Genomic DNA, 119,996 nt, shown 5'->3' on the forward strand with positions numbered 1-119,996 from the left:
TGTGGCTCAGCTGGTAAAGAATCCACCTGCAATGTGGGAGACCTGCTTCCATCCCTGGGTTGGGAAGATACCCTGGAGAAGGGAGAGGCTACCCACTCCAGTATTCTGGCCTGGAGAATTCCATAGACTGTGTAGTCCATGGAGTCACGAAGAGTCGGACATGGCTGAGTGACTTTCACTGGCTCTGGTGAGGCCAATACCCAGGAGGATAAAAGACCAAGACAAAGTGAAGAAAGGGCAAAGCAATCACTGTGCGTGGGCGTAGGCTGCAAGGAAGAGGGTCAGGAAAAATCAGTTCCTGATGTGCAGTGTCCTGATGCACTGACACAGTGTATCCTGCCGTTTGGTTGTCTGGATATGTGAAGTCTCATTTCTCTTTCATGAAGCCAGTTTCAGAAAGACATAAGTGCGTATGTGAAAAAGAAGTTCAGTGGAAAGATCCCAGAAGTCCCAGTGCTCATTTGCTAGGTGTTCTGGGAGGAACGAGCAAATAGAACAAAAACAAAGACATATCAGAAGAGAGAGAATAAAAGTGAGCAGAGTTACAGAAAGGGACTAGACAACAGCTTAAAAGGAAGGATGTAGTGAGACGTGCAAAACCATCTATACACAGCAGAATCAAAGTAAATTTGAGAGCATCAGGAACAAAGAGAAGCAAACGACCCATAAAAATATGAGATTTTGAGAGAAATTAGACTTTTTGTTGGTGGAACTGAATGAAAGAAGATAAAGAACCAATATCTTCAAAATCCTCAGGGCACATGATTATGCACCATAGTATTCTATACCTAAACAGACGATCAATCAAGTGAAAAGGAAAAAAAAATAAAAAAATCAGAAAATTTACTACTCCCAAAATTCTTTCTGGAAAAAAAAAAAAAAAAAGATGACCAGAAGATGGACTTCAGCAAAATGAAAAATGAATTTAAAAGGAATGTGTGAGATACAAGAAGTGTCAGTGAGCAAAGAAACCAGAAAAATTCATATGTAAGTTTACATGAGCAACTATTATTTTTAAAAATTGTGGTGCCATTATAATACATTAAAATCTCACATGATCTCAATATGGGAGGTTGTGTGGGAGAAATGATAGGTATAAAAGCATTAAGTTGTTCAGGGACATAATATAGAATATTGATTAGCTCTCAGTAATGATAGTAGAAAAATACAGTATTGAATTTGCATAATGTAAATTCAGGGTTGCATAATGTAAATTCTAAGAACCCCTAGAATAAAAAAACAGTGGAGGGTTAGAAAACACTAAACAATTACAAGCCTTCAGTTCAGTCGCTCAGTTGTGTCCGACTCTTTGCGACCCCATGAATCGCAGAACGCCAGGCCTCCCTGTCCACCAAACCCAAGTCTGTCGAGTTGGTGATGCCATCCAGCCATGTCACCCTCTGTCGTCCCCTTCTCCTCCTGCCCCCAGTCTTTCCCAGCATCAGGGGCTTTTCCAGTGAGTCAGCTCTAAAGGAGAAAAAGAAGTAGCAGCAGGAGGAAGAGAAGGAGGGGAAGAGTAAGAATGAAAACTCTTGTGTATATGCTTCTGGGAGAGACATAAAGATTTCTCTGGGGCAGATACAACTTTTATTCCTAAAACTGCAAAGCATAGGTGGCATGACCAGTGTGAAAATGGCCCGAGGAACAGTGTTATGGATAATGATATTATCTGCCAGCATTTTGAGACGCCTGGTTTCCAAGGTTGCTGGACCTAGATATTATAAGGAAAGTACATCCCTCTCTGGCCTCCCCATCCTAGTTTGCACCTCAGACTTGGCTCCAGTGCCAGAGAGCCATGGGCAAGAGTAAGGGGAATAAGTGCTGCTTCTGCCAGCCTGAGTGGGTGGCCTCCAGTGGTCTTGGGAAGTCCTCAGGGAGGGAAGCTGATGGAATAAACTGTAAGACCACTTTATCCAAAAGGGAGCAACATGGTAAAAACAATTAGTAGAGGACAGGACAGCCCATTGCCTGGTGAGGCAGAGGGTGGGGATGCTGTGAGGATGGCTGCAGGCGCAGGCTGAGTCAGGCCGGGGGCACCTGTGGGTGTCAGTTCAGTTCAGTTCAGTCGCTCAGTTGTGTCCGACTCTTTGAGACCCCATGAACCACAGTACGCCAGGCCTCCCTGTCCATCACCAACTCCCACAGTCCACCCAAACCCAAGTCCGTCGAGTTGGTGATGCCATCCAACCATCTCATCCTCTGTCGTCCCCTTCGCCTCCTGCCCTCAATCTTTCCTAGCAGCAGGGTCTTTTCAAATGAGTCAGCTCTTAGCATCAGGTGGCCGAAGTATTGGAGTTTCAGCTTCAACATCAGTCCTTCCAATGAACACCCAGGACTGACTGATCTCCTTTAGGATGGACTGGTTGGATCTCCTTGCAGTCCAAGGGACTCTCAAGAGTCTTCTCCAACACCACAGTTCAAAAGCATCAATTCTTTGTCACTCAGCTTTCTTTTTGGTCCAACTCTCACATCCATACATGACCACTGGAAAAACCATAGCCTTGACTAGACGGACCTTTCTTGGCAAAGTAATGTCTCTGCTTTTTAATATGCTGTCTAGGTTGGTCATAACTTTCCTTCTAAGAGTAAGCGCCTTTTAATATCATGGCTGCAATCACCATCTGCAGTGATTTTGGAGCCCAGAAAAATAAAGTCAGGAGCAGTGGAATAAGCAAGAGGAGGGTCAAGGCTACACTGACGTCTCCTCTAGTTTGGGAGGAGTGACTCGCCTAGACATAATGGCTGTTATTTCCATCAGTTGGATGAACTGATATGGACTGGCCTTCAATCAGTACGGGAATCTCCAGGGTGACAACAGCCACATGACCCAGACACTCTCAGCTGTCATGGTGACCATGCACTTCCTAATGGCTCAGCCCTGAGAAAACCATCAGTGGTGTAGACGACCATGTAGAAGGTTTTGTGCACCTCAGTTGCAGGTGCCTCCCCTCCCAAGAAAGTCTGGGCAAAAGGGACTAACTCCATTTCCCCAGAAGGGGAGGTGAGCAGAATGACAGGAAGGGAGTTTGCCCTTTAAAAAAAAGTTTTTCCTGTGTGAATGAAACTCATTAGAGGGGAAATAATATCTAAAGAAGCTTTATCAGAAGCTGAGTCATGTAAAACCCTTGAAGTCCCCATAGGAAGGAAAATGGGTGCCAGTCAAGGGAGGTTTGACCTCAAGCAGGCTGAGATTGTCTCCTTTTATCAGCTTCACCTCATTTGGAGGACGGCAATGACACACCCAGATGAGGAAAGAGGGGTGAGAAGGGAGAGGAGGTGGTGCCAGCGGGTGACTGACACCTGGGCCCTGCAGCCGGGGGCTGGTTATGCTCTCGGACATTGTTTGGTCTTGAGGGAACCCCTCCACCGCCTCCCCATCCTTGGGGGGAGGTTCCTGTGTCTTTGCTCTGAAAGCAATGAGGAGAAGGAATAAAAGGTCAGATTTAGGCCAAGGACACGGGAGAAAACTTCAGTGTAACTTCTAAGCTTCAGCTATCATTCATGAAATCAGTGAGCCGTTTTGTCTTTCAAAGGGAAATATCTCTTCAAATTAATGATAATTTACACTACTTCTGAGCATTTGCCCAGCATGATTGAAAAGAAGCCTTGTAAAGCTGCCTTAGCCTTTACAAGATATGTAATCATTTCTTTACAAGATAGGTATCATTACATGTTCATTACAAGATATGTATCATTTCAGGAAATGATACCAAGGCCAGGGCTGAGCTCTCTAAGGGGCTCAGATGCTCAGAGTTGGTGGATGGTGGTGGATGGGAGAGCGGTGGACTGGGGCAGGTGTCCAGAGGGGGCAGGAAGGGACATGGCGAGAGCTCTGGAAGCACTCTGGCGGTCACTGAGGACCACTTGGCTTGCGGTGATGGGGAAAGCCTGCACTCTGTAGATGGACATGGGTCCTGGTTTGGATACCTGGTCCACAACTCAGGAGCTACTTGACCTTGGGCGAGTTGGATAGGCAAATGGCAGGAGTGGAGGGGGATGAGAGCTCTCCAGGACCATCACAGGGATCAAATAACATGATGAAATGCTTTGCTTTGCACCTGGCCTGTGGCTGGTGGTAGATAGATGTGGATTCTTTTCTGTATATGAACTTGGAGCTGAGAAGACGGAATCTGGGTGGTGCTTCCTCCCATCCAGGCAACTGGAACAGCTAATTCTGGTCCCAAAGTGCCTGAAGCTCCATTTCCCCATGCTGGCTCCTTGGGGCAGTTCAGGGCTAGAGAGGCTGCCCTGCACCGCCCTGCCCCAGGCCCGCCCCTGATTCTCTGTCTTTCCTGAAGGCGGGAGCTTGCTTGCCCAGCTGGCTTCGATCAGCCTCTCACTGGGCCACTTTTCTGTCTTCATTTGTCCTTGTTTATGTTTCCTTGCAAACAAATGTCATGCCTTTCCCACGGGCTTCTCTCTAACCAGTTTATATTTTAACCCTGTGTAGACAGGGCCAGATGAGACAGAGGATGAGATGGTTGGATGGTATCACTGACTCGATGGACATGAGTTTGAGTAAGCTCCAGGAGTTGGTGATGGACAGGGAAGCCTGGCATGCTGCAGTCTGTGGGGTCACAAAGAGTCGAATACGACTGAGCGACTGAACTGAACTAAACTGAGACAGGGCCAGATTTCTGCTCTTCATCCCAGTCCTATTTCCTGCAGCCAGTGAGCCAGATGCTGCCTTCTGACATCTGTCTCCAGGTCCTGGGCCGAGGCGTGTCTGTAGGACCTGATATGAAGCATCCCGGGGATGGATGGGCAGGAGGCATGGAGTTTTACAAAATCTTGGGTTTATATGTGTATATATATGCATGTATTTTGAAAGCTCAGTAGTATTTAAATAAAACTAGAGAGAATTTATTGCTTGGGCTTCCATGGTGGCTCAGTGGTAAAGAATCTGCCTTCTAATGCAGGAGACATGGGTTCAATCCCTGGATCTGGAAGATTCCCCTAAAGAAGGAAATGGCAATACTTACTCCAGTGGGAAATCCCATGGACAGAGGAGCCCATGGGCTACAGTCCATGGGGTCACAAAGAGACACAAGTTAGCAACTAAACAACAACAATTTTTTGCTTATTTTCTTACATGTTTATTGCACAAAAATTAAAAAAACAAGGATAAATAAAAGGACGGGGGAACTCCTTTTCCAAAGATAAATGTTGCTCACTTTTTGGTGTTTATCATTCTCAACTTTACATATCTGAGCATGTGTATATATGCACACACACACATACCTACTAGGTTTCCATAACTGGGTTTGTATGGTACTGTGGACCCTTGAACAACACGGGTTTGAACTTTGCAAGTCCACATATATGTGGATTTTTTTCAATAGTAAGTACAACAGTAGGTTGAATCCGTGGATGAGGACCCTTGGATACTAGAAGTTATATTCCTATTTCAACTGTGTTGAGGATGGGTACCCCAAGCACCAGAGTTGTTCAAGGGTCAGTTATATATGGCTGTACTTACTATATTGTGAACATATTTTCCCAAGTTCTTCATGAACACCATGGCATCTCTTTGTTTAGTTATCCCATATTTTATTCAACCCAGGGGTTCTCAAATTCAAATCAGTCACACGGAGGATTTATTTAAACCCAGAGGGCTGGATGTACTGGGGTTGAACTCAAGAATCTTCATTTCTAACAAATTCCCAGGTATCAAGGATGCAACCCAATCAACCAAAATTCCTTTCCTGGGACACTGGTTGCTTCTGAATTCGTGAGTACAAATATCACTGTATTGAAAATAGGTCAGAAAAATCTCGGCATACTGTTAATTTCCTTAAAGATAAATTTCTAGAAGTGAGATTGTTGAGAGTGAGGGTATCACAGGTTTAAAGTTGCGGCTGCATATTACCAGAACGTTGTTTCAATCTGTATTTCTACCAGAACATTGTTTCAATCTGTATTTCTACCAGAACGTTGTTTCAATCTGTATTTCCACCAGAGTATGCTGGTTCTGGACCTTGTGTTTGTTTAATTCTTTTTTTTTTTTTTTTTTAAGATAAAATGTATCCATCTGATCTAGCTAATCTGTATAGAAAGCTAGATTCGCCTCCCACAGGCTGTGTGAACCCAGGAAACCGCACCAAGTGCACAGAGGCTGTTTTTTCATGTTAGTGGAGAAAGAATCCTCGTTTGATCACATTTCTAGATTGCTGTGAGAATCGTAATGATGGTGGGATTGAGCGCCCTTTCTACCCGTGACGCACTTGTAATGATGGTGGGATTGAGTGCTCTTTCTACCCGTGGCTCACTTGCAGACGGGAGGGTCTGAGCACTTCCTGAAGAATTCAGAAGCAGCCCCTATTGTGGAAACTTCCCGAAAGTTAGAATTACCAGGAGAAATTTGCCCAAAAGGCTTGTCTTCCCAGCCAGAACTGTGGGCTCCATTAACTGCATGCAGGAGGCCTTGGTGGTGGGCCAGTAAATGTTGAACAACCTGTCCCCTGCCTGGGGTGGTAGTGGGGCAAGCAGGAAAGGCCTTGATTTTACTCTGCCAATTACCATGATGGAAATCCCCCCTCTAAGTCCTCTTACAAGCTGCCAACGTGTCACGGAATGTAGTAAAATAATTGGGAATTGAGAAGTTTTGAATATTTGTTACTTTTGTGCATTATATAATCTAATTATAAGTTGATATGATTCTGATTTTGATAAAAGCTGTTTCACAACTGGCTTTCAAAATTCTTGAAAGATTTAACAATTGGTTTTCGTAAGCCAGTCCTAGCTGGCCCCAGATCACCACTGGCTTCCCCTCTTGGCTATAAACTCATTAAAAATGCAAGTCACTTTTCTATCTTTCGGGAAGAATAATGCCTGGTTATGCCAACTTCATTTTTTTACACTTGGCTGTGGGCAAAACACTGGCAATCTGAATAATTTGGGTTCCAAACCTTTGACATTTATACATAAAATAGTCTGATATTAGCCTTTGCAAGGACTGGGATCTGGGGTCGTCCTAAGACGTCTGGCTCTCGTGCATGGCTGCCAAGCTCCTCCTGCACACACTGATGCATAGAGAGAAACCCAGCAATGTGGAGGAAGAAGACTTTGCTTCCAGAACCTCAACAGTGAGGTCTTGAGAGATGTGTTTTTCAACTGCTGCCATTCTTGCCTTTTAATTTTCTTTGTTTATCTTTATCGTGATCAATTTAATTTGCTGTGGGTTGGGTGGTGAATCCTACAGTGTGACTGCTCCTTATCACATGCTTATGGACTGTCATTTTCCAAAAAGCTGACTTGATTTGTATGTATATTGTGGTCCAAAGGCCAGCTAGTCATACTCCTTTCACAAAGGCAGGTAAATAATATAAAAAATTATTTTGCGATCTCTACACTGCTGTCTCACTGTCAGGCACCACTGCCTGTGAATTTGTGCTGTATCAATAGCTTATTGTGTTTTGTAGCTAATAAAGTAATATATTTACTGAGTTAACTTCAAGTTTTAGGAAATCATTTTAAAGCTATAAACCAAAATTTAAATAATATGCAGATGCTTTTAGTCTTCTCTTGTAAATAATAAATAATTCTCTTATGTTCCCTTCTGATCTTTAGCATATTTATTGAATTTCTGACAGGCAGAGTGGACTTGGGACAGCGTTTGAGGAGAGCTGTTTGTCCCTTGTGATGTGAATCAACGCTGATCTCCTTCTCACCAACGCCGGCAGGGCTTATCTTTCCTCTCCAGGACTGGTGCCACACTGCCCAGGATGCTGGCTGATTCAGGTGGTCAGGGGCGAGGTGCTTGCTCACTGCTTTCTGCCCATTCTCTGTGCACTTGTGGGTGTGCTACAGCCTCGGGCTGCCTCCTTGACACGGGGGTCCTCCACTTCAGCCGTCTGGACACGCTGATCACATGGAGCAGCCTGCCCGCCGCAGCAAAACCAGGTGAGATTTCTCCTAGGAAGGCAAGGGCTGTTCAACAACTGAAAAGTCAAGCCATGTTAATAGAATGAAGGGATAAAATCATGTCAATAGATACATAAAAAGCATTCTAAAAAAAAAATCAACATCCTTTCATGATTAAAGCACTCGGTAAATCAGGATTTGGTGGCTCAGTGGTAAAGAATCCTCCTGCCAATGCAGGAGACATGAATTTGATCCCTAAGTAGGAAAGACCACCTGGAGATGGAAATGGCAACCCTCTTCAGTATCCTTGCCTGGGAAATCTAACTGGATAGTGGAGCCTGGTGGGCTACAGTCCACAGGATCACAAAGAGTCGGACACAATTTAGCCACTAAACAACAACGACAAATTAGGATTAGAAGGGAACTTCCTCAACATGAAAAAGTCCATGTACAAAAACCAGCGACGTTGTCAATAGTAAAAGATTTAATGCTTTCCCTGAAGATAAGTAATAAGACAAGGACACCAGCTTTCAATTCAACAGGATACTGAAGTTCTTGCCAGAACAACAAGGCAAGGGAAAGAAAGAAAAGACATCCAAATGGAAAGGGAAGAAGTAAAAGTATCTCTGTTTGCAGATGACATAATCTTACGTATTAAAACCCTAAAGAATCCACACCTCCACAAAAAAATCTGTTTGAATAAGCAAATTCAACAAAACTGAATTTTAAAGTTGTATTTCTATACAATAGTAACGAACAATCCAAAAAAGACATTAAGAAAACGGATCCACTTACACAGCATCCAAAAGAATAAAATACCTAGGAATCAATTTTAATCAAGGAAGGCAGGGTTTGTACATTGAAAATACATACAAACCCCACTGGGGAGGCGTTGCTGGAACCGGTCTCAGTGCACTGCGAGAGTGCAGCCAGCAGCGGACTGGGGTGGCTCATGGACTGCCTTTCCTGCTGGCCCCTCAGTCTTGGCCTTGGGTTCCTTTCTTGGGAACTTTCCTGTTCTCAAGGAAAACACAGCCTGATCCAGCCTTCCTGGAAGTCCTCCCATCTGACTCCCTGACGTTCCTGGAAGGCGTGGGACCACCTGCAAGGCTGGGGGTGGCAGGCTGGGGAGGGACGGTGGCTGTTTCCCCTGGGACACCTCTACCATCCGATAAGTAAGCCCATCAACTTACAAAGGAGACACCGTTTCTGAAGGACTGGGATAGGAAAAAGGCAGTCTTAAGAGGGGAGTCTGCAATAGCCATTCTGATCGTGGGGATAAAAATAAATTATCCCAGTTCTGATTGCCTGGTTGCAGATACCTTGGATGTGAGCTGAAGGCTGCACAGGAAGTCAGCCCAGCGCATTTAGAAATTGTGCTGCCTCACTGATGGTCTTTAGGGTCCTGGGATCTCCCCTTCCACGCAGAAGCCATGCTTCCAGAAAGTTCTCTCAGAACAAGTTAGCGGCTGATATCCTCAGCTCTGTATCCGAGGTGGCCTATGGCCATCACATTTTAGACAGAGAGGGGAGGAAGACCCAGCCCTTTCCCCAGAGCTCTCTGTGTGGCTCTCTAAGAACCATCGAGGGGAGGGACCAGCAGCTGGGGTCCCAGAGCTCCTGGGTACACATGTGGCCTTCAGCTGGAGTGCCCTTCCTCCCAGCTGATGTCACCTTTTCAAGGAAACACAATTTGGAAAGACACTTCTGAATCCCCAAAACTTGTTGAATCTTTGCAGTCTCATGGAGCCAGAGCTGGGGTGGGGGGTGCTCTGGGCCAGGTTGGGGCTCTGGGGCATAGCCAGGGATGTGCCCGAGAGGCCCACAGGGGTGCCCTCCTCCCTACTGCCTAATGACAGAGGAGTCCTGGGCTATTTGTGTGGGCGCCCTGAGGTTAAGGTCAGGGAGACAGCTCCAAACAAACCACGGAGAAGAAGCAGCCTGTTATTAAGTCTGAAGGAAAACAAAAGCAAAAGTCCCTTCCTCATTCACTCGGGGAGGCTGAGGGAGAACTTCGTATCACATTTCTCTGCGGCTGAGTTTTTCCTTACGTGGTCCACTGACTCACTTCTTTTTAAATAGTGGCAAGAAGCAACAGAAAATGAACTCAAAAGATGATACTTCTCTACTCTGATCCTCAACTTATCTTCTGGCACTTTCTCTGCTGAGTTAGCACAGGCTAAGGTCATAAACAATTCCTGGGAAATTGGCTTTCACTGGGATGAACTCCCAGTCTGGAGCCTGCCTTATACCTGGCAAGCAGCGTCTACGGCAACTCACCACTTCCCCGCCTCCCTCGGTGTTCAGTCTGACAATATAAGTTTTTTGAGAGGGGCAGTGACAAGGTGGCCCTAATTTCCAGTTGAAGGGAGGGGTGTTGTCCACTTAAAGCACTTTACACAGCAATCGGCTCAGCCTCAGAAATGTTGTGTCCTGTACACCAACCCGGGTAACGCCAGGCCCCTTGGCCAAGTGGACAGGCTATTTCTGGAGGCTCATTGGCTCCAGGATGAATGATCTGATTCTCCCTGTAGCCTAAATTGTGGCCCAAGCCCATCTCTAGAGTTAAAAGTGAAGGGAAGCGAGAAGTGGCGTCTCTGTTTCCTGCTGGGGCTGTGGCTGGTTCGCTTCCTGTTAGTTTCTTCTCAGTGGAGAAAGAAAAGGGAGGGGGCTGAGAAGAGGAGGTTTTGGAAGGAAAGTGGAGACTGGAAACTCCTCCAGGCCTTCTTGATGAGGTTTAAGACTCGCACGTGACGTGTGAAATGAGTTGGCCAGGAGTCAGAGCTCCGAGAAAGTGCTGTCTTGGGCCTTCTGGGCTTTTGCACACCAGCCCTGCCGGCTCCAGCAGCGGAGCATGAAGTTCTTGGCGAGGCTGGAGACCCAGCTGGAAGACTGCGGGGGCTGAGACGTTAGGGGGCTGGGTGGGCCTGATCTGTTACCATCCTCCCCTTGCACTCCCCCACTCCCCCTGCCCAGGGAGGGCAGGAACCCTGTATGGGTGGCCTCCGATGAGTAGCTACTTGGAGCAGAAGATGGGGCTGTGACAGAGAGCCTTCCCATGGCCAGACTCTGCTCAGAGCCCGTGTAAAAATGAAGGACAGTGGCACATTTTGATGCTGCGTTGCTTTAAGCACACACCCCCTCCTCCGCCTTGCCCCCAGGAAGCAGACCTAGGGGAAGAGCATGGGGCAGCCTGACAAAGCAGTCCTGCCTCTGGGCTTGAGGGCTGAGCAGTCCATCCTCCTGTCTCCTACCTGTACTTGGAGTCCCAACCTCCATCTGTAACATGTGGTTAATAGTGTCTCACTGGTAGGACTGTTAGGAGGGTTAGAAGGAACATACGTAGATTCTAGGGCAATAAAGGAACTGACCCAAGTACCTTTGGAAAATGGTATTTTCAACTAGAAACTGAATGGCTAAATACAAAAGGAACTGTGTGTAAGCATTGTACTCTCGATGTTAGAGTAGCTTCCCAAGGGTTAACAACTTTGAAGCTGCTCTATGTGAATGCTGGGGTTGCACAAGTGTGAAAATAGACGGTGAGTGGTGGCAACCTTCCTCCCAAGTTGTGCTGGGTGTGCCCCAGTGATCAGCTGGGTACACCGTAGTCCTGATGCTGCTCAATGAGTCGTCTCACCGGACATACATGAACAGTGCATGGAAAGTCAGTCTACGGAATGCCTATGGCTGAGTGACAAATCACCCAAAACTTAGTGCGTGAAGCTGCTCACAGTTTCTGAGGGTCAGGAATTCAGGCAGAAGATGGCTGAATTCAGAGGTGGTGGCTTTTCTCTGCCCTGAGAAGTCTGGGACCCCAGCTGGAAGATTCAAAGGCTGGAAGTCAGACTCATCTGATGGCACATTCATTCACACGTCTGGTGGCTGGCTGGGATTTTTGCCAGAACTGTTGGCTGGAACACCTCCGTGTGGCCTAGGCTTCCTTATAACATGCCGGCTGGGTCCAGAGGAAAGGAGAGAGAGAGACAGAGAGAACCCAGAGGAAGTGATGTTGTTTTCTACAACCTAGCGAAGTCTCCAAGCATCACCCCTCTGCGTTCAGTTGCTGGAGGTTGTTACAAAGTCCACTCTGGTTCAGGAAGAGGGACCTGTCTCTCAGTGGAGGACTGTCAGCTTCACATTGTAAGAGGAGCCTGTGGGATAGGAGCACAGGTGTGGTCACGTGGGGAAAACACCTCCAGTCACCAATAGCTCCACCGAAGCTTTTCCACTGTCCTTGAAGTCACCACTGCTCCCACTGGGATGTGACTGCTTCCTCTGTGCCTCCACATTCATACACAGCATAGGCTTGGTTTAGGGTTTTGTGGGGAGGGGTTGCATGTTTAGTTTTTACATATGTGGGATTCACTTATCTCTTGCTTTTTTCACTTAACATGAATTTACTTACTAATACATGTAGATCTCTTTATTGCAGTATAGTATACCACAATTCGGAGAAGGCAATGGCACCCCACTCCAGTACTCTTGCCTGGAAAATCCCATGGACGGAGGAGCCCGGTAGGCTGCAGTCCATGGGGTCGCTGGGAGTCGGACACGACTGAGCGACTTCACTTTCACTTTTCACTTTCATGCATTGGAGAAGGAAATGGCAACCCACTCCAGTGTTCTTGCCTGGAGAATCCCAGGGTCGGGGGAGCCTGGTGGGCTGCCGTCTCTGGGGTCACACAGAGTCGGACATGACTGAAGCGACGCAGCAGCAGCAGCTTACCACAATTTGGTTCTGGTGTAATTTATTTAACTACTTCTTTATGTTGATGGATCTTTGACAAGTTTCTTTTTATTTTCTATTTTGAATACTACTGTAGTAAATATTTCTTGATGTGCTATTGTATGCACTTAGCACTAACTGTGAATGTTTCCCAGGCAGTGATGTTAATCGCTGAGTTGAAAGAGCCCGCTTTTCATTGTAATGGGTGCTACCAAATTTCCCTTGAGAAAGGCAAGCCGTGCACTTACAGGTAGAATAGAAACATATTCATTTCATTTTGTTCTCACCAGCACTTAACAACTGCCAATCTGTTTAATTCTTGTTTGCCTTGTGGGTGAAAACAATATACTTATACAGCATGTGTTTTTAATTCGTTGTTTCCTTCCTAGAATTAGGTTGAACATCTTTTCATATGTTTATCAGCCATCTGCCCTTCTTCTCCTGGGGATTGCTTATTTATTTCCTTTACTGAACTATTCATTTCAGTTTTACTAAAAAGCAGAGAAGTGGAAACTGAAACAGTGAGTTTTTTGTTTTTTAGCAATGAAATTAAAAAGATTCTCAATGCTCGTGTTGACTGATGCATTTAAGTTTAGAGAAACCACCCTATAATAATAAATGTTAATTTATATTTTCTTTCTAAATATTTTACATTGAAAGTTACCCCAGAGTCACATGAAATTAGTCTTAGTTGTTTTATATGAGGTAAGGCCAAAGTTGATTTTTTTAAAAGTGAATAAAAATGTTCAGCATCATTTATTGACCGAGTCTTTTTTTTTCCTCCTAGACCTTTATTTACTTTATCTCTTAAAAATTCAAATATTAACACATAACATGATCTTTTCCTGGACTGCTTTTGTCTTCCATTGATCAATTGGATTTTTGTGCTCTTACTGTTTATTTTTATAAGGCAAGTCTCTTGATTTATTAAGGGAGAAAGACTACACTTACAGTGTTTCCTCTTCCTGCCAGGGAGCTCTGCCTCTTTATAGGTGCGAGTGTGACTCTCCATCTCTCAGTAAAGCTCTGTGGCATTTCCCTTTACATGGTGGCTTCTGGTTCTGGAGAGGAGAGTATTCCTAGGTGCTGCGTGTGCTGCGGTGGTTGTGTTGCTTTGGGATTATTTTCAACCAATTATCTTCTGAGCTGTTGAGAATTTGGGATCCAGAGGAATTGAGTTGGTGAGACTGAGCAGGGGTTGGGGGGATATGGGGAGAAATGTTTTGGGGGAAGTGTGCTCAGGACATCCTGGAGCAGAGAGAGAGGGCAAGCTGGAACAGGTGCCAGAGCGACTGAGCTTGGAGTGAGGTTTGTGCAGGTGGAGAAGCAGGAGGGGACTCAGAGTTGTGGGATGAGAGCCAGCCTGCCTTGGGGCTGCAGGGATCTGAGGTACAGAGAGAAGGCAACTCTGCTAGACAGACTTGCCCTTGTCGGTCCATCCAAATACATGTCCGCCGTGTTCACCCACTATTTATTCATTAATTTGACAATAATCTCTGGAATCCTTGTGAATGTGTCAATGTATTCTACTAGATGCTGGAGATATGATGGGGGACATGAATGAATGACGTCTCTCTCCTCATGGAGCTGACATTTAAGCAGCAGCAGATGAATGCTGGGAAGTGGTTATGCCTGTACATGCACACGTCATAGAGTCTGAGGGGAATGGATTCCAGGTGGCTCGGACAGGAGTCGTTTCAGAGACTGCAGACAAGAGTGAGCCATGTGGGGCCTAGGGGTGGGCACTCCTGGCAGCAGGAAGGGTAAATGCAAAGCCCAGGGGCAGGAGCATCCCTGGTGTGCTTGAGTCCCCAGACCTGAGCGAGGGTAAGCAGAGAGCGGGGAGACGTGAGCAGGCACCTGGGTCCCCAGGCCGCGGAGCACCAAAAGCCCTAACGAGACAGCGGTGGGGCCTCTGAAGCAGTGAGGAGGCGGCAAGGCTCCGGCCCCCTGCCGCGGCCACAGTTCAAGGTCGGCCCAGCTTGAGGTTGGGTGATGATCGTATGTACGCGAGCGTGTGTGCGGTTAAGCGACCGTGTTCTGAATTTGTGTGTGTGTGTGTCTGAGTGTTCATGTACGTTTGAGTGTATGTGTGCCTGAGTGGTTGTGTGTGTCAGCATGAGTATGTATGTTCATGTGGGTAAGTTTCTGCATGTGTGATTTTAGGCATTTGTGTCTCTGTGTATGTGTGTGTGTGTGTCTGAGTGTTCATGTATGTTTGAGTGTATGTGTGCCTGAGCGGTTGTGTGTGTCAGCATGAATGTACGTGTGTTCATGTCTGTAAAAGTGTCTGCGTGTGTGCTTTTAGGCATTTGTGTCTCTGTGTATGTGTGTGTGTGTGTGTGTGTGTGTGTCTGAGTGTTCATGTATGTTTGAGTGTATGTGTGCCTGAATGGTTGCGTGTGTCAGCATGAATGTATATGTGTTCACGTGTGTAAAAGTGTCTGCATGTGTGCTTTTAGGCATTTGTGTCTCTGTGTATGTGTGTGTGTGTGTGTGTCTGAGTGTTCATGTATGTTTGAGTGTATGTGTGCCTGAGTGGTTGCGTGTGTCAGCATGAATGTACGTGTGTTCACGTGTGTAAAAGTGTCTGCATGTGTGCTTTTAGGCATTTGTGTCTCTGTGTATGTACGTGTGTGTGTGTGTGTGTGTGCGTGCGCACTGTATGTTTGCGTCTCTGACAACACACAAAGCAGGGAAGGTCCTGGAGGGGATGGGATCCTGGTGGGCAGCCTCTCCTGGCAGCCTGGCTGGGGCTGTGTCCTGGCCACGGGTCACAGAACAGATCAAAGTCACTGATGAGGTCACAGAATAAAGCCAGGAGCCTAGTGACCACGGGTACCTAGCAGCCACTGGGACTGAGGCCAGGGGAGGCTTTAGCACCAGCCGAGCCCACTCGCACCCAACAGCTGGAGCTCTGTGCTCCGGGCGCTCGGGTCATCATGAAGCAGCGCTTCACAGACCGAAGGGGAGAACAGTCACCCACGGACCAGGCCACCCTCAGCCTGGCCAGCCCGGAGTCCACGGAGGAGAGCGTACAAGCGCGCCAGACAGGTCGGTCGAAAGGAAGGGGGTCGCTGGGGTGTCCTTGACAGGGCGGGCTCCTGGGGGAAGGGGAAGGGAAGGCACCGGCTCACCCCTCGGCGTTGTCACCAAAGTCCTGCGTTGGCCATAAACATGGATGATGGGTTTACCGGGGCTGCTGTTGTGCGTACACAAGGGGATTTCAGGAGGTATGAGGATGACGTCCTAAAATGGTAGTCATATCTTTTAACTTGCTTTGAAAGAAACAGAATTGAGGTGTCAGTTCTGTGATTTCAGCAGTGATATAAAAAGTTCCTTTATAATAAATGGATGAAAGTTAATCCGTAACATCATTTTGAAGTGACCGTGGGCAGCGCCCAAGGGTCACACCATCTTCGGGCCAAGTGACTGGTACCCACTCTATCAATCATGTCAATGCTCTGCGCTTCAGTTTTCTAACTTGTCAAAAATCAGAACAATGCAATTTCTTAGGGTTTTTTGAACACTGAAAGAGTTAAAATATGACAAGCACTTAGTGTTTATATGGTGATGAGATCCAGTGAGGGTTTCAAGGAAAGTGTGAGATTCTCCTGGAGGACGATGAGACACGTCCCCCAGATGCCAGGAGGAAGGTAGGGCTGACTGGTCTGGCCAAAGCCCTCCCCCTCTCAGGCTTTATTGAGCTGTGATTCACAAATACAAACCACATCAGTTCTGTGTACAGTTTGAAGAATTTTTGCAGGTACACATTTGTTTAACCACTATCAGTACCATGATGCAGAATCTGTTTATCACCTTCCAAAGATTCTAGTGACCCTTTGCAGTCAGTTCTCCTGCTGCCTTTAGCTCCAGGTAACCCCTGTTCTGTTCTCTCTCCCTACAGTTTTGCCTTTTCTAGAATGTCATCTAAGTGGAATCAAATACTCTATGACCTTTTCACCCTAAGTTCTTTCATTTAGCAGAATGCCTTCAGTTCAATTCAGTCGCTCAGTTGTGTCCAACTCTTCTTGACCCCATGAATCGTAGCACGCCAGGCCTCCCTGTCCATCACCAACTCCTGGAGTTCACTCAGACTCATGTCCATTGAGTCAGTGATGCCATCCAGCCATCTCATCCTCTGTCGTCCCCTTCTCCTCCTGCCTCCAATCCCTCCCAGCATCAGAGTCTTTTCCAATGAGTCAACTCTTCGCATGAGGTGGCCAAAGTACTGGAGTTTCAGCTTCAGCATCATTCCCTCCAAAGAAATCCCAGGACTGATCTCCTTCAGAATGGACTGGTTGGATCTCCTTGCAGTCCAAGGGACTCTCAAGAGTCTTCTCCAACACCACAGTTCAAAAGCATCAATTCTTCGGTGCTCAGCCTTCTTCACAGTCCAACTCTCACATCCATACATGACCACTGGAAAAACCATAGCCTTGACTAGATGGACCTTTGTTGGCAAAGTAATGTCTCTGCTTTTGAATATGCTGTCTAGGTTGGTCATAACTTTCCTTCCAAGGAGTAAGCGTCTTTTAATTTCATGGCTGCAGTCACCATCTGCAGTGATTTTGGAGCCCCAAAAAATAGTCTGACACTGTTTCCACTGTTTCCCCATCTATTTCCCATGAAGTGATGGGACCAGATGCCATGATCTTCGTTTTCTGAATGTTGAGCTTTAAGCCAACTTTTTCACTCTCCACCTTCACTTTCATCAAGAGGCTTTTGAGTTCCTCTTCACTTTCTGCCATAAGGGTGGTGTCATCTGCATATCTGAGGTTATTGAGATTTCTCCCGGCAATCTTGATTCCAGCTTGTGTTTCTTCCAGTCCAGTGTTTCTCATGATGTACTCTGCATATAAGTTAAATAAGCAGGGTGACAATACACAGCCTTGACGTACTCCTTTTCCTATTTGGAACCAGTCTGTTGTTCCATGTCCAGTTCTAACTGTTGCTTCCTGACCTGCATACAGATTTCTCAAGAGGCAGGTCAGGTGGTGTGGTATTCCCATCTCTTTCAGAATTTTTGACAGTTTATTGTGATCCACACAGTCAAAGGCTTTGGCATAGTCAATAAAGCAGAAATAGATGCTTTTCTGGAACTCTCTTGCTTTTTCCATGATCCAGCGGATGTTGGCAATTTGATCTCTGGTTCCTCTGCTTTTTCTAAAACCAGCTTGAACATCAGGAAGTTCACGGTTCACATATTGCTGAAGCCTGGCTTGGAGAATTTTGAGCATTACTTTACTAGCGTGTGAGATGAGTGCAATTGTGCGGTAGTTTGAGCATTCTTTGGCATTGCCTTTCTTTGGGATTGGAATGAAAACTGACCTTTTTCAGTCCTGTGGCCACTGCTGAGTTTTCCAAATTTGCTGGCATATTGAGTGCAGCACTTTCACAGCATCATCTTTCAGGATTTGAAATAGCTCAACTGGAATTCCATCACCTCCACTAGCTTTGTTCGTAGTGATGCTTTCTAAGGCCCACTTGACTTCACATTCCAGGATATCTGGCTCTGGATGAGTGGTCACACCATCATGATTATCTGGGTTGTCTGTGTATTTTTGCCTTAGGGACTTATCAATGTTTGGCATGCTACAGTAGCTCATTCCTTCTTATCAATGAAGAAGACTGTGCTGTATGGATGGGTGTCCCACAATCTGTATTCAGGTGGTGGCCTTTGGGGTTTAGTCAAGGGCTTAGATACTACATTCATACACTATTTGATCTTTGTCATCGCATCCATAAGGTGCAGCTACATCTCTACGTTTGATCCTTATCATCATCCCAAAAGGAAAGTATATCATCCTTAATTTATGGGGAAACAGGCACGGAGAGGAAAAGTACCTGCCTGGGGCCCCCAGAGCTTGCATCCTTTCAGAGACCTGAAGTAGTTGTGGCACTTATGAAAATGTCCTTCCACTTCCCAGGGCCCGTGAAGAGAGAACAGCTGTCTCCACGGCCAGCCCCAGCCATCCCCCACGTGGAGAACGTCTACTTCTCGGGCAAGGGTCGGGGGATGTTGAGCTGGAGCAGCTCGCCATCATCCCAGTCATCCTCTGAGTACCAGTCCTATTCCCAGTACCAGTCTTGCCATTCCTGCACTTATGGGGACCAGGATGCTGCCCAGCAGAGCATGTGTGCCTTCTACACCCACGTGAAGACTGTGCAGGGTGTGGCCGTGGCCTGGGAGACCGACAGTGGCTTCGAGCCCGTCACCCGACAGCCCCGCATCCGCGAAGCCGAGTTCATCAGGAGGCAGAGGCGGAAAGGCTCCTCCTTTGAGATGGCTTCCAATACGGACCTGCGCTGGGAACTGGAAGCCAGCAAGAACAACACCAGCTCAGAGCCAGAGGACGCGGAGCTGCTGGCGCCCCTGGAGTGCTGCCTGCAGGAGCTGCGGGACACCCCGGACTGGCTGGTCACCACCAACTGCGGGCTGCGGTGCGTGGCCTGCTGCCGGGTCTTCCCCACCCTGGAGGCACTGCTGGAGCACGCCCAGTATGGCATCCAGGAGGGCTTCAGCTGCCAGATCTTTTTCGAGGAGATGCTGGAGAGAAGGAGGGCCCGGGACCAAGGGCAGGAACAAGAGCCAGAGGAGGAGCAAGAGAGTGCTTCGGACAGCAGCAAATGTCCAAGGCCCCGCGTCAAGGTGCCTTCGTCACAGTCACAGTCGCAGAAGCATTAGCCGGAGGTATGTGCCCTGCCCTGTCCTCACCTCCGGCACCTCGGTCGCTCCTTTCCCGGCCATCAGGACCAGAGCCACCAGGGCAGGGAGAAAGGAAGAGGGCCGGGGAAGGAGGCGAGCGGAGTGTAGAGCTGGGAGGGCCGTGAAGACGTCGGGGAAGTCACCCTCCCAAAGGGCACAGCCTTTCAACCAGAATCCATTTCAAACTGTGAATCAAGTGTTTCTTACAGTGGGTGCAAGGCCTGAAAGCCCGCAAGCTTGTGGCCACCGGGATTTCTATTTTTGCTGGCGGGTCAAGCAGGTCATGACTCGCAGGAGAGACAACTACAAACAAAATTTCAGCCCTATTTTTTCATTGTTAGGAACTCATCATAGGCCCTAATTCTATAGCTTATTTTATTGGAATTAAACTTGAATAACCCAAAGTTTAAGGCAATGGCTAATGGAGTGAATCATGTTATTGGGTTGGACCCACAGGATGCTGCCATTTCTGCAGGTTACCCACTGGCACAGACATCTTGAGAATGGCAGGTTCCCAGGGTAGAGGTGGGGCTGACTAAGTCCTGCTGAGCCTGAGCTCAGCTACGCCAACTGTTTTAAATACTGCTGTGAAATTTGCCTCTGCCCTTTCACGTGTTCTTTCAAGAAAATACTCGGTGCCCGCTGTGTGTTGGGCATGCTGATGGGCATGCACTCCAGCTCTCAGTGAGAGGCAGCTAGGGCAGGCAATTGCAAAGGGAAGGGGAGGGCTCCCAGGGGAAGGCTCCCAAGCTCATGCTGGTTGATGAAGAAAGAGAAAACTGTCCAAAGAGGTTGATGCTCACAAAGATTTGGAGGACAGGTAGAATTAGTGAGACCAGGAGTTTTCTTCAGATCAACAAAACTAAAAAAGACAGTTTCTAGGAGTGGGTGAGCCTTGTTAATAGTGAGAGCAAGTGGTATTGAGCTGAGACTAGAGCATTTCCTATCATTTGTACATGGAGACTGCTACTGCTGCTGCTGCTACTGCTAAGTTGCTTCAGTCATGTCCGACTCTGTGTGACCCCATAGACAGAAGCCCACCAGGCTCTGCCATCCCTGGGATTCTCCAGGCAAGAACACTGGAGTGGGTTGCCATTTCCTTCTCCAATGCATGAAAGTGAAAAGTGAAAGTGAAGCCGCTCAGTCATGTCCGACTCTTAGCGACCCCATGGACTGCAGCCTACCAGGCTCCCTCCGCCCATGGGATTTTCCAGGCAAGAGCACTGGAGTGGGGTGCTGATGGCTATAGGATAGCAGTGTTGGGGGCTGAGGGGGGCACAAGCCAGACGGGCATGGAGCAGTAGTGAACACACACACACACACACACACACACACAAAACACTGGACACAAACATCAGACAGCTCTGCTAGCAAGTTTGTCTAAGAAGGAAAGCAATGGTAGTTTAGCTGAACAAAAGGAAACTGCAAAAAGGCAAAGATGGGGAGAGAGAAAGTTGATACGCTAGCAGGAATGATGCAGAGGAGAGGGGAGGCTGAGAACGCCAGAAAAATGAGAAAAGAGGAGTTGGGTAAGTGAGAGGAGACTGGATCTGGCCAGATACAGAGACCAGCCCCTGAGGACAGTCCCTTCATGTCCTCTGGCATAGGCACATGGGCAGTCAGGTCAGGTAAGGCTTGGGAGCCAAAATGATAGAGATTAATTTTTTTTCCTCCGGAAACTGCAAGGAGCTCTTGAGGAATTTTAAGCAAATCAGGTTGGCCTCTGTGAAAGATCTCTCTGGTGAGCAGGGTCAGGAATGGATGAGACCACATCACTGGTGACAAAGGGGTGTGGTTGAAGAATTGGAGGCTCTCATGTGAGTTCACGAGACTCAGGAGATGGGAATCACAGGTTTGGGTAAGTGTTTGATGAGGGTGGTGAGAGGAAATTGTCCACAATGACTTCCAAGTTTTGTGCTTTTTCACCTGCGTGGTTGGTGAGTGTAGGTTCTATTTTGGAACACCAAGGGACAAGGTTTGCTGGGATGCCCATGAGCCCACTTTTGAATAAGCTGTCTGTGATAGAAACCTTTGGAAGGGAGCTAGTTAGAAGGACCCTGGGCTTGGAAGAATGTTAGAGATGGAGGTAGATTTGTGGTCATCTGTGCATGTGTGGCAGAGAAGGCAATGGCACCCCACTCCAGTACTCTTGCCTGGAAAACTTCATGGACGGAGGAGCCTGGTAGGCTGTAGTCCATGGGGTCGCTAAGAGTCGGACATGACTGAGCGACTTCACTTTCACTTTTCACTTTCATGCTTTGGAGAAGGAAATGGCAACCCACTCCAGTGTTCTTGCCTGGAGAATCCCAGGGATGGCGGAGCCTGGTGGGCTGCCGTCTCTGGGGTTGCACAGAGTCGGACACGACTGAAGCGACTTAGCAGCAGGAGCAGCAGCATGCATGTGTGGTTACTATGGTGCTTTATGTGGCCTAGTGTTACATGCCTTCTCTACCGGTCCCAGTGCAGCAGGAGCCATGGGATCATTTTGGAACAGATGTCCACCATGGGAATGATATCTCAGCACCATTTTCAAGATGTGGCAGGGGCACAGACTTTCTCAATCCACTTTGAAAGAGGTTGGTGGATAACCAGGAAGAAAAAAAGGGAAGGGACAATGGTTCAAACTTTGTCAAGCTTTTATCAGAAGAACTATGTGGTGTTTGAGGGAGTCTAGTAGGCAGGTGGACTTCCCTGGTGGCTCAGCTGTAAAGAACCTACCAGCAATGCAGGATACCCAGGTTCAATCCCTGGATCGGGAAAATTCCCTGGAAGAGGGCATGGCAACCCACCCCAGTACTCTTGCCTAGAAAATCCCATGGACAGAGGAACCTGGCGGGCTGTAGTCCATGGGGTCAGGCAGAGCCGGACACGACTGAGTGACGAAGCAGCAGCAGTGAGCAGGCAGAATCCAAGGACAGCCTGGGAGGAAGAAGCTGAGCCAGAGCGAGCACTGGCAAGGAGGAGAACTTTCCTATTTAGAAGTTAATTGCAAAGGAAATAAAATGAGGCATAGCATCTAAGCTCTGGAATTTCAGCCTTTAAAAGACAAGTGTATTTTTGTGTTAAACACAGATATTCTAAGGGCCAAGCATTGTTCTAAACACATTACGAATATAAAGTCATGTAATACTCTCCACCATCCAGTGAGGCGTAGGTCCTATGATTAGTCCCGTCCTACAGGTGAGTAAGCTGAGACCTTGCCAAGGTCATAGGGCTGGTGCACGGCGGAATCAGTTTTCACACTAGGCAGCCTGGCTCCAGAGCCTGCACTTTCACCATCACACGGAGAAGCCACATTTTAACATAAAGACAGATGCAAGGTATTTATAAAAGCAAACATGTCAACTCCACAGGTTGTATTTTCTTTGGATTAAATAGTAGCAGCTGGAGATCAGGGTGTTCAGGACAAGCAAAAGATGACAAGAACCTTGGGGAAACACATTTCTAATGTAGGGGATAATTTTAGCTGACACGGATGAAGGAAGGATGGGACAAAATTTTTCTTAAGATAATGACTTATTTTTAAAACGTACCTTAAACTCAGCTCAGGTAAGTATTCATTTGTGATTTAAACTTATCATTTTGTAGAGGCCTGGGACCCCCACCAAATAAGACAAGGATCAGGGTGAGGAAGGGGAACCTTTCCAGAGGGTTGTGGGATCTCAAACGTCTTAAATCTTGAACCACTTTACACCCTTTATTTCCCCAGACTATAAAAACAAATGGAATTTGTTTTACGAAATTTACAGAAATGTGATAACAAAGCCTGACAAAGATGGCGCTGAAAGAGTGAAAAATATATTGATCTCACTTAGAAACACAAAATGATCTCAAATCAAATTTATAGTGTGAAAAGAGCAATTCACCAAGACATGAGTTTGGGTCATCTCACGACTGTAAAGACAGAATTAAATCTAACAATACTTCATATGGAAAGAAGGATCTTATGATAGTCTCAGTATATATTTAAAAAATTAAAAAACCCATATATTTATTGTCAATTGTTTTTCACCTATGGTGCCTAGATAATTCAGCCGGAGAAAGAATAATCTTTTCAGCCGAAACAACTGAATAACTACGCAAAGAGTGAAGTTGGTATGGTACCTCACACCATACATAAAAGTTAAAATAAAAAAGATCTAAATGTAAGAGCTAAAACTATAAAATTTGTAGAGGGAAACAGAGGTGTAAATCTTCATGATCTTGCATTAAGTAGTGATTTCTCTTAGATATGACACCAAAGGCACAAGCAAACAAAAAATACATGAATTGGACTTCATGAAAGTTAAAAACTTTTGTGTTCATAAAATATTATTAAGAAAGTGAAAAACAATCCACAAATCCACAAAATGGGAGACATAGTTGAACACATATCTGATAAAGATCTAGAACTATACAAAGTACATAAAGATTCTTTTTTTTTTTTTTTTAATTTGGCCGCGACTCGGCGCTCTGCTCCTGCACGCCGGGCGGTGACGGCGGGCGCGACGGCTCGGAGCCGGCCGCTGGCATAGTGCTGGTTGCGGGCGCGGCGGCGAGGGCCGTACGGAGGCGGGAACGGCCTACATAAAGATTCTTATAACTCAATCAAAAACAAGCATCCCAGTTAAAAAACGGGAAAAATTTGAAAAGCATTTCTTCAAAGGAGATATACAAATGACTAATAAACATATGAAAATATACTCAAATCATTCGTCTTTAGAGAAATGCAAGCCAAAACTACAGTGACCTGCCTATAATAAAAATAAAGATAAAGATATAAAAAGAAGCACTGGTGAGGATGTGGAGAAATTGGAACCTCATACATTGCTGGTAGGAATGTAAGATGATGCAGCCACTTCAGAAAATATTCTGGCAGTTCCTCAAAAAGCTAAAAATAAAGTTAGCATATGGCCCAGAGTTCTGATAATTGAAAACAAATGTCCGCGCAAAAACTTGCACATGAATATTCATGGCAAAAGTGAAAATAACCATCTAGTGATGAATGGCTAAACACAATTATTCAGCCATAAAAAGAATTCAGTACCAATTTATTCTAGGACAGGGATGAACCTTGAAGATACTGTAAGTGAAAGAAGCTAGACACAAAAGGCTACAAACACATTGTTCTATTTATGTGAAATCTCCAAACAGGCAAATTTATAGTGATGGAAAGCAGATTGATGATTGCTTGGGATTCAAGGGAAGAGGAGGAATGGGGAGTGATTGCTAATGGATTTGGGGTTTCTTCTTGGGGTGATGAAAGCATTCTTGGACTAGCTAGCAGTGGTGATTACACAACTTTGTGAATATCCTATAAACCACTGCATTTTATGCTTTAAAAACCTGAATTTTATAGTATGCAAATTATATAGTAATTAAAAATAACAAATACACCAATAATTCCTATATTATTTTTTGAATTGAGGATAGAAAATTTCTTCATATGATTGCTGTGGTTTTTCAGTTGCTAAGTATACCCATTTGAATGCAGAGTTCCAAAGAATAGCAAGAAGAGATAAGAAAGCCTTCCTCAGTGGTCAATGAAAAGAAATAGAGGAAAATAATGGAATGGGAAAGACTAGCGATCTCTTCAAGAAAATTAGAGATACCAAGGGAACATTTCATGAAAGATGGGCTCAATAAAGGACAGAAATGGTATGGACCTAGTAAAAGCAGAAGATAATACAAAGAGGTGGCAAGAATACAAAGAAGAACTATACAAAAAAGATCTTCATGACCCAGATAACCACAGTGGTGTGATCACTCACCTAGAGCCAGACATCCTGGGAATGCGAAGTTAAGAGGGCCTTAGGAAACATTACTATGAACAAAGCTAGTGAAGGTGATGGAATTCCAGTTGAGCTATTTCAGATCCTAAAAGATGATGCTGTGGAAGTGCTGCACTCAATATGCCAGCAAATTTGGAAAACTCAGCAGTGTCTCAGATCAGATCAGATCAGTTGCTCAGTCATGTCTGACTCTTTGCGACTCCATGAATCGCAGCACGCCAGGCCTCCCTGTCCATCACCAACTCCCAGAGTTCACTCAGACTCGTGTCCATCGAGTCAGTGATGCCATCCAGCCATCTCATCCTCTGTCGTCCCCTTCTCCTCCTGCCTCCAATCCCTCCCAGCATCAGAGTCTTTTCCAATGAGTCAACTCTTCACATGAGGTGGCCAAAGTACTGGAGTTTCAGCTTTAGCATCATTCCCTCCAAAGAAATCCCAGGGCTGATCTCCTTCAGAATGGACTGGTTGAATCTCCTTGCAGTCCAAGGGACTCTCAAGAGTCTTCTCCAACACCACAGTTCAAAAGCATCAATTCTTCGGCGCTCAGCCTTCTTCACAGTCCAACTCTCATCCATACATGACCACAGGAAAAACCATAGCCTTGACTAGATGAACCTTTGTTGGCAAATAATGTGTCTGCTTTTGAATATGCTGTCTAGGTTGGTCATAACTTTCCTTCCAAGGAGTAAGCGTCTTTTAATTTCATGGCTGCAGTCACCATCTGTAGTGATTTTGGAGCCCAGAAAAATAAAGTCTGACACTGTTTCCACTGTTTCCCCATCTATTTCCCATGAAGAGGACTGGAAAAGGTCAGATTTCATTCCAATCCCAAAGAAAGGCAATGCCAAAGAAAGTTCACACTACTGCACAATTGCATTCATCTCACACACTAATAAAGTAACACTCAAAATTCTCCAAGCCAGGCTTCAACAGTACATGAACTGTGAACTTCTAAATGTTCAAACTGGATTTAGAAAAGGCAGAGGAACCAGAGATCAAATTGCCAACATCCATTGGATCATGAAATCAGGTAGAATATGTAATTTATCACAATTTTTATTTAACATTGTTCTGAAAGTTACAGCCAATTTAATAAAACATGAAACAGAAATGTTATATATAATGGACAGAAAATTCTGTTCTTTTTTTAGAAAAAGGATATATTTACCTTGGAAGCTCAAATAAATTAAAAAAAGACGTAACTGAAAGATTGAGACAAAATGGATATCAAAAATTTTGTGTGTATTAGATGTGACTAATTAGGAAATAACATGGAAAATTGTCCATTTACTAGATAAATAGAAATTCATGGAAATACTGCAGGTGTAATGAAATATCAGTGATTATTTCCAGTTGATAATTGTCAATAAATTTTAGTTTCCCTGTAACATGTAACATTATTCTTTGTTTTCTATTTGAGGAAGTATGGATTTTATAATAAAAAGGCAATAAAACATTTAATCAAACATAACCTGAGGTCAGAAGTGACACAAGGGACTTTCAGCCTCCACATTTGTGGTCTACAGACCACACTTTGCAAAGCCCAGCTCTTGACATCTTAAACTTTGGCTCTTCTGAATTGAATTAGCTTTGATTTGAAGAGCACATTATAATGAATGAGAACTCAGCCAACGCAAGAGAGTTAAATTGCAAAGTTCTTTTTGTGGTGTGTCCTCATTTCTGATAAAGGTTGAGAGCTGTGAGTGAGAGGGAGATCTTGCGAGAAAACTGGTGGGAGGTCAACTGAGAGAAAGGGTGAAAGATAGCAACACTGGGAAGAGAACACGATCACGAAAGGGGGGCTCTGCTGGGAAAGAAGGGGAAGGCATTGCAGCAGCAGCAAGTTGCTTCAGTCATGTCTGACTCTGTGCGACCCTAAATATGGCAGCTCACAAGGCTCCCCCGTCCCTGGGATTCTCCAGGCAAGAACACTGGACTGGGTTGCCACCTCCTTCTCCAAAACGTGAAAGTGAAAAGTGAAAGGGAAGTCGCTCAGTCGCGTCCGACTCTTCGCGACCCCATGGACCACAGCCCACCAGGCTCCTCCATCCATGGGATTTTCCAGGCAAGAGGACTGGAGTGGGGTGCATAGGCATTGCTGCAGGATGAAGGAAAAATGAAGTTGGAGAAGGGAGAGAGAAGAGGGAAGAGAGAAATGGCAGATGCTAAGGAGGATGCATTGACAGGGGGATGTGACAGCACCAAGGTGGTCCGGGTATGAGGCTGGTGGGAGAGGATGAGGGTCCATCACAGACGGTGGAGTCCTGACTGACTTTTCCATGGGAGTCTCTGAGGTGTTCACTTATGGATGTTGTCCTGGGTTGAGTTGTGTCCTTCGCTCCCAAATTTCAAGGTCAAAGTCTAGAATCTCAGAATGCGATCTTATTTGGAGATAAGATCTTTAAAGAAGTAAGTAAAATGAGATCATTATTAGCACGGGACCTAATCCATTGTGATTGATGTCTTTATAAAAGGAGGAGATTAGGACACGGATATACACAGAAGAAAGACCACGTGAAGACACGGGGAGAAGACAGCCAACTGCAAGCCAAGGAGGCAGGCTTCAGAAGACACAACCCTGCAGATGCTTTGATCTTGAACTTGTCCTCCAAAACTGGGAGATGATACATGTCTGCTGGCCAAGCCCCCCAGTCTGAGTGTCTTGTCAAGGCAGCCCTGACAAATGACTACAGATGCTGAAGAACAAGGGCCAGAGCCAAGCATGTAGGCCCGTGTTTCTGGAGGGGAGCCCTCTGGGTCCCAGGTCTTCAGGAGAGAGCCCACAGTGAGCGCTCAATCAGTGCTTGTTGAGTTATATACCTGGAGTGGCATGAAGGCATTTGAAACCCAGAGGTTGGCTTTTGGCAAAACAGAGTGGCTTCCCGGTCCTGAGCATGCAGAGTGCTTTGGGCTGGGGTTGCAGGGCTTCTGGCATGTGAGTACGTGGTGGCCTGGAGGTTGGGTAAGAGAATCCGGTATGTTCCCTTCCTTTCTACTCTAAGCCTCTACTGCTCCCCCTTTCAGGGAGATAGACCGGAAGGCCCCCCCTAGAAATGAGCTGGGACAGGGCTGATGAGCACCAGGGCATGCTGAGCTGTAGGGAAGATGGAGCAAGAAGTTCATGAAAATGCCACGGTGACAAGAGCATGTGTGTGTACACATGCGTGTGTGTGCGTGGGCATGCACGAGTGTGACTGGGTGTGTATGTATGTGTGTGCTGGGCTGTGCTGTGCCTGGCTGGGGTGGAGCACAAGGACCTAGCAAGAAGGTCCATTAATGATGCTCTAATGGGCTTGTTGGGGCTTACTGATGCTTTGTTGCTGGACTTCCTGCAGCCTCTCCCAGAGCACACCCAGGAACTGAAGTGCCAGTTACCATCATCTTAGGAAGAGAGAGAGAGAATTACTGACAGGACTATTTTTTCAAACCTGAATACTATTCTTTCAAACGCCAAGAACATTCTTACCCAGCCCACATTGACTTACTCTTTGCTGCTTACACAATGACCTAAATAACAAATATTCTAGTTTATAGTTCCTTGATAACTCTAAAATAAAAACAAATTTATACATTAAATACAAAGCAATTGCATCAGCAATAAAACTCAAATTGACAACATTAGTTTTATGTCACTGTTGAGCCTGGTGCTTGCAAAACCAAGTTGCCTCCTAAGTGAGTATGGGATTGAACGCAAGACAGATTCTTCTGGGGCTGATGGGTCCTAACTGCAGCATAGTAAGATGACACAATCTCCCAGTGTGGACAGTATGTAAAGCTGTATCATCTAAGGGCATCCCGGTTGCCAACCTACATGCAAACAAGGGCACAGAAATCATGTGCCACAAAATGTTTATAAAGTGTGTAAGCAGAAAATCCATGTGCTTTAAATTTTTGCCCTAAAGTTTTAAAAATTCCATTAGGGAGCAGGAGGAGCCCTGGAACCCTGATTGAGAAATGAAACCAAGGAGCACTCATGTGGAACACCCCTCACTTATTCCACAGACACTCACCCACTGCTTCCTCCGCAGCCAGGGCCTGGGCTCAAGCAGGAAGGACACAGAGATGATGGATGGCCAGTGTCTGGTCTTGGGGATCAGAGAGTCCAGTAGGCACATTTACGATGCTGTGTGTAGAGGTTTGTATAGGAAAGTGTGGGAGCTCTGAAGAGGGGAACTAACTCAGTCTTCGGGACTTGGAAGGCTTCCTGGAACAGGTAGTACCTCTTCAAGCAGAGTCTTAAGAGGAGAGAAACCCAGCACCTCCCTGACGAGGCAATTAGTCCAGATATCCCAAACTGAGATAAGACTGGGACTCTGAACTTCTAAAACAAAGGCTATCATTATAAAGACGGGAAAGGGTTTGTTTTGTCCTCTAGAGAGCTCGCTCCTTTGTCCCCACAATCTTCTCTTCAGGCAATTAATGGTTCAGCAATTTCATCATCGGAGAGTCATTCACTGACTCAAGACTTGTCCTTCTCTATTTTAATAATATCCTTGGAAAACTCACATACTAATTTAAGCCTTTTGCATGAATTAATTCATTAGTTAGCTATAGAGGAAGCCCCTGAGGGAATGGAAATGGAGTTAGGGAGTGACCATGGAGAAGAGTTAGGACCAGATCTCATAACTCATCTGTGGAGGGGTGGGTGGGTACCAGGGAGAGGGAAACATACCCCGAAGATGTCTCATCTCTCATCCATCCGTGTGTGGAGTGGGGTACATGTGTGTGTGCTCTTAGGGGAGTGAGTGGGACGTTTTCTCACTCAAAAAGAGGTTACTCTGGATACTGCACAAAACACTAGCTTCCTGCATCTTGTCCTCATCTAGCCAGGAAGGTTGGGAGCAGCAACCTGGCCTGGCTGTGATGGAGGCTGAGCTATCAGCCAGGCTTCCCTTTTGACCAGCCCTGGCTCTATTTGGGCCAGTGTTTGGGAGGCAGCTGAGCAGTCCTGTCTCTGATTTTCCTGGCCCAGGGGAGCTGAGAGCTGGACTCAGCACTCCTCTGCAGAAGCAGAGAGAAAAGCCAGACTGGCGGTGAGAGACTCGGCTTGGAGATGCCTAGTCCGAGAGCAGCATACTGACCTGTAGCTGATGGAAGACAATCAACAGCCGGTTTGTACTTGCACATGACCGAATCTTGTGCACACTCTTCCTACAAACCCCAGAAGCCTTCTCTTGCCTGAGTCAGTGGCCTCCCACCACTCTCATTTCTAACGTGGGCATGATTGGCATTTTGTGGGCACTGTTATTTCCCTTGCAGGACTGCCCACTGCAATCTAGGGCTTTCACATCATGGTCTCTGAACGTTAGTTGTGCATTCACCCCTCAAATCATTGTGACAATCAGAACTGTTCCACACATTTCCAAAAACCCCTAGGGGGTCCATGCTGCCCACTGAAGGCTGTTTCTCCAAGGACAGGCTCTGCCAGCCTTGAGCACTGATCCATCCTTGTTTGATTAAACACAAAGTAATAAGCGCCCACAGCACACAGTGAAGGTGGAGCAAGGAGACCAGGATGGGTTCATCAAAGCGGGGCTGATGGAGCACTGAAGCGGGTGGGTGCCGGTATGAAAGCTGCTCCTAGCTCTGGATTGTGTGGTCCAAGAAAGGCTGCTATTTAGAACAAATGTATGGACACCAAGTGGGAAAAGTGAAGTGAGATGAACTGGCAGATTAGGAATGACATATATACAGCATTTCCTCCTCCAGGGGATCTTCCCAAACCAAGGATTGAACCCAGGCCTCCTGCATTGGCAGGCAGATTCTCTTATCGTCTGAGCCACCAGGGAAGCCCATATATATAGGCTTCCCTGGTGGCTCAGATGGTAAAGGGTCTGCCTACAATGCAGGAGACCGGGGTTTGATCCCTGGGTCAGGAAGATTCCCTGGAGGAGATGGCAACCCACTCCAGTACTCTTGCCTCGAAAATCCCATGGACAGAGGAGCCTGGTAGGCTCCAGTCCATGGGGTCACAAAGAGTCGGACACAACTGAGCAACTTCACACACACACACGTATAAAATAGAAAATTAATGAACGCCTGTTCTTTAGCACAGGGAATTCCACCCAGTGCTCTGTGGTACAAAGAGGGGATATGTGTGCACACATTGCTGCTTCACTTTGCTGGGCAGCAGAGACTAACACAGCATCGTAAAGCCACTGAACACCAGTGAAAAAGGCTGCTACTCACGGACATCTGAATGTGTGAGAGGAAAGAGGGATCTTCTGCTAGACTCTCCGCTTTTCAGTTCCAGGTTAGGGTAAGCGATTTTCTTGGTTCTTTTGTTACTTTGTTTTGGGATTAGCCATCCCTCTCCTTGCTAGCTGACCTTGGTGACTGAGTCTTCAGTCTCCTGGCTCCCTACCCCCATCTCTATTTCTTAGCTCCCTTTATCTGCTCCTTCTTTGTCTGCCTTCTTCTTCCCTCCTCCTCCCTTCTTCCCTACTATTATGGGTTGAATTGAATCTCTCTCAGACAGAAAGTGACTGTATTTGGAAATGGGCCCTTTAAGGAAGTGGTTAAATTAAAATAAGGTCATTAGGCTGGGCTCTAATCCCATATAACTGGTGCCCTTATAAGAGGAGAAGATTAGGACCCAGACACACAGAGAAGAAAGAGCAGGTGAAGACACAGTGGGGAAACACCCATACACAAGCCGAGGAGAGAAGCTCCAGTGGAAAGCAAACTTGCTGAGACCTTGATCTCAGGTTTTTAGCTTCCAGAACGGTCAGAACAATTTATTTCTGTGCTTTAGGTCCCTCAGTTTGTGGCACTTTGTTATGGGAGCCCGAGAAACAGCTTCCTTTCTCCATTTACTAGTGCACCCGTGCACCGCCAAAAGGTTTACTGAGGGTCCGCCATGCACTGGGTACCACGCGAGAATGCGCTTCTAGGGCTCAGCCTCAGCCCTCCCCTGTCTCAGATCCTGGACAGTGACACTGGTTCCAAGGCATCTCCTATTGGCTTGAGGATGAGTCAGTTGTCGTTCCTTTTTCTGTACCCTCGTCGTGAGTCACAGACTCTAAAATTCAACACTTCCCTTGGATTACTGTCAATAACACTGGACATATTAGACTCAGTGAAGTCCCTGCTCCCAAACCCGGTGGTGCCCTCTCTGTGAGATGCCTGGAGGAGCCTTGTGACATCTCCCCTCCTTCACTGACATCACCCACCATCGTTGGGATGAAGTACCAACTCCTGGATCTGGCATTCGGGGGCCTCTAGGGCTTTGTTCCTGCCTGTACCTCAGTCCACATCTCACCCCCCAGATACAACTGGTCTATTAAGCTCTCAGGAGCCACCTGCAAGACTTGAAATGTCTGTGTCTTTTAATTTGTTATTATTACTTTTAATATCTTTGGCTGGTAACATGTGGGATCTTAGTTCCTTGACCACAGATTGAACCCTTGTCTCCTGAAGCAGAAATGCTGATGCCCCTCCTATGTCCTTCAGTCACTGTGCTTTGGTAATCTGTTTCCTGCTCTGGAACAGTCCCTTACCCTCTGCTGGTGGAACTCTCCCAGGATACTGCTGCTGCTGCTGCTAAGTCGCCTCAGTCGTGTCCGACTCTGTGCAACCCCAGAGACAGCAGCCCACCAGGCTCCCCCTTCCCTGGGATTCTCCAGGCAAGAACACTGGAGTGGGTTGCCATTTCCTTCCCCAATGCATGAAAGTGAAAAGTGAAAGTGAAGTCGCTCAGTCGTGTCTGAGGTTCATTTCAAGGGCTGCTTTCACTGTCGAGGTTTCCAGCAAGATGAGGAAGAGGAAGCAGGCATGGCCTCTGTTGTGATCAGTGATATAGATGACCTATCCAGTTCCTAAACCTGCCTTCATTCCAATCTCTTCTGTCTGGAGCCTTCTAGAATATACTGCTGCTGCTGCTGCTAAGTCGCTTCAGTCGTGTCTGACTCTGTGCGACCCCAAAGACGACAGCCCATCAGGCTCCTCTGTTCCTGGGATTCTCCTGGCAAGAACACTGGAGTGGGTTGCCATTTCCTTCTCCAGTTCTAGAACCTAGGGGCCATTTTTTTTTTTTTTTCTTCCTGCATCCAGCCAGCCTGCAGAGTCTGACAACCAAGCTAACAATTGCTGCTAAGGTCAAGGAATGGCCTGAATTTATATCTTACAGCTTGGTTTGGAGAAGCTCTTTCTATCCAGCTGTATTGTCAGCCTTATAGCTTCACATCTCCTTACCTTTAGGGAAAAACCAGTGCATTCCCCACCCCTTCCCTGTTTGTGCAGGGGAAAGATGCTGCAATTTCTGTCTAAATTCCACCCTTGCTGGCTCATGACTTCTTCTTCTTCTGATTGGATAGACGCGTCCTCTGTAACCACTACCTCTTCTTTCCTATCCTCTCTCTCATCAGTCACAGCTGAAACCTCTTTTGTCCAAAGTCTATGTTCACTCCCCGTTGGTGATAATTCAAGCATGCAACTAAGTGCTTTTGGCTCCAAAATGCCTGTGAACAGCAGGAAGGAGGAGATCTTAAAAATTACTTGTATAAATCCAGACTGAAAAAGCAACACAGAAATCCGCTGAGCACCTTAGATGGGGGTGTTTAATTTTCCTTGGTGCTTTTAGCTTAAGAATATACTTGCTATACACAAAGTCAAGCTGATTAGAAAACCATGCCATCCTCTTTCATCTCAGACCAGGCTTTAGCAGACAACTGAATAACAGAAGAAGAAAAGGAGACCTCCACTTCGTAGCCTGCCACGTAATTTATTTTAAGGGCACTTGGATTTCTAAGATTCTTTCAGTAGTGACTGGTATAGATTCAGGACTAGTTGAATAGGGCCTCAGCATAGCTTAGTGTCCTCAGGGATCTGGATCAACTTCAGAACAGTCTGAACACTCATCCAGAAACCCCAGACAGGGGGATTTTTAGAAGAGATAACTTTTAAAAATAATTGGATTGTATTATTTTTCTAATTCAGAACACAGTCAGACCTGATGGAGCCAGGAGTTGGACAAATAAGTTGGTGGAGAATTTTCAAATTGTCTTAAGGTTGTGAGTGAGTTAGCAGGCAGCAGCAGCAAGGGGAAGGGAAGTATCGGGAAGGCCTTTGCTATGTATCCAGGATAACTGAAATCCTGAATCTCATCTGGGTCATTGATGGTGTCTGCCCTGGAGACTGGGTGTGTTTCCCTGTTCCTATGTCTGCAGCAAAGGTCGAGATATTCTGGTAGATTATTTCAGAAGCTGAAAAGGACTGAGAGAGATAGCTGCAAAGAGAATACTGAAAAGAGAATACTGTTAGGTGTCACAGAACTATAAGAAAAGCACTTTTCAGCCCCTAAATCTCCAGCAGAACATCAATTTTGACAAAGAGAGGGCGAGGCAAAGGGTGGACCCTTAAGTCTGATTTTGGATTGAATATCTGCTCACTTCTGCAGGAAATGATATTTAGAAATGATACTAAAGCGATAATTGGCTCCCCTGAGTGTGCCCCACCTGTGTAAAGGGCTCTTTCTACTTTCCCCCAACAGGGAGTAAATCGCAAGCACAAAGGTTGAGGTGGGAGGTCTCAGAGGACACCACACAGTCCTGCCACTTCCTTAGCTTCCTGCCCACGTGCGGTCATGCCAACATGCCACTTTACATATGTCACCATCGTCTGGACAATGAGGTTCAGAGAGGTTATGTTGCCCAGGGACCCACAAGTGGTACCCAGGGTGGGATACTGGTCAGCTTTCAGAATCAGCATTCCTCCTCTGGCATCCTTTCCCCTGTCTCACCAAGCACTGTCTTCCATAGTCAGAATCCAAGTTCTCCATCCAGACACTCTGTGGCCCAAGAGTCCTGGATAGGAGACCTCTCTGAGCCTAAGCTTACTAACCTGTAAAATGGACCCTGGGACCTCACAGGGGTGGGGTGTGAGGTTTAGTTGCTTATATATGCAAAGTGGTTTCCCAGCTCTGGTCTGGAAGTCTCCCAGAAATGTCTGTATTCCTGGGTTGTAGGATCCTGTTTGACACCAGTTCTTGCCCTCACTTCTTGTCCTTGGCATCAGACCCAGCAACCTTGCAGCCAGTTCCCCATGGACTCCTCAACTCTGTCACCACCTGGTGAAAAGAGGTGGGGCTGCTCCTTCCCATCAGGCTGCCTGGACGGTCAGCCAAGTCCCTGCAGAGCCCTGCTCCTTGTGAGAGTCCTCAGCTAGAAGAGTCCTATGGACTCTTGGCCTTAGGACCCCAGGGAATACCGGGCATTTGGAGACATCACAAGTGCTGTGCACCCACTGGCCTGGGCTGCAGGGTGGACTTGTCCTCTGGGACATGACCTGGGGCTAAAAGCAGCCAGTGGGCAGTACCACCTCTATCTCATGCCTTCCCCACCCTCATTCACTGCTTTTAGAGGGAAGGAGACAGGGGCCATGTTCTCTTCTTCCTTCAGGGACCCCACTCCAAATTAGGGTCCACCTTTTCTGGAACCCCACAAAGCCCTCCTTTGACAGACACATGCAAAACATATCTAACACACACTTTCTTTGCTCCAGAAGTGCTGGACTAACACATTAGTCAGGCTCTGGCCCCAAATTTAGAAGCATGGGGAAGAGATCAGGCACTGACTCAGGGTGAGAAGGGCTGAATGGCCTTCTCACCACATCCTGGCTGTGTGACCAGGAACAGCCCTTTCATCTCCCTGCCTCTGCTTCCTTATCTGCAGCAATAATAGTAAAGACAGGTGACATTCACTGCCCCGGGTACCAGGTACAATGCCTTAACTGGAACTGTCTCACTTGATCTTCTTAAGCACCCAGTGAGGGACATGCCCATCTCCCCGTTGTACAGATGGAGGAAACTGAGGCGCATGGAGGTTGAGGAGCTGTCCCAGGGTCTCACAGTGGCAGGGCTTAGTGACATGCTGCAGAGTATCTAGCCAATGTCTGTGGCTGGGGGCACCCTAAGCGGTCATCACAGTTTATAGTGTCCGCACACTCTGAACTTACGTGTGTGAACCTTCTCCATTTTCCAAGCATCCCCATGCATGGCATCCCCCACCCGCATTCGAATTCAGCTGCTCCTTGGCTCCCAAAGGTCTCTGTGTAGAGACTACAGGAGGTTCGCTGGGCAACAGGTTAGCCTTAGGTCCAGGAAGTCCCCGCATTTGGTAGTTGCCCCCCACCCCATCTTTCACCCAAGCTCCCAGACACCGTCCCCGTAGCAATAACTGGCCTGTGATGCAAACTGACCTCCAATATCATTGCAGCTACGCATGCCCTGTATCCGATCCATTGCCTCCCAGAACCTCAGTGTTCACATCTGCGAAATGGGAGTGGTGAAATGAGCCTCCTGCAGGTTTTGGTAGAGGATCGCCGGCGGGGCCTCGCCCTCGCCGTCAGCCCAGAAGCCCTGGCCGGGCGTGGGGGCAGGCGGCCGGAGGGGCGGGGGCCGGAGCCGGGCGTGGGGCAGGCGCGGGGCGGGCTGCGCGGCGGCGGGGTCGGGGGAGGAGTGGGGGGCGGGGGGCGGGCAGGCGGTGGCGCTGCTCCCGCGTCACAGCGCCGGGCGCGGCGGGGAGATGCGGCTCCTGGCGCTGGCGGTGGCCGTGCTGCTGGCGCGGGCTCCAGCCCCGGGTAAGCGCGGCGGGACCGGGCGGCTCGGGGACCCTGGGGTGGGGCTCGGGTGGCGGGGCCCGGGGAGGCCGGGGCTGGGGACCTGGGACTCGGGCCTGGCCGGGAGGCCCCGACGCCTCCGGGCCGCCCCCTCCCGGTCCCCGTCGGCGCCCGCGAGCCAGGGTCTGTCGGTCCAGGCGGCGGAGCTCAGCGGAGGCTCTGGAGGGTCGGGATGCCGCGTCCCTTCCTCGCTTCCCTCTTGGCTGGGACCCCAGGGCTCCGCCGGACCCTCCGCAGCCCAGTTCTCTCCCAGGGGCCAGGCCTCCAAGTGGAAGACGCGAGCAGGACTCTGCGAGCCCCGGTGTTGGTTTGTTTTCTGTTTTCTTCCCAGCAGTCAGAGCCAACAGCTGTTGGCAGGTTAGTGTGGGCAGCAACTCCCCTTTAATTCTCTTCGGAGAGTTCTTTGGAGGACCGGTCCGAAGGGGCCGCATCTGCCGCCGGCCGTGGGGTTTGGGGACTTGATCGCGGGCATTTTGCGATGACCCGGCCTGGGGATCCTCGGCTGGATGAAGCCGGGCCCTTTCCCCTTTCCCTGAGCACCCGACTTTTGGGACAGCCTCCACCGCACTACTGGCTTCCATTTGGGGTTTCTGCTCCCACTTCTAAGGTGCTGAAGACTTTTCTTTATTTCCCAAGGCTGAAAGGGCAGTGTTGGCTAGAATAATAGTAATAATAAATATATTGATGGCACTCACATTTCCTGGGTGCCCATTGGGTGTTACAGTTATCTCCTTTAATCACACAGTACTTCAAAGAAATAATGACAAGAGTAAATATATATATCCAAGTGCTTTGCAAACATTAATTCAGCTAAACTTGTCTCTGAGGGAAATGCTATTATTATTATCCCTTATTTTATAGATGAGGAAACAGGCCAGGTCCATGAATTGACTTGCTTTAAGTCACAAGGCTTATACCTGGTTTAGCTGGGATTTGAACGCAAGAATCCTGGGTCTAGACCGCTTTTACTGGCTAGGCTGTGTTGCCAGTGTTTTTTAAGTAAGGGGGCTGATTAACAGAGTTAAGTAATTTTCCAGCATTTGGGTGGGTGGCCCAGCATTTGAGCCAGCATAGATCGAGTCTGATGGGGGATGGGACTTGGTTCCCAGTGGGAAGAAATTTACCCCTCGTCCCCTGGCTACCAGTGCAGTGGGGTTTCCAGCGAACTTGAAATCGGCCCTGTGGGAAATGTTCTTCACAGTTGTTGCTGTCTTGGCTCACAGTTACTGGAGGTTTGACTGAGATAGTTGGGCCAGGGCAGCTCTAGTGGCCAGCAGCCAGCAAGAGGCAAGAAGCGGGGCAAGGGTGTTTGTTCCCTGGGCTCCACGACAGACTTCCTAATCTCAGGTGCTGTCAGCCGTGGTGTCCCCAGAGAGGGGCTTTTCCCAGGAAACCTCAGGAGCTTTGAGAACTGGAATTAGGGAGCCTTTATTTATTTGGCCACATTGTGTGACATGTGGGATTTTAGTTCCCCGACCAGGGATCAAACCCACACCCTCTACACTGGAAGTGCAGAGTTTTAACTGCGGACTGCCAGGGGAGTCCCCTGGAATTCGAGAGCCTTTAGCCACCCTGGCTGTGCTCACGGCTGTGTGGTGATGGCAGCTTCTGCTTGGGCCCACTCAGTATGCCAGTCATTCTTTAAGCTTTTCATCCACAGCCCCTGGTTGCGGCACCTCAAAAGAAGGCCTGGCAGATCCACTTTATACCTAAGTCTGGGCTCTTAACTGCTGCCCTTTTCTACATCTCCCTTTTGGGGAAAAGTGGGGCCTTAGGGGTTACCTGGTCCCACCTGTCATTTTACAGCAAGCTGAGGGGGCAGACTATTTACTCAAAGCCACGCTGTAGTCCAGATTGGTGGTTGAGAACCGTCTCTGATGCCCTATGGCCTCGTCGCAAATTCCTGCTCTGCGATGTTCTGTGTGAGCTTGGACAAGTGGCTTAGCTTCTCTGGGCCTTAGCCTTCCTGTCTGTAAAATGGGGACAAACATACTATGAGGATAAATTAAGAAAACACAACTAAAGTGCTTAGAACAGTACTTGCTCTAGAGTTCACATCCAGTAAATGTTAGTGTTCATCATGGGTCAGGGCCTTGTGTTCATCCCGGATGACAGCTATTTTAAGGTGACCACCTTAATATGAAGGCATTACCCTGTAGGCTGGATCTCCGCTTGGTACTCGGTAAACACTGGCTTCGAGTGTTGTGGGCTTTAAAGGAATTCAGTTATATTTCTTTCAGAGATTTATTTGTCACAAATTCAGACTATCCTTTCAGTGAGATTGAGATTACTGCCAACCGGTACACGCAGAGTGCATCCCTTATCAATGCAGAGGCTCCTGGCCTCCTGAGAGGAGAGAGGAAGTTTCTTCTAGACAGAGAAGTGTGGGGCACAGAGCCATTAGCACTTAGCTCGCCAAGCTGGAGCAGAGGGACCCTAGCCTTGCCACCTTTGTGTCCCAGACGAGGCAGGCACTCTGCTTCTGTTAGAAGTTCTATATTCCCCTGTCCCTGGAAGCTGCTATTTCTCACTTCATACGTGTGGGGAGCGGGTAAGTGGGGCAAGGGAGAGAAGATGGTTGAGTACTAGATGAATAGGTTGTGTACTGTTTGGCTATACTGAAGTCCTTTTAGGCTGTTTTCTGAGCTTTAGTTCTTTTCATAACATTATCCAAATGGGAACAAGAGGATTAGACCCCATCAATCTTATCCACAGGAACTTAACATTTATCTACAGGGGGAACCAGCTATGTAATTTGTGGGATTCAGTGCAAAATGGAAATGCAGGGTCCTTCATTTTAAACTTTTTAGGCTTTTAAAAGAGCAACAGCAGAGATTAAATCGAATGGAGCGCCTCCAAGCTTAAGGCCCTGCATGACTGCTGCCCATGCCCCGAGAAGCCCAGCCTTCTTCCTATAGATCACCGAGTGTGTCGCTTTCTGTTATTTCCACCTGCCCTGTTCTCAGAGCATGCAAAGATTATCAGTATTTCAAAGGTGCTTTTTTAAAGTAGCTTTTTAAATTTATTTTAAAAAATATATTTGTTGTGCCGGGTCTTAATTGCGGCATGTGAATTCTTAGTTGCTGCGTGTGGGATCTGGTTCCCTGACCAGGAATTGAACCCAGGCCCCTGCCTTGGGAGCACAGAGTCTTAGCCACTGGGCCACCAGGGATGTCCCTAAAGGTGCTTTCTTGCTGGAGCCTTATACTCCCCACGCAAGGCATCATCTTCCTGGTTTTGAGATGAGGGAACTGAGGCCCTGAGGACCTCACTCCTAGTAGAACCAGGTTTCCAGCCTGGCTTTGTTGGATTCCAACCCCTGACTCTCTGCCCAGTCCTGCCACACCACTGGCAAGGCCCTGGGTCTTGAGCATCCTGGCGCCCAGCCCATGAGCGGAGGGCAAACCTGGCTACCAGGTCATGGCACATGTGCTTGTTGAAGAAATAAGGTTCTCTGCAACAGGAAGCCTGACCATCTGTTTTGGGTCAGTCTCTTTCTTGCCCATGTTGTCATATTCCTCCTTTAAGAACTGGTCCTGGGGGCCCTGACTGGGGTGCAGTGGCCCCCTGGAGGTCTGCCTGCAGACCTGGGTGGCTGCCTGGGCGATGGTTCGGGGCGCTTCACTGGAGGATACTGATCTTCCCATTTCCAGTCTGCACTAGTTCCTCCTGCCTCAGACCCTTTGCACAGGTGGAACCATCTCCCACGAAGATGACGGCCTCACTGCTGCCCTGAATTTGTGTCATGAGCCCCACCTCAGCCTTCCACTCACCCTCACCTCCCCAGGGTTTCTTTCCTCCCTGACACATGGAGATCAGAGTCTCTCTCTCAGTTTTGTAAGCCCCGCATCACTTCTGTGTGGTACCTGACACTGTTTGTAGTCGCGTTCTCCGGGAGCCTTGGTTCAATTGTCCCAGGGGGCCTGGGTTCAATCCCTGGTCAGGGAACCAGATCCCACATGCTGCAACTAAGAGTTCACATGCCGCAACTAAGACCTGGCACAAACAAATATTTTTTTGTGTGTGTGTCTTTTTCCTGATGGCCAGTGCCTCATCCACTGGACTCTCAGCTCCTTGAGGTCAGGGTGCCTCTTCTCTCAGTGCTTGGCACATGGCTGTGCTCAGCAACTATTTGTCAAGTGATTAAGTGAACAAAGCCTAAGCTAGGGTGTGAGCTGGAGCAAGCGGAGTGCTGAATGTGGAGGTGGCGGGGTGGGGACGGGGTTGGGGGTCTACCTTCCACCTCACTTCCCAGCAGTGCAGGACCAGAAAGCAAGAAATTCAGTTCTCCAGCAGAGTGACTTCAGTGCTGCTTCCTCCTCGGCTGGAGAGGGGAGACTCTGCCCTGCCCGGGGCTGCTCCCTTACCTTATGTGGTGTCAGAGGGTCTGGTGACACCTGCCTGTCCTGCCTGGTAGCTGGCTTGGTCCCTGTTGCCTGCTTTGCCTGCAGGGTGTGGATGCCCTGTTGTTCAGATTGAGACCCAGAGGGGAAAGGCTTGGGCCCCTCCCCAGCACCACACTCTAGTCAGCCTGTCTCTACTGCGTGCCTCTTGGCCGCTCTGCAGTTTCTCTGTTGAGCCATATGCTGCTGCTGCTAAGTCACTTCAGTCGTGTCCGACTCTGTGCGACCCCATAGACGGCAGCCCACCAGGCTCCCCCGTCCCTGGGATTCTCCAGGCAAGAACACTGGAGTGGCTTGCCATTTCCTTCTCCAATGCGTGAAAGTGAAAAGTGAAAGGGAAGCCGGTTGAGCCATATGGGGCCTGATAATTGCCATGGGCAGAAGCTGTGTGATGCTTTCCTCTAGTATTTAAACATCCAGCTCAACAGAGGTCTGCAAGGCACTGGGTTCTCTACCTGCGTTTTCTCCCTCCCACGAGCAATGACACTTCTCACAGCTGTTTGCCTTTGGGCTGAGTTGTGTTCCCTGGGCTTGAGGTAGTCATTTCCAGTGTAGAGGGGAGGGCATTGCCTGGGGCGGTGGCTTTCTGAGAAGGTCACTGTTTGCATGGGGAACCATACAACCTGAGAGCCTGTGTCTTTTAACAAAGCTAAATGCCCCGAGGAACCTGTGGGCAGTATCCTTTCAGTCACCCCCCCCCACCCCCCCCACCCACCACCCCCCCCCCCCCCCCCCCCCGTACTCTCGTGTGGAAAGTAGGTGTAAATATCTGGGCTGGTGGGAAGACTAGGGCCGAAATGAGCCTTCCTGGGAGGAAGGTTGAATTGCTTCACTGGGGCCGCTGTCGCAAAGTGCCGCAGGCTGGGGGCTTCAGCAGCAGAGTTTAGTTTCTCCCAGCCCAAAGGCCAGAAGTCTGCAGGGTCGCTGTCTTCTGAGCCTTTCTCCTTGGGCTCTAGTCGGCCGTCTTCTCCTTATATGTTTACATGATCTTTCCTCCGTCCGTGTCTGCTTCCTAATCTCCTCTTATAAGACACCAGTCATGTTGGATTAGAAAAGGAAATGGCAACCCACTCTAGTATTCTTGCCCGGGAAATCCCGTGGACAGGAACCTGGTGGGTTACAGTCTATAGGCTCGCAAAGAGTGACTGAACAACGACAGCATGTTGGATCGGGGTCCTCCCTAAGGGCTTCCTTTTAACCTAGTCATTTCACTAAAGGGTCTCTCTCCAATACAGTCCTATTCGGAGTTCCTGGGGATTAGGGCTTCAGTATAGGAATTTGCGGAGAAGGCAATGGCGCCCCACTCCAGTACTCTTGCTTGGAAAATCCCATGGACGGAGGAGCCTGGTGGCTGCAGTCCATGGGGTCGAGAGAGTCGGACACGACTGAGCGACTTCACTTTCACTTTTCACTTTCGGGCATTGGAGAAGGAAATGGCAACCCACTCCAGTGTTCTTGCCTGGAGAATTCCAGGGACGGGGAGCCTGGTGGGCTGCCGTCTATGGGGTCACACAGAGTCGGACACGACTGAAGCAATGTAGCAGATAGGAATCTGTGGGGGACACTGTTCAGCCCATAGCAAGGGTCTTGGCACATCAGTGGGAGTGACATGTTTGGGCCATCTGTAAGAGAGGGGCTAACTGAAGGCAGAGCGGCGTTTCCATCTGTAACTGGGGAAGATGGTGCACTTCGCTCCATTTCCCGGGAGCTGCTAACTCGGCCTGAGCTGCAGAAGTGGAAGAGTTACTAGTTTGCCTCCAGGATGGAATCTGGCCTCCCGTGAGGACCGGAGCACTTGGCATGTGCTCCTGGTTTCAGCCACTATAAATACCCCCTCCTTCCTGCAGCGTTAATAGGAGGAGACGAGGGTGTGGGGTCCCGGCTGTGCGCTCATCCCATCCATGCTGTTTCAATTTCCTGCCTTCCCCAACTCTCCTTGCTTCCAGTGGGGAGACCCTGGGGGCGGGCCGAGCAGGACTTCAGTCCTGGAAGCCAGCTGCTCCATCTCTGCTGCACTCCGCCTGCCAAACTCTTGGGCAGCTATTAAAGTGGGGTCAGCCTGGCATTTCTGTGCTCTTCAGGGGGCTCCCACCATGGGGCCTGAGCGGACTTTGGGGAAATGCTTTTGGTCTAATATACCGTGGTGTGTGGGCTGGTGGGAGAGCTGCAGGGAAACAGTGAGGGCAGCCCCTCCTTTGTCCTGTGTGAGTGACTTGTGTAGATAGAGATTGTTACTAGGGGCGTGTGCCTTCCTTGGGTACCTGTTGATCTGCAGTCCCGAGTGTCTCCCTGGGCGGCTTTTTCTTTGTCACTGTAAACATACAAGACCTCATTCTTGTTCACAATGAGCTGAGTCCAGCCAAGCATCCATCTTTTCCTTCTGAATTCACTTCCATCTATTTTTTTTAATGGTAACAAAAGACTATCACAGTGCTGTTAGCTGAATAATGACCCCCAAAGATGTCTGCATCCTGATCCCTGGAACTGTGAATGCAGTTTAAAAGGCACTTTATGGATGTGATTAAGTTAAGGATCCTGAAATATCCTGGAGTGTCCTGGTGGCCTGGCTTTTAAGAGCTGAGAAGCAAAAGAAAATAGACTCTCAAGTTGTATCTCTTGAGGTGTTCAGTTTATTAAATGAACAGTGGAAACTATGTCAAAACGATATGTAAGGAGGAGCTTATTGCCTGAATTTTTACAATGAAGGATACTGTTTGTGTTAAACTCTCCCTGTCACCCCAGCACACACAGGGCCTCACCTTGTTGACTCACAGCCTCTTCACAGTGTAAGGACCAGATCTTTACTCTCTTTTTCATCCTTCCTCCTTGCTTACCTATAGTGCTGTCCAGGGTTCAAAGTCTTGGGCGACTCTGCCATCCAGGCCCCCAAGTCCCCTCATGTGACCAGGAGTGGGTATTTGGGGGCTATTAGTAGTTTGGGATGACCTCGGGGACACCTGCTCTTGCAGTAGGGCATCATGCTTCCTGGAGTTGCTTGCTGGGCAGTGCAGGGATGATGATGTGGGATCTGGTGAGAAGACAGCCCAGCTTGGAGAGTAGCAGGCTCTGGGCATCTTGTCCTTCCTGGACTCTGCCTGCCAGGGGGAGGCTGCACTCATGAGCTCCCGGGCTGCACAGCTGCAATATGTAATCCTGCAGATGCCGTGCAGTGTGTCTACTGGGAGAAGACCTGGGCAAGGGTACTGGGCTGGCTGATCTTGGGTGGACAGGGAGGGGCACCCTCGAATGTCAGCTTGGAGTAGAACCGTGGCTGGTGAGAGTCAGCCCTGAGACCAAAGGACAAGAATTCGACCTGGGCCTGGTTTCCTGGAGCATATTTCCGGTTGCTGGGCGAGTCTGGTACCCCTCTCTGCTCCTGGGCTCATTGGCTCTTTTTTCCTGCACTTCAGCTGTTAGACCGTGGATCATGGTCCTAAGAGGCTTGGAGTGAGAAACCAAGGCACCTCTGTCATTCCAGCTCCCTGGTACTGGTTTAACACTCACCTGACCAGTACTGATAATCTGCCTTGGATGTAGCTGAAAGAGCGGAGACAGGGACTGGGGCCACAGGGCTGCCTCCTCAGGAAGGTGATGAAACGGATTGAAGCAGGCCTTGGGGAGGCAGGTAGGAAAGGCGGATTTGATGTAAGCTGGATATTTTTAAGAGCTTCCCCAAATTTAAATCTTTATGTGAAAGCTCCTGAATTTTAGATATCAGCAACTAACTGAAAACAGAGAAAAGCATCTAGGCCAGGTGACCAGTGACATCCCACTTGCAGGGCATCGTCTCACAGGTTGAGGACATGGGGGCCACAGAGACCCACTGCATGCCCCAAGGAGGGCTCCTTCGTGAAGGCAGCGTGAGCATAGATGGGGTGGAGGTGGCTGGCCTCTCTGGCCTGCGCATCACTCTGGCTCCTTGAGGGAAGAGGCTGTGTGTGCGCACCCGGGGAGTGGCGGTAGCCTTCCTCATTCTCTTCCTCCCTGTTTTCGCTGCAGAGGTCTGTGGAGCCCTCAACGTCACCGTGTCCCCGGGGCCCGTGGTTGACTACCTGGAGGGGGAAAATGCCACTCTTCTCTGCCACGTCTCCCAGAAGAGGCGAAAGGACAGCTTGCTGGCTGTGCGCTGGTTCTTCGCGCGACCAGACTCCCAGGAAGCCCTGATGGTTAAGATGACCAAGCTCCGGATGGTGCAGTACTACGGGAATTTCAGCCGCAGCGCCTACCGGCAGAGGCTGCGCCTCCTTGAGGAGCGGCGTGGGGCACTCTACACGCTCTCTGTCTTGACCCTCCAGCCAGCAGATCAAGGGCATTATGTCTGCAAAGTCCAGGAAATCAGCAAGCACAGGAATAAGTGGACAGCTTGGTCCAACGGTTCCTCGGGGACAGAAATGAGAGGTAAGAATACGTCTTCTCTCTGGGCAGAGGGGAAGGGGGCAAGTCAGAGGGTCTCCCTCCAGCTGGCCAAACAGTGGCCTCCAGGACAGTCCTACTGAGCTAGAATACATCTTTCTGGACTCTAAGGGCCACGGTTGTGTGAGCCAGGCCGTGAGAATGAGGATAGGTCTTTATGTGGATGCTGGGACTGACTTGTACTATAGACGTAAAGTCAGGACAGAAGGTGTCTGGCCCCATGCCAGCCAACCTGCCCTGGGCAGACTTGTTTTGTACCTGAAAGATGGGACTGGCTGCGTGCTTCATTTGCCTCTAGCTCAGGTCTGCACTGCCTTGACTGCTTTGCCTGGGGATGGGAGTGCCAGATGCCTTTGAGAGGAGGCACACATTGGGAGTGCCTTACTGTGAATTGCCAGGCCTCAGAGCAGGGCAGCCTGGTGGCTCTGATCCATCACCCAGAGGAACTGATCCAAGCCTCAGGGAGCAGCTCACTCAGAAATTCATCCAAAAGTGGGTAAGGGACCAGAGGTGGCCCTCCCTTTCTGGAAACAGATAAGAGGCATGGGCCGTGTTCTGGAACATCTTAGCTACCAAATGCTATATTTAAGGGTTATCCTTTTTTTTTTTTTGGTGGAGTTCCCATGTGTGGCTTATAGGATCTGAGTTCCCTGACCAAGGATTGAACCTGGACCCAGGCAGTGAAAGCATCGAGTCCTTACCACTGGATCACCAGGGAGTTTCCCAGTGATTATCATTTTTTACCACTGATGTTCCATTCAAGAAGCCACCTATCGCAGTTTTAATAAGACTTGTTATTGTGTGCTAAAATTACATCTTTGATTACTTTGCTCATGAATTTGGCCTGGTAGAAAAATCAAGAGAACCACAAAATAAACCTGACAATAAATCTAATTTTATTTTATACATGTCATTTAAATTAAAGGCAATAGTGATGCCGTTAAAGGGACAGAACTCAGCTGTGAACAGGCATTTTTAACATCCTGTTTGTCATCCAATGGCTTCCCTGGTGACTCAGTGGTGAAGAATCTGCCTGCCAAGCAGGAGACACAGGAGATGCAGGTTCGATCCCTGGGTTGGGAAGATTCCCTGAAGGAGGAAATGGCAACCCACTCCAGTATTCTTGCCTGAGAAATCCCACGGAGAGAGGAGCGTGGTGGGCTACAGTCCATGGGTCACAAGAGTCAGAACACGACTGAGCGACTGAGCACGCATATGTCAAAGTAAATAATTCACACGGATAGTCCACTTCATCTGTCTTTGGAGTTTGCTTGTCTTCATGTTCTTAAGCACGGAATGATTTTTATCTGAAATGTTGTGCACTTTTTCTCTTTAAGCAAATTAATTCAAGACAACAAATGACTATTAATATAAATATGTATTTTGGCACAGAAAATAGAAAAATCAGATGACCACAGGCTGAGGAGAGAATCCACTCTGGATATCACTTGGCTCTGAAACATATGATCTTAAGGTATACCCTTTTTAACTCTTATGTCCCGGTGTATTCTGGAGCCCTGTAGTAAATCTCTGGGCAGTAACGACTCCCTGCCGATTAGAATAGATAAAAAGGTTCGTCGCATCCACGTAAGTGCTGTCGGCACATCCATTATTCAGGTGTGTCCCCGTCAGTGAGTGAAGCTGGGTTCCTTCCAGAACATTTACTTGGTTACATGTTACCACAACTTAAGGTGGTTTGCGCAACTACACTGAAACTAGTCTCTTTCCCCCCCTGCTTGGTACTTTGATCTGCTCTTGTGAGTGTGAGAGGAAGGGGTGGAGTTACAAGGGGGTGTCCAGGGAATTGTGCATAAACTGCAACCGGCCACATTCCTGCCGTGTCCCTAAGGTGGTGTCTCCTGACACAGTCCAGCTCCTTAGCCGTGTGCTTGCAGAGTGCTTTCCCAGTGTCATGCAGAACGAGAAATCTGAACAAAAATTTAAAAACAGACCAAATAACCAATCTACCCCAACAACTGCAATTTTATTTGCTTTATTTTGCCCTATGTGTGTTTTTGAGTTTCTCCAAAATTGGAGTAAGTCCTTGAGCATGTGTGTTGAGGTGACTAAAAAAATAAGTAGCAAATTATTGGGAAAAAATTCTATGTTAATAAATGAGTTTGTCCTGGGTTTTTTCCTGAGGACATCTCTGAAAGGGTGTGGCTAAAAAATATAGGCTGTATTAATTTGGGGCAAAACATAAGTTGTCATTTTATGTTTTAACTGAACAAATTATTAAAGTATGATGGAGAATTAGGGATTTTGAAGAATGGGAAAGATTTAAATTGGGGTTTGTGTGAAAACCACATGTATATGAGACCGTGGAGGGGGCGCACTCGTGATTCTAGGAGACGATAGTTATCATCTTCCAAAGAAGATGGGAAGCAATGAAGAACGAACATGTGTGAGCCTCTAGGTTACTGGAGTCATGCTTGTCTTACTTTAGAGAATCTGCCATATCCCACGAGCTTGTCAGTGTCAGCTGACTGCACGGAGGCAGGAGGAAAGGCGAGGATGCCGTGCAGCTCTTCAGTGGCTTGTGCCACGTGACCGTCTCAGTGAGCCAGAAGCCCTGCCTGCAGAGACCCTGGATCCAAGAGTCCTAAGTGACATATGGCGTTGGAACCCTCTGGAGAGGTTTCCAGGAGGGTGGGTGTTAGGTTTGATTTCATTTAATTGCTTCATCAATGATTTGAAAAGGGGGCACATATCACCATAATGAACTTTACATAAAATACAAAACCGGGAAATGTTCTTAACATCAACAAGGAATAAAACATAGCAAATGGGAATCCAGAAAGGTGGGTAATACAAGCAGGATATAACAGAATGAGATTCAGTTTGGAAAACGGCAGAGTGATGTACATCTAGGGGAAACGGCTCACAGGCAATGGTGGGGAGTCAATAGGAGGCTCTCCATGCAGGGTCTTCGGTGGTGTCAGTGGCAAATTAGATGCTCATCTGTAGGGTGACAGGGGGCTTCCCTGGTGGCTCAGTAGGTAAAGAATCTGCCTCTAATGCAGGAGACCTGGGTTTGATCCCTAGGTTGGGAAGATTCCCTGGAGAAGGAAATAGCTTCCCACTCCAGCATTCTTGCCTGGAAAGTCCCATGGATAGGAGGCTGATGGGCTACAGCCCTTGGGATCACAAGAGTTGGATACAACTTAGCGACTGAACCACCACTGCAGGGTGATATGGCAGAGCGGACAGCCATGCTATCTCCATCCGTGTACAAACTGGCCTGGTGTCCCTAAGAGGGAAGCTGGCTGTGTTATGTGTACTCTGCTGGGGAGACACTAGTGTTCACTGCGCAGTCTATTTGGGGAGCCCCATTTGCAGAAAGACAGATTCGATCTAGAGAAGAGTAGCAAACGTGATATCGGAGCGAGAGGCAGCCTCCAGAGTATGATCGGTTTAGCTGAGGAAGCTTTGCTGGGCTCAGTGAATTGCATATGGACTAGAGTGCTTGGTGGATTCATTTATTCCTCACTCAGCGGGGATTTATTTCATGGAGCACCTGCTCTGTACCTCGCTGTGCTGGAAACTTGGGGACACAGGGTGGATCTGTCTATAGGGTGGCAGATACAGAAGCAGATATGATGTCATGGTGTCGGGTGCAGTGATGAAGGTGTGCACGGAGCATGGTGTGAATGCATAGGCGGCCCCTGAGGATGAGGAGCAGGCAGTGCTTGAGCTGCCATTGGCTGTTTATGTGGGGCAGCAGATGAGATGAGGCGGCATCTTGGTGGGTAGGGTGTCCCACAGCACTGAATCAGGACTGCTGGAGCCTGAACTGGGAGGGGAGGTGGCAGTGGGTGTGGGGGAAGCAGGCTGGGCTGATGGCGGAGGGGACAATACTGAATGGCAAAGCATTTCCACTTGATTCTGTAAGCTAGTGTTCTCAGCCTTACCTAATGATCAGTATCACCAAAGCCAGATTCTGAAGTATCTGCCCTAGAGATTCTAGTCTGTTCAGCCTGGGTTGGAATTTGAATGTTTAACATCCAGTCTAGGTGATTTTCGGGGCTTCTTAGGTGGTGCTAGTGATAAAGAACCCACCTGTCAATGCAGGAGATGTAAGAGATGCAGGTTTGATCCTTGGGTCAAGAAGATCCCCTGCAGGAGGGCATGACATGGAGAATTCCATGGAGGGTACAGTCCATAGAGTCGCAAAGAGTAGGACACAAATGAATTGACTTAGCATACTAGGTGATTTTATCATCAGGCGTTTGTGGAGAGTCTTTTCTTTAGTCCTTGGCAAGTCCATGAAGCATATAGAGTCTTTTGACAGACCCCTCTGGGAGGACCATGCTACAGAGTGAAGAGGCAGTCTTTTGTGGCTGCATGGGCCTTGTGAAAGTGTTAGTTGGTCAGTCATGTCCGACTCTTTTAGACCCTATGTATTGTAGCCTGCCAGGCTCCTCTGTCCATGGAATTCTCCAGGCAAAATACTGGAACGGGTGCCATCCCCTTATCCAGGGAATCTTCCCAACCCAGGGATTGAACCCTGATCTCCTGCATTGTAGGCAGATTTGTTACCATCCGAGCCACCAGGGAAGCCCATTGCACAGGCTTTAAATGATGCCAAATTCGATAGTAGGAATGGAGAGACATTAGAGGTCAAATAAGAAGACTTTAATAACTGGATGCGGCAAGGGAGAAAACTCTGGGGTGATACCCAGGAGCGTAACTCAGCGTGTCCAGGGTGACAAAGGGAGCGTAAGAGATGGAGCTCGTCCACAGGGAGACTGAGAGTGAGCTGGGCGGAGGCACCCACTGACGGCCAGTAAGCATGCAGAAACGTGCATCCGAAGGGCCCGTCCGATCTGGCTTGTGAGAACTGAATCTGAATTAGGCAGGTGAAATCACCAGAGGGTGAGTTACTTTCCGAGGGGCAGGGGCCAAGGCGAGGAGCCTTGGGAAACACTAGTATTTGGGGCAGCAGATGGAGCTAGCTTGGCTTGGTGTCTGGGATGGGCTCCTCTGGGCCAACCTCATGGCTGTCTGGAAAGGGCAAAGTCTTTTCAGTAAGAGAGCAACAGCGGAGGGTAAGGACACAGCAGCTTCTTCCTCGGTCCCAGACGGTCCCACAGACTGGGGAATTCAGAGATGCTCCAGGCAGGAGGGCGGTGCATTGGCTTGATCCTGGCTGCCAGGTAAGCCCTGTGTCCTCTTTATTGGGAAAATGAGGAAGGGAGACAGAGTGACTGATAGCCATGGGTGGATCAAAGGGGTGGTCCCTCCCTATGGGGTCACTGCAGGGCCCCAGCTGCCCCCAGGATGGATATGAGATGGGAGAGGTGAGTGGGGGATCTTCACTGCCAGGGTGAGGTGAAGGGCGTCTCTCCAGCCCAGACCACAGGGACCCCTCTTGTGGCATTTGAAGTGCCCCCTCCACCCCACATCTTGCTCTACCCCACCTTCCAATCTGCACTTTGATTTGCCATCTTAACAGCTCTGTTCCCTCTGCTTTGGTTCCAATAAATATTTTGATGGTGGGGGGAAAAAACAAAGGATCTCTAGGAAACAGCTTCTGGCTCATTCATCATGAGCAGGTCAGATGCAGGGGTGGATCTCATTGCAGGTGAGACAGGAGGAAGTGAACTACACAGTCCTGCCCTGGCCAACACCAAGAATGTGGGGAGGTCCAGTCTGGAGTGCCGCGTGCCCAGCACGGAACAGGCAGAGCGAGGCTGGAGTTGACGGAACAGGGAAGTCAGGATGGGAACAGAGGGAGCATGGGCAGTGATTTGGGGTAATTTCCAACAGGGAGATGAAGCTGTTCAGCAGGGTCTCTTAAGGGGAGCCTTATTGATGGTTGGGAGGGTCAGGATTTTCTGAGTTGGAGGCTTCATAGATTGATGAATGCAAAGTTTTCCAAATGCTCTTGGTTCCTTTAGGCCAAAAGAAATAAATAATAAGTTTGCTTTTTAAGTAGTTGGGTCCAACAGCCTTAAAAAGGATTTCTGTTCTAAACACAGCATGATGTATCCCTAGGCACGGAGACAAGCTGTTCTCTTTGGGGAAGATTCCAAGATCACTTACAAATCGAGGTGAAGATTTGCTATTTTAGGGGGCACCATCTGTCTTCTAGGTGCAAAACAAAGCATTTTAACCACTTGTAACCAGTGTTTTCACAAATCGTGGTGCTTTCGGACACTCACGTTACACTGTCCCTGTAGACACAGGTGTTACAGCATCTGACCTGGCGTGTGTCCTGTGCGCTCAGCGCTGCCTGGTACTCGCAGCGCCCCAGGCGTGCGGTTTATAGAGGAAGCTGCCCGCCTTCCTTAAGCCTTTCCGCGCACCCTTCGCCCTGTCCGCCCCGCGTCGCCTCATCCAGGTGCGTCTGGTGGCTTTGTGCCTGCTTTCTCTGATCGGCCCTGCCCGCCCCGCGTCGCCTCATCCAGGTGCGTCTGCTGGCTCTGTGCCTGCCTTCTCTGATCGCCCCTTGGCCTCCCTTTGCTGCCGCTGCTCCCCAAGCTTTGGCGGTGTCTCTGCCTCTGCGCCTTTGCCATCCTGTCTGATGCCCCAGCGGCCTCCCACATCTGTCCTCCTTTCTGCACTGATCAGCCTGGTCTCTCTCAGGACACGCAGACCCTGGATAGTTGTAATCACGAGGACAGCCCTGAGCGGGTAAACCAGCTCCTAGGCCTGGATTTTCTTCAGGAGAGTTTCCAAGATGAAGCCTGAAGATAACTGGGGTTCCTGGTCAACGACAGGCTCTGGCAGAGTCCTGGGTGCCACATGTCCCTAACAGTTATTGACACGGGCCAGTTAGGGGCTCTGCGTGAGGGTGCCACATGGGCCCTTTCCCCCAGGGAGTGTGGGCCCCAGGGTTCTCAAGAGTGAGGCTGTCGTTCATTTAGGCTTCTGTTTTTAGGGGCAGAGCAGCTTCCATTCCTGGTTCTCCAGGCTCTGTACAAAATTATCGTCAATGCTTTTCAGCCAGGTTCTGCCACCCAGAGATTCAGAAGCAGTCTGATATTCTAAGCAGAATTCAATCTCCTTCTTTTCAGACGGAGATGTTTTCATTAACGGTGAAAATGCTAATAAGGCAAGCAATTTGTAAGGGCTGTCTCCTGCAATTTAAACAGTATTTCAACCCCAAATAACATATTTTAACAAATCGTATTGTTATTTGACTTCAGATTATATAAGTGAGCTTTAAATGTTACAAGCAGACAAAGAAAATGGAAAACTGTGTTTACCCTAAATGTATTTAGGGGAAAAGATGAAATTATAATTTCTTATCTATTTAACCCTGAAATATTAGAGAGAATTTAATAATTGGATCTGAAAGTACCACCACAGGGAACTGATATTTCAAGTTTCAGTGGAAGAAATTAAATAATTCCTTTTTCCCCAGAGACACGGAGCAGATAATTAGGAATGAGATTAACTAAACATTTAGTGCTACTGCTTAATTAGGCAAGCTCACATCATGATGTTTAAAGTGTCAACAGGTCCAGATACTCAAAGGGAACAAATTGACAACCAGAGTGTAATTTAAACACAACTTCAAACAATCCTTCATTGTGTCTATCCTCATTCTAACTGCCGTGGTCTTGGAAGAATTTAAGAGAGTGGAACAAACTCAGGAGCATGTATGAAGCCCCAGTTTATGAGCCTGTCATCCCTGTGCTTTGCCCAAAGAGAGGTACGTGTGGGGAGGTTTGATCCCCACTGTCCTGGGACCCAACCTCACAATCTGGAGAAGAAGTATGTCGATATGGGTATATATTGGATAGACTTTACTGACATAGCTAATAGAAAGTCTGAAAAGGCCGTAGAGGAGGCTGACACTTGCATGAGAGTACGGAAAAGACAAGGTCACATACTCGGGGGAACGGGATAGGTTCACATGGAGGATGTGGCATTCCGCTGGGGCCGCAGGGTGAGCAGGGCTCTTCGACTGCGGGCCACGCCCGTCAGGAGAGGAAACAGCCAGAGCAAAGGCGTGGATGGGGGAGAAGAGGGATTTGCAAATAACTGAATGGAGCTGGACGCACGTTTGTGGTTGGTGAGGGCTGAGGCGGATGGTGATAAGAGGAAAGGCTGCCACGGTGGCCCTGGTCAGGGACCTTGCCTCCAGGTACCCTGTGAAGTTCTTAGACAAACCCACGTGCCTGACATGTGCTGGTATAACGAGCTTTTTAGTGAAGGACTGAATGAGTGATCCAGATCACTCATGGTTTTGAATAACGTGCCATTTTAATTAATAGTAACAAGTAGTGGAAGGTGGTAGCAAGAAGATAAGATATAGGGACGTCCTGCTGGTCCAGTGGTTGAGAATCTGCCTGCCAGTTCAGGGGACATGGGTTCAGTCCCTCCTCCGGGAAGATCCACATGCCAAGGGAGGGGGAACCTAAGCCCGTGCGCCACAACTGCTGAGTCCAGGTGCCTGGAGCCTGCGCCCCACAAGAGAAGCCACTGGGATGAGAAGCCAGAGTAGCCGCCACTTGCCACCACCAGAGAAAGCCCCACGCAGCAACAGAGATCCATCGCAGCCAAAAATAGATAATTCTTTCTTAAAAAAAGAAGGTAATATATAGATCTATCCCAGGGTCGTGTCTGGAGAGGGCTTGGTAAAACTTACCAAGCCTTAAGTCTTAATATTTTCTAAATACAGATGGCCTTTGTATTCTGTAGCTGATTCCATCTCAGAATGCATAGCTCTTATCCCACTGCCTTGTCACAATGGGAAGTCTATTTAATATGAGTTTTTGTTTGCTCTTTTGTTGTATTTTCTAGAATTTGTCTTAGAGTGAATGCAAAGGAAAGAGTGGCCTAAAATAGACAAAGTTGGAGCTCTTCTTTTCTCATCAGCTGCTCCATCAGAGCAGGTCACCCGAAGGTCCTAGGCACATGCATGGCTTTGTCCAAGCCCCAAGAGAGGCCACTTTCAGCCCGAGGCTTGGAGGGTCAAGGGAGAAAGGAAGCAATCGGCAAACTTCAGAGAGCAGAAACAGAGGCGGTCTCTGTGTCTCTCTGGGTTTTAGTTGCCTTTCTTGAGAACACCGAGTCAGTTATAAATAGTGAGGACACAGCTACATTTAGTTTTTTCCTTGGGAAACCATCTCATCGTTGAATAAGAAAGGTCAGTGAAATGACTATAATAATTTTTGAATTTGAGCCACGGTATTGACTCCTCTTTTTTTTTATTTAAGAATCTTGTGCATATTTCATATCACTAGAGCTCATAACTCAACCTATGCTCTTCAGTTTAATCCAGGGAAAACAAGAGTAACAGCAAAACCTAAAGAATAAACATATCACACAAGTGTTGTTTGCAAAGAACTCCAAAGAGCCCCTTAATAACATATCTCTGTGCGCGGAAATACAGGGCGAAGAATACCGCTTTCTCTGGTCCGTGCAGATTTTTCTCTCCTATTACTCTATGCAGAATGTTGCCTGCTTAAGGTCTGCAGGCTTCCCGCCTCCATTCTATAAGAAACTAAGAACTCTCTGGCCAAAAAGTGATTGTGATACCCAGAGCCAGCAGCTCCAAGGTTAGAGCCCTCCAGAGAAGTCAGCTCCAAAGGCCTGGTGAGCTGGTGCAATCCCCCTGCTTCTGATGCAGATCTTCCATGGAAAGCAAGGTGCTGGGTAGGCCTGGGCTCCCTGCCTGGGCTCTCTTCTCAGCCTTCTACAATGTAAGTTGGTCCCAGGACCAAGCTTTCTCTGGGATACCTTGACCCACCAATACAGCATCATAGTCATCGCATTCGTTCATTCATTCAAAGGAACTGTGACTTGTTATGGACTAGGAAGGATTCTGGGACGTGAAAACAGATGCAGCTCCAGCCTGCATGGAACTTCCCTTCAGCTGGAGGAGGGGGATAATGAACCGGACCAATGAGCACAGTGTAGTGGTGCATTCTAAGGCGATGCATTCAGCAGGAAGAGAGGGTATGAAATACCAGGTAATCACTGGAGGAAGGCCTCCCTGACTCAAATTCTCTCCAGCTTCCCAGTTTGAGTCTGCCTTTTGGGGAGACACATCATCCTTTATAGATGGTCTGCCCTTTTGAAAATAACTTCCTTGAAAGCTGTGCTCTTCACCGTGTATTTCCCTGCACTGAGACGTGTTATTAAAGGGCTCTTCTGGAGTCCTTTGTAAACAACACTTGTGTGATAGTCTTATTCTTCAGGTCATGCTGTTACTTTTGTTGTCCCTGGATTAAATTGAGGCGCATTGGTTGAGTTTTGAATTCTGGACCCTAACCTGGACTAGACGGGAGATTGAGGCCTAGGGTCTGGCTCCTCATGACCTGAATCCCCCTCCCATGTCTCATGGGACTCACCTCTTTCTGTCCTAGGAGTGTGTGAGGCAGGGCTTCTCCATGCGGCCTTCTGGGACCTCGAGCCTCAGAATTTCCACAACTTTGTGCTCCCTAATCATACAGATTCCCAGGCCTTCCCTCAAATTACTTGAACCAGAAGTTCAGGGGTCATGCCTGGGAATCCTCAAGAGGCCACAAGAGGCCTAATTGTTTCCCCTGTACACTAACATTTTAAAAACTTTGATCTTTGGGCGCTCAGTGAGTGGTAGAAACAGGAAGGTACAGGCATGTCTCACAAATTTGGAGCCAGTCCTTCCTGCATCTGGGCTGCTGCTCCCCGGCCCCCTCATTCCCCTGTCTGTACCCAGGCCCTCCCCACACTTCTCTCTACCAGCTCCTGCCTCCCAGAAGGTGTTCTGTGTCAGAAATGTGCTCCTCACTTTCGATGTAGCCCCTGGTTGTAATTTAAGCTCCTTTAATCATAGGATTCTTTGTGAAAGGAATTGGAGGCACAGGTAAGCAGGAGGGAAAGACTACTGGGAGAAAGGGGGCTTTCCCAGGGCCTCTAACAATCCTGAGTCCGCCATTCCATGAATGACTGGCTTGGGGGTGGGGTGGGGGGGTGGGTCAGTCCTTCAAAGCAGGCTCAGATAAAGGTGTCTGTATCATCGGTGAACGGGAGACTAGGAAGGGAACAGGAAGTCCCTCAGTTGAAGGGCTTTGTCACAGCATCTTGATGTGAACTCAGGGGGACACAGCCTGCCACAGCCTGTGAAATCCGCCCTCCCCAAGGGAGTCTGCAGGATGTTCTGTCCGAGTCAGAAATCAATGGTCTCAGATCTCACATCTCTCTGCGTGGTGGTTGCCCCACAGGTCCCAGCAAAGGATACTTGACTAAGATTCTTTCTGTCCAATCTGCTTCCTCCAGACACGAGGCTGAAAGGATTGTCCTGTCTTGGTGCCTCTGGGCTGTGTTCTTCCAGACAGTTTGATCCCGCGGCCACTTTCAACCAGAGGGCCGGGATGTGGTGGCTCCCACAGGCCACCCCTCTTAAATTTCATCTGCTTCTGCTGTCTTGGGGAGGAGCCCAGAATGGCCTGTCACTGCTGTCAGGCCACCGCCTCACCAGAAGGGCAGCCCACCAAGGGCTGGGGTCCCCAGAAAGTTACAGAGCCATCAAGAGGTCAGCTGACGACTTAGCTTTTGAGTGCTCTTTGCTTTCCCTTTATCCTGTGGCCCAGACCCATTGATAAATGGGCACAGGAGTCAGAGCTCAAAATGCCCACTATGTTGCTGATAAAGCTGTATTGAGAAGAGTGGCTTGGTGCTGAGGCCAAACTGGGCTTCCTTTTGCTTCCCTGATCAGTTTTACCGCCCTCTTTCCAGGCCCCATACCCTGTGGGAGGAGGCGGTCCTTGTACAGCCCTCCCTCACAAGACTTTGGGATGCAGGAAGGGTGGCAGAGCCAAGGCTCCCTGGGAGGTAGGGCTGGCACCATTCCTACCATCTAGAGTAGTGTACCTTCTCCTGGAGGGCATGCTGCCCAGCCCCGCATTAGCTCTTGGCTGAGAGGCTGGGCTCCAAGCATGGGGCAAGACAGAGGCCACCTCAAGCAGGGCATTGGCCTGAATCTCTGGACTCAGACATGTGTGGCTGGACAATGTATCACATTCACTTTGAGATAGCACAGGATTAGCAGCTGAAATAAGATAGCTATGCCGAACCTTGGGAAAATTTCAAAAGCTCTGGCAGAATTGATGTAAAAATTTTCTCTTTTGTAAGAACAGATAAGATTATGACCAATGTTGCTGATCTTCATATGCCGAACAAGGTTGCTGTACTTTCCCGTAAAATAGCCGCACTGGAGAGAAATGAAGAACCTCCACAGACTCCTTGCTTAGAGTCCCTTAGTTCTGAATCCCAGCTTGCTGGTTCTTTCAATACCCATCTCTGCAAGTCCTCTGGGGAGACCTTATTTATTACCTTTAATCTCAAATAAGGCAAAGGGACTGCAGACATTAAGCCACAAGGAACTCTTTCTTATGGACTGTTTGGACATCTGAAGAGTCACACTCTGAGGCACAGGGCTGACAGGAAAGGACCATGCTATAATTAGGTGTGGGATTAGAGCAGGGAATAAAAGAGACCAAGTTGCTGTCTTCTGGAGCTAAGGAGCTAAGCTCTTATGGAGCTGTCTTATGGATAAAAATGGCTCATTAGGTCTCAGGCACTGTTCTGAGTACTTTCCATATATTAACCCTTCTGGCTTCACACTCATCCTGAACTTATTATCATCCCTGTATAACAAATGGGGAGGTAAGTGGCTCGCCCACGGTCACATAACTAGCAAATGGCAACTTGGTATTTCACCTAGTGCGCATCAGTGCACCCCACACTTCAAAGTGCATATGATTCACTCAAGAAATTTGGGTTTAAAAGCGGATTCTGATCCAGTAGATCTGGGTTGGAGCCCCTGCAATCCTGTAGTTCTGACAAGTTCTCAGGTAACATTGATGCTGGTGGTCCGTGGACCACACTTAGAGTAGTCAGGCTCTGGACCATGACGGGCATCACTGATCTCCTGAAATCTCAGGTCCTCAGAGGTCCATTTATTTTCCTTTTGGTATTGTCTTTAAGACTCTGTGGTTATACTAGCCTAGGCTCAACTCGTTGAAGATGAAAACTCATTCAAGCTAATTCAGAAGAGAGGTGGGAATGGTTTAAGGATACAGAACTGATGGAATGCAAGGTTAGAAAACACATCAGCCTCTTGGTACCCAGGATGCCACCAGGATCAAGTTCTTTATCCTTGACCTTCCTTCTGCAGGTTCTGCCCTTGCTCCAGTTGCTTTCCTGTTTTCCGAAACGGCTGCCCACCCCAGAGTCCATAGACTTTTCAACCCCAGGACCTACAACCACCATATTTACTCTGTTTAAATTCTTGAAGGGGAAGTCTGATCAGTTGCTCTGACAGTGAGTAGATTATACAGGCTGTGGGTGGGGCAAATTAAGTAGGAAGGATGTTAGGCAAATTGTCTGACATATCTAATAACGCACGAAAGACCAAATGTCCACTAAGGGTTCATTCCTGGATGTCCAAATTGCTTTCTTTCAGGGGCCATCAGAAAGAAGTAGGTCAGTTATTTACTGGACGCTAACCAGCTGCCAGGCAGGGTGCCCCAGATGGTGATGTGGAGGTATCACCTTTTTGGTTTTGAGGAATTTAGGATCTACAGGGAGGGGAGTTGTTCCCCACAGGACAAAACCTTCCTTCTGAGAACAATTAGAAAAGCTGAAAAAGTAGTCTGCATTTCAGTTTTCTTAATTTATTAGGATTTTTTCCTAAATTTATTTTTATTTATATTTCATAGATATATTTGCGTGACATAATTATGCAATTACATATGTGCCTATGTATTTCAGCTCTCCTAATTGTTCTCTGAAGGACAGATAGATTGACTGCAGAGAAGAGCAATGATGGAGCCTAATTGTCAGAGTCATTTATAAGAAATTCAACCGTTCTTATGCAGTGCTTGACTGCAAGGAGATCCAACTAGTCCATCCTAAAGGAAATCAGTCCTGAATATTCATTGGAAGGGCTGATGCTGAAGCTGAAGCTCCAGTACTTTGGCCACCTGATGCAAAGAACTGATTCATTGGGAAAGACCCTGATGCTGGGAAAGACTGAAGGCAGGAGGAGATGGGGACGACAGAGATGAGATGGTTGGTTGGCATCACCGACTTGATGGACATGAGTTTGAGTGAGCTCCGGGAGTTGGTGATGGACAGGGTGGCCTGGCGTGCTGCAGTCCATGGGGTCACAAAGAGTCGGACACGACTGAGCAGCTGAATGGAAATATGCAGTGCTTGTTTAGAAAAGTTATGCAGAAAGTGACAATCAGGTTGTTTATGAGGCAAACAGCTTTTGGCAGTTCTAACTGTGAGATGAAAATTGGAAGGTCTATGATAATTACTTGAGGCTTTCTATTGGGGATCCTTGAAGTAAGGGCAAACAGAAATAGAGCATATCCTATAAAAACTGAAACCCAGCTTCTGAGCAGCTCATACTCTCAATGGATCAGCTGAGCGTCCTCCTACTCTGATTTCCGATGAGGATAATAAAATTCCATCTAGAGTCACCATGACTTTCCTGTACAATGTCTGGCATTCAAGCTAAAAAATTATCAGGAACATCAAAGGACAAGATCAAGATAAAAAACAGATAATAGGAACACTCTCGCATTGCTGGTGGGAATTTAAACTAATACAGCCACTATGGAAGATGGTATGGAGATTCCTTAAAGAGCTAGGAATAAAACTACCGTATGACCCAGTAATCCTACTCCTAGGCATACACCCTGAGGAAACCAAAATTGAAAAAGACACATGTACCCTGATGCTCCTTGCAGCACTGTTTACAATAGCTAGACCATGGAAGCAACCTAGATGTCCATCAACAGATGAATGGATAAAGAAGCTGTGGTACACATATACAATGAAATACTACTCAGGCATAAAGAGGAACACATTTAAATCAGTTCTAATGAGGTGGATGAACCTATTATAGAGCCTATTATACAGATAATAGTAAGCCAGAGAAATAATAAATATTGTGTACTGACACATATACATGAAATCTAAAAAGATGGCTCTGATTAACTTATTTTCAGGGCAGCAATGGAGAAATAGACATAGAGAGCAGACCTATGGACATGGGAGAGGGGAGGAGGGAGAGGGGGAGATGTATGGAGAGAGTAACCTGGAAATTTACAATACCATATGTGAAATAGATAGCCAATAGGAATTTGCTGTATGGCTCAGGGAACCCAAACAGGGGCTCTGTGATAGGCTGAAGGGTGGGGTGGGGCGGGAGATGGGAGGGAGGTTCGAGAGGGAGGGAACATGAGTGTACCTGTGGCTGATTCTTGTTGATGTATGACAGAAAACAACAAAATTCTGTAAAGCAATTATCCTTCAATTAAAAAATTTAAAAAATAAATATAAATAAATAACAATTTAAACAATCTTAAAGAAAAACAGACAATGGAAATAAGCTTACGGGTGATGCAGATGTGAAGGCTATCAGGCATGTATGTAAAATAATATGATTAATATGGTTGAAAAGTTAGATGACATGCTGGAGAAATTCATCAGAGAGTGTAGGCTTTATAAAAAAAAAAGAATTGAATGATCTATAACTGAAAAAAATACCATAAATGAAATGTTAAGCTTAGTAGATGGGTTTAAGAGCAGCTTAGAGACAGGTGAAGAGAAGATTAGTGATCTGTGTGGTAGATCAATAGGAAATACCCATCCAAGACCTGGAGAAAAACAAAGATGGAAAATTCAGATTTGGAACCCATGGCAATAATAATGTACAAGTTTAATGGAGGGGCAATAAACAGTTAAAATTTTAGACCATCCTTGCCATGTCCCTTTCCTCTATTAATTAAATTTTTATTCCAACCACCTTTGTCTTTATTTGGGCCCTAGATTCTCTTCTCTAGAACTCTTCAATGCAGTAAACGATGACCACATGTAACTATTTCATGTGAATTAATTAAACTGAAATACAGTTACAAATTCAGCTCCTCGTCCCATGCAGACAAGCCACGTCTCACTCGCTCAACAGACGTGCAGCGGCCGCTGCGCATGCTGTGCAGGCGCTGAGCACTTCCCTCTCCTCAGAAAGTTCCATTGGACAGCGCTCTCATCCCCTGACACTTACATTTTTCCATTTGGTCAATTTTTAGATTACCCGTGTACATGGAAGCTTTCCATGGTTCTAGACTCTTCAGTATTACATTCAAGGTTTGAAAAAGTAGGGAAAGTGTTAGTTGCTCAGTCATGTCCAGCTCTTTGCAACCACATGGACTGTAGCCCGCCAGGATCCTCTGTCCATGGAATTCTCCAGGCAAGAATACTGGAGTGGGTAGCCTTTCCCTTCTCCAGGGGATCTTCTCAACACAGGGATCAAACCCAGGTCTCCTGCATTGCAGGCAGATTCTTTACTGTCTGAGCCACCAGGAAAGTCCTGTAACTCAGTTGTGTTTCCTGATGATTGAAAGCAGGCACAGTGAATTCAGTGCTTAACCGCTGACTGAAAGCCGACAAAATAATCTCAGAATCAGATGCATGCTACTGGGTGACTGGCTTACACGGAGGATGGTGCTCAGAGCACCGACCCCGAGTCATCAGAAGACCTCGGGCTTCCCTAGAGGTACCCAGCAAGTGCACTACATTTTGGAAAGATGTAGTAAGTATTAATATATGGGGTGTGTAGGACTTCTACCGAACTGAGTACCAAAAACTTAATTCCCTTCTCTGGTCTCTTACTTATTACGTGTAAGTCATTGCACCTTCCCCTGGCATGTGAGTTGTGACAATTAAATGTGGCTTTTGCAAATGTGAAAATTACTTTATAAATGTAAGTACCATGTATCCCATATGATATAATCTTTTGGACTGAGATGGGCCAGGTTCATAAACTACTTCACTTCATGCTATGCAATTTCGGGTTTTTGTTTTGTTGTTGTCTTACAGTGATTTCCCTCAAATCTTCTGAAGATTCATCCGTTGAGAAAAAGAAGGAGACATGGGCATTTTTTGAAGGTAATTCTTACTTATTTCTTTATTATAAGACGCAACCTCACTTTTCAGTAATAGGAAATGAATAGAATAAGAAGAAAGGACCCCGACTTCTTAGTTTTTTCCTAATATCAAATGGTTTTCTTGCTTTAAACATAGTCAGGAGTAGGATGGGAATGCCTGGAGGTATCAGTCCACAGATTTTGAAAGAACAGAGTTGAAAGGTCCAATCTGCATAATTTGGTGGTGTTTGTTTTTCTTCACAATTCCTACTCCTAAGTGATATTAAGGAGAGACCTGTAAGCAATATAAAAAGGCAAATTACATCTACTGTGACTAATTTTATCTCAGGTTTCTTAAGAGTTTGGGATTCTGGAAACATTTGTAAACCTTGCTGCTGCTGCTGCTAAGTCGCTTCAGTCGTGTCCGACTTTGTGCGACCCCATAGACGGAAGCCCACCAAGCTCCCCCGTCCCTGGGATTCTCCAGGCAAGAACACTGGAGTGGGTTGCCATTTCCTTCTCCAATGCATGAAAGTGAAAAGTGAAAGTGAAGTCACTCGTGTCCGACTCTTAGCGACCCCATGGACTGCAGCCCACCAGGCTCCTCTGTCCATGGGATTTTCCAGGCAAGAGTACTGGAGTGGGGTGCCATTGCCTTCTCCTTAAGCCAGTGATTTTCAACCCATGTTAGAGTCACCTGGGAACTTTAAAAACACTGTTGCCTGAACCCCATCTCTAGAGATTCTGATTAAGTTGGAACTTGTTAGAAGTTCTTTACGAGATGCCAGCCTGCAGCCATGGCCCTAGGTGTTTCCCCAAACGGGTTCTAGACCAGCAGCATCAGCATCACATCAGCATCAGCACAGCCGGGAGGCTGTTACAGTGCACTGCGCTCTGTGCCGCCGTGCTTACGGACTCAGAGTCTCTGGGGGTGTTACCCCCAGAAACCTAGGTTTTAATAAGACCTCCGGGTGATCTGATGTATACTCAGACTGGAGCTTTAGAGTAGTCATTCTCAACAGGAGGTAATTTTGTCCCTCTAGGGGATGTTTTCCAATGTCTGGGTAGTTTTGCTTGCCACAAGAACATTTTGGTGCTACTGGCATCTATTGGGTCTTACAATGCACAGGTCAGCCCTGACAGCAAAGAATTATCTGGCCCCAAAATTCAAGAGTGCCAAGGTTGAGAAAGTACATGGCCTTAGAGTATGGACAACTCACAGAAATTATTGTAAAGTGGTTGAAGATTACGACCATAAGCAATGAAAGAATGTACTTCGTGAGTTCTCAGGCAGAACCTTTGATCAGTTAAAAAAAAACCAACAGATTAATGTTAAGATGTGATCAGGAAATTGTGAAGGATTACATCTTGTGAAGGCATTGCATTTTTTGATGATGTATGGGCCTTGGGAAAAGGATCTGAGACCTGTGTCCCCTGGGGGTTCAGCATCACCTTTTGTTAATTCAGTGGATATGAGAACATGCTCATGGCAGACTGCACTTGGATTCAAACCTACCTCTTCTGATAGCTAGTTAATAACAGTGACTTGAGGAACTGTCTCCCTAAGAAAAACGTAACCATAATTACGAACCTGGTTTGCAAGGCATAAAGTGTCACTCAGGTAGGCCATTAGGATTGTTTCATTTTGAAGTCATAAATATTGCATTTCTCAGGTTGCACTTTACTGTAACAGTGATTCTTTGTATTCCCTGCCTTTTCTTCTGCACATTTTGTAGATGGCTTTTTCTGTATTTAATGATCTTCTCCAAGTAAAATAATCCACAGTTCCCTCCCTTAGCCTTTCATTCAGTGAATGCCTATTTGTTAGCAAAGAGACGTGTGACTTTCATCCTCACAGAGTGAAGCATTAGAAAAAGCACTTGGTGTGCCCATATTCTGAGGCTGCCCTGTAACCCAAGCACTGGAAGGGGGCACGTCTGGAGATACCCTGGGGGCTCTCTAAGACAGATCACTGGCAGATGTGACAGCAGGAACCCTTGTTGGGGGCCGTCGTGAGGCACTCCGCCTGTGGCAAAGGTCATGAGGAAGGAGGCTTGACATATGCAAAGGCGGGATAGAGCCTCAGTGAGGCACTCCGCTCTGCCAAACCCTGTTTATCTTCAGGTGCAAAAGGATATCCTGGGGGGTTGTTAGTAACCCAGACTCTGGGTTGTCCCCCAATCCCGCCCCTGCCAAGAATCTGATTATTACATTTAGGAAGAGATCAAAGAATTTGCACTTCATCAGGGCTTGAGGTGTTTCTGGTGCAAGTGATCCGAGGACTGTTTGAAAATACTGTGGCCCCAAACCCAGGACTTTATATATTTGGAAAGACTGGAGCATTTAAAAGTCTGCACACACACACCTTGCTGCACAATCCCAATCTCTAAAACATTTTGTACAATTAATGATTACTTTTTAGTTTTTTGTATGATTTAGTTTTTTGTATGATTAATGATTACTTTTTAGTTCATGTGTAGCTACAGAATATCAGGGTTACTCTCAATTTAACTCTACACAAAATCTATAGCCCATGGTCTTCTCCACACAGAGAATTCGGTTTCTACAGAAAAGCAGGACTGGAATTCTCAGTGTATATCCTGCCTCAGAGCAGCTGTGTCCAAAGTGCTCTTTCCCTGTGATTTCGGCAGCAGCAGCATCTGTGGATTTTGCTTTTTTAACCCAGCCACAGTGTTGACGAGGCCAGGGGTACAGCTGAAACTCACTGGCGTCTGATCCCAGGCCTTTGCCCTTTCGTTCCTGGATGGGAGCGCAGCGGCAGCGCTTGAGGACGGATATCTGTCCTCCTGGGACTCAGCTCAGCCTGGCTGCATGCCCGCACCACAAAAAAAGCATTGTCAGGCCTCTTGGTGAGACGCTGGAGTAAGTTAAAATCCCTCCGGGCTATAGCTCAGGTATTTCTCCCCAAGCAAGATATTATTACTGGCTGGATAAAAACAGGAGTAGAAGTACCTGGTTTTCTCCACAGAACTGCAAAATAGGGATTTGTAGTTGCCCTGGAAATATAGAGGATGGACATCAATTTTCTGGATTCAGTGGCCCCGGGCGGGGGGGAAGTTGAGCTCCTTCCCTGTGCTGAGGAATGCTGGGGTCACCGGGTTTCAAAGCAGCGCTCAATACTCCAGCCAGGCTCATGGTTGCCCAGCAACAGGTGCGCAGGCTGCCTTTCATGGGGACTGCTCTGCCTGGCCTGGCCTGGTGTGGCCTGGCTCTCGGAACGGATGGGAGCTGGCATGCAGACACAGCGCACCACATCTTGCCTCCCTGCGGCATGCACATCACTCCAGCCTGCCGGCCCCGCCATCTGCTTCAGGGAGGCCTGGGCTGGGGGCGGTGGGGAGACAACTTTCTGCATGGCGGCTTGCAGTTGAATCTAACAAAGACGTTGGTGTCTTTGGAAGTCCAGCTGCAGACGATGAAACTGCAAGTGATTTCGGAGAACAAGCAAGATTTTTAGAATTATTTTGAGCGTTCAGGTGTTTGTGGTATTTGAAAAGCTAAGCCCGGATTTGGTTAAGTGTAGGTTCAACCTGAAGCTGAAGGTGAGGATTCAGCCTCCGGACCAGCATTGTTTGGCCTGGCCCGAGTTTTACAACCTCTGATCGAACATTTATAATGAGAGAGGCGTTTATATAAAAGGTAAAGGAAAAGGTGAAAGATCAGGCAACTGCGGGCCAGTATCCAGCCTGAGAACCGCATCTGGAGCCATACTGTGTCACCCGGGGAACACTTTGGCTCTAGCTTGCTGGCAAAAACCATCCTGGAGTCTTAGTCATTTGTGCTGGCGTTTCCGATGGCTCAGGGTTTAACCTTTGTTTTCCCTTTGTTTTCCGAGAAAGATAGGGGAGGTGGTTTTAGTGTTCTGAGTAGTTCCAGCAGGGAGATCGCCTTTCTGCAGCAAAGGGATGCTTGAAAACAGAGGGAAAAACCAGCAACTGGGGGTGCTGCCCAATCCACAGAAACCTCAGGTGTTCCTGAGCTTTTTCTCCTCCTACAAGGTGATACTGTTTAATGTTTCTGTGGCTTTGAGAATACAATAGAGCAGGCCTGATTCGTGCTAAGCCTGTGGGACCCACGTGAGGGTGGCTGGTGCCTGCTGGCCAGTGTCCACAGCCCGGAGGGCCTGTGTGCTTGGCGGTGCAGCTGAGCCTTCCGGGCTGGCCAGATGTTTTATGACTCTGTAGCCGTGGCTGCCTGTGGAGAGCCATTCTGTGCACGTTGAGGAGGCTGTGATCTGAAAATGTCATGTGGGCCTCCTGGAGCCCTTTGCCTCCTACCTTAGAGCGTGCCACAGATGTCTGCAGTAGGTTTTGGGGGGACACTGGTGGGAGAGTCTCCCTGATACCTCATCCCTGTTTGGTTCCTGTAGTCCTGAAACCAGAGACGCCGTCTGATGAAGAGGGGAACTCGTGACTCAGGTCACTCTGCTCCATCGACACAGAAACTTAAGGAAGAGAGTTCTCTCCATCCCAATCCTGAAGTCCAGTTGCCATTGCCTTTTGCTCCCGGGGCCCGAGTCTCCGGAATCCTTTTGAGACAGATGCTGCACCCCCCTGCCCATGTTCTGTCTGCCTGGCACTTTGACTGCGTTGTTCCTCAGCCTCCAGAGCCAGAAATGGCTCTGTAGTCCTGTTCCCAGAATAGTTTGCTCAACAGTGTGTGAATCCAGGACTGACCATATGTTATTCATGTTCTGGCCTGTCCTGTATCCTGTCCTGAGTCCCAGGCTGTGACCTCTGCTCTGTCCCTTGGAACTTCATGTTAAATGGAAGGCCAAGCCTGTCCCCGTAACTGCCCACTTGCAGAGTTCTCTACTGAATTAAGCTGCAAAGCCCACACATCTGAGACACAGGCATCTCTTTAGAAAGGCAGTTTTGATTTCACTTATAGGAGACAGTTTTCTCTGTGTCTAGCTCAGTCTCCTCATACCCCATTGAGCTCCTTGACTCCGGTTATCTGGCTTTGTCCCCACCACCCTACTAAAGGGGCTTTCCTCCAGGACTTTTCCAATAACTTCCTAGTGGGAGAACCCAATGGTGGTTTCCAATAGCACTGGATGCTACCGGGGAAGCTTTCTTGTGACACTCTACTGTCTCGGCTTCCACGGCTCTCACTCGGCCCTCCCCGGCTCCTGTGCCCGGCTCCCGCCCCATTTGTAGGGTTCTCTCTCTATCGCACCCACCTGCCCTGCTCCCTAAATGCTGCTGTAAGTGCTCCTGTCCCCAGCAACCTTGTCCTGTGTGCTTTCTGTTGATTGAACCCAGCTCTCCTGTATTGCAAGCAGATTCTTTACCCTCTGAGCCACCAGGAAAGCCCCTTTCTATTGATACTTAGCTTATTTTTAGTCTAGCCTTCGAAGTTGCCTTCTAAGGAGCTAACTCAAGCTAGCTTAGGTGAATATGTTGGCTGAGCCTGAGACCAAGGGAGGCTCTCCAGGGATGGGATTACCTAGGGCCTCCTAGCGGACCCTGAAATGTGTGATTCTGTTCCATTTCCCCTTCTTCTTTCTCCTTGACCATAACCTTATCTGCTTCTCCAGGCCTCCTTGCAATCCAGCCAGCCCAGGAGGCTTACTGCTTGCTTTTTCAGCTTCAGCACTTAACCAGCTGCTTCTCCATGTCCTGATGGCTTTACGAACGTGCATTCTTGCCAACTCAGCAATTCCACATCCAGGAACTTAAATCTTGAGAACACAATGTGAGAGAGTCATTAAAGTTTAAGGTTATGAATACTCATCTTAGAATCATTTTTTATAGGGAAGTTAGGAACACTTTGAGTAGCCAAGGATAAGATGCTAAGTCACTCATGATGATATATTAATAGCAGAAACTTTTATCATATTTTTCAAAATTAAAATAACTCTTTGAAGAGACCCTAATGAGAAAAAATAAAACACAAGATATAAAATAGCTATGATCTTAAAACTCTATGCATAGACATCATGAAGTGTAGCACCTCAGAGTGATGGAGGGCTGATGGCTTGTTTCTCTCTTTCTTTTTCTGATTTTATTCCCTCTCTGCATTTTTGCGTTTTCTATGTTATTTTAACTACAGCTTACCACAGTGGTCCAGTCTTCTGGGAAGCCCCTCCAAACCTCCCAAAGCTGGATGGGTCCCTCTTCCGTGTATTTCTGGTACTGGGCATGTATGTCTGTAGTTTGGGTACCATGTAGCCCTCTGACTTCTTGACGAGAAGACCTCTGGATATTCATTATTATATTTCTTGTACTTAGGAGCAAACTGAATATCAGTTCAGTTCAGTCACTCAGTCGTGTCGACTCTTTGCAACCCCGTGGACTGCAGCACGCCAGGCCTTCCTGTCCATCACCAGTTCCTGGAGCTTCTCAGACCCGTGCCCATGGAGTCGGTGATGCCATCCGACCATCTCATCCTCTGTTGGCCCCTTCTCCTCCTGCCTTCAGTCTTCCCCAGCATCAGGGTCTTTCCCAATGAGTCAGTTCTTTGCATCAGGTGGCCAAAGTATTGGAGCTTCGGTATCAGTCCTTCCAATGAATAATCAGGACTGATTTCCTTTAGAATTGACTGGTTGGATCTCCTTGCAGTCCATGGGACTCTCAAGAGTCTTCTCCAACACCACAGTTCAAAAGCATCAGTTCATCAGCACTCAGCTTTCTTTATGGTCCAACTCTCACATCCATACATGCCTACTGGAAAAACCATAGCTTTGACTATATGGACCTTTGTTGGTAAAGTAGTGTCATTGCTTTTTAATATATTGTCTAGGTTTATCATGGCTTTTCTTCCAAGGAGCAAGCGTCTTTTAATTTCATGGCTGCAGTCACCATCTGCAGTGATTTTAGAGCCCAAGAAAATAAAGTCTGTCATTGTTTCCATTGTTTCCCATCTATTTGCCATGAAGTGATGGGACCAGATGCCATGATCTTAGTTTTTTGAATGTTGAGTTTTAAGCCAGCTTTTTCATTCTCCTGTTTTACTTTTATCAAGAGGCTCTTTAATTCCTTTTCACTTTCTGCCATAAGGGTGGTGTCATCTGCATATCTGAGGTTATTGATATTTCTCCCTGCAATCTTGATTCCAGCTTGATTCCGATCTTGATTCCAGGCTGAATATGTCTGTTGGCTGAAAACATTTAAGTCAGCAGAGAAGCATTTTTTATAAGTTCAAACATTTACTAAGTTTGAATTATCTGTGGCTTTTTGGTTTGTGAGCTTTCCTGGTAGCTCAGATGCTAAAGAAGCTGCCTGTATGTGGAAGACTTGGGGTTCGATCCCTGAGTTGGGAAGATCTCCTGGAGAAGGAAATGGCAACCTGTTCCAGTATTCTTGCCTGGGAAATCCCATGAACAGGGGAGCCTGGAGGGCTACCATCCATGGGGTCTGTAGAAAAGACTGGACATGCGTCGGGCAGGCCTGAGCGACTCACACTTTCACTTTATTTTTGCTTCGTAGAAGCCTTAGATAATGCTTCCATTTTCCCGTTCAATTTCTGGGCAGTTTGGGCATTTTATCAGTCGGATTGATGAATAAGTTGATCACTGGAGTTTAAGAAATGGCTGTATTTATTGTTATGGGCTGAATGTTCGTGTCCCCTAAAACCTGTATATTGAAATCCTAACCCTTAATGCGATGGTATCAGGAGGTAGGGATTGCAGGGGGGCGGGGGGTGATGAGCTCATGAGCATTGAGCCCTTGTGAATGGGATTAATGTCTTTATACAAAGAGACCTGTGAGAGCTTACTTGCTCTCTCTCTGTTCTCCTCCACGTGAGGATACCGGAGAAGACGTCTCCAAACCAGAAAGAGAGTCCTGATCAGGCACTGGACTTGCCAGTGCCTTGATCTTGGGCTTTCTAGTCACTGGAACAGTGAGAAATAAATTTTTGTCATCTGATTCACCTGGTCTTTGTATTTTGTTACAGCAGCCTGGTTTAAGATAGATATGAACATGATTTCATCTTTGGACTGTAAAGCAAACTTATTTTGAGACATTTGTAGATTGACGTATATTTCTAATAAGTAATACAGAGATTCCTTGTACCAGTTTCAGCCTTTTATCCAGTTTCTCTCAAGGCATCATCTGGAAAAACTGCAGTAAAGCATTGCAACCAGGACATTGACACTGATACAGCTGAGATACGCAATATTCACTACAAGGCTCGCTGAGAGCAAGACCCACTTTCCCCACCCGCTCCCTCCTTAACCCCTGGCAACCACTCTTCTCCAGAACTACTGTTTTTGTCATTCCAAAATGCTTTGTGTAAATAAAACCGTACAGTGTGTAATTTGGGGGGATTTTTTCTCACTTAGCACAACTGTGCGAAGAGTCTGTTCTCTCTTATTACTGGGAAGCGTCTCATAGTGTGGATGGAGCGCCGTGCTAAGAGTCTGTTCCCTCTTATTACTGGGAAGCGTCTCATAGTGTGGATGGAGCGCCGTGCTAAGAGTTTGCTCCCTCTTATTACTGGGAAGCGTCTCATAGTGTGGATGGAGCGCCGTGCGAAGAGTCTGTTCCCTCTTATTACTGGGAAGTGTCTCATAGTGTGGATGGGGCGCCGTTTAACCGTTCACCCATTGAAGAGCATCTGGGCGGTTTCCAATTTTGGGCTGTTATGAATAAAACTGCTACAAACATACACAGCCAGGTTTTTGTTGAACTGAAGTTTCCATTGCTCTGAACAAGTGCCCCCAGAAAGCGGTTGCTGAGCTGCGTGGTGATTATTGGCGGGCCCTTTCAAAAACTGCCATACTGTGTCCAGAAGCCCCTGTACCATTTTACATTCTCACCAGCAAGGTCTGAGTGGCCCAGTTGATTCATGTCCTCGTCCGTGTCTGTTATCGTTCTAGTTTTATTTTGGTTATTCTGATAGGTATGTGGGTTATCTCATTCTTCATATGGATACTTATAGAACACAAGTTTTAAATTTTGATGAAATCCAATTTAATTAAGTGTTCCTTATTTGAGTAATGCTTTGGTGTTAAGTCTAAAAATTCTCTGCTTGGTTCTTGATCTCAAAGATTTTTCTTCTCTTTTTCCAGCAGTTTTCTTGTGTCTCCTTTAATGTAGGCATGTGGTTCATTCTGAGTTGAATTTTGATGATGTGTGGAGTTCTTTATCTGGAGCATCTCCTCTGGTGTGGCCTGCCTGGCAGTGACCCTCGTGCCCCTGCCTTTCAGATCTCTACGTGTATGCTGTGCTCGTGTGCTGTGTGGGGATTCTCAGTGTCCTGCTCTTCACCCTAACCATCATCTGGCAGTCTGTGTTTAGCAAGAGGAAGTCCAGAGGTAAGAGAATGGATAAAGTCATGTCTGGGGTGACAGCGCAAGCAAACCACAGACAGACAGAAGACAGCTGGGCAAAGTATCACTTTGGTGGCAAAACACATCCTGAGTCAGGGGTTATTTACCTGTGACTGGCAAGCAAAGTAAGTGGGGGAGATATGTCTCCCTTAGACTCTGCGAAAATCAACCGTAACCACTGTTGACATCATTGCATTCCCCCCCTTTCTTAAATCCCTTCCTTCTGTGGTTTCTGAGCACCCTTAACCTCTCTCTTCCTCCCAGAAGAGTCTGTGGAGTCAGATGACCCTGGGTTTGATTCTGCTGCTTAAGACTGGGTTTTCAGACACATTCCTTACACACTCTGAACTTTGGCTTTCTTATTTATTAAATGACATGGAATGGACACCACCTTCTTTAGACTGAATATTGCTGTGTGTTCTTAATTTAATTACAGCATCTGACACTGTGCCTGGCAGGGATTAGAAAGGCTTCCCTCCCCCTCTCCTGTCCAGTCTGAGTGTTCACTTCATTCTGCCTCCTTCCTTGCTGATATCCATGTCCCCTGGATGCTGTCTTCAGCCCCTTCCTGCTTTAATCTTTCTTCCTGAGTGATTGCAGTAATTGTGACTCTGACTCTTAGCTCCCTATGAATACTGCCTGCTTTCTCTCCCTAGCCCCTCCTCTCACCAAGCCTCCATGACACGTTTCCATCAGCTCCTGTGTGTTTCCTCTGAAATACCCTTCTTGTGCCCTGCCACTTAGGAATTTCTGAAATATATGGGGACACTTCAGCTCCCAGAGATGACCTGGGTAATAGCTGGGCTTTGGAATTAAAATAACTCCAGTTCAGTGACAACTCTTCATGTCCTATCTTATGACTTACCTGCCATGCCTCACCTTCTCCGTCTAAATAGTGAGGAGTGCAGCAGTGTATCAGTCTCATAGGACTGTTGTGAAGATTAAGTTAAAAAAAAAAACACAAATGAAACCCTTAACACATTCTGGTTCCCTGTAAGTATCCTGTATTTATGATGACATGTGCGTATAGTTATTAATATATATAATGATGATTACTGTTCGCCTAAGTTCTTAAAGCTGGCAAGTATTACATTTGGAGCCCATGGCTTAAGGGGAAAATAAAACAGGGACACCGAGCAGCATTTCTAGAGGGGATTCTCTGCAGAGGTGCAGGCAGGGCTAAGGGAACCAGGGAGAGATGGAGAGGGAGGCCGTCAGGAACCAACACCCATGGGATGCTGTTTCCACCCTAGACCTTAGGGGACAAGAGGAGGAGAGGTTCTGGAACTTGTAAGAGCTGTAGCTTTCAGAGAGTTATCACCACTAGGAGCCGTGGAAGGACCCAGCCAGGCCAAGCCAGGCGGGAGCAGGAAGTGAGCCAGGAGCCTCTGCTCAGCCCCTTCCTGCCCTCCTCCTTCACATGTCCCAGGGATGCTTTCCTTTGGTCCTCCCATCCAGACCTGAAGCCAGAGGGAAGTGCATAGAGGTCAGCCTCCAGGGCCTGAGTAGAGTGGAGAAGAGTGCTGATGACCGGGATGGGAGCTCAGAGCCCAAAGCACTGGAGCCAGAGCCAGAGCTACAGGCAGACCCGTCTTCCGCAGCCTGCGCCCTGCCCACTGTGCTTGGAGTCTGTGCTGCGCTCCAGGCGCCCCCTCCATGCCTGTGCCCACCTTCTCCACAGTGTCCAGGCTTTTCTCCTGTTGCAAACCCTTGATGACTTTGATGAGCTCGTGGCGTGTGTTGCACATGTGCACATGTGTCTCCCTCCCTCCAGGCGGATAGCGTGCAAGGCAGGGCCCGTGCCTCTGACCCATTCTCCTTGGAATTTGGCAGATGACAGCTGCTCACCAAATGGTGGGCAAATGGCTTTGTCTCCCAGCTGCTTTGCTCCCAGCTGCTGGAGTTCGGATGCCACATGGGCAGTCCCCAAGCCTGTTTTGCTGTAAAGGCATCTCTTCCTGGGCTCAGGGGCATAATGGAGAAATCTGCCTGGAGCTGCAAGTCCTGTTAGGCTGTGGGCAGAGCAGGGAAACAGAGCCACATAGGTAGTTCAGTAGAAGTCCTTCTTTTCCAGAGTCAACAAGGCAGACCAGGACACATACTCCAGGCCTCTCAAGGGGCCACTGGGAACCCAGGTCTCAGCTGCCCTCCGCCCCCTGGGAGTGGGCCCAGATGGCCTCACGCGTACCTGCACACAGCGTCTGAAGCCCTGTGAGCTGTCAGGGCTCAGCCTGAGTGCCCACTGCAGGCTAGACCCCTTTTGGCCCCTCCACATCCTCATGGATCCTTACTGCCAGCCCGGTCGACAGCCTGCGTCGCTCCCTTTTGACCAAGGACACAGCTGGGGAGCTTGTCCAAGTCCCCACTCAAGGGAGTGGTAGAGCCCAAGCCCAGCCCCATCCTCAGCCTTCGTGTTTCTGCTCAAGAGAACCTCAGCCATCTGGGGACTGACCTTGCTGAGGAATTTTCCTCCCGCCTTCCATGTGGTTGTTGCCGAGGTCCTTCCTAGATGGCAACTCGTAGCTCCCGAGAGCCTGGGGCTTGGCATCGCTTGGCATCGCTTGGCATCGCTCTGGTACAACTGCCACCTGCAGGCTGGCATCCTGTAGCCCAGGCAAGACCGTGTCCAGGCTGGGGTTAGCCCTCACCTGGACACGGTAGCCTTAGAGCAGATTGGCCGAACCTTCAGGAGCAGACCTCAGAGGCCCTAACACTTCGACAGGCACTGGCAGGATGGGGCGTGGCTGTGGCAGGGACAGGCCGGGGGGTGACGGCCTGCAACCTGGATGTGTCATCTGGGAGCCTTAGCCATGCAGTGGATGTAGTGTGGCCCGAGCTGAGGAGGCAGAGACACCTCAGGCTCCCAGGTATCTTCCTATTAGAAGAGGTGAGAGAAACAGCCCTTCCTTTTAGAGTCCTCAGAGTCCGGAAAATCACAGGTTACCATTTAAAAGCACCACATCCTGAATTTCTGCTTCTATGCACAGCGGTTGCCTTGTGTGACACCGGGAGCCTTTGAGTCAAGAGCCCTGGGTACTAAGCTATGACCCATGGTGGAGACTGGCTCCAGAACCACCCTTTATTGCTTTTGTTCTCTTCCTGGTCTCCCTTCCTCACTCGCCAGTGGGTTTTCCAGGATTCCTTCCCACATGGCCTCTGCACTCGAATCCTTGTCTTATAGACAAACTCTGCTTCTGGCGACCCCTAGCTAACACAGGTGACGTGATTATGTCATCAGCAGTGGTTATGCTATGCATGTTTAAGGGAGATTGCAAGCGAGGTCTAGTTATATTTCTCTGTAAAACAGTATTTGTATAAAAATTTTGCATTAAGGTTTTAAAAATGTTCTTATTCCACAAGTCTCTAGGTATTAAATTTTTTTTTGGATTGAGTTTTCAGTAAATATTGCATGATTAGTAAAGATTTAGAAAATGAATATAAAATTAATCAAAACCACATAAATATATTATAAATTTAGATAAATAATTAATAATCTCAAGAAGTAAAATGTTATTGGAAATGGATTTTTATTTTTACTTCATATAGCCTCGTATGGATTTACGTAGTAATAGAATTCAGCATCATTTCTATTCCTATATTTTTAATAGATGTTAGCTCTGCAAAATCTCACTATGAAAAGAGGCAGGAATGGATGAAGTTTCCTTACACTACTCAATACTTTAAACTGCTTTCAAGTTATATGTCAAAAGTCATAATGATCTATCATGGAAAATGATTTTAATTCTCTACCAGCTGACAACTGGATTAGCTCATATTTCAATCCTTGTTGAAAGCAAAATATTGGAAACCTCTCCTCCAGTGAAAAGTCTGTGTGCCCCGCCATTAGTCACTCGCTTTCTCAACACTCACACCAGTAGTCCAGATCATTTATTGATTCACTGAGGCCATTGATGTGCCCACTGGCTTCTAGCCCCAGGACAGGTCTCTGAGGTACAAGTCAGGATGGGTGAGAGGAATGCCTTAATTTTATGAAGTAGAAAGGCTCATTTAACAGGGAGGGAGGGAAAGGAATACAGCCAGACCTAGGGCAAGTTCCAGTGGAATGAATTCTAAGGAAAGAGTACCATGGGAGGTGAGGATCCAGAAAATGATGTCCTTCAAACCTTTCTTTCCAGGGGTATGCAAACCCCAGACTAAAGACCACTGACCTATATAGGAAGCTTAGGATAGTGCCAGGAAGACATGGTGAGTTCAATAAATATGAACTATGATTTTATTATTATTGCAACTATAAATTAGCCAGCAAATAGTAGGTATTTAGCGAACACAATGCAGAAAGAGTTCAGTTACTAACAAGGGGTTGGATCAGATAAACCAAAAACTCCCCAAAGCTCAGACTCTGTCATCCTGGTATGGAGCCTGCATTGGTCACCTCCGTAGGTAGGAGCTTAAAACAACTGTTTTATCTGCAGATCAGAAAGGTGAACTGGACTCAGCTGAACAGTTCTTCTGGCCTCAACTGGATCACTTATGCAGCTTCAGCCTGCTGGTGGGGCACTGGGGCCTGGCTGCTCTGGGGCCTCAGCTGGGATGTCTTATGTCTGTTCCACGTGGTTTCATCTTCCAGTAAGCTAGCCAGGCTTGTTTGTGTGGTAACAGAAGAGTTCCCTGCAATGAGAGAGAGAGAGCACAAGCCTCAAAGCACAGGGCCTTTTATGCTTCTGCTTGTGATTCTTTGGCTAATGTTTCATTGGCCAAAGCTCATCACATGGCCAAGCTCGGTGTCAGTGTAGGAGGGAGTTATATAAGGATGTGCAGAGATAGAATATATTAATGTGTGATTCACTGGGGCCATTGATGTAACACTCTACTACACAACTCCAGGGCCCTGTGGCTGTTTCAGCTTTACTTCTATTTGAGGTAAGTTCAACAGTGAGCTTAGATTGGACACTTATTAGGATAACTGCCTAGGTAATCTTATTTTTCCTCTGCAGCTAGAATTTTTTTTTTTTTTTCTCCTGAAGGCTACCTGCTATGGAGAATGTCATTGCAAAAAAAAAAAAAAAGATTGTCTTTCCCAGGGCCTCCTTAATCAACATCCTGGAAGATCTTTGATCATAGAATGAAAACCCACTTTATAGAGAGGAGGATCTAAGTGGAAACAAGTTGTCCTGAGAACGCTTTCTCCTATCTAAGGCACAGCTCTGAGATTGGGTGACTCTGTTATTCCAGGACTCTTCAGATTAGAATCCAACTCAACCTGACTTGCCAAAAAAAAAAAGAATATTGGGGGCTATTAACCAGGAAGTCTGAGGTTTACGGCTTCGTGCCTGGCTTGATCCAGGTGTTGAACGATATCAAGTGTCCATGGCGTCCTTGCTATGAGTCTACTGTACTCATCCAAAGATAACCTGGAGAGGTGGTTAGTGCAAACACTGGACAATACCTGGCCACCTACATTTCCTAGTAATTCCTGGGGCATATGTATCTAAGGTAGTATTTATTTACCATCTTCTGTTTCTTTTTCCTTTCACAGTGAGACACTATTTGGTGAAATGCCCTCAGAACAGGTAGGAATATTTTCTTCCTTTTTCCATGTAAAGTCTTTGCTATTTTACTTTCTTTTGATATTACCAAGAAATTGGTTAAATTCATATCTTTATCTGAAGGTCTGCATATTAGTTTACAGATTGACCTAAAAACATGTATTCTGCATGCACTCACATGTTTCCAGATTTCATATTCTGGTTCTCACTCTCAGAGGGGCCAGTGAACGTGTGACTCATACTGGCCCAGCGTGCATGCCGGAGGAGGCTTGGCACATGCTCCTGGAGGACTGTTCCCTGGTGTGGGAGGACTGGCAGATGGACTGAACCACCGGGATGCCTTCTGACCACAAACACTGCCAATCCCCTTCCACCAATGCCTTCTTGTCCTGTGCCCTACTGTCCAGAATGTGTCCATTAGTGATGGGTGTGCTGAGAGGCTAGCCCTTTAGCTGATGGGACACACCCAGCAGGTAACAATGGTTATAGTAGATAGCGCAAACTCAAGAGTATTTAGAGACTTGAGACTTTTTTTCCAGACAGGATGGGTAAGATCAATTTCTCCCTGCTCTTCTTCCCTGCCAATAAACATAACTATCAGTTCTGGAAATAATATAAGAGACCAACAAAGGAGGACTCTGAAAGGTAGTAAGAAGAAAATTACGAAAGACAAAGGCAAAAAAAAAAAAAATCTTAAAAACAACCAAAGAGAAACAATTTATTACCTACAAGGAAACACAGATTTGAACGACAGTGCATTTTTTCATCTAAATCCATGAAGGGCAGAAAGAAGCAGCACATTTTCCCATACAAACAGTAACAAGAGAAGTGGTAGTTAATATCAAATAAGAAATCACGTAAGACGAGAAATATGACTAAAGACGAAGAAGGAAGTTTTTTATTATAAAAGATGAACTCATCAGGATGATATGACACATTACCTGGGCCTAGCTACAGAGCCTCAACATACGTAAAGCAAAAAACAGAAAATAGAAAGATTTTCAATTATTCTAGAACAAAAGCTGGAAGTGTCAGTGCTCCACTCTCAGGAATTGATAGAGTACCTGGGCACAAAATCAACCAGGACGCAGAAGATGAGGCAATTTTACCTGACAAATAAGAATGATTTGCCCAGTGAGTGCACAAAATATTCTTCTCAAGTGTATTAGGAACATTCTCTAGGATAGACCATATACTAGGTCATAAAACATATCTTTATAAAATTAGGTATTTTATTTATGTAAGAAATCATACCAAGTCTGTCCTCTGACCACAACAGAATTAAATAAAAATTCGTGACAGAAAGAAATCTGGGACATTCCTCAATGTTTTGAAAGTTCAAACAACATACTTTTACATACTGTGTGGGTCAAAGAAGAAGTCAAAAGAGAAATTAGAAAATATTTGAATTAAATAAAAATGAAAACACAGTGTATCAAAACATAGGATGCAACTAAAGTAGTGCTGACGTAAAGATCTACGGCCTCTGAATGCCTGGGTCAGAGCGAAGAAAGGCCGGAAATCAACGCGTTACGCTTTCACCATAAGACCTGGATCAGAGCGAAGAAAGGCCGGAAATCAATACACTACACTTTCACCATAAGACCTGGATCAGAGCGAAGAAAGGCTGGAAATCAACACGTTACGCTTTCACCATAAGAAACTAGAACGAGAAGTGTGAGTGAAATCTGAAGAGAGAAAGAACACAGTGCAGAAATCAATAGCGTGGAAAACGCACACACGCGCACCCACACACACACAGAGAAGTGTCAGTGGAATCAAAAGCTGGTTCTTTGTGAAGATCAGTAGACCCGACAAACCTTAAGTTAGATTGTCCACGAAAATAAAAAAGAGAGAAAAAACCAATTACCACAATTAGGGAGGAAAAAAGGAACTCCTACAAACCCTATAAGAGAACGCAATGGCACCCCACTCCAGTGCTCTTGCCTGGAAAATCCCATGGACGGAGGAGCCTGGTGGGCTGCAGTCCATGGGGTCACTAAGAGTCGGACACGACTGAGCGACTTCACTTTCACTTTTCACTTTCGGGCATTGGAGAAGGAAATGGCAACCCACTCCAGTGTTCTTGCCTGGAGGATCCCAGGGACGGGGGAGCCTGGTGAGCTGCCGTCTATTGGGTCGCACAGAGTCGGACATGAATGAAGCGATTTAGCAGCAGCAGCAGCACAAACCCTATAAAAATTAAAAGGTTATAATCCTTATAATCCAAATGTATTCTAACAAATTAGACAACATAGATTAATGGAAAAATTCATAGAAAAATAGAAATTTTCCAAAACTGATTTAAAAATAAAGCTATAATCTGAATAACCTGTAATAAGTCAAGAAATTAAATTGTTAGCAAAACACTAAAAAACTAGTAAATATAATAGTAATAAAAAGGAGTAGATTCACAGATATAGGGAACAAACTGGTGGTAATCAGTGTGGAGAGGAAAGAAGGAGGGACAGCATAGGGGTAGAGAATTAAAAGGCACAAACTGCTCTGTATAAAATAAGTATACCACAGGGATATGTGGTACAACACAGGGGACAGAACCAATATTTTTCCAATATTTTATAATAAGTATAAATGGAATATAACCTTAAAAAATGCATATCACTGTGCCGTACACCTGAAACTCGGTTAGTATTGCACAGCAACTGTACCTCAATTTTAAAAATGAGCAAAAAGATTTGAAAAGATAGTTCCCTAAAGAAGATGTATAAATGGCCAACAAGCTCATGAAAGTGTGTTCCATATCATTAGTATTAAAGGACTGTAATTAAAACCATAAAGCCATGCCACTACACATCCACTACAATGGCTGCGACAAAAAAAGACAGTGTCAGATGTTGGCCGGGATGTGGCGAGACTGTATATTGCTGGGGAGCATGTAAAATGGCGTAGCCACTTTGGAAAGACAATTTGGTGATTTCTTAAAACAGTAGACATAGACTCAGCCATATTCACTCTTATTTATTTGGCAAGAGGAAACTTTTGTAGGATGATAGAGATGTATTGAGGCAATGGTTGTACAACTTTATAAATCTACTAAAATTATTGAGTTGTATGCTTATGATCAGTGAATTTTATGGGGAGTAAATTATGCCTCAGGAAAAATATTTTGTTTTTTTAAGCATATGCCCTGAAAAGGCTCCAGTATTGGCATTTCAGACGCTGGAAGAGGTCATGGCTCGGGGGATGGCATAGGCTTGGAGAGGTCAGCCTGCCAGTGTTTCTCAGAACTTGCATCTAGCGTCTGGCCTTAAGTCTTTAGTGGTGCGGGAGTCTGGGCCCTGCTTCCTTCCCTTGACTTGTTTTCCCCCTCAGTTGCATCTATTCCGAGCTGGTGCTGATGCTGTAAGTACACTGAGGGTGTCACCCCAGCCTGGTGGGCATTAGAGTTGGTCTCCCCTCAGTCCTGCAGTGCCTGCCAGAGGTTAGAGATGAGCACAAAGTCCCGCTTAAATGCTGCCGCCTTGACCCGCAGGTGCTGTCAGCGAGACTGGGTGCCTGAGCTAAGCTCGTCGCACGACCTGTCTCCTGTTGGGCCAGCCCACAGATCTGCCTCTGGAAAACCTGCCTCTCTCGCCGTACCCCAGGCCCCTGCAGGGGCGGGGTCTGCCCGCCTGAACCTGGGCGCCCTCCTGGCTTGCACTCGGCTTTCTGCTGAGAACCTCAGGCTGATTTGCTCAGTGCAGGCTGCTCTCTGCCACGGGGCCTCTCGTGAACTGGTCAGTCCTTGCCATTTTAACTGGCCTTGACCTGAATTGTGCTCTGCCTCTATAGCCCAGGCGTTTCTTTTTCCTGTCCCTGTTGTGCCAGGGAGCTCCCACCTCTGGGCTCCACAATCAGCGCTGTGGCCGTGGGCCGCTGGGCCCCGCAAGCCGTGACTGGGATGAATGTCTGTCATTGTCCTCTGGCCACTTCCTCCTAAGGAGAATGGGCAGAGAGCACAGGCAGGGGAGGGGCCCTCGGGAAGAGGCCACGAGCTGGCCCTGAGGCTGTGGTCACCGAGAGCGGGGCCTTGGCAAGTGACTGGGGCAGAACTTGGGGACTCTAGGGAATTCCTTGACTTTTTGAGAGAAGTTCAAACAGGAGGAAAACAAGTCTCTTCTTCATGTGTGCCGGCCCTGAAGTTGGAAACTGCCGTCTCCTGGGAGGGTGGCCTTGACCTGCAGAGCTGGAGGACTGTTCCTTTCCCATGGCGGATCACCCTCTCCCGGAGCAGACACTTGGGCCTTAGCGAGCATCTCAGGGCACTGCAAGATTTTAACTATCTGGAGAGCAGCTCAACTGATCACTGTGAAACTGTACCCCAGAGTTCCTGAAAATCAGATTGTAAATGCAAGGTCACCGATTTCGTAGATTTGTGATGTGTCCCCACACCATGACTCCTCCTCAGTGCACTCAGGGCCCTTTCTTCAAGTTCAGTAAAGCTGTCAAGAGGGTGGATGGGGCCACAAAAAGGCAGTTCCAGCCAGTACATTTCCTGACCTTTTGCTTGAACTCGTCTTATGCACTTGAGATAGTAAAGTATCTCCAAGTGGGAGACATTAAGGTGGGCATTATGTAATCTGTGCCAATAGCATTTACAGCTGAAGTCTTCCAAGCTTTCTTCATGTTTTCTGGTGCATACACTTTCTCAAGGATAGACAGTCAGGTCAACAGACTCTTTACATGTTGGATAAATTACAGGCACAGCTTTACTGTGTTTTATGAGCTTAGTTTAAAGCATTTTTCAGTCTTTTCTGAAACATCAGAGATTTATAAACATTTTAAAACATACCCCACTATCAAAGTATGGGATTACTAAGTGATTTGTTTAGGGTCTTGGAGAGAAGGCAGAGATGTGATTTCAAAGAGACTATAAAGATATGAACTCCAGACTGAGGTGTGTGACTACTTGCTTCGCGGGTACTGAAGCAAACTGAGGTGTGTGACTCCTTGCCTCACGGGTACTGAAGCAAACTGAGGTGTGTGACTCCTTGCCTCGCGGGTACTGAAGCAAGGTGAAGCATAGTGAGTGCGAGCAGCGCTGCAAAACATTATTCCTTCTGCGAAGGGCAGTCTGCTGTGAAGGGGAAAGATTCTGTGGCCAGGCTGCCTCAGGTCACATGCCAGCTCTGCCATAGATTGCTGTGTGCCTTTAGCTAATTTTTCCACCTCTCTGATAAAATGAGAGCAATCGCAGCTCTAACATGTAAGGAGTTGGGAGGATTTCATGAATTAGTCTGTATAAAGTGCTTCCAACAGGTAAATGGTGTGCTCTATGCAAATAGTTCTGTTATTACTCAGTCAATACTTACAAATGTTTCTTCTGTAGGCTTGTAAGGCCCATTGAGTGAGGATGAAATAACACCAGCCCACGCCTTGAGGTCCGGGAGACCCAGAGAAACTAGAAGGTGGCGGCAGCCGTGGCCACAGCGCTGTTGTGGGCACCCAGCAGAGGCGCTCCTAAGCCTGTCTCAGGGGTCTCCTGGGGCTGAGATCTGGGCCAGGTCTTGAAGGCTGAGTTAGAGCATTCCAGGAGAAGAGGGATGGGGCAGCACATAGAAGTGGGGCGAGAAGAGCACAGCTAGGGAAGGGATTTCATCCATGGGGTGAGGAATCTTGGAGATTCAGGGCAGAACAGCAGGGAGGTGAGGCTGGAGATGGTGGCAGGGCAGATTCCAGAGGATGGCAGTCATCATATTAAAAGTAATGACAAAGCCTCATTTATTAAATGCCTGGCACAGTGCTAAGCACGGGACACATACCATCTCCTTCTGGCCTCACAACAACCCCATGAGTGGCTGCTGTGATTATCCCCATCCTACAGATGAGAAACCAGTCCAAAAAGAGTGTGGATGTTGGTAAGGTCTCCTGACCAGTGAGAGCAGGAAGAGCAGGGCTACCAGCCCAGGCCACCTGGCTCGGGGCTCCCACGCTGGCCCAGGCGTCCTGGGGAGCTTGGGTCTGACTGTGAGAGCTTTGGTATTGGCGGTCACACAAATGGACAAGAAGTAAATGCTGCAGAAAGGTCAGGGCAGTGGAAGGAGAAGCGGAAAGGACTTGGCTGGAGAGGACTGCAGCTGCTCTGCCTCTTCCCGACTTTGAAAAGTCCAGTGAGCTCTGGTCATAGGCATAGGTTTGTATAGGTGTTTCCCCTTGTGACCACATTCAGCTGAGCAGGCCCGTGGGCGAGGGCTGGGACGATAGGCTGCTGGTGTGTGTCTCCTGGTCTCACTCCTGCATCCCTGGCCCACACCAGGGCCAGGCTCACCTCTCTCCTTTCAGAGTCCCAGGCAGAGGCATGCAAGGGGAGGACGGCCGTGGTGATGGGATCTGGTTATTCCTAGAATAACATGAAAAACCTCCACCTGGTTTTGGCATCAGTTGGAATATGCCACCAGCTGCATGGTGACATGGGGCCAGTCTCTCAGCTTCTGTGGGACTGGTTCACTCTCCACCAAAAGGGCACCAACTTGCCTTTGTCCCTGTGGCTCAGGGTTGTCATGAGGATTCAGTGAGATAATACCGGCTGTGGACTAATTCCTCATAATTACTCATCAAGTGCCCGTGTACCTCTGTGGCTGAACACTTGATGGGGTTTATTTCTAATCTTCATAAAAAGCCTGCCAGGTACAAATTAATCTCCCCAGACTAAGAGCATGAATAAAACTGCCAACTCTTAGATGAATAGCTAGCCCTCTATACTATTTACGGACCTTTGATTGCAAGCGACAGAAAGGACAGCGCAGATGGTCTTACCCAGGAGAAGACTCGGCTGGCTCCTGGCTGGGATGCTGCAGGGAGTGGGCCTCCACCCAGGGGACACCGGGCCCTCGGGGCAGTGACTTTTGTCCCCAGCCTCCCTCTGGGCAGCGCTGCCTCCAGGTTTTGATGTATCTTCCAGCCAGTCCTGCTCCCCTCAGAAAAGGAGAGGTGGCTTGGGAGCCTTCACCCTGGCCTCATGAAGGACTCATCTTGCTTCCACAGGAAGCAAACGCAATTGCACTCACTGTTATGGGACCAACCTGAACCATGCTCTATGGCCAGAGGGTGAGACTGTGCTGAGCAGGGGTTGGGGGTCAGTGCCACCCAAACATGTCCCTTCGGCCCTAGAAGGCAGTGAGTGGGTGCTGGGCAGATAACCCCAGGGATCGCGTTTTGCCATTATTCTTATGACCCAAGGCCAACACTACATGGAACCGCTGAATATTAAGGAAGCACCTCCCAGTCTTACCAGTTGGCGTTCAGAGATCTTAAACTTACAAACTAAACCTAAGCCTGTGTGCAGACTCAGTGAGAACGGGCAGGGACTGCAAAGGACGAGCTCTCATGACAAGACCCAGCAGAACCTCTGAGGCGATGTAAACAGTATATGATGAAAGGCCATGGGGAGGCTGTGGACAGGAAGCTGCCTTGGCAATGACCTCACAAAGGAGCAGCTCTTATCCTGATGCTCTCTGCAAAATGCATGCAAGGTCTTATGCAGAAAGTAATGCATCAGGATCCCCAGGGGTCTGCAGGTCCTTTGTAGGTGCTCCCACCCTGGTGCAGATTTCTGAGACCTCTGCCATGTCCAGCCAGCTCCCTATTCAAGGAGAGCAGATTCCATAATAATGATGATACCAACGCTGGTAAGATAGTCACAGGTGACACCCATTTAGTGCTTCTACTTACCAGATGCAGTTCTGTGTGTTGACATAATGTGACGTATTTATGAGAAAAAGTCTTTTCCAGGGGAGCACCATTCTTCCACCTTGAAAGGGAAGTTCTGCAGGCTGTACAGAGCTCCTGGCATGGACTGTGGACAACCTTGTGTGTAGTGGAAGTCTATGGAGCGCTTTCAGAAGCCTCGCGCCAGATGTCAGGAAATTCACCCTACTTACACTGGTCCTTGGCCTTTATCGATGGCAGTTGACCTTGGTGAGGGGGACCTGTGACTGCAGATGACAGTGAGTTGCTAACACGGTTGTCGTGACCTCTAGCACCCTACAGACCCCAGCACTCAGTCCAACCTCTCTTACCAGGACAGAGCTCTGAGCAGCTGCGTTTAGTATAGACTGAAAACGCAGTGAAATGCTGGTAACGCCTTCTGCTACCTTCTCTTTAGGAAGCTGGTTTAAGCCCAGAGCAGCCGTTGTGGATCTGGCTCTACTGACCTTCTTCCTGCCCTAGTTTTCTTGTTCTTTGTTGTCTGGGCTGGGCCCAGAGTCCTTGCTTCAGGGCCTGGCGGCAGATGGAACTGGTTCAGATCCCAGTGCGCCTGCCTTGACCCCTCTGAGGCTTCATTTTCCCATCTAGGAGGGTCAGAGATTATGGCCATCAGGTACTTTTCACAGTGCCTTGCGTAGGGTAGACTGATATAGCTCTTATTAACTTGAGCTTCTGCAAAATATGACTGGTCACAATCAGTTCAGGGCCTGGTAGAATCCAGTTTCCCTGCTTTACCTGGTGTCCTAGGGCGGCCGCCCACCACTCGGGCGCAGCCTCTCCCTACGCCCTGCTCGCCTGCTCTGTCCTGCCTGGTACCCGTCTGTCTGTGGCTATGTCAGTGGCTCTAGAAGAGCACACCGTACTCTATCAGGCAGAAAGATTTTCTGATCAAGATTTAAGTTGAAGTTTGTGCTTCCCCTCAGGGGCAAGACGTGGCACCGTGAGATAACCAAGTGGTAAAATTGTTCTCGCTGGGTGGCCCCGTGGAATGTCCCCGTTCCTCACCTGCATCCACAGACTGGAGGGCAGGATCCGTGCTGCTTGGCTCATGTCCCGTCTAATTTAGGCTGAGCTGTCTCATCTGACCCTGATGATGGCTCTGTGAGATAGATGGCGGGGGTGGTGGTTGCTATTTAGTCGCTAAGTCGTGTCTGACTCTTTGCTATCCGGTAGCCCACCAGGCTCCTCTGTCCATGGAATTTCCCCGGAAAGAATACTGAAATGGATTGCCATTTCCTTCTCCAGGGGATCCTCCCGACCCAGGGGTAGAACCCGCGTGTCCTGCATCTCCTGCATTGGCAGACGGGTTCTGACTACTGAGCGACCTGGGATCTCCCCATTTTGCAGGCTGGGAGATGTGGCCCAGGGAAGTGAGGGACTTGCCCTGCGTCACCTCCCTGCTCAGAGTGGAAGCAGATTCAGTGCACTTCTGCCCGCACCAGAGCCTGTTCGCTGGATCCAGCCACGAAGTGCCATGGAGCAGAGGCGCCCAGCCTTCGTGGGGTGGGGACTCCCACGAGAGGCAGCTGGGCCAGAGCTCTGTGCACGCCACAACGGGGGCCCACACGTGCACCTCCTCCCCAACCCGGGATGGATCCAGAAGAACTGCCCCGTTTCCCACAACAGCACTCTGTTCAATCACTCACCTCTCTAACTTAGCTGGAGTTTCTGGCCTATCTTCTACCTTCCTCGGTTTGACTGGCTCCAGCAATGCTCGCTCCCTTGTGTCAGACACAAAATACAGTCCTGTTGCAACCCAAGATGTAGGATAACTTTTCTTGTAAGTGAATCATAAAATGCACTTTGTTTGTCAAAATTTCCTGCCAGGCCTGCTGGCCCAACAGGAGACGTAAGGCGCGGGGAGGACAGTTGTCTGCCATATGCCACTGTGGTGACTCACTGTATCTGAGGGCTCGTGACCACGGTGTGAGGCAGAGCTGAGTTTAGTGCAGCTTCACTGTTTTCGGGGAGAATGGCGCTGACAAGGTAGAGGTCTTTTCAGCTTACAGAAAGCCCTGGACTTAACGGCTTAGACTTACATATTTCAAAATTTTCATTTTATTTTAAGGAGCAAGAGGATTAACGCCAAGAAAATAGCAGAGCACATTGTTGTTAGGCCTTGGTCAAAAATAAAATATCAAGTGATTTTAACAAAAATAAATGACCGTGCATTTAACAAAAAGCCAAAATTCAAAACAGGAGAAATGTTTGCAATAAGCATGTCAGATTGATGTAAAAAGTGCAAGCAGATCTATAAGAAAAACTCATGATCCTAATAAATAATAGTAGAAGGTGTCCATACATCATTCATAAATGAGAAAACACAATTAGACAAACACCGGAAAGGTTCCTCCTAGCCAGCAGAGAAATGCAAATAAAAAGAGATATCACGTTTTTCTTTATTAAATGAGAGAAAATTTTTAAACTGATAAATCTGGTGTCAAAAAGGATGAAAACATAAATATGCTTATCCATTGACCAAGCGGCTATAAAATAGTGCTAACTTGTCAGAGATCATTTTGACAGTGGGTATTGAATAGCCTTTAACATGATCCTTTTTTCTGAACTAGTATTCCTAGCTCTAAGAATTCAAAAGCAAAAGTCTAAGAATGGAAAACCATCATGCACAAATATATTTATAGCAATGTTATTTATGTATCAAATTGGGAAACAGATGTTTAGATGCTGGGGAAGGGCCAAGTAAACTGCAGCATGTCTTGTCATTAGAATAGTAGGAGGATATATCGATTTGGAAAATGTAGATTAAGTAACAAGAAGGATGCAAAATTGTAATACAATTTTATTTTTTAAAAAACAATGTATAAGAGCCAGGGAAGAGTTGAAATTTAAATACACACAAAAGCCTGCCCATGGATGTTGCTGCTGCTGCTGAATCACTTCAGTCATGTCTGACGCTGTGCGACCCCATAGACGGCAGCCCACCAGGCTCCCGCATCCCTGGGATTCTCCAGGCAAGAACACTGGAGTGGGGTGCCATTTCCTTCTCCAATGCATGAAAGTGAAAAGTGAAAGTGAAGTCGCTCAGTCGTGTCCGACTCTTAGCGACCCCATGGACTGCAGCCCACCAGGCTCCTCCGTCCATGGGATTTTCCAGGCAAGAGTACTGGAGTGGGGTGCCGTTGCCTTCTCCAAGCAGCTGTTTATCCATAATCTCCAAAACTTGGGCGCAACAAAGATGTCCTTCAGTAGATGAATGAGTAAATAAACTCTGGTACATTCAAACAATGGAATATTATTTGACATTAAAGAGAAATGAGCTATCAAGCTATGAAAAGACATGGAGAAAACTTAAATGCATATTTTTAAGTGAGTGAAGCCAATCTGAAAAGGTTCAGACGATGTATGGCGTTCTGGAAAAGGCAAAGCTATGGGGATAGTAAATAGTGGTTGCCAGAGACGGGGGAGAGGGATGACCAGGTGGAGCACAGAGGAACCATCCTGTGCCTTACTCTAGTGGTGGACACGCTATAAATTTGTCCAAACCCATAGAGTGTACACCACAAACAGCGAACCCCAATTAAACAGTGACCTTTGGGTGATAATTATGTGTCAAAGTAGTTTCTTTAATTATCACAAATACACCATTCTGGTGGAATATACCATTCATAATGTGGCTGGGCAGTGGTCTGTCTGAAATCTCTGTACCTTTTGCTCGGTTTTGTTGTGAACACAGAACTGCTCACAAAAATAAAGTCAAAAAAAAGAAATAAAACAGAATAGGAAAAAGACTGGAAATATTTACAAAGGCTACAATAGACTTATTATTTTTGTTTTCATGTCTGTTATTACCATTTTAAAACATGAACATGCATTAGTTTATAATGGAAAGAAAAAAATTTTTCAAGCTTTAAGATGCTAGGAAATGAAGCTGTACGTGTGGTTGTGTATTTAAACAATCCTGAGGGTTTCTGATCCCTTTTTCCCTCTTAGTGGCCAGAGTTTTGTAAACACACATTCCTTTTGGCTATTTGTGAGTTTACACAGTTGACCTTATACTTAAAGGCATGGCCAGTTAGAGTTTCTGCCCAATAAAAAATAAGCTATCTTTGGGGACTCTTGGTGTGAACAATATTCTTAGAAATTTCCCCACTAGTCACTGTGTGACTCAGTCTTTGTTATTTTAAAACCCTAAGACTGTTTTAAAATAGTCTATTTTCTTTTATTAAATATATACATATTTAGATAGATATTTGTGTTTAATTTACTGTTTTTCAAAAATTATTCTGTCACATGTTTGCGTGCTAGGTCGCTTCAGTTGTGTCCGACTCTTTGCAACCCTATGGACTGTAGCCCACCAGGCTCCTCTGTCCATGGGATTCTGCAGGCAAGAATGCTGGAGTGGGTTGCCATGCCCTCCTCCAGGGGATCTTCCCAACCCAGGGATCAAACCCGCATCTCTTACGTCTCCTGCATTGTCAGGGGGTTCTTTACCACCAGCACCACCTGGGAAGCCCTTATACAATCACTTGGTTTAGTAATTTAAATTTAAAAGTTAAGTAATTAATTTAAAAAATATATGTGCAGTGATAATTCTCCCTGTCCAGTCTTCTATCTCTTTAGCTCCTCAGCACCCACATTCTAAGGAATACTTTTTAAATTCTCTAATGAATGTTTCCAAAGTGAATATTTCCAAAGTGAATATTTCCAAAGTTTCTCTGTACTTGTGTACATACATACTAATATATATCATTTTCTCCTTTTTTTATACAAAAAGTGACATATTTTACACATTGTCCAACACCTAGCCTTTTCACTGAACGATGGGTCTTTCCTTATCCTGGTGGAAATGGCTTCCTCATTCCAGTTTCAAAGGACACTTTGTATGCGTTTATGGATTCACCATACTTCCCTTCCCCAGTCCCGTGCAGGTGGACAGTTAGGCTGTCTCTACTCTATTGCTGTTACCAATGGATTCACCATACTTCCCTTCCCCAGTCCCGTGCAGGTGGACAGTTAGGCTGTCTCTACTCTATTGCTGTTACCAATGGATTCACCATACTTCCCTTCCCCAGTCCCGTGCAGGTGGACAGTTAGGCTGTCTCTACTCTATTGCTGTTACCAATGGATTCACCATACTTCCCTTCCCCAGTCCCGTGCAGGTGGACAGTTAGGCTGTCTCTACTCTATTGCTGTTACCAATGGATTCACCATACTTCCCTTCCCCAGTCCCGTGCAGGTGGACAGTTAGGCTGTCTCTACTCTATTGCTGTTACCAATGGATTCACCATACTTCCCTTCCCCAGTCCCGTGCAGGTGGACAGTTAGGCTGTCTCTAACCTATTGCTGTTACCAATGGATTCACCATCCTTCCCTTCCCCAGTCCCGTGCAGGTGGACAGTTAGGCTGTCTCTACTCTATTGCTGTTACCAATGGATTTACCATACTTCCCTTCCCCAGTCCCGTGCAGGTGGACAGTTAGGCTGTCTCTACTCTATTGCTGTTACCAAGAGCATGATGAGGACTTGTATGGACCTATTGTACCCATGCAAGAATATCCACAGAATCAATTCCCAGAAGTGAAACTGCCAGGTCATGGAATATAAACCTTTGTAATTCTGATAGCCCCATGATCCTGATTGCTGAATTACTCTGCATCGGGAAGGATTTCCACTTGTACCCCCAATACTCCTGAGTGCCTGACTCCTCACACCCTTGCTGAAAGAGTGTGTTGCCTTAAGTCTGACTGTTGCCATCTGATGTGTGCAGAAAGGAAGTGCAGTGCATTTTTGTTTGGATTCCTCTTTCTTGAGGAAGTTTTAGCACGTTTTCCTAGGTATGAGCCTTTCCTCTTGGGTGAAACTGCTTATCACCTTCCTTCATTTTGGTTATTGGGTCGTAGTTTAATGGATTTCTAGACATCCTGTGTATCATGGAGATAGCCTGTCTTGGTAACTGTACGTACCTGGCCGATTATGTGTCTGAGGACAAGAGAGGCAGTCTCCTCTGGGTTGTTGGAGCCAATAGGATGCATTTGAAAGAAGACTGATGGCCATTCAAGGATGTGTGTGAACTCTGTCACGCAGGTGGCATTGGCAACAGGTTTCACATCAGGCCAGCCTGGGTTTGCAGCTTTTGTGTTGGGTGCTTACCAACAGTGTCGCTTAGGGCAAGTCACTTGGAATCTCTGAGTCTTGGTATTCTTAGCTGTAATATAAGCTTACTCATTACTTTGGGTTATAATGGTTAACACATAAAATATGATAGATACTACAGTGATTATATAAGTGACCACCCAGATAATTGAAAACGCTCACCACACTCCTGAGGATCATTTTGGCCTCTGCCTTATAGGAAGGTACAGCAGGAGGATAAGGTATGCCCAGTCATGGTGGCCTCTGGGGGCTCCCAGCTGCAGCTCCCCAGGGTCCTTCCTCACGTGCACAGGGGCTGCTCTGTCTCTGGACTGTGAACTACAAAGACATGTGCAAGGTATGCTGGTGTTAGGGGAGCTCAAGGAGAAGATTTTAGTGATACCTTAATCCCTACTGGTGATATAGCCAAGCCAGACTGAGTAAACCCATTAACTACGTGTAAACCACCAATCTCTACATCCCCAAGCAATGTAAGCAAGCTGGCCCTGGGTCTCTCCAGAGATTTGGGGACTTTACACAGCACAGCACATAGTCCTAACTAGCTCATCTCATCATCCTTAGCCATGGGTCAGTACCAAACATCCCTGGAGATAAGCACAGAGCCATCTCATTTCAGCTCTAAACACCTCCTGCCTTACATAGGTTCATCTGGGTTCTCAGAAACTGTTGCTTCCTTTCCTTGGAACAAACCTGCCTTTGCCTTCACCTGGACCTTTCTCTTCTACAGCTCGGGGGAGACTGTCACTAGCGTGACCAGCTTGGCTCCACTGCAGCCCAAGAAGGGCAAGAGGCGGAAGGAGAAAGCTGATGTTCCTCCCGCAGTTCCTGCCAAAGGTAGGGAGCTAGCCAGTGGTCACCCGCGTGGTGAGCAGAGCACCTGGGGTCTGATGTGAGTTTAGGATGGGAGACGGACAGATGAAGCATGCGGCATTCCTGATTATATGGCCTGGAAAACTCCACCTAGATTCTGATCTTATCTGAGCCCTGTCCCTGAGGTGGGCTGGTGGGGGGTGGTGCCATTGGCCACACAGGGCTTTATCAGGGAGCTGCGGGGGTTGTGGTGGGGGGTCAACCTCTACAGACTATTCTAAAGTGTATTTCCTTCTGAACTGCTAACATGATCTGTGCAAAGCAGGATGAGGCAAAATGGTGTCTGTTAATTTAAGGGAAAAAGTTTCTCTGATTTTTCTAAGGATAAAAACCAGGTGTATAATTTAGTTTGGATTTGTTCTAGGGATAAAATGAGGGTTATTCCTTGATTCCAAGGAATCATGACAGAGCAGCATAAATGAGGAAGATGGGCATTTCCTGAGGCAAGAACTAAAGGTGTCTTTCAATAGTTCCTAAAATAACTGTGGCTAATTTAGGTCATACCTCAAAGGTTTTGATATAGAGTTAGGAATACAAGGGTTGCCCCAGTGAATAATTTAATAGCAAGACAAGATCCATTGTATTCCTCAGCCGGGGCTTTCTAGGATGTTCCCTAAGCTGCCTTTGAGCCGTGTGGCAGAAGGCAGTGGTGCTGAGTCTGAACATACATCAGTGGACAGAAGAGGCTGGAAGGCACGGGCCTCCTGGGAGGCACGGCACATGTGGGTCTGGGAGGGAAGTGGGTGGCCCCTGCTCTGGGCTGGGCAGTGCACTGCTGTAGCGTCTCATTCTATCAGAGGGGTCAGTGACCTGTCTAACGAAAGACGAAAGTCAGACTCAGAGAACCACGTGGCAGAGCCTGCCTTTGGGTTCAAGTCCCAACTCATTTAAATATGAATCAGTTGCATGACGTTGCAGGAAGAGCCTCGGTTTCCTCCTCCTCCTCCCATTTGGGGACAATAAGACCTTCCCTAATGACCTCACAGGGTGGCTGTGAGGGTCAAATGTCACCACTGTCAGGGTTAGTGTGCAGCTAGGAGGAAGCCCCAGGGAAAGTTCCAGCCTCAGCCTTAACCAAGGGGACTTGGCTCTCACCTGCACATCTGACCTCTTTGTAGCTGGTGGTGTTTTGTCGACCTTGTTGAGGAGAGAGGATGACATGTCCAAAGGCTAGGAGGGGATCACCATTCCCCGAAGGGCAGCAGTCCAGCTGTTACCTGGATCAGGAACTAAAGTTCCTCCACGAAAGCAGGAAGGGACCCAGAAGACTCTGGGTCTGTGGTACTCACGGTATGTGGACTTTAGGGGTCCTGGGAGGAACTGCAAACTAAACCCTTGATGTGTTTCTACAGCTCCCATCGCCACCACGTTCCATAAACCGAAGCTGTTAAAGCCACAGAGGAAAGTCACCCTGGTGAGTAACCACATTCTCTGTGTTGTCCCCTCAAGCCCTAAACACACTCTGGTCCAAGGAGTACCTTTATTGACTCAAAACATGCTCCAAGTTCTTGGTGCTTCGTCCCCAAGCAAAGCCGTTCTCTCATCTTGGGTCAGCTTTCGAGCCAATTTTTCTCCATACCTAGTTCCCAGAGTGGCTTTTGAAAAATCCACATGGGATTGCTTTTTATCATCCATGCTCCTTTTCGAAAAGAAGGAAAAAAATCACACTCTGGAATGTATAAAATATAGAGGACCAGCTTGTATAGATTTGTCTTGATAACCACTCTGAAGAGACTGCAAAAGAACCTTCCAGAATATATGTTGTACCTTTTTATTTTGAAATACTTTTTAGATTTACAAAAGCGTTAGAAAGATGATACAGAAAGTTCCTGTCTATTCTGTGCCCAGCTTTTCCTAAGGTTAACGTCTCACAAAGCTCTGGTGTATTTGTCAAAACTAAGAATTTAGCCTCAGCATATTACCATTAACTGCACTCCAGATTCGGGTCAGATTTCAGCAGTTTTTCCACGAATGTTCTTTTGCTGGTGCAGGATCCCATCCAGGCTAGCACATGGATTTCATGGTCCTGTCTCCTTAACCTCTTCCAATCAGGCCCAGTGCCTCAGATCTATGGCCTTGCCACTTTAAAAGAGCAGCAGCTACATTTTTAGAATCTCCCTTGACTTGGGTTTCTCTGAGGTTTTTAATGATTAGAAATGAGCTTATGGATTTGAGGAAAGAACAACACAGAAGAGATATGCCTTTCTCGTTGCGTCCCATGGGAGGGACCTGCTGTGACGCTGACCTTGACCACTTAGTGAGGGTGAGTCTGCCAGACTTCTTCATATAAAATCACTACTTTTTCCTCTCCGTCGTCTGTTTGTTAGAAGTCAGTCGCTAAGTCCAGATTACACTCAAGAGGAGGAGCGTGAAGCTGTACCTCTTGAAGGGAGGGAGATTAAAGACTTTGGACACATATGAAAACCACCACAGTAATAGGTATTTTAGGGGAGATTCATCCAGCCTATGCAAATAGTCTGTTTTTCCTTGAACTTTCATCTACTTATTTTAGTGTTCATCAGCGGATTTTGCTTGTAGCACTTATTACTATGGTGAATTAATGGTGATTTTCTGTTTTCCTCAACCCGTCTCTGTTTACTACTTAAAATTCTTCTATAAGCACGAGCTGGCTCCCTTCTCTTGTTGATTTATTCACTAATTTCTTTACATCAGTGTGCATACATGGAGATTTAATTTCTTTTAAATTATTGTTTAACATATTAAATGTATTGTTATTCATTTTGTTGCTAAGTTTGTTCAGCAGTTGTATATTTGTGTGAGAGAGAGAGAAACAGAAAAAGAGAGGGAGAGAGAGGCAGAGAAACGGGCAAGCCTATTCTAAAATGTGTATGTATTGCAAAGGAAAAGAACAGAAAAGTGGAGAGTTTATATATGCCAGTTCACAAAATTTACATTAAAACCACAGTAATTAAGCCATGTAGTAAGTAATTGGGCTTCCCTGGTGGCTCAGACAGTAAAGAATGTGCCTGCAATGCAGGAGACCCAGGTTCAATCCCTGGCTGGGGAAGATGCCCTGGAGGAGGACATGGCAACCCATGCCAGTATTCTCGCCTGGAGAATTCCATGGGCAGAGGAGCCTGGCAGGCTGCAGTCCATGGGGTCACAAAGAGCTGGACATGACTGAGCGGCTAACACTTTCCCTTCACTTTCAAGTAATGGTGTCAGCACGAGAATAGACACATAAACCAAAAGAAGATAATAAAGAGCCCCAAACGTATCTGCATATGCATTGTCTCTTGATTTTATGACAAAGTGACATTGCAGCGCAGTGAAGAAGGGATTATCTTTTCCGTATATGGTGATTATCTTTTCTGTATATGGTACCGTATATATGTGGTACTTCACACCACACAAAAAATTAATTAGTATGAAAGGTAAAAATAAAGCTTCCTAAGCATAGCTACACAAGGTCAGGGCAAGCAAAGATTTTCAAATCTGTAATGTTGAGAGCTTGATGGTTGCAATCAGAACCTATGTCCTTCTGAATCCAGAGTGTAAGGTTTTAACCAGCTTATTCAAAGCTTTGTCTCCGAGGGAAACCTGGATCTCTGTGCATGACTCTGACATCTTCTGGCTCAGCCTTACCTCTGACCTGTTCTGTGCCCAGGTTCCCTGCTGTTCCTCTGGACAGGATGGCTCCTCTGTTTTCTAAGAGAGAACCATCCTTTTCCCTGCAATGAACTGTGGGTTCTGTTTTCATGCAGGGTGATTCCATCTGGTTCATGTTATCAAAAATTCCTCACCATTTCTGCTCTATTGGCTATACTGGTCTTGTCCTCACATACAGCAGCCAAGGTTTTGCTAATTTCAATACATTTATGGTCATTCAGTGGACTTTGGGAAACTCAGTTGAACCCAGAGGCTGAAATGGTCCACTTAGAGCATCCTGCATCCTACCCATGAGAAGCAGACTCCCCCGAGAGTCTGAGCTCAGTCTCCCGGCTGTGCATACCACTGCACGTGTGTAGGTGTGGGTGCATCTTTTCCAGATCTTTTATTCCTAACCCATGTATTTATCAACAACCTCAAGGCTGATTACACTTCTGTAAATTTTCGCCATTTTACATGCTAAGTTGCTCAGGGCCTGTTGTTTCTAATCTAATCTCTTACCCCTTGTGAAAACAGAAACTGCTCTTTATTGACGTTCCATTGATACATCCCAGGGATGTATAAGAAAAAGTGCTTTTTTGCATGTCATCGTATTTAATTCTCACAGTAAGATCCCCCATTCCTAGACTTGCCTGTGGGGACACACAAACACTCTGCTTAAAGAAAGTGAGTTCCTACAACCCGAGGTAGCGTTGCATCTCTCATGAAGAAAGGGCTGCTCCCCCCGGACGGAGCAATGTCAGCAGCCTTGAATGGGCAGCTCTCTAGTTCACAGCAACACAGTGCTGCCTCCTTCAGCAGTTTGGGGCCACTTATGAATGAAGTAGATTCAATAGCATTTTCAAAAATAACTGGTCCCAATCACACGTTTTTTTTCTTGTGGACTTTTTTGGGGGGATGGTTAAAACTTTCTTCACACCTAAATTGGCTCCACATGAGTTTTTTTTTTCATTTTTCATCAAATTTTATTTTTTAAATTAATTATTTTAATTGGAGGATAATTACTTTGCAATATTGTGATGTTTTTACTGTACATCAACATGAATCAGCTGCAGGTGTACATGTGTCCCCTGCATCTTGAACCCCCTGCCCACCTCCTTCCTAATGTTGTGGACTTTTTGTTTGTTTGTTTGAGCTGGCGTGCTCCTCTGGGACGGAGATCCAACAGAGGAAATTATTGATTTGCACAGAAAGTAAGTCAGGGCAGTCATATATGCAGTTCAAAATGGATTCTTTGTTTTTTGGAAATATCCATACTGCTGTTATTAAATACCAATTTTCCTGTCCTTTGATCATTTAAGATATGAAAAGACTTAAAATGTTTTAAACCAAATTTTCCAGAAATGCGTCAATTTGAAGGCCAGTTTGCACCTACACCAATACACAATAAAGGAAAGAACTGACTTTGAGTGTACCTCTGCCTGATCAGCAGTTTAGAGTCAAAAATACCAGGCCTAGCATCTACAGGTTTTGGTTAATATTAAGATTTATTTTCCCAATAGTCCAGCATTGACCTCAGTCTCAATTTGGTCGATATTTATCTCTCAGATCAATAAGTCTTGATGGCAGCTGAAACTGCAGTCAATAGCTACCTGTTGACTCACACAGGCCTTGGTGGGTAATTTAGAAAATAATTTGGCAACATCTTTTCTTTGGGATCTGGTACCAGCTTAGGTGTTTAATTCTATAATTGCTGCATTTTGCCACAAAGTCCATAATACAATGTTTCCTGGAGTGGTCATGGGCCACAGAGCTCTCCAGCTCCCCAGCCCCTCTGTCCAGAGTGATGTTGACACATGCTCACCCCAAGGAAGCAACCTGCCTACTGCCTCTGCTGACTCACTGGCAAGAAGGAGGAGCCTCCACTTATTGAGCATTTACTGTGTGTCAGCTCCTCTGTTAGGTGATTGCAGGCTCCATCTCCCTCATCCCAACCACACACGCCGACCCCCAGCAGACCCTTGGGCTCCAGGCAAAAATGACAGGCCTGGGTCCTTGTGTTTTCATCCTCAAAGCTTAATATCTTTTCTTACGTTTCCAAGATAATGTGGCGTTTTGCAAGAAGTATATATTCAGTTCAGTTCAATTCAGTCACTCAGTCGTGTCCAACTCTTTGTGACCCCATGAATCGCAGCATGCCAGGCCTCCCTGTCCATCACCAACTCCCAGAGTTCACTCAGACTCACATCCATCGAGTCAGTGATGCCATCCAGCCATCTCATCCTCTGTCGTCCCCTTCTCCTCCTACCCCCAATCCCTCCCAGCATCAGAGTCTTTTCCAAGGAGTCAACTCTTCACATGAGGTGGCCAAAGTACTGGAGTTTCAGCTTTAGCATCATTCCTTCCAAAGAAATCCCAGGGCTGATCTCCTTCAGAATGGACTGGTTGGATCTCCTTGCAGTCCAAGGGACTCTCAAGAGTTTTCTCTAACACCGAAGTTCAAAAGCATCAATTCTTTAGCGCTCAGTTTTCTTTATAGTCCAACTTTCACATCCATACATGACCACTGGAAAAACCATAGCCTTGACTAGATGAAACTTTGTTGGCAAAGCAATGTCTCTGCTTTTGAATATGCTGTCCAGGTTGGTCATAACTTTCCTTCCAAGGAGTAAGCGTCTTTTAATTTCATGGCTGCAATCACCATCTGCAGTGATTTTGGAGCCCAGAAAAATAAAGTCTGACACTGTTTCCACTGTTTCCCCATCTATTTCCCATGAAGTGATGGGACCAGATGCCATGATTTTAGTTTTCTGAATGTTGAGCTTTAAGCCAACTTTTTCACTCTCCTCTTTCACTTTCATCAAGAGGTTTTTTGGTTTTTCTTCACTTTCTGCCATAAGGGTGGTGTCATCTGCATATCTGAGGTTAGTGATATTTCTCCCGGCAATCTTGATTCCAGCTTGTGCTTCTTCCAGCCCAGCGTTTCTCATGATGTACTCTGCATATAAGTTAAATAAGCAGGGTGACAATATACAGCCCGACGTACTCCTTTTCCTATTTGGAACCAGTCTGTTGTTCCATGTCCAGTTCTAACTGTTGCTTCCTGACCTGCATACAGGTTTCTCAAGAGGCAGGTCAGGTGGTCTGGTATTCCCATCTCTTTCAGAATTTTCCACAGTTGATTGTGATCCACACAGTCAAAGGCTTTGGCATAGTCAATAAAGCAGAAATAGATGTTTTTCTGGAACTCTCTTGCTTTTTCGATGATCCAGTGGATATTGGCAATTTGATCTCTGGTTCCTCTGCCTTTTCTAAAACCAGCTAGAACATCTGGAAGTTCACGGTTCACATATTGCTGAATCCTGGCTTGGAGAATTTTGAGCATTACTTTACTAGTGTGTGAGATGAGTGCAATTGTGCGGTAGTTTGAGCATTCTTTGGCATTGCCTTTCTTTGGGATTGGAATGAAAACTGACCTTTTCCAGTCCTGTGGCCACTGCTGAGTTTCCCAAATTTGCTGGCATATTGAGTGCAGCACTTTCACAGCATCATCTTTCAGGATGTGAAATAGCTCAACTGGAATTCCATCCCCTCCACTAGCTTACCAGAGACGAATAGTGGTTTGAAAGAAACAATGATAGGACTCAAGAAGAAAAAAGAGGTGGGACAGGCATTTTAGATGTTTTATAATCTAGGTGTCAAAACTGCCTTTCCCTAGTTTTACAAAACAACCAAACACAACAATCTGTTCTCAAAATTAGCTTATGAAGCCATGCCTTATCACCAAAGGTCTTTCTGATGGACAGTGTGTTCCCTTTGTCTAACAACCTGGAATGCTGACAATGAATCATTATTCCAATATATCAGTGGTTCTTCATCCTTAGGGGGCCAGGACGCACTTTCCCAAAACTCAAAATGTGTATCCTTCCAGTTGGCGGTGGGGGGACGGACACTAGATCAAAGTCTCCCCGAGGCCGTCAGGGGACCCCTGTTTCCTCCCCGTGGTTTTGGGATCCCTGACCCCACTGAGATAATTCGCACACTTCCAGAAACGGCTGTTGTCGCCCCCTTGTTTCAGAAGGAACAGTGCGTTTGATTTCCTTTTCTTGCCCTACTGATTCAGAGACCTTGTGGAGGAAGAGAAAACAGTCTCTGTGATGGGGAGGTGACACCTCGATAGCAACAGGGACTGTGAGCTGGAGGGTCGGGTTGGCAGCATCCCCAGACCGACTCACAGAGGATGCAGGCCCGTGGGCTCCTGCCTCAGGGTCACGCCTCCTCATTGAGGCTCCCTCAGTGGGTCACCTCTGTTTCCTCTCTCTGGAACCAAGTCACTCGCCTGTAGCACTCTGTAGCTAGAAAGATCAGACTACCCTTGTTCTCTAAGGAGAAACTATCCCTTGCGAGCAGAAGGCTGAAGACACGGGGAAATCAGCAACATCAGAGGCTTTATTACAACAAGTTTCCCAGTGGGTCTCTTGCATCCTGCCTCCCCCGCGGATCCATCTCCTGCACTACAGCCTAGGGATCTTTCTCAAACCCAACTCCAGTCATGTCATTTCCCTGCTTAAAATACTCTGGTGGCTCCCCCTTGCCTCCAGGATGAAGCATGGCTTCCTGCAGCGGCAGCTGTGATCACTGGTCTGCCGCTCCCCTCCTCCACCCCGCCAGCCTGTGTGGTCCAGGTCCCCTTACTGCTGGCCCCACGGGCTCTGTCCTGCACCTGCTGCCTGGCTCATCCTACCACAGGGCTGCCTCTCACCTCCAGGAGGGAGCTCACACACCACTTTCTTTTCTGAGGCCTCCTGCTCCTTCAACCCCACTTCTTCACACATCTGGACTCTCCTAGGCATCAGTGCTACCCTCTGTATGTCAGGGCCTTGCCATTGCCGACTCCCATGGCACCATTTAGTTAATCTGTTCTACCTGACCCCGCAAGGCACTGATGCCCTTGTCCCTGGGAGTAAACTTGGGTCTCCTGCCATCACCCCAGCTGACCACTTTCCATCTCAGCTGCCCGCCGTCCCCAGACGGTGAGGCTGGCTTCCGCTCCTCCACCTCCTCAGTGTCACCTGCCTCTGGGTCCTCTTCTCCTTGAACACATTGCCTGGGAGGCTCAACACTCACAGGTGCAACAGCCAGCTGTGCAGCGCGTTGGTTTCCTAGTCTCAGTCTTCAAGCCAGTTCCACAGTGGCTCTTCTGACTGTGAGACATTCCCCAGGGGGCTCCACATGTACCCCAACTTAGGCACACAGAATTCATCACCTTCCCCTGGTCCTGCCCCACCTAGGATATCCCTGCTGTCCAAACTCTAAGTGCCTTCTTCTCCCTCATCTGCATGTTCGTTGGTGACCAAAGGCTATCTGTTACTTCTCAGGCCCCTGGCTGTCCTTTCCTCCTCCCCGGCCACAGCTGGCCCGCATGCCCACCACCTCCCCGTCCGTCTGACTTCAGGACCACCCCCCGCCCCCCGGGGCTCCTTCAGCACCTGGCCTCACCTGTATCTTGGCACTTCTCATGCCTGACTCAACTTTCTCCCTCGCTAGAACCACATCGTGCCTTTTTACAAAGTGACCTTTATGTTTCTCTTACTGTGAAGGCTGGACATGGTAGACACCTTAGACACTGAAAACATTTTTTAAAAGCTTTTTAAAAATTGTGTTAAAATACACATAATATAAAATTTAGCATCTTAGCCATTTTAAGTATACAGTTCAGTGGTGCTAAGTATATTCACATTGTTGTACAAACAATTTCCAGAACTCTTTTCATCTTGCAAATGTCTGTCCTATTAAATAACTCTCCACTCTCCCCTCCCCCAGTCCCTGAGAGCTACCCTCTACTTTGTCTGTAAATTTGACCGCTCTGGGTACCTCATATCAATAGAATCATTTGGTATTTATCTTTTTGTGATTGGCTTGTTTTACTTAGCATAACGTTGTCAAGGATCATTTATGTTGCCACATGTGTCAAAATTTCCTTCTCGTTTTTAAAGCTGAATAATATTTTGATTTATGTATATATATTACATTTTGTTTATGCATTCATCTGTCGATGGACTCTTGGGATGCTGCCGCATGCTCTATGAACATGGATGTGCATTCTCACCCACAGTGCACAAGGGTTTCGTTTTCTCTGCGTCCTTGCCAACCCTTATTTTCCGTGTTTTATTTTGTGGCCTTGCTAACGGGTGTGAGGTGGTACCGCACTGTGGTTTTGAGCTGCGTTTCCGTAGTGATTAGTGATGTTGAGCATCTTTTTCGTGTACTTTGGCCATTTGTACATCTTCTTTGGAGAAATGTCTGTTCAAGTTTTTCCCCATTTTTAAATCAGATTTGTGTGTGTTTGTAGATGTTCCTTTATATATTCTGGATATTAACTCCTTTCAGATATATAATTTGCACATATTTTCATCCATTCCGTAGGTTCCCTTTGCGCTCTGTTGACTATGTCCTTTAATGCCCAGAAGTTTTAAATTTTGATTAACATTAGTTTTAAAGTCATAGACAACCTGTTCATCACTGTGTCCTCAGTGGGGGACCTGGGATCTGCAGACTGTGTGTGGAGTGAATGAGTCGAGGACAAAGATCTGAGATTGCAGCTCTAAGTCCTCAGTGCTCAATGTGAGGTCCAGGGACCAGCAACCTGGACATCGCCTGGGAGCTTATTGGGAAAGTAGCAGCTCAGGCCCCACCCTAGATCTACTGAATTAGAATCTGCAGTTCAACAGGGTCCCAGATGAATCTGATGCACCTTGAAGTTTAAGAAGTACAGTTCTGCGTAACTTAACAGACAGTACCCAGCTCTGGTTGAGTTATTGCTGGCAAGACTGAGTCATCACTGGCCACCTTCAGAAATAGTTATACTAACATTTTAGTAAGACAGGTCAGCCCACTTGGGAGAATGGTGAATTTTCTCATTATCAACAGAGATGATTAAACATGAGAATCTGCTTCTCAAGGGTATTGTGACTCTCCCTCATTCCTGAAAACCTTTCCTGGAGAGCTCATCCCCATCTCAGCTTGGTGTAGCTCTGTTCTGTGGGCTTCTAGGACCCCTCACAGTCACAGGTAGAGAATTCTGACATGTAGGGAATGTGTAGCCAAGACCCGTTTGCCTGGGATTCCCTTGAGTTTATAAAGTCTGCAGTAAACCTGCCTCCTCTCATGGAATCTGAAAGATCAGAGCACTTAAAACAGCCAGAGGATGAGGTTTATTCCATCATTGTTAAAGGGAACCTGTCTTAGGACAGGGCCTTCCTTCCGCCCAGTGTCAGCCCGGGACTGAGATGCTAGCTCTGTTCAGTATTTCCCTGGTGTCTGGAAAGAAGCCCCCTTCTTCCAGCTTAGTTTTCACTACCCAGAATGTACTTCTAAGACCAAAAAGAGTTTTTCTCTGTTCAGTAGCGGAAAAGGGCTTTGAGGCCCATTAGACCCCAGTGATGGAATTCTGAGAAGATTTTAATAATAACCCAAACTCCAGCAAAATTATTTCCAGAGGACATGCATTTCAGGTTTCTTGAAGGATGTTTATAATAAGCTAGAGAATTTCTCTTGTTGTCGTTAAATGTACCAGCACTGGTTCCAGTTGAATTCTACATGAAAAGGATATATTAACCTGCATAATATATGTGCATAATCTCGATTTAAAATTAAAAAGAAGGAAAAAACCCACAGCCACATGAACAATATATCGCCCCAAGTAAAAGCCTTGGGAAAACAAACAAAAACTATGCTTGTACCACGCTAGTCCCATTTTTAGAGAGATAAAAATTCTATGCCCCCCTCGGTACACATGCACATCCCGTTATTGTCACGGGGAGTTATGTATGTCGACTGGAGGGAAGAAGGGATGCGGGGCTTCGGAATGGATGAGAGTGGGGAAAACAGAAGTTGTTTCATTTCATGGGCTTCCTTCAGTCAGAGAGGGAGGGGCGAGCGGCTGGGTCTTTCATGAATGAGATGTGATCACCAAGGAGGCAAGATCAGGCGTCCCAGAAGTGGCAGTGGGAACATCCCGAATTAGGGACTCAGCCCTGATGCAGGGTTGTCACTTCCCTGTAGGCCAGGAGGTCAGTTCTGATGTCCCTCTGCTGCCTTGCGCTGTCTCCAAACAGCTGCTGGGCTGGAGGCTTCTCAACTGTATCACAGGCCAGTGGAGGCTGGTCAAGACTCTGATGTTCTTAAGGATGGCCCAAGTGAAGCCATTACTTTCAGTAATCTTTTAAGACTGGTAGCACCCTAAGCACTCATTGGGGACCCTTTTTTGGGAGACAATGAGAATCCTCTAGAAGTGATACAGAGGGAGTCGTTCCCGTTGCAGCTGTGTGCTTTCAGGAGGCCGGTGACTTCGGGACTAACCACCTTGGAGCTGTGTTTCTCCCATTTGCTGCGTCACAGATTCATTGGAATTGCTCTGCTGTCTTACATCCAGTGTTGACAGGAGTGTACGAGTTGCTCTAGGGGTTGCAGCCTTTGACCCCTGACAAAGGTGAATAGGCGTCACAGAGGTGAGCTGGGGCCAAGGACAGCCCGGGCTGAAAGCAGGCTGGAAGTCCAGCAGGGCAGTCCACTAAGTGACTCCGCCTGGTCACGCAGACCCGCCCTGCCTGTGGGGGTCTTGAACCCACTCTGGGGCAGGCCCGTCCCTGAGTGTCTACAGGGAACGTCCCTGTGAGAGGCAGCTCTTTCCATCTCAGCTCAGCTAATTTGCTGCCTTTATTGGGAACTTCATTGTTGGGATCGTTGCACTGCCAGGAAATTTTTTTTTAAACTCCTTCATTCTGTTTTATTTTTGTAATCTCATGGAGCAATATCATTTGTATATTTGATTTTTTTTAAAAAAGCCTATTTCATTGAAAACTTCAGTTTTGAATGCAGAGCACTTCAGAATTGTTATTAGAAGACTTTTTCAATCTCAAATAGAGAAAACGAGAAATGAAGTACCATTTTGGGGGGGAAAAAAAAGAGAGTAATAAAGCATCATCAACCTATAATATCTGTAACATCAAGCTAGGCACCCAGAACGTCAGGAAGAAAATTTCTACGTGAAGCTCAGTTCGTGACAAACTAATGGTATATGTAGGGGGTTTTGTTTCCCTAGCCACGTTCAGTGCTCACTATTATTATAATTCCCTAAAGCTGAATTGATAAATTCTAATAAGCACATGTTCGGCAATAAGACACAGCCCTGTGAATTAAGCTTATAGAGCATGCATAGAAAGATGATGGATGCAAACTGTGAATTCAGTCATAGGTGCCCGTTGCCCGCGTCACATATAAACCCAACCAATAAACTGGCATACCTACTGCTGTTCTATATTTGTGCTCCGTGCTTGCTTCGTGCCTTGGGCATTGTGTCTGTGACATAATGCTCGTGTTGGTGATGGTATTGGTGCGGGTGTGATCAAGGTGGTGATAACGGTGGTTTTGATAGTAGTGATAACACACTTCACTTTGATGGCATGTGCCCATGCAGGTGCTACCCCAGTGCTTACCGATACAACATCGAGTAGCTCCCATGTGCCAGGTAGCAGTAGGTCGGCTGTCTTTCTAGGAGGTAAGTTGCAGCGGCATGCTCCAGCCCACTCCTGTCTACTAGAGAGAGGAAATCTCTCTGGCATCTTGAAATCAGCCACTGTGGGAGGATTTACATATGTAAGTCAGCAAATGCTAGGAATGAATTTTCTTCGTGGGGGATCAGTTGCTCAGCAACGTCCCTGCATATCACTGGGTGCAGTGGTACATTTGGCAGAGCCCCTGCTCCCACTGAGCTGAGTGATCCGGTGAGAGGCTGGTCCTTGCCCTGGCTTTGGCGCTTGCTAGCTCTTGGCCCCAAGCTTGCCCTTCCCTGTGAAATGAGGGTGGCAGTAAGAGGACGTTATGCAAGAGCTATTGGTGCACCAGTGAACACGAGGTGCTGTCGTTGCATCCCAGTGTGAGAAGACAGAAGCTCACCAAATGTACAGAGCTTTTTAATGCCAAGGGGTGATATGCGCTCTGCAGAGCAAGAGAGCAGGGTAGGGAGCCAAGCAGGGACGTGTTTGATGGGGTGGGGCTGCCTTGGAGCGAAGACCTGATAAAGTGAGGGAGCAAGCCGCACTGCCATGTGGGGAAAGAACAGTCCAAGCAGAGAGCATAGCCCAGGCAAAGGCCCCACACAGGAAGTGCTGTCCAGGTGTGTCCAGCAAACACGAGGAGACCAGCATGCCTGGAGCACTGGTCAGCACGGGGGACACAGGATGTGAGCTGGGGACAGACGAGTCCCAGGGCAAGATCTGGAAGGATGAGGATCTTGAAAAGGACCCTGGATTTTATTCCAAGTGTGAAGAGAAACAACGGGGAATTTTGTGCAGAGCAGGGAATGGCATGATTCAACTTATCTTTTTAGAACAACTATCTGTCGCACTATTTAAAAGTTACCTGATTTTTTTTCTGGGCAATTGTCTGAGCTCCAGTGGCACCCAGCAGTATCTGGTACATGATGTTTTCCAAATAATCTCTGACTATCTTCTTTTCTCTGCTTCTAAATATTTCAAAGGGACCAATTGTTAAAGCAACACTTGTTCATTTCTGTGATAAAAATTATAGTCATAAGAATAACTGAGCACTTGTGTGGCATTTGCTGTTTAGCTGCTGGGTAATTTTCTAAGTACATTACATTTATTAATGCATCTAATCCTCAAACTAACCCTGTGGGATAGGTACTAGTATGGGTCCCACTTTACAGACAAACAGAGGTACAGAAAGGTTAAGCAACTTACCCAAGGTCACACAGACAGTAAATAAGTCAGTCTCCAAGAGTCCATGCTCTTACCACCAGGCAGACCCTTGCACAAACCGATGAATCTAAGTGTTAAAGATTGAAGTTGATTAGAAGATTGAGATTCAAGAGTGAAGATTTTTAAAGTGGACTTCTATATGGAAGTAGGTAACCAAACACTCTCTTATTCGAAGCATAAGCGTTCTCTTGAACAATACTGCCGGGAAAAGTACTTTGGGAAGACAGCTGGGAAAACATTCATCTGCGGTCCATGGGGAAGAGAAAATGAGCGACTCTATCGGATCATGGAGCTCTCACTGTGACGCTGTGAGAGGTGTCGTTATCAGGACCCTCCCAAGAGCACTGTCCATAATTACATTTTAGCTTCCAAAACATATGTTGGTGAAATCTAGAGATATCCATCCGTCTGATGACTCGTAAGCCTCAGGCCTTTCAGGGCAGGGCTTCGTCACCCTCTAAAGCCAGTCACCTCTGCCTGTCCTCAGAGCAATTAGCCAGGGGCATGTGACTTTCCATCATGTCAGAGTCATTCAGGGAATGCACTTTGCTAAACATCCTTTGAATTCTCTAGACTCAGGAGCATGATGTGAATTTGCTCTGCTCATGGTTTCTCAATGACTTCATCCAACCCAAGGTGCCAACACACCTGGATAAGACCTTGAAACCTTTATCTCCATCCCCGGCTTCTCTGCTGAGTTACAGAGGCTTTCTAATCCTTCCAGAGTCCTAGATAACACTGGGTATCGATCGTTAGTCACCGGGTAACCATGAGGAGGGGAAGCTGGGTGTGAGTAGGACTCTGCAAGGCTTATAGATGGCTGGAGCAAAGGGAGTGGGGCTCAGAGAGCACCTCTGTCCCCACACACAGTAGTGCAGAGTCCTGTTCTCTAGTTCAGATTGTCAAGGTGCACCGACGTCTGCGGTCACAGCTGCCTGCTGGGTGTGGGAGTGCAGCTGGATCCCAGCCCCAGCTGAGGAGGATGCTGCTGCAAGTTATGCTGCCACAGCCAGAGGTCCCAGTGTGCCACTGACCTCAGCTCCGAGGAGACGGTGAGTTTAGCCCTGGCACGTGGCTCTAGCTGCAGGGTGCCTTGGAAAACTCCCCTGGATTTTTCAGTCCTGTCCCTAGTCCGTCCTTGGCTGCATATTTCTACCTGTTCAGTGGGCACCTCTAATCAAGAGTCTGTTGCCACCCCACATGCTGCCTGGTCAAAGCAGAGCCTGTACCCTTTTCATCTTCTTCCCGGGCTGGTCAGAGGCACACTTGCTCCTTTCTTGGGGGCTAAGAGTCCTTTGGGGGTAAGACTGTAGAGAGAGACAAGGCGTCACCTGAAGGGATTCCAACGAGATTCCCCTCCTCATCCGTCGTCCTCCAATCGGTGTCAGCCTCACGCATCTGCCCTCAGAGCCTCTGTCCCCCCATACCAAGCCAGGCCTGGGATTTGCATGGGGGTGGGGGTGGGCAGGTCTCCTGGCCCCGTTTCCCCTTTATCTGGAGCTTGCCTGCCCACTGAGCAGTGCAGGCCTGTTCTGAAAACACGCCCTCCAGAGATTCGTACCAGTAAAGCTTCCCTGTTGTCTTGGAAGGTCACTCTTCCCCTTTGGGATTTTAAGATCTGCTGTCTGCCTGGCTGGCTCACCTGGGTGCGGTGCGTCCGCATCGGAGTCTTAGTCGCTGCTGACCCTGCACGTGTAAGGTCAGGGGACTGCTCCTGAGCAGAGGGTGGATTCCAGGCAGGACTCTGCCTAGCAATGGCTGCAGGACCTGGAGCCATGAGCCTGCCTTTTAAAGACTGTTTGCCCCTCTGTGAAGTGGCCATGACCACTGGCCCCACCTCACAGGACTGATATGTGAGGAGTGAGTGAGTTAATGAAGATGAGTTAACAGTTCCTGACTTCTGTCTCAGAAGGACCACTTCTCAAACCCCGCTGTCTGTCGCCTCTCAAAGTCACTTCTGGATTGCGTCCTTTGTACCATCATTTAACATATCTGTCTTGGAAATGTGTTTATTTTGTTCATTTTGAGCCTTTATTTTCATTTAATGTGCACACCAGGGAACTCTACTTTTTCCTTCCATAATATGCTTAACTATAAATAAATAAGCCATTTGACAGACCCGTGGAACTCAAAATTAAGTCAAGTTCATTTCCAAGGGAAGTTGATTCTTACAGGACATTTCAGGAGTTGGGACCTACACGTTTCCACTAAAGGCTTTCCATCAAATAGAGCTTCTCTGAATGTACAGCACCTCCCCCCACCGAGAGGCCACAGTTGCACATGTATGGATGTTAGGAGGGGAGTGTTTGTTTTACCAGGTACTCCTCTGTTGAATAAAAAATGAGCACTTATCTCAAAGGGGGAAGAGGAAGTCTGCCCTCGATAATATGGATAATATGTAATTCTGTCTTGGGTAAATAGATTCCTGATCGTGCAACTCGGTAGAACTGCAATCACATTTTTAAGCTCTAAGGTGACGTTAGCATAAACATCGCATGTCCTAGTTATTGATCTGTTGCTGCAATAATGGTATTACCCAGCTGAACTTCTGACATTGAGAATTTGCAGTGGCTGCAATTGCAGTTTTCTTTTATTCCTGCAGCTTAATTCAACTTGCACATCCGTCTGTGATCTCTATGAAAAGGTGTTGTTTTGCAGGAGTCTGCATAGATTGTTAAACCTCTCTCTCTCCTGGTAGGAAAGTTATTTCTTGGCTTGATTCCTGAAAAACATACCTACAAATTGAAGCACTCAGAAATTTCCAATGAGGAGCTTGAAGTGAGGTGTGTTTCCAGGAGGTACACGACTTCTGAATTCTATGAAGCTGACTTTTCTGGTGTTAGCTTTAGCCAGTAAATCCTTCCCCATTGACGTATGTTCCATAATCATCACTCTAAAGCTGAGGGTAAGTGGGGCTTAAATGAGAAGTGGGAGATCCAGCCTGGAGGCTGTCATCTGCTGTAGCAGCCTCTCACCACTGGCAGAAAGGAAAGACAGGGGATGGGAGACATGGCATTTCAAACTCTGATGCTTGTAGACTCACTTTGTTACACCTGGAGTCCAGAAGATTCCATCACTGTATTTGAAACCTGGTCTGTGTGATCATCCTTTCCCAGTTCTTCTGAGGAGATGTCGTACAGTGTGGGAATTTAATTGGGCACAGCATCAGTGAGAATTTGAGTGCAAGTCTGGAATTGCTGAGACCCCTGAGGACAGTGAGAAGGTAATTACTGGACCACTAGCATCTACTTGAATGGCTAAAATAAAAAGTACGGACAGTACCAAGTGCCATCATGTGTGCAGAGCAGTGAACACTCTCAGTATTGCTGGGGGAGGTTCGAATGGTGTGGACTCCGAATGGAGAGCTTGGCAGCTTCTTTTGAAGTTAAACATTCTTTCCATACAACCCAGCAGCCCCATTCCTGGGTGTTTACCCTAGAGTAACGAAAATCTCCCACACAAACCTGCAATGAATATTTATAGCAACTCCATGCATAATCACCAAAAACTTAGAATGACCCAAATGTCCTTCAGCAGGTGAATGGATAAGCAAAGTGTGGCACGTGACCCACCGTGGAATACTTAGTGATCCAAAGGAGCAAACTGTTGACGCATGCAGCAAGCTGGCCAACACATGAGGGAACTATTCTGAGAGAAAAATGCCGACCACACAGGGTTACATGCCGATGACTTTCACATGACACGCTTTAGGAGAGAAGGCCTCAGCGACAGAACACAGGTCAGGGTTGCCTGAGGGTCTTGTTAGAGGGAGGACGGGACTGCAGAGATAACCTGAAGGCATGTGATGGGACTGTCCTGAGTCCTGTGGGGGCAGTGGGCCCAGAAACCTGTTCTTGTGTTTGGATGCCTGCAATGACCCGTTAGAAAGTCACTTTTACTACATGTCTTTTAAGAAAATTAAATTAAGAAAGAAAGAAAGAAAGTGAAGCCACTCAGTCATGTTCGACTTTTTGTGATGCCTTGCACTGTGGCCTTCCAGGCTCCTCTGTCCATGGGATTTTCCAGGCAAGAATACTGGCTGCTGCTGTTGCTGCTGCTAAGTCGCTTCAGTCGTGTCCAACTCTATGCGACCCCATAGACGGCAGCCCACCAGGCTCCCCCGTTCCTGGGATTCTCCAGGCAAGAATACTGGAGTGGGTTGCTATTTCCTTCTCCAGGAGATCTTCCCAACCCAGGGATTGAACCCAGGTCTCCTGCATTGTAGGTAGACGCTTTACCATATGAGCCACCAGGGAAGTCTCTAGATTAAGAAGTGAAACAAAATTCTTGGTGTCCCTGGAAGACATAGTAGGAGGTGAGAATAGATCTTTAATCCTAGCTCAGGGGGTGCACCATGCCTGGGTGAACCTGTGGGGTGGAGGGGCAGGAGGTGTCACCCACATTGGAGAGCATAGCTCAGGGGCATGGCTAGAAAGATATAAGTATATATGCAAATAAATAAATTAATAAAAATGTATGATAAAGTCTCTTCATCCTTTGTCCAGTGAGCAGTTTGCCCCTGCTCCCATGCTCTGCAGGCAGCTACCGGGTGACGGCGTCGGGGCCACTCTCCTCGCCTCCTCCCCATGAACAGGTTCACTGAACTGAGAAAATTTCCTGTTACTCCTGCCTTCCTCGGATGCACTGACACGTGTCTGCATCTGAGCCTCCATCCCCTCTTGCTCACAGAATTCCCTCCAGAGCAGGGCGGTGGGTTCTTCATGACTGGGAGGAAATGGATGAAAAGTGAGATTAAAGACACATGAAACAAAGGGGTTTAGAACCTACAAGACAGCAAGCAGCTGACACAAATGCGGGGCCGCAGTTGGAGGAATACGAAGAGAAATGGGCTGAGTCTTTCAGGCCTGGAGAAAGGGAAAACAAAGTAAAACCAAACAGTCCTGGGAAAAGGGCTGTTGCTTCTCACAGGTTTAGAAAGTTCTGGGGCTTCTTCTAAAGGACCCTACCAGGACTTCCGGCTGTTGGTCCCCAGCCCCCTCCTGTTTCCGGGAAATGCAGCAACAGCAGGCCCGGGTGTCAAGCCCGTGTCTGCGGCTGGAAGTCCTGCCTTCACACTTTCCTTCATGTTTTCAAGTGCAGGCGAGAGCTGCTGTCGGAGTGCTTGTGAACAGCCAGTTCAAGAGTGTTTCAGTTTGTTTTCTTGACTGCTGATGTCCCGTGTACCTCCTGCACCTCCAGGACTAGGACAGGGGCTTGAAGGGGGCCATTTGAGGGCCAGAAGCTGCCAGAGAACTAGCTGCAGTGTGTCTTGATCCACTTTCAGAGACCCACTCACTGCACACCAGTTCCTGAATTGCCTTACACATCAGGAGTGCTTCTTTATCTTAAATCTAAACACGTTCGTGTCGGCAAGACACCACCTGAAATGCAGGTGGGGCCCTATGGCGGGCCCTCACCCTGGCTCTGCGCGGCTGCAGCTGCCCCTAACCTTGACCTTGCGCTCCTGGCTCCCAGTCTCGCTCCCAGCTCTGTAGTCTTCCCTGTGGTTGCTGTTGTCTGTTGTTCCAGTCACTAAGTCAAGTCGGATTCTCTGTGACCCCATGGACTGCAGCCCACCAGGCTTTTCTGTCCTTGGGATTCTCCAGGCAAGAATACTGGAGTGGGTTGCCCTTTCCTTCTCCAGGAGATCTTTCCAACCCAGGGATCAAACCTGCATCTCCTGCATTGGCAGGCAGATTCCTTACCCCTGAGCCAACGGGGAAGCTGAGTCTTACCTACTCTCACTGATATGCCAATGTTATTCTCTAAGCTGCTTCTTAATGCACCTAAGCCTTCCCTTAAAGCATGAGTGCAGAGAAAGGTAGCTGAGTGAGAAGTCTACATTTTCCACTTTTTAGTGGCGGTAAGAAATTTATTTCTAGTTAAACAAGCTGGGAAATGTAATTAAGCACATGGTTGATGGGGATAGCCAAGGATGCATGCCAGAAAAACAATAGGTTCTTTAAAGGTGCCAAGGACTGATATTATGCATCTCCTGTTGGAAACTGTATACACTTCACAATTCAGAGCCTCTTGTGTGCCGCCTCGTATCTTCAATCAAATTATTATATTCCAGAAATATGCATAAGGGAAATGATTCGACACATTTTATGGTGGGTTGTTGCTTGTAACAGTAATTGAAGTACCTTTCCACTTATGAAAGTACTAATTTTATTTGTTTTTATTGCTTTTCTAGATGCAATTATTTATTTAGTGAGCTTTGGCTTTATTAAATTATGTTTACTATAGGAACATCATAAAAATGTATGAAAACAGCACATCAGCCAAGCCAGCCTGGTGACCTGTATTGAGAAAGCTAGTGTTATTTTTCATATCCAAACATAATGGAATAACTTAAGAATAAACAGATAATCTACGCTAGGAAACAATGCAGTTTCAGAGTAATGTGATCAAACACCTGGACAATATGATTTCATAAATCTTGGTTCTAAAATTTACATGAGTTGGGTTTTGTGTGCTTATTTGAGGACACATGACATTTCTAAACGGAATCATTATAACGTGAAATGTAACTAAACCGAAAGGCAAGAGGTAAATGGCGTTTTTGTTGGCTGGTGAGATGTGGATGACTAAGAATAACGGTGAAGATCTTTGGTATAAACGGACAAGCAGGAGGCTCTGACCCACGTAACTGCCCTTGACTCTGAATTTAAACAGAGCCAGGTGATTATGAAGGTCGCCTGCTGGTGCCCCTCGCTAGCAGGTACTGCTGTAAGTAGTTCTTTACATTCTCCTCCCTGTACCTTAGTGTGATGCTTCATCTCAAAAGAAAGGAGGAGCTTTGCCTTTGGCATACATTTTAAGAAACTTAATGTGATATATACGATTTTTTTGTCCTGAATTTTGGTGAGTTAATCAAGGTATAGCACAAAAAATGAAAATAAAACCATGACAACACAATCAAAACCAAAAAATAAAAGCAGAGATGCTTAAAAGTGAGGTGTTTTTACAACTATAAATCAGTGGCCAACTTTTATGTTTCTAATTGTGAATTAAAATTAATTAATCTGCTGTTTAAATAATGTGCCATCTACAAGATTCAACAAATATATACCATAAAGGGTGAGTCTCTCTCCAACCACACGGTCTACTTCCCCAGCAGGAACCTTGAAGACCAAGTTCTTGGTTTCCAGGTGAGTTCTAAGGGCTTTCTGAGCACATAAAATATATACATGTGTATTTACTCCCATACACACATATTTACACAAATGATAAAGCATACAGTAGTCAGATGGCTTCATCATTCTTTTAAAGACTGTGCTGAATACTTCATTAAGAATGGAATATTACTCAGCCTTTAAAAAGAATACATTTGAATTAGTTCTGATGAGGTGGATGAAACTGGAGCCTATTATACAGAGTGAAGTAAGCCAGAAAGAAAAACACCAATACAGTATACTAATGCATATATATGGAATTTAGAAAGATGGTAACAATAACCCTGTATGCGAGACAGCAAAGGAGACACAGAGGTATAGAATAGTCTTTTGGACTCGGGGGGAGAGGGAGAGGGTGGGATGATTTGGGAGAATGGCATTGAAACATGTATAATATCATATAAGAAATGAATTGCCAGTCCGGGTTCGATGCAGGATACAAGATGCTCGGGGCTGGTGCACTGGGATGACCCAGAGGGATGGTATGGGGAGGGAGGTGGGAGGGGGGTTCAGGATGGGGAACACGTGTACACCTGTGGCGGATTCATGTTGATGTATGGCAAAACCAATACAATATTGTAAAGTAATTAACCTCCAATTAAATAAATTTATATTAAAAAAAGAAAAAGAATGCATCAGACTCCTATTGATGCCCACAGAAGTGTTTCCATTTTTCGCTTGTACCAATAACATTTCCACCAACAATATACAAGAGGACTTGATTCTTGCTGTTTCTTTTCGAAAACTTTTAGTTTGTCGCCTTGAAAGATAAGAACTGACATCTAAGTGGTTTTAAGTCATTCTGGTCTTATTTTCGGGAGGCGGAGTCTCACTTAACACGTGTGAGAACTTTGGGTTTCCCTTCCTGTGGAGTCTCTGATCCTGTCTCTTGTTCTTTGCTTACTTTTCCAATGGACTGTTGGCCATTATTGTTACTCACTTGTAAGACCCTTTGATCTGAGTTGTGAATATTTTCCTCATTTTTTTCAATTGTCCTTTGACTTTATTTAGAGAATATTCTGCAATATATTGCATGAAAATCTGCATGTCATTTTACTATTGCTCCTGGGTTTTGTGTAAGACTTTAAAACACATATTTTAAATTGGTGAGATTTTTAAAAATAATTTTTAAATAATTTAAATAATTTTTAAATAATTGCTGAGATTATTTTTTTTTAATTTCCTCACACAGTCTTCTAGCACTTTTGAGTTTATTTTCCATGTTAAAATTTAAATTTTTTAATTTATCTGGAATTTATCTAATGTAAAGATAGATGTGAACAATATGACTTTTTTCAATTGGCTACCCAAGTATCCCAACACCATTTATTGAAAAATAATATTTGGGTTAATTTATGCATGTTTTCATCAATCCCATTGGTGTCTATTCATTTGTTGGTATCACAGAGTTTTAATTATAGTAGCTTTATATTTTTAATGTCACTGGAGTTGGATCACAAATTATTCTTTATTTTAATAATTTTCCTTAATTATGGTAGGAAAAAATATCTATGACTGTATTATATTATCAAGAATTATTTTTAACAAAAATTTTAAATTTTAAATGCCTTTCCAGTATCTATAGAGATAACCATATGGTTTTTCTCTGTATTACTGCTTTGAATTATATTAGATTTTTCTAATACTGAACCATTTATTCCATTCATTAATTTATTTCATTTATTCTACTCCTAGAATAAGATCCATTTGAGCATGATCATCTTTCAGTGTGCTTTTTTTGTGTTGAGTAAATCTGATTTATGCTAACTTATACACTAATAAATGAGATTGTTCTAAAGTATGTGACGTTTTTCCTTTCTTGTAATGCTCCGAACCAGCTTAATTATACTGGGATTATCTGTTCCTCAAAGGGATTTCTTCTGGAAGTTCTCTTATCACGCTGCCTGTGCCGGGTGCTTTTGACAGTATTTTTCTCTTCTTCCTTTCTTCCTCTGTCCCGTTCTTTTCTTTCTTTCTTTTCTTTGATGGAATTAGCACATTCACATGCTGCTGCTGCTAAGTCGCTTCAGTCGTGTCCGACTCTGTGCGACCCCACGGACAGCAGCCCACCAGGCTCCCCCGTCCCTGGGACTCTCCAGGCAAGAGCACTGGAGTGGGGTGCCATTGCCTTCTCCAATTCACATGCTAGTGTTTATAATTTATATTATTCTACAATATTACTCACTTTATCTTGAATTTCAAGGTTTTTGCATTTCCCATTCCATTCATTAGCAGCAGCAGCAGCAGCATTCCATTCATTTATGCTTTTTCCCTTCCTATCTTGATTAAGTTTTTGTTTATTTCATTGGTGTTTTTTCAGCATAAACTTTTGGCTATTTTTATTTATTCTATGGTTTTCCTATCTTCTGACTTATGTGTCTAGTGTTAATTTTTTTTTGGTTCTTCCTTCTGCTTTTGTTTATTTTTTTTTCTAACTTCTTAAATTGGATGTTTGATCCATTTCATCCATATTGTTTAATATAAATATTTAACGTTATGACTTTTCTCCAAGTACTACATTTTTAGGTTCTGGCATGTAATATTTTCTTTGCCATTATTTTCATCATATGCTGAAATTTTAGTTTTATATGGATTAAGTCACTTAAAATTTCTAGGTGATAGCATTCTAGTTTTGTTGTTAATTTCTAGGACTTCTTGTTTCTGTCTCTGTTTTATTCTTTCCAGCAGAGACTGTTAGTTACATTATTTTTACTTTGGAATTAAAGTTTATTTTGTGGCCTCATGTTTAATCACTTTTTGTAAGTGTTCTATGACAACTTAAATCATATGGTGTTTAACTGCAGGACATAGTGTTCTATATAAGATGACAAGATGTAGCTTTAGGTTATTTAAGTTTTACATATGCCTTAAAATTTGTTGCCCATTTATTTCCCTTTGAATCCCCAAAGTGCTATGAAAATACATGCCTGATGAATGGATGTGTGACGCTGAGCTCCTGTGGTCGGCTCCAATTGTGCTGTGTTTTGTCTTATAGCCTAAGATCGCGGAGGAGAACTTGACCTATGCTGAGCTGGAGCTGATCAAGCCCCACCGGGCAACCAAGGGCATCCCCACCAGCACGGTCTACGCGCAGATCCTCTTCGAGGAGAACAAGCTGTAACCCTGCGTCCTATTTAATATCTGCCACTCCAGTTATTTATGAAACTTTGGATACAAAGTCCTTATTTTTGTATTTTCACTCGTGCCTTCTGTGTGGTGGGAGCCTCTTTCCAGTGGCATTTCAGGTGCCCTCAGAGAGGCATGACACTCCTTTCTGCGAAGAGCAGGGGCCGCGGCCCTTTGGATAAATCTCCCAGGACAAGATTTTCTGGGTCTGAGCCCTGAAGGGTGAGGACTCTGATTCTGAGACCATTCAAGAGGATTTTCTGCTGAGCCAAACCCCTTTATGTTTTTTTCTTCTTTATCTTTTTTTTTTAATCTGAATTTTAATCTTCTGCCCTTCCTGTATCTGTGATATCAAGCTCATAGTATATAGCTAGAGGAAATACCATTATGGGCCCAAGTGTGAGATGGTAAAGATGCACTAATTGGTTTTCAAAGGATCAGATAACATTGCCAGGGCACCCAGAGCAGCATAAAGTGCTTATTGTAAGCAGTCATTCAAGATAGCATCTCTTGTTTTAAGAAGATGCACTGACCCTGCTGACTCAAGGGCAGAGAGACAGACTGTGGGGCAGTCTGAGGTCTAAGCTGACAGTGAACTGTCTGGATACCCCAGTGCCCATGTCCCCACCCATTATTGTCCACAGCCACAGGGCAAGTAGAACATTGTTCATTCTGAAGTGCTTCCAGCCCTTTGGCAGGGGGGCTTATCCCTGGATAGAGACTATTCTCCAAGAAGTTCTCACTTACCCTTTTCCAAAAGGAGCAGGGTGGTGTGCTTTTGATGGCAGAATAGAAGAAGGGGGCCTCTTGGAAGTGTGCCAAGGTTACTATCTCTAATCGAACATCCATTCGTGTACGAGCAAAGTCTTTTGACTGCTTCCCTAATGGTAGGAGAGTAGGAAGTATAAGCCTGGCTGGAAAAACGTGTCCTGGATACCCCCTCACACCCTCCCCCTGTGCTGGCCCATCACAACCTGCCTTGCTGACTCAACTTTGCATGTTAATTCGAATGGACTTGAGTGGGAGAAATGCAGGGATGCCTGGCAAATAGATCTGTGAGAAAGTTGCTCTGTGGACCTACATGGCATCCATGACCTCACCGTTCTGGATCAGGCCAAGCTATCAGCTGTGTTGTGAAGGACACTTGATGTGTGTGAGTGCACTCTGGCTGGGTTTTTACTGCACACTACAGAAATTGTTTGGCTTTGTAATGGACCATGTATATATGTTAAATTATATATTTTAAACACAATCTGAATGTGAGTTGTGCCCCTCTGTACAGCCATGTGAACTTGGTCGAGGTTCTTATCCCCTTTAGTCTCAGACTCTATTTATACAAAGGTGAGTTAACCTCTCATAGAATTCTTATAATGGGATAATGACTTGGAAGATTCTGGACGCTAGAAATTGCTACACAAGTACACTATATTAACATGCATGCTAAAACCAGTCCATATTTTTAAAATGAAGTGCCTTTACTATTTAAAGCTCTCAGTGTGTTAACTTTAAAAAGTAAATATTTGTCCATGAACTTAGCTCTATGGTAACTTTCCCAAAGACCGTGATGGCTTATGAGTGCCTCTCGTGGTTTCCTGGAAAGGGTCCAAGTCAGGAGCAGGTGATGATTTTCCAGAAGCGAAAACATCCTGACTTTACAAAAAGGAAGTTATTCTCTGCTGCCTGTGCCTGCACCTCATACTCTCCTTCTTGCCAAGTTTCCAAGGTAGTGAGTAAGCTGTGCAATTTTTGAAGAAGATCTCACTAGAACTTTGCAGAAAGAGGACATGGTTTAGAACAGGAGAATATACGGTTAGTACCTCTTTCATATCATTAGTATCCTAGGCATTCTATCATGTTTTATCATGGCACTCTTCCGTAGGACATAGTTACATGGTGTTGTGAGGAAGGAAAGTGATTTCCTGATTTGCACAAGGAGCTATTAAAATATAGACGGGTGGGGCCCTGGGAGTAGCAGGTGGGAGTGGGGAGTGGGGCATCTGAGAGGTGATGGAGAGAGGGCAATGGAGTAGGAGGCCTCTGGGCCTCTGCAGAACTGAATCGAACTTCAATCACCTGCAGACCCACCGTGTTAAATTCAGTGGGAGCTCTGTATCATCACATATGGAAATGAACACATTCCACTAAGAAGAGCCGAGTTTTGAAGGGTCTCTGTAGGTTAAAATCCAACAAATCATTGATATAGATTCAATTCAGACTCTTGCTCCAAAACTCTGGTCATATTTGCATAAATCCACACTGAGGTGTGTGAGTAGGGGATCCACTGACATAGGGTTTAAGAAGAGGCTTCAAGACCAACACCTCCTACTGAACATGCTTCCTAAGAGAATCATGGAAGCTCTTGGCAACATCTGAGCACAGCCTGCCCCACTGTTATCTGGAAGCAAGCGGTCCAAACTCTGCTCGGAGCTGGGAGCAATGGGTGATTTGTTCCCAGTGCTTCTTAGGGATGATAAATCTTAATGTTATTTTCAGAATAAACTTAAAAGTAAGTCTCCTTATTTGTTTTCTATCAAATACACCACTATGCCTATCTTGTAATTTCTAAAGATAAGGAATACATAGCATTCAAATGGAAACTAGGGAACGTTCTTCAGTGTGTTTTTGCTGTAAAGCGTCTGTGGGAACAGCTGTAGATAAGCAGTGTTCAACACGGACAGCAGCTTATACATTTAAATGAAGGACGAAGAACCCATCGCTCAGAATGGAATGCAGTGGCTCTTGCAGGCACAGTGCATGGACTCTCAGATTTGGGGGGGATTTGGTTTTGGTCATGCATGGCGGAATCATCACAGGAAGCAAGGATGGGGAAGGGGTATCCCCAAATGAGACTGCCTTGCCAAGTCACAGCCCTGGACGCTGAACTAAAGCAGTTGTGATGGGAAGACAGGGCTGGGATTTCTTTTAGACCACATTTTCATTAAATCATCATGTCTCTGTTAACTCACAGGGCAGAGAAGAAAAAGCCAAGCCTAACCCTCCCTCTCATAGTCCTTGGTGTGACGATGACACTGGGCACTATGTATTTTTAGTACGTAGTCAACCCACACATGGATGAGCCCAAAGACTCGCTCAGGATGAAAACACTAAGCCAGCTGATGCCTTTAGGGACTGCTCATGGCTTGGTTCATCCCTGTTTCTGACATGCATGACTACAACCCAGGCTGGGCCAAGAATGGGACTCACGCTCCAGGCCACAAAAAACGGGCCAAAGCATGCATGAGGCCTGGTCTGGGCTGATCAGAATTCTTAGGAAAAAGAAAGCATCTTAGAAGGCAGCTAAGCTGGGAGGCCACCTGTCAGAACCACCTACAGCAACATCTGCCAAGGGGTGAAGCCTTGGTGAACAAAAAGATGCTGAGAAGGCAGTAGGGAAGACAGGGTCCTGGAGCACAGACAGAATCCCAGCCTGCAGCCACTAAGATCCCCAGACTCCTCTTTTTCCTTTAG

The 119,996-nt window shown here is 46.7% G+C and overlaps 2 protein-coding genes across 5 annotated transcripts; both read left to right on the forward strand.

Moving 5' to 3' along the window:
- The first annotated feature begins 15,436 nt into the window (after window positions 1-15,436).
- On the forward strand, window positions 15,437-19,708 carry FAM170B (family with sequence similarity 170 member B). Its single transcript, XM_086381610.1, has 2 exons — window positions 15,437-15,643; window positions 18,520-19,708. The coding sequence occupies exons 1-2, from the start codon at window positions 15,532-15,534 to the stop codon at window positions 19,275-19,277; spliced, it is 870 nt and encodes a 289-aa protein (XP_086237736.1). The 5' UTR covers window positions 15,437-15,531; the 3' UTR covers window positions 19,278-19,708.
- A 16,832-nt stretch (window positions 19,709-36,540) lies between these two features.
- Window positions 36,541-118,015, forward strand: VSTM4 (V-set and transmembrane domain containing 4). Of its 4 annotated transcripts, none has more exons than XM_086381612.1 (8): window positions 36,541-36,646; window positions 45,088-45,486; window positions 62,332-62,400; window positions 71,554-71,661; window positions 77,174-77,207; window positions 91,731-91,837; window positions 93,226-93,287; window positions 116,398-118,015. In XM_086381612.1, exons 1-8 carry the CDS (start codon window positions 36,592-36,594, stop codon window positions 116,521-116,523), a joined length of 960 nt encoding a protein of 319 aa, XP_086237738.1. In that variant the 5' UTR covers window positions 36,541-36,591; the 3' UTR covers window positions 116,524-118,015. The 4 variants fall into 4 exon arrangements, with proteins under 4 accessions (XP_086237738.1, XP_086237741.1, XP_086237739.1 ...); XM_086381615.1 differs by lacking the exon at window positions 116,398-118,015 and adding an exon at window positions 107,123-107,320; XM_086381614.1 differs by having other exon boundaries at window positions 36,569-37,042.
- Window positions 118,016-119,996: the final 1,981 nt, after the last annotated feature.

Source organism: Bos grunniens, chromosome 28, assembly GCF_055505025.1.
Source record: "Bos grunniens cultivar Pamir isolate PY7600 chromosome 28, Bosgru_T2T1.0, whole genome shotgun sequence".
Classification (NCBI taxonomy): domain Eukaryota; kingdom Metazoa; phylum Chordata; class Mammalia; order Artiodactyla; family Bovidae; genus Bos; species Bos grunniens.

Coding starts and splice junctions, on each gene's coding strand:
- FAM170B (XM_086381610.1), top strand. CDS start 15,532: ATGAAGCAGCGCTTCACAGACCGAAGGGGAGAACAGTCACCCACGGAC. Junction 15,644..18,519: donor CGTACAAGCGCGCCAGACAG/GTCGGTCGAAAG, acceptor TCCACTTCCCAG/GGCCCGTGAAGAGAGAACAG.
- VSTM4 (XM_086381614.1), top strand. CDS start 36,592: ATGCGGCTCCTGGCGCTGGCGGTGGCCGTGCTGCTGGCGCGGGCTCCA. Junction 45,487..62,331: donor CTCGGGGACAGAAATGAGAG/GTAAGAATACGT, acceptor GTTGTCTTACAG/TGATTTCCCTCAAATCTTCT. Junction 91,838..93,225: donor TCCCGCAGTTCCTGCCAAAG/GTAGGGAGCTAG, acceptor GTGTTTCTACAG/CTCCCATCGCCACCACGTTC.